We start from the raw sequence: 136713 nt of genomic DNA on the forward strand, positions 1-136713 counted from the left end.
GAAAGAAAGAAAGAAAGAAATGGAAGGTAACTAATAGCCATATACAATGGAATACTTGCTGTTCTAGTGCATTTCATTGATTTGATCCTGAAATTTTAACACCTGTTGAGGCAAACAGCATTGTTGGTCATTTGTTAAAATATACTTTACTTTTGGGGCTGCATGGTTGGCTTAGTTAGTTGAGCGACTGACTCTTGATTTTGGCTCAGGTCATGATTTCAGGGTTGTGGGATCCAGCCCTCACATGGGCTGCATGCTCAGCAGGGAGTCTGCTTCAGGCTTTTCCTTCTCCCTATGCCCCTCTCCATCGCCTCTCTCAAATAGATAAACCTTAAGAAAAATAAAATAAAATATACTTTATTTTTTAGAGCAGTTATAAGTTAACAAAAAATATGAAGCATAAAATACAGAGGGTTCCCATATACTGTCCTCTCCTCTCCCTCTTCCTGCACACAATTTCTCCTATCATCAGCATCTGGCAGTAGGGTGGTACGTTTGTTATGATTATTGAACCAATATTGGCACGTGATTATAAACCAAAGTCCATAGTTTACATTAGGGTTCGCACTCTTTGTGTTGTGCATTTTGTGGATTTTGATGAATGCATCATGTCATATACCCACCATTACAGTATCATACAGAGTAGTTTCACTGCCCTAAAGATGCCCTGAGCTCCAGTTCTTTTCTTTGTGTGCCCTCCTGGTGCACAGCTCCCCTCACTGTGCAATGGCTCATGCAGAGTTCACGTGACTCCCACCCACAATGACAGCACGGAGGGCCCCAGTTGCAGGGAGTCAGCTCTGGGCTCTTCCAGCACATAGAGCCCCATTCACCATGGGAAGCCTTTGCTCTTGAGGGATGCTACTGGTGGTAATAATCTTCAGGTTTTCTTGCTTCTTCTCATCCCCAGTGTACCTTCTGTCACTGTCTATGAGATCTTTCTTCCAATTTGGGAAAGGCTACCATGATTTTTTTTTAAAAGCTGGAAAGTTTGTTTTGGGGGGCTGAAACAACTCATTTGGAGGAGAGGAGGGAAGCGGGGGAAGATTGATCCCATGGGACATACCAGTTTTAGACTAAGAGGTGGTGAAGTTCCTGCAGTGACCTGCTGGCCTACCTCACTGAACTGTTTTGAGCATCAAATGAGATACAAGATATGAATGTGCAGGTTACAGGTTGTGAAGTGCTGGACAAATGCAAACTATATTCTGTGATCCTACCATCTGTAGATGGAGCTTTTAGAGCGTTAAGAAGAAAGGAGTACAGTGAGCCACCCTGGGACCCAGCCTCTGTTTTTCCTTCACCTCGATCCCTCCAACATGTTTTCATCATTGCCTAATAACAGTCAAGATAATGTTATTTTCTGAAAATTTTTTGCCAAGTCTACCAATTGAGAGGGATATGACCTGGGGGAGACATTCCTCTTTAGTGCCTCATCAGAAGGTTGTGAGAAAAAGAATTTAGGAGATGAGAGATTAGACTGAACTTGGAGTATAGTCCCCAATCCATATTTAGAGCCTTGATCCTCTGGTTATAAATGTAAGGACTGGACCAGAAGGTCTGCACACAGTCCCTGGGGCAAGTCCTACTGGAACATGGGCTTCCAGAACAGGCTGGAGAAGAGTAGGTGTGCCCCCCACCTGCTTCTTCCCAGGCAGCTACCTGGGAACCAAGGACAGTGATACTCAAAATCACAAAGCACTGGCCTCCCCCCTGAGCCTCCTGCTCCCATCCATTATGAGTGTTTCACATTTGGCTCCTAAGGTCATAGTAGCTCCCAGATTCTCTGCTCAGAATTGTGCCAGCTGAGTCTCCTCTAGGTGCAAAGAGCAGGAATCAACTTATCCTGGACTCTCCTTTCACCCTCTGTAGGTTCTAAGGAGAGGCCACAGACACCAGGCTCTAGGAAAAGCCTACTCAGGGGCACAGTGTACCGATTTAGAGTTCGTTACTAAAATTCCCTAGCGACGTACACCTGGGTGGGTCAGCGGTTGAGTGTCTGCTTTCGGCTCAGGTCATGATCCCAGGATCCAAGATTAAGTCCTACATCAGGCTCCCTGTGAGAAGCCTGCTTCTCCCTCTGCCTGTGTCTCCGTCTTCTCTCTGTGTCTCTCAGAATAAATAAAATCTTTTTTAAAAAATAAAATAAAATAAAATTCCCTAGAGAGATCCATTTACATCTTACACTGTACAGTTAGGCTGGAAATCCTGAAAGGAAATGGAAAATTGAGCAGGCCACTGAAGGGGGCTTGGTCTCTGTGTACTAATTCCAGGATTAAAATCGGATTCAAAGAAATGCTTTGGATGCATCAAATGTATCCAGATTTAGTTCAGATTTGTGTCATTGTCTTTGGATTGCAATTTGGTTTCCAAAATCTTGACTCCTGAATCCTACTCTGTCTATCCCCTTGAGTTCTGGAAACTGAATGGTATTTGCAGAGAACTTTGGTCCCTCCTCTCATCTCCTCTCACCATCCACTGAGCACTGGAAGAGATATGCATAGCTGGCTCTGCATGTGCATGTGTATCTTGCAACAGCTTTAAGGACCTTTGATACCCACACAGCAAAGCCACCAAAATTATCAATTAAGTCTGTACAACAATAAGGGCAAAGCATTATTCCCATAAGGAGTTTCCTTTAATTAAACAGAGACTGTGGTTACTCTTTCATTCCTTCCGTTTGATTGAGATTGAATCAGCTGGCATTCTTCTGTATCCTCAGTGTAATTTTGACACATTCTTCTAAAATAGGAGGCCTTGTCTCTTTCACTACTCATCCCCGTCTCTCTCCAGAACCCCCTATGCACGTGCAAGTGAAGGGGCCCTCATTTGAATCATAGGTAATTGATCAACTGTGGATTGTGGTCTAGCTTGTCACAAACCTAATCTTTAAAATCACTCCAGTAGCTTCATGTTGCCAAGGAGTTCCCAACTAACTCAATCTGCTACTGAGCAGACCTTTAAGCTCCACAGAAAATTAAAATAAAATAAATAAAATAAAATAAAATAAAATAAAATAAAATAAAATAAAATAAAATAAAAAGCTCCACAGAGAGGAATCACCAACTGATACCAAGCTGGGTACCTCTTAAAGTCCCCAGCAAACATGTTGGGTGGATGGATGCATGGGTGCATGGATGCATGGATGTCCATGCACTTGGTCAGACCCATCAAGACAGTATAGCTGGACAGCCTGTCTTTCATACATTTTTCCTGAGAAGTTTTAAAAGACCAGAATACTAGAATTTGGAAAGAGCCCCTGAGTTCATCTATTCCAATCCTTGGTCTGATACAGGAATCTTCTTTTCAACCTCTTATTTCTTGAAAAGTTCTTGAGGGTCATTAACATCATCATGGGTGTTAGGATCTCCCGGGTAGCTTTGGGGCACAGTACAAATAGTTGGGCTGCACATTCAGTAAGTCTAAGGTTAGTGCTAGGGTAGTTATGGTGATTCTAATGGGCAGCCAGGTTTGGAATCCAGTGGTAGGGTCATCAGCCGGGAGCCGGAAGTTCTGCCATCTGTGCATACTAATGAGAAAATCCCCTCCTCTACTCAAATTTTTCAATATCTCAGTAGAAAGAATTATTCTGAGATTCTTGTACTCTCCTTTGCTTTCACCAAGTGGAGAATGCTTCTCCTCCCTGCACTGCCTCCATTCCCCTCGGAAGTAAGCCTACTGTCCCAGGCTGTCCTCTGCCTTCAGATACAGTTGCTAGGTGTTCAGGGCTTCTTCTTGGAGGGAAGTCTGGAAATGGATTAAGTTGGCCCATCAAGTCTCATAACTAATAAGCTGAAGCAGCTAGGGAAGCCCCTTTGTAATCACCACAAGGACAAATGAATAACCATGTACTCTTCCTGAGATACCTGCACTGCCTTCCCACCATGCTCTGGCAGGTGCTAGGAAATGCCTTTCCCTGTCCCTCTTATAAGGCCCCTTCAAATCTCGCTTCCCTCAAAGCCCTCTTTGACCACAGCATCTGCCCACTGTGCTCTCATCCTCTTCTGAATTCCATTAGCATTTCTTATTTTAAAATATTTTATTTATATATTTGAGAGAGGACATGAGCAGAGGGATGAGCAGAGGGAGAGAGAGAGAAACAGATTCCCCACTGAGCAGGGAGCCTGATGTGGGGCTCAATCTCAGAACCCAGAGATCATGACCTGAGTCAAAGGCAGAAGCTTAGCCAACTGAGCCACTCAGGCCCCCTGCTGTTAGCATTACTTGCATATTCTAGGAATTTAGCTCTTCTCACACAATGCTTTGTATTTAACAAGGTTTTCCTCTGCTCAATTATAGTATAAGCCCTTCAAGGATGTTTGTTTTGCTTTTTATTCCTGGAACTCCCCCTCCCTTCTCTCTTGCGCAGAGAAGTTTCTTGATACCTGCTGGTTGTTTCACAGGTACTTCCCACTTGTACCTTTTGCAACCAGAAAAGGAAACGTGGTTAACAACTGGCAAATCTTCCTGAATGATGTGTATTTCAACTCTGAATGCTCAGATATGGTAATGTGTTTATGAATCATTCTGTGATCATTATTAAAGAAGACTGTCTTGTATGTCCTTGATCATCTACTACCTAAACTGGGGAGACAGCACCTCATATTTTAGAGACACATCCTGGGTATAGGACTGTGTTTGCTAGAGAAACACCGGAGACTACTATGCCTCATTGCTACTTGCACTCTCTTACCAAGTTCCCGGCTCCCATCTCTTTTGCCCTAACATGTGGTGTGAGTTCTTAGGAGGTCTGGGGGTCAGATTGCCCAGATTTAAATCCAACATCAATCCACATATTGGCTGTACATCTTGGGACACTGTGCACATCAGTTTCCTCATCTGTGTAAAGGAGGTTGCAGCATCTCCTCAAAGGGTTATTATAACGATGAAGTGAGTTACTACAAGTAAAGCACTTAGGAAGCTCTCAGTAAGTGTCAGTTGTCACTGTGATTATGTGATTAGGAGAAACATCCTAGGGAACCAGAAGACCTTGTCCTAGCTCTCTCATTTAACTGCTTTGTGACTTTGGACATATGAACCCATGATTGCCATTTCTTCATATATAAAATAAAAATATTGATAATGCAATCTCACAGGGTTGCAGTGAGATTCAAAGGAGCTAATATATGTAAAAATTAGCATTATGAAATGCTTTATAAATTATAAAAACTTGCACAAATATAGAATCACTAACGGCATCTTTTGTCTGCATCTGTATGATTGTACATTCCATTACGTTTTTTGCAATGGTTACTTCTTGTTTCTCCTTTCTCCATTAGCTTGTGACGTCCTTGAAGCAGAGGTCACACCTCACTCTCTCTTCTATCAACCATGACGTCTAGCCTGATGCCTGCATGCACTCAGTAAATGGAAGATTGGAGGAGGAGCAGTCTCTTTGTGTGTATTTTTCTGGTATGCATTCCAGTTGTTTGCTTCCCCATTAGACTGCAGGTGCTGGCACTATCACCCCACATCAAATGTACTTTCCCAGAGGGCATACCTGTGAGCAGGGTCTACAAGGAAGTGTCTAGTCCCAGGAGCCAGACACCCAGGAGACATGAGCTGTGGGGACACCCTGGCCTGCCACTCTGCCCCTGGGACCTTCCCAGGATCTGCTCCCCTGTGCTCAGCCACCAGCTTTCCCATCTTCACGAGGTCTCTGAATTAGTCTCCATACTGTTGGAGAGACCATAATACCAGTTATTTTGCCCTTAGGTAGTCCAAACTAGGAAAAATGAGAAATCAAACCTCAGAATTTCATAAAGCAGCAGGGACTTCAAGGCCTGGTTTTCTTTCTTCCTAATTTGAAATCTTCCCAGGGTAGCAACTCTGGCTTCTGTACCTCTGTTTCCAGCTCCCATATCTTCATGAGGAGGGATTTCCGAGGGTGCCCTCTGCCTGATGGTGTCCTGTACTTTTTCTGTACCTTCAAAACACCCACCTGGTACTGTGCACAGAGAAAGAACTGGATACACAGTTGCTGATTGGAATTAAAAGGACGGAGAAAACCAAAATGAGTAGACTCAAAGGGAGATTAATTGCACAGGAGTCTGTTGACTGCATGACTGAAGCTGGATTTTTTTTTTTTTTTTCAAAACTGCTGGCTGCCTTCACATTTCCTGGTGGAAGTGGGACAGGTCAACAGACAACCCAGAGTTGTAGATAACTTTTGCCCACACATTATTCACTTTTTGGAGCGCTGGCCTGAAATTGAGGGGTGTGTGTGTGTGTGTCTGGAACGACGTGCCTTCCGTGAGCCTAAGAGGGCTCTGCATTCTCTTCCAATGGGCTGGTTACAACACAGAGGATGTGGACAGTGGAGTTTTTCCTGTTTGATGTCACAGGGCCACCCTTTAAAAGTCTGAGGGAAAAAAGGAGGGAATCTAGCCTGGGACTTTCACGCAAGATACCCACAAAGAAGAGGAGAAAAAGGCCTGTGAGGCACAGCCGGGGAATCAAGGAGGCAGTGTCAGGTTTCAAACTCCAGCCAGCCATTCAGAGAGCTGTGATGTCTGGCACCCGCCTTGGATTCCTGGTCTCTGTCCTGTGCTGGGTAGTCAGAGCCTATTCCAACACCTCCCCGCTGCTCGGCTCCAGCTGGGGTAGCCTAACCCACCTGTATACGGCCACAGCCAGGAACAGCTACCACCTGCAGATCCACAAGGACGGCCATGTGGATGGCACACCTCATCAGACCATCTACAGTGAGTAGGGGCTTCATTCAGGCTGGGAAGGATGGAGACCTCCTCTGTCTACCCACCTCCAAGGGACCTGGGGAGGCTTTGGGCGAGACCAGAGGACTAATCTAGCCTCCTAGCTTCTTGTCCAGAAGCCATTATTTGTGTGTGTGTGTGTGTGTGTGTGTGTGTGCGTGTGTGCATGTGTGTTTAACCCAGGGAGAAGATTCTGCTACTTCCCTAATTAGCATTTACCTGTTTCTCCCAACAAAAATAATTTGTCTTAACTATAATCCCTCTTCCTACAATAGCAGCCCCTCTGACTTGTCCTATCCAGAGTCCAATAATGTGCAGAAACAAAGGCAAAAAAGTTGAGAGGGGGAAAAGCTAGATAGGTCATTGACACTGAGTTTGGCTCATAAACTTTGGAGACGGCTAACAGAGGAGGTTATAAAAAAGATTCCCATATCAGACCAAGGATTGGAATAGATGAACTCAGGGGCTCTTTCCAAATTCTAGTATTCTATCTTTAAAAACTTCTCAGGAAAAATGTATGAAAGACAGGCTGTCCAGCTATACTGTCTTGATGGGTCTGACCAAGTGCATGGACATCCATGCATCCATGCACCCAACATGTTTGCTGGGGACTTTAAGAGGTACCCAGCTTGGTATCAGTTGGTGATTCCTCTCTGTGGAGCTTTTTATTTTATTTTATTTTATTTTATTTATTTTATTTTAATTTTCTGTGGAGCTTAAAGGTCTGCTCAGTAGCAGATTGAGCTAGTTGGGAACTCCTTGGCAACATGAAGCTACTGGAGTGATTTTAAAGATTAGGTTTGTGACAAGCTAGACCACAATCCACAGTTGATCAATTAGCTATGATTCAAATGAGGGCCTCTTCACTTGCACATGCATAGGGAGTTCTGGGGAGAGACGGGGATGAGTAGTGAAAGAGACAAGGCCTCCTATTTTAGAAGAATGTGTCAAAATTACACTGAGGATACAGAAGAATGCCAGCTGATTCAATCTCAATCAAACGGAAGGAATGAAAGAGTAACCACAGTCTCTGTTTAATTAAAGGAAACTCCTTATGGGAATAATGCTTTGCCCTTATTGTTGTACAGACTTAATTGATAATTTTGGTGGCTTTGCTGTGTGGGTATCAAAGGTCCTTAAAGCTGTTGCAAGATACACATGCACATGCAGAGCCAGCTATGCATATCTCTTCCAGTGCTCAGTGGATGGTGAGAGGAGATGAGAGGAGGGACCAAAGTTCTCTGCAAATACCATTCAGTTTCCAGAACTCAAGGGGATAGACAGAGTAGGATTCAGGAGTCAAGATTTTGGAAACCAAATTGCAGTCCAATGACAATGACACAAATCTGAACTAAATCTGGATACGTTTGATGCATCCAAAGTGTTGCTCATTTTATTCAATGGATATTTAACAGTACCTTCCACCAAAAGGAACCCTCAAAGACATGTCCTCTGGAGCATGACATAAACAGTGTGAGCCAGCTGTGGTGAGTTGTGGGTGGTACAGCGTGTGGTGCTCTGCCTATGAAGCAGGCAGCCTGACTTGTAAAACTTTTCCCTCAAATATCTACTGGCATAAGGCTCAGAGAATACACTGATACAGTGATTAAAATGACTGAGAAGATGAAAAATGAGTTGAACTGATTTCAGATGTTTTTTGGTAGAAATGATTTTGTTTTGTTAGATGTAGACAGTAGCTAAGTATTGTGTCTTTAGAAATTAACACAAACCTGCGGAGGGGAGTTGGTCACAGTGGGGAGAGGGAGACTTACCTGTCCTTTTTTTTTTTTTTTTTTTTTTTTTTTAGATTTTATTTATTTGAGAGAGACAGAGAAAGAGAACACAAGCAGGGGAGGGGAGCAGCAGAGGAACAGAGGGAGAGGAAGAAGCAGACTCCCCGCTGAGCAGGGAGCCCCTTGTGGGGCTCAATCTCAAGACCCTGAGATCATGACCTGAGCTAAAGGCAGATGCTTAACTGACTTCGCCACCCAGCTGCCTCTTATTTGACCTATTTTATATAACCCTTTATTCAATCAGTCATTTTGTGTATTGCTAATATAAAAGTATACACGAAGGTCAAAAGTCACTAAAAAAGGAAAGAGGAAACACTGAGGCATACAGATAAGCAGCACAAGGAATTCACAGACGGGTGAAAGATTTGCTTTTACACTAATGGAAGGTGTGTGCTTTTCCCCCTCCTAATTAATTAGACATTTCCGATACAATCTGGTTCATCTGATCACTGCGCTTTAGTAAATTCTTGATTAATAATTGAATGCCCAAACCATCTATGGGTTGTCGGTTGTTGTGAAATTACTTGGTTATAAGATCCTATGACCTCCCTTGGGACTCATAGCACCGATGTCAGGGAGTCTCTCCGACATCTGTGTCTCCTGTCCTACTACGAAGAAGGCCACCCTCTCACCATCCCTGCTTCATAGAAACAGCAGGAGAGATGCTTATTACCTGTGGTTAATACCACTTCCAAGATCCTGATATTTTTCCTTCTTCCATTTTCCCCACTGGTGCTTTCTTTACTTGAAGCGGAATTAGGCTCTTTAATCTGGCAAAATATTCTCTTTATTTTGGGGAGCTCAAAGCACTTTACATGTATCATCTCATTTATCATTTACTGTCATGAGAACAGAATGGAGGCAATAATTTTCTACTTTTTAAAAAGATTTATTTATTTGAGAGAGAGCGCGCGAGCATGGCGGGGGGAGGGGTAGAGGAAGAAGGAAAGGGAGAGAATCCTCAAGCAGCCTTCCCACTGAGGAGGAATCCCAGGACCCTGAGATCATGACCTGAGCCAAAATCAAGAGTTGGATGTTCAATGAACTGAGTCACCCAGATGCCCTGATAATTTTAATTGCTTATAAAATAAGTTTTATAGCAGAGTGGAGGCAGGTGGCAATAGTCAAATTGCTAGCATTTAGTGTTTTTATTGTGGATAAAAATATTAACTCATTGCACCCTTAAGATGACCAAATGTGATAAATGATTCCATTACATATGAAAAACAAAGGTTAAAGAACTACACTGGCTCAAGGTCACTGAGAGGACACCTTGACCCCAACCCCATGCTCCCTCCAGGATCACATGCCAGTCCATTGAAGCCACCTGCTGCAACAGATTGTAGCCCAGCAGCCAGTGTGTGCCTTCCTTCTGCCAGATTCCGCCCTAGAATCTATGCTACCTGTGAAAATATGCCTTCTGAACAAGCCAAGGGAAGGCGATCTGTCTCTGACATTTCCTGCACTTACTCTTGGCTCCTGTTGGTTGGATTCCAGTCTTTGTCCTTTGTAGCAGCTGTTCACTGTTCCCCTCCAGGCTGTTTTCTACTGGGCCCAGCCCAGGAGCCCAGGAGCACATGTAGCATGCACTCTGCCCATATGACCCCAAGCATGAGGCCCGCATGGCTCACAAAGTCTGGGCCTGTCATAAATGGCAGGCCAGCACACGCTACATAATGCCTTCCATTTGCTCAAAACATTTGAAGAAAGTCACTTTTCCAACCAAGATTGCATTTGAGTCTGACTGGAACCCTGTAAAGTTGGCAGCCCAGCTTCTATCATTCTCTTTACACAGCTGAGCAACCCGAGGCGAGAGCAATGACTTGCCCAAGGCTACAGAGTTAGTAATTGCGTTAGTAATCAGAACGCAGGTCCCCTGGTTCCTGGGTCAGGGTCCCTTCTCTGACCTGCTCAGGGGCAGAGTGATTTGGAGTTCTCATGGGTTGCAACGCGTATCTTGGCATTTGAATTTGTCTCCTCAGGCTGGTGATGATTTTTTTTGGAGGCGAACTGCTGGACCATAGGAAGAGGATGTTAGAGTCACTGCCCCGAGTTTGAATCCTGCCTTAGTTCCCTTTGCACATAAATTGGGATGCTAATAATATTAACAAGATCACAGTTGTTTTGAAAATTTAAGATATGTAAAATACCTAAAGCACAACCACTCAAAAACAATGACTAAGTGTAATTTTATCCACAGTTAGACTGAAAATTCATCAGGACAAAACTTTTTTTTTGTACACATTCCTTTGTTTGTCTAAGGGCTTGTGATAGAATTAGCCATATATGTGAGACCCATAGGTAGACCTCATTACAGGGTAATTTAAATATCCCCTGTGCCTCCTATACCCCACCCCACTTCCAGAAGCTTTCCTTAAGGCTAGCTCTTAGTCAAACTTGGAACAAATGAATGTTTCTCCTTGGCCTTCTTGCTTTCTCTTCTTTCTGGCTTGCTCCCACCCTCATTCCCTCTGTCTCACATCATTCCAATTTCAGTCCCTATGAAGCTAGTGTCTAAGTATTGTCTGGTACTCTCCTCAGAGCCTACACAGGGTAAAAGGGGGAGACAGGTATAAGTCATCCCATGAGGCTCCCCCACTTCCTGGACACGGTGCTGGGCATTTACAACCTCTCCACACTACATTGCTAGAATAGAAATTTGAACACCTGCCGGGGCTGTGAGGCCAAAGGAGATACACATGGAAATTCTGGGGTAAGTGAATGCAAGTGATTCCAAAGACTTAAAGAAATGATTTTTAGGGCAGCCCCGGTGGCTCAGTGGCCCTACAGCCCGGGGCATGATCCTGGAGACCCGGGATCGAGTCCCACATCAGGCTCCCTGCATGGAGTCTGCTTCTCCCTCTGCCTGTGTCTCTGCCTCTCTCTCTCTCTCCTCTCTGTGTATTTAAATAAATAAATAAATATGAAATTATTTTTAGCAGAAAATGTCAGGTGATTAAACAACATTTGGGGTGGAACTCTTGCTGAATGATACTCTTGCCACAAAACAGAAAGCTTTAGACTTTAGTCCTTGGTACAATGCATTGCAATTGTTAAAAGTGCTAGGTCCCCATGAAGGCAGGCAGTTATTAATTATTTCAAGTGTAGGTAGTATGTGTGGATTTTAGGCCCTTGTTGGAGACTGGTTGTTGAATGGGGACACTGAAAGACCATGAGGGACCACACTGGAGGGGACACCATCGAACAAGGAAAGGACAAAGAGCAGCAATGGAAGATCCAAGAAGAAATTCTGTGCATCCATGGTATCTATTCTACACAGAAAAATAAACCCTCTGCTCCTAAGCAGCTCACTCTAGAAGAGGCGCTAGATAATGTAAACTTAGTTAAGGCAAGGTGAATGAAATGCATGCTGTAATAAAGGTGAGAGCATTAGTTCTGATTATGGAGATTAGGAAAGTCTTCAAAGAAAGTGAGCGTAGCCTTGAAGGATGAGAGACTTCAATAAACAGAGAAGGGAGGGGAAGATCAATTGTAACATGGTTCTTGATACAAAATGGGTGTTGGGTGATGGATAACTGACTATTATACAGATATCCGAGTGGAGCATTAGGTTCTATATATGCAAGCCGGACCCTCGAAAGACATCTCTTGGTGTAGATTTGAAAACTACAAAAGCCGAGGGGGCTTGGGAGAACGTGATGATCAACCGCAAACATTAGGAGGTATTAGCTAGGCAACGGTGGAAGTAAAGACAGTGCAGGCTGAGAGAGGAACATGTGTCCAGCACAGGAGAAAGAATGCTGGGAGTTCAGAGTGCTTCATACAAACAAGAGGAGGAAGTAGGAGGCAAATGGAGGATGGAGGAGAGTGGGAGTGGGAGTTTAGAGGGCACAATCAGAAGAAAGGAAGCTGAACAAGTAAGTACAAGGGAGGGTGAAGCGAAATCATCACTGCCTTTAAAATCAATCAGGGGAGGTGAATTTTCAGGAAGTGCTCAAAGATAGGACTTGGATGTGCAACCAGTTTTTGACCTGGAAGATTTTCTCCATAGGTGCCTTGATGATCCGGTCAGAGGATGCCGGCTTTGTGGTGATAACAGGTGTGATGAGTAGGAGGTACCTCTGTATGGACTTCAGAGGCAACATCTTTGGATCAGTGAGTTTCTTTTTTGTGCTGGTCACCATTTAAAGATAATTCATTTCTTTGCCAGAACATGAAATTATACAAAGGTTCCATTGGCAGTGCTTGGTGATGTTTTCACTGAGTGATTTAGTTAATCTAAGTAATAGATGCTCAGGTTTATACAGCTGGGGTCTGAACCCAAGTAGTCTGGTTCTGGAGCCTGGGCTCTTCACCTCTAGTCTGACTGCCTATGGGAACCCATTTGTGTATCTACACAGCACCTTGTATGTAGGTCCCCTAGGGAGAAGCCATCGGTCGGTGTCTTCCTGATTCTTTTTCTAGACCTTCTTGACCTTGTGCTGGTCCCCTCACTTCTCTCCACTTTGGTCTCCCCACCTGGAAAAGGTAACGTGGGATCTCCCTCCAGTTAAAGATCTCTCCTGAATGATCTCTGTCCCCAACTGTGGTCGCTGGTCATTCAGGCTGGTGAGCAAAGGATTTCCCAAACGACAGGTTGCAGGCATATTCTAAAGAATTTTGAGATCATGCAGTAGTGGGACTGCTCATCTCAGGAGCCTCTCACCACCAGACAGACCAAGAATACCATGACAGCAATGACTTCCTTTTTGGCTTGCTGTTGTGTCCCAGCACCTAGGACAGTATCTGGCCTCGAGTAGACAACCCTCTGTGGAACAAATATAGGCATTACACTAAAGTATCTGAGGACCACATTTAGGCAGATAGATAGTCCTCATCTGTAAAGCACTCCGGGAAGTTTGAGGTTTTGAAGGAAACAACACGTGAAGGTCCTAGCAGGTGTTCAATAAAACCCAGTACTAGTTAGTGGCAGGGTGAGGGCTCACACCGAGTTCCCCGCCCTAAATCCCAAAGGATATGGTCTCTGATCTGAGTACCCTCAAGCCCCATCCCTCCTCCTTTCTCCAGGTAAGGTCCACCCAAGCCAACCTTCAGCCAAGGGAGGGGGCAAAGGCAGTGAATGAAGTCATGAGCCCCCCCTCCAGAAGCTGGACCCAGAGGCAGCCTGGCGGGGCCGCCCAAGGGCAGGGCGGTGGGGTCTCGGGCCGGGCCGGGCCGGGGTCGGGGTGCGATGGGGGCAGGAGGGCGAGGGCGCGGGTCAGGTCACTGCCCCCAGGAGGGCGCGAGGGGCAGAGGCGGCCTCCCGTGGAGTCCGGGGGCGCAGCCGGGCCAGCCCCCCCCCCCCGCCCCGCCCGGGGTTCGGGGCCCGGGGCCGCCGGCCCACGCTGCGCTCCCCCTTTCAGCACCTCTTCAGCCCGGAGAGCTGCCGGTTCCGACAGCGGACGCTGGAGAACGGCTACGACGTGTACCACTCCCCGCAGCACCGCTTCCTCGTCAGCCTGGGCCAGGCCAAGAGGGCCTTCCTGCCCGGCACCAACCCGCCGCCCTACTCGCAGTTCCTGTCCCGGAGGAACGAGATCCCCCTCGTGCACTTCCACACGCCCAGGCCGCGGCGGCACACGCGCAGCGCCGAGGCCCCGGAGCGCGACCCGCTGAACGTGCTGAAGCCCAGGCCGCGCTTGGCCCCCGCCCCGGCCTCCTGCTCGCAGGAGCTCCCGAGCGCCGAGGACCCCGGGGCGCCGGCCAGCGACCCGCTGGGGGTGCTCAGGGGCCACAGGGCCAACGCGCGCGCCGGCGGGGTGGGCGTGGACAGGTGCCGCGCCTTCCCCACGCCCATCTAGGGAAAGCCCAAGGGGATCCTGTCTGAGCACCTGTCGGAAAAGGGCCTGCCTTCCCGGGCCCTGCGCCCTCTGCAGTCCCGGGAAGGGAAGGCGGGCGCTTGGGCAAGGGGCGGCTTCTCTCCCCATCGCCCGCCAGGAGGTCCCCTGAGAATGTACCTTCGAGGCTCCAGCAGTGGCCATTTCGGAGCTTTCCCCACCCCACCTGTGCCACTCTTCCGAATCGCGAGGCCCAGAACGACACACTAGCAGTTTCGCCCTCGTTGGAGACGGGGACTCCCACTGCCACCGCCACCTTCCCCCTAACCCCGGGGAAGTGCCTCTTCCTTCCCTAGGCCTCTCCTCATCAGCCTAGTATTAAAAACCAAGCAACGGCTTAGCGAGTCCACCATTTCCAAGGTGAAAGGAAGAGCAAATACCAGTAGCTTCTCCACTGCCCCTCACATCTGTGTTACCTGCCTGGACCCTGTTGGCATTCGAGTTTGCAAACCTCGACTTAGGGCATTAATAGCTGAATTGGGCAAACTGATAAAAACCCCAATCTCAAGGCTTTGCTCTTCCCTGAGCATCTGGAGCAGAGCTGTCCAAAAGATTGGTAGTAAGCTGGTCAAAATGAACTAGAATGCTCGGACAAGGGAGGCAAGAAGTCAAGCTAGAAAATTCAACCTCCGGACAGGGTGGGCACTGCTTGCCATGCTCTCTCCTCTTCTATGCAGCCAGAGCAGCAGGAGGGCTGAGAATGACCCTGCCTGTTTCCAAGCAGTCCAGGATATAACCCTGTCTATGGGCCCCCGACTTTGGCTTTAGTGAATTTGGCCTGAGGAAGAGCTTTGGCAGAGGCTCATGAAACACCCCCCCCCCCCCCCCAGGAAATGGAAATAAATGTTTGAAATGGAAATAAATTCAAACTCCCCTTGGAGGCATTTGATGAAGCCTACTTCCAGCCTAAGTAGTACTGTATTTGGGATGAATTCCAAAATTGTTACAGGAAGGGAGTCTTGAACCAACCGGGCTGCTCTGGGTTCCGTTTTCCGTGGACTGGCAGATTGTGTCCTTCAATCTAAGTGAGGTGGCATCACGGACTCAGGGGGAAAGCAGCCCAATCCCCAGGGGGCCAAAGTGTAAGAGTTACACGAAGACAGCACTGCCAGCTGTTCACCATGTTCTCCTCACTGCTCTGCAGCACTGGCTACAGAGGTGGCTAAACACGCCTGGGCTGACATGTTTGGGTCTCTGTCCACTTGCAAATTCTGGGGGCCTTACACGAAGACAGCTTTCAGTCCCAGGAAAACCAAACCTCACTTACCAACATGACAGGTGGGCCTGATGCTCAGCCTCCCCCTCCCTAGCCTTCCCACCTGACTTGGAGTCTTTCTATAAGGGAGTCCCCTGTTCCTACCTCTATTGAGATGGCCACCTACAGAGCAAAATGCTAATGAGCAAAGTAGATTTAAATAACAGCTTCTTCAAAGTCCACTTGTTTTTTTCCCACTGCTGTCAGGCACCCAGCCTTAGAAACGGGTCCATGTTTACTTACGGAACATTGGACAGCTGTCTTCACCTGATGGTTTTAAGCTGAACTTGCAGGACTGGTTCCTATTTGGGAACACTAAAACTATGTATACTACTATATAGCAGTGCATGGCAAGTATTTTCTCGGTAGTTTTCACTTCCCGTTGAAGATATTATACTGTTTAAAAGCTACTGGAAGCTCCCCCATACTGATAACTAGATGTAACATCCCAAAAGGACTTTGGTAGAAAACTGGTTGTAATCTTACAAACCCAATGCCATTTGTTAGGGGTTCTTCCTTTGGCAGAGCCAAGGTAGTTCCCACAATTTCCTACGGTCCTTAGCATGTGGCAATATTTATTTATTTATTTGGAAAATCTGCCTATCGCTCAATATTTATAGATATTTATAAAAGTGTAACCCCATGTGTTTTCTTTCTTCTGTTTAAAAGAAAAATAAAGTTATCTCAGCTTCTCTTAGCTGTTCCTTTCTGTATTACTACATGAAAACATGTCAGAATGTGATCATGAAAGGGGTTATGGGAGGGCAGCATTGTGAAAATCCAGACAGCAATATTGCTCTGAAAAAGAGTATCAGAATTTTAAATTATTCTTTCTTTGCCATTCATAAATGGACTCAGCAATTTTTTTTTAAAGATTTTATTTTTTCATAGAGACAGAGAGAGAGAGAGAGAGACACGATAAGCAGGCATCATACAGAGAGCCTGACGTGGGACTCGATCCAGGGTTTCCAGGATCACGCCCTGCAGGCGGCACTAAACCACTAAATCACTGCGCCACCAGGGCTGCCCATGGACTCAGCAATTTTGGTTAATTCAGACAAAATTACTGAAAACAAGGAGAATTTTTTTTTAAATCAATGTTGAATTTCTGATCATTCCAGCTCAAAAGTGTTTTAAGGAGAGAATTTCATATTTAGAAAATATCCACAGATGTAACCACATTGGTATCCCAGTGAACCAGATACTATGTACTTGCCCCAAACACAGTGTTACTGCCCTGTGAGCCTTTATAAAAGCAGGACACCAATATAATGGACCTCTGTCTTCTCTTTGAGGCTGATGCCCCCAGAATTCCTCCTTTAATCTCTACCTGACCAACTACCAAAACACAGGAAGCAAAGATGTCCATGACACATTTACATCACCATTACACCCAAATACACAAATATTCAAATTTACATCAGCTCAAGACTACAGTTAGTTTTCCACAGCCTGACTTTAGCCTCTTTATGTAACAAATGTTAAAGAACTTAGTGCAGCGTTCACTGCACTAAGTGAACTGGTGTTCAGTGCACTATTTTGACTGGTGTTCCAATGACCTCCTGACAAGCCAGACTGTCTTGATTACGTCCAAGAGTCTGAGTACCAAAGTTTCCTGTAGGACAGAGAAGAGTGAGGGACAGGAATCTGGATACAGGACTAGAGGTCAATTTTTTTTTTCTTAATCACATAAAACAGACTTATCAAAGGCAGATTACTGTTTTAAAAGTTCTCTTTTTGTTTTATAACATTGCCTCTGCTTATAAAGTTCATTCTTCCACAGTATTTCTGAAATAAAAAACAAGGGTAAGTGATTCTGTTTTATTTCTGGCCCAAAGGACTTTAAAATCTGATAATCCACAGGAATGGAACAGTACCAAAATAACCATCTTGGAATAAATAGGCCTTCATTCCATTATAGAAGGAAAATTAAACACTGCAGAGAAAAGATGTCCTATAGACATTGCCCCTCCACAGGCTTGGAAGAGTTCTCTGTCTGTGAAAGTTCTCCCTAAGGGAAGGAAAAGTTAAAGCCTTTAACACAACACAGTTAGTGGGGTGGGGATGGGAGAAGGTAAGTGAAGAAAAGTATGTACATACCACTTTTATGACAAATTATGTAATCTGGCTGCTAGAAGCTTCAGAGATATAATCATAGGCAGGATGCCTGGTATTTAAAGCCCAATCTTTATCTTGTCCGTAGAATTATAAATCCTTGCAGGATGGAAATAGCATCACACCCCTTGCACATATTTGTATAGATACTTGCTGTTTATATAGAACATGTATACATCTTAACTAACTTAATGCCTAACATAGCTTCTACTTCTAGCCGTGACAGAGGAACTGGTACCAGGTGGGCTGTCCTGCCCAAACAACTAGATAAAATAAAATAGGAGGCAATTATTTTCAGACATGGAGTAGTCCAAGACCACGATCTTTGGGAGAAAGGAAACAAGTCCCCATGATCATCTCTCCTTTCTATCCTCAGAACACGTGACAGGGAGATGGAACTCAGGTAGGTATGGCACCTGCACTGATCTGGGAAAGCAGCTGGACTCTTGGGGGGCGGGGGGGTGTAGCTGAAAGGAGAGCTAGGCAAAGGGGAGGTATGCCAAGTCCGCATGAACATTCACTACAGGTCTTTGGCCAAGGGCTGGGCTGCACACGCACAGGGAAAACTTCAGCAAGACCCTACAAAGACCATCTGCTACGGAAGTGGAAGACAAGCAGCCAGCAATACCAGAAGCCATAAAATGCTGAGAAATATCAGAGGTCCAACGGGGCAAGCATAAAGGGGCTCACTGAACACATCAGTTCTGAGACATACAGAGGCCCCATCTTAGGAGTGGGCCCCAGAGAAAAAGATATACCCCAAAACTAAATTTAAGACTGAATTAGACCTGCTGTAACAGAGAATCACACACCATGCCTGACAAGGCGACAATGCTCTGCCACTAACTTAACTGGCTTTCAGAACAAACTAGATTCCATTTAAAGGAAGAGGACTTAAACCAGATTCCATACATGGTATCATCCATACTCTGTGAGAAATGAGGGAAAACAGACCAGAGTCGAGAGAAAATGCAATCCCTAGAAATCACTCCAGATGTTGGAATTAGCAGGGAGGAACTTTACAGCAGCTATTATAAATATGTGTAAAGGTTTTAAAGGAAAGTACGACAACAAAGAATAAATCAGAAATCTCAGGAGATTTTTTTTAAAATCTAGACTTGAAAAAGAATAACTGAAAAGAAAAATTTATTAAATGGGCTTAATAGTAGATTGGAGGTGAAAGAATAAATACCCATTTAACATAAAAAATTAATATAAATGATCTAATCTGAACAACAGGGAAAAACATGTTTTAAAAAATGACCAGTCTCTCTTAATCATAGGAAACAAGGGTTCTATGTTTCCTTACAGGGTTGCTGGAGGGGAGGTGGGTGGCGGAAGGGGTAACTGGGTGATGGGCATTAAGGAGGGCATTGGTGTGATGAGCACTGGGTGTTATGTAAGACTGATGAATCACAGACCTCTACCTCTGAAACTAATAATACACTATATGTTAATTAATTGAACTTAATTTTTAAAAATAGGGAAGGGAGAAAAAAATTAAAAATTTAAAATGACCAGAGTCTCAGTGATCTATGGGATAGTATCAAACTGCCCCAGATATGTATAAATGGAATTCTAGAATAGTAGCAGAAAAAGCTGAAGAATAAGAAATATTTGAAGATGCAATGGTTGAGATTTTCTCCAGACTCATGAAAAACTAATGTACTGATACAAGAAGCTTAGCAAAACTCAAGCAAGATAAACACAAAGAAAATCACACTTAGGTATATCACAGCCAAACTGCTGAAAAACAAAACGAAAATCTTGAAAGCTGGGGTAGAAATATGACCTTATATATAGGTAGACAGCTAGAAGTATTTATGTACAGGAATATATACACGTATATATGGTATACTTCTTTTCCTTAGTTTATGACTTAAAGCAAAAATTACAATGTACTGTGGGGTTTATAATATAGTAAGGTGAAATATATAGGCAAAATTATCACACTGAATGGGAAGGGTAAATAAAATGGTTGCAAGACGATAACACTATATGTAAAAATCATACAATATGACCTCTGAGTGGTAAATTGAGAATATTGCACACTGGGCAGCCCTGGTGGCACAGCGGTTTAGTGCCGCCTGCAGCCCAGGGAGTGATCCTGGAGACCCTGGATCAAGTCCCACGTCAGGCTCTCTGCATGGTGCCTGTTTCTCCCTCTGCCTGTGTCTCTGCCTCCCTCTCTCTCTGTGTCTCTATGAATAAATAAAGTCTTTAAAAAAATGCACATCGTAATTCCTAGAGTAACCACAATAATAACAACAGCAGCAGCAGCAATAATAATGCAAATACTGGCAAAAAGCCAACAGAAATATTAAAAGTGATTACTTAAAAAGAATACTCAAGACAGAAAAGGAAAAACAAAAAAATCAGATGGGACCAATAGAAAAATGACAGACTAAATCCAATTATATTAATAATTATATCATATATAAATGAAACACTACAACCAAAGGCAGGTGTGGTTAGACAGGATTAAACAAAAATATCCAACCATATGTTGTCTATAAAAGATGCACTTGTAAGAAATGGATGGAAAGGTACTGTATGAGTTTGCTAGGGCTGACATAACAAAATACCACAGATTAGGGTGGTTTAAACAAAAGAAATTTATTTTCTCAGAGTTCTGGAGACCAGAAGTCCAAAACCCAGATGCCAGCAGAGAGCCTCTCACTTTGGCTTACAGATGGCTGACTTCTTGCCTGCACATGCTCTTATCTCTATGCACGGGCATCTCTAGGTGTTTCAGTGTGTTCACATGTCCTCTTCATTTAAGGACTCCAGTCTGACTGAATTAGGGCCCATATTACTGGCCTCATTTTACTTGACTGCCTCATTTAAAGGCCCCATCTCCAAGTACACTCACATTTGGAGTTACTTGGGACTAGGGCTTCAATGCATGAATTTGGGGAGGAGGAAAGAGAGCACAATTCATGGCATAACAGATAGGTCTGGTAAAAAGCACCAAGCATAAGAAATACGTGCTCACTACATTAATAACATATAAAATAGACTTCAAGTTAAGGAATATTGCCATAGGTAAAAGAGGACCATTTTACAATGACAAAAGGGCCAGTTCTTAAGGAAAATATAAAAATCAAATGGTTAGGTCTCTAAAACCCTTTCCAGGCACATATGAAATGTCCATCAAGACAGATCACATACTGAGCCAATAAACAGTCTCAACTCAAAAATTCAAAACCTTACAGAAAAAAAAAAAAATCAATGATTGAATAAATAAATGAGGGAGAAGAGCCCAAGCTCTCAAGCAGAATTCCAAAAAATGTATATGGATACTGTCCTCAAGGAGGGGAACACAAATCTCCACTGTGCATACTGACTTTCTCTGGAAGGGTACAGTACAGCAAAGGGAAAAAATCAGTAATTGACCATGGAGAAACCTCACAAACACTATCTCAGCCAGGTGATCAAGGTCAACCTCAAAACCAACATCAATAATCAAATGAAATAAGTCATGTTCATGGTATGGACTCTTGATATGTGATTTAAAAAAAAAATTACCTTGCCTCTGTGTTCTTCTCTCAAAAAATTATGACCCAACTCTTAATCAGGAGAAAAACATCAAATTCCCACCGAGAGGGATCCAACAAAACATCCAACCAGTGCTCCTCAAAACTACCAAGGTGATCAAAAACCAGTCTGATTAACTGTCACAGTGAAGAGGGGCCTGAGGAGACAGACAACTAAATGTAATGTGGTAAAAATGGGATGGGAAATTTTGGAACATAAAATGATATTAGAGAAGAACTAAGAAATCTGAATAAATGATGTGCTTTATTGAATAATGATGCACCAGGATGCCTAGGTGGCTCAGTGGTGAGTGTGTGCCTTCGGCTCAGGGCATGATCCCAGGGTTCCAAGATCAAGTCCTGCTTCAGGCTCCCCATAGGGAGCCTGCTTTTCCCTCTGCCTAGGTCTCTGCCTCTATCTCTCATGAATAAATAAGTAAAATTTTTAAATAATGACGAGGATGATGATGAATGGATGGTGATTCATTAATTGTAACAAATGCACTAAAATAATGAATGATATTAATAACAGAAGAAACTGAGCACAGGGTATCTGGAAACTCTTAGTACTGCGTTCTCAACTTTTCTGTAAATCTAAAAGCTATTCTAAAAAGTCTATCAAAAATGTATATGGAAATACAAAGAACCTGCAATAGCCAAAAAAAAAAAAAAAAAAAAAAATAAGAAAAAAAAAAGAAAATGAAAATAAGGAATCCAAAAACAGACCCACATTTACACGGTCAATTGATTTTTGACAAAGGAACCAAAGCGATTCAGGGAGAAAAGAAAGTCGTCTCCATTGCTCGTGGAATAACTGGATATTCATGTGAAAAACCATGAATCAAGATAGATCAAAGACTTAAGTGTCAAAGGTAAAATTATAAAGCTTCTAAAACAAAAGATCTCCATAACCCAGGGTTATGCAGACATTTCTCAGAATACAGGAAGCAATAACCATAAAATAAACACAATGGTAAATCAGTCTTAGGAAAATCAACTACTCCTTAAAAACACCATTTAGAAAAGTTATATATCTGACAAATATGAAAACTGGAATATTATGAATACATAAGAGTGTATATGTGCTTAGACATGCACACATATAGCTGACAAAGAACTTCTATCTCCCTAATATATGAAGAGTTCAAATTCAAAAATAAGACAAACAATTCTTTAAGATTTTACTTATTTATTCATGAGAGACACAGACAGAGGGAGAAGCAGACTCCTTGCAGGGAGCCTGATGTGGGACTCGATCCCAGAACCTGGGATCATGACCTGAGCCAAAGGCAGACGCTCAACTACGGAGCCATCCAGGTGTCCCAAACACAATTTTTAAAAAGACATTTTGCAAAGGAAGCTACACAAATAGGCAATATATATGTGATAAAGTGCTCCATATCATTAGTGAACAAGAATGCAAAAAATTACGACCTCTGCAAGATACTACTACATATCCACCATCATGGTCAAAATTAAAGACTTGAGGGGTGCTGAGTATTTGTTTTGTGGCTTTATAGGAGAATATCCTTGATCTTAGGAAACACACAAAAAGCATGATGTCTCTACCTTTCTCTCAGATTTCAGGGGGAAAACACACACACACACACACAGAGATACACAGAGTGAATGACAAAGCCAATGAAGCAAAAGGTAAGCAAGTGAGGAATCTTGATGAAGGGTACACAGGAATTCTTTGTATTATTCTGGCCACTTTTTGTAGGTTTGCCATACCGAAACCAAAAGGTTAGCAAAACACACAAATACATTACTATAGTCATTCTCCATTTAGTGTGAGGAAAGAGCAGCTCAGGGGTATTAAAGACCCGCTCAGCCACAAAAGCACCACGAGCCAGGCCTAGAACTTGGCACACAGGTCTTCTGACCACAAACCTTTTTTGGATCATCGCTGACTGTTCCAATCACACAAGAGTCAATCAACAAATGTTCCCCATAATCCTTAGCACAAGCCACAGGGCCATACCACCTCCTCTCCCCTTAGTCCTCCTCTGCTACCACTCTTCCAACTCCTGTTGCAGGTCAAATATGCAAAGCAAGATCCCTCCCTAGGGTCTCTGCATTCTCTCTACTCCCTACTCGAGCTGCTCTTCTCCCAGAGATCAGCAGCACTCACATTCTTCAGAACTCTAGGAACACCTTAGAAAGCCCTCTTGTACTTAACCTAGATAAGCGGCATCCTCTCTCCCTTCTCAATTCCCCTTACCTTGCTCCATTTCTCTCTCCCACTGACCACACTCTGACATATTACATATTTATCTGTCTTCCTTGACAGACTACAGGTTTCACAAGGATGGAGACTGGTCTATTTTTTAATCCACTGCTATTATATTTGCAGCTTTTATAATAGTTCTAATAGTTCTTATAATAGCCTGCTATGTATGTGCCATGCTTGAAAAGTATGTATTGAGTGACCAGATAAATTAACAAATGCACATGGGATTCCAAATCAATTTGCAACTGAATTTTTCTGGAAATGGATTCTAAACTGTATATGGAAGAATAAAGTACACAAAAATAGCCAGGACAACTATAAAAATGAAATGAGAAAAATGCACAAAAGTAGCCACATGGGTCAATACAACAGAATAGAATCCAGAAATGAATGCACCATATATGATTAAGTAATCTAGGACAAAGGAGGCAAGAACAAGCCACAGGAAAAAAATCTCTTCAATAAATGGTGCTGAGAAAACTGCATAGCTACATGCAAAGGAATGAAACTGGACTCCCACCACACACAAAATAAATTGAAGTCCTCAAAGTGAGACCTGAAACCATAAAACTCCTAGAAGAAAATACAGGCAGTAATTTCTTTGACATCAGCCATAGAAACATCTTTCTAGATATATCTTCTCAGGCAAGAGAAACAAAAGCAAATTAAACTACTGGACAGCAAAGAAACCATCAACTGAATGAACAACAAGGCAACCTACTGAGTGGGAGAAGATATCTGCAGATGATATTATCTGAGAGAGGTTAATATCCAAGATACATAAAGAAATAAATTCTTTATTTATACAACCCAGCACCCCCACCAAAAAAAAATCCAATTAAAAATTGGGCAGAAGGGCAGCCCCAGTGGCTTAGCGGTTTAGTGCTGCCTTCAGCCCAGGGTATGATCTTGGGGACCCGGGATCGAGTCCCACATCGGGCTCCCTGCATGAAGCCTGCTTCTCCCTCTGCCTATGTCTCTGCCTCTCTCTCTCTCTCTCTCTGTGTGACTATCATAATTAAAAAAAAAAAAAGATTTAAAAATAAATAAATAAAATCTTAAAAAAAAAAAATTGGGCAGAAATCCTAAATGGACTTTTTTCCAAAGACGACTTACAAATAGTCAACAGACACACAAAAAGATGCTCAGCATTACTAATGATCAGGAAAATTCAATTCAAAAATCACAATGAGATGTCACTGAACACTTGTCAGAATGGCTAAAATCAAAAAGAAAATGACAAACGTTGGCAAGAATATATAGAGAAAAAGGAAACTTTCTGCACTGCTGGTGGGAATGCAAACTGATGCAGTCTGTGGAAAACAGTATGGAGGTTCCTTAAAAAATGAAAAATAGAATTACCATCTGATTCAGTAATTCCAGTACTGGGTATTTACTCAAAGAATATGAGAACACTACTTCAAAAAGATAGATGCACTCCTATGTTTACTGCATTTTTTTTTACAATAGCCAAGACATGGTAAGCAGCCTAAGTGTCCATTGACAGATGAATGGGAAAAAAAAAAAAAGAGAGAGACCTTGCCATTGGCGACAACATGGGTATAATGCTAAGTGAACTAAGAGAAAGACAAATACCATGTGATTTTACTCATATGTGAAACTTAAGAAACAAATGAATAAAGAAAAAAAACAAGACAAACACAAAAACAGACTCTTAAGTATAGAAAACAAACAGATGGTTGCCAGAGGAGAGGTGGGTGGGAGGATGGGTGAAATAGGTGAAGGGGGTTAAGAGTACATTTATCATGATAAGCACGGAGTAATGTACAGAATTATTGAATCATTATATTGTACACCTGGAACTAATAGAACACTGTATTATACTCCAATAAAAAAAATAAAAAAAAAAGAAAGAAAAAAGAAAATGAAACAAGAGAAGTTATATACCCTACAAGATATCCAGTTGCAAAGCTATAGTAACTAAGTATGATACTGTTATGGGAATACATAGCTCACTAAAACAGAACCAAGCCCACAGACATATTCCAGCAAATATGGGCCATGGAGGTTTTAGTACAGTAGAACCACAAATCATTTAGAAAGAAGACTCCTAAAAATGACATTAGGGTAACTTTTTTACCATATGGGAAAAAAATACAAAATTGAATTCTTACCATATAATGTACAAAAGTTAACTCCAAATAATCTACAATACAGCATTCAAAAAAAAAAAAAAAAAAAAAAAAAAACCTTTAAAGATATAAGTAGGAAGCCACTACATGACCTCCTAGGAAAAGCTTCTGAAAGACACCAAAACAAACCCCACAAACCATAATAGCCATGATAAAATGATCTGACTTAATAACAAAAAAGACTTCTATGAAAAAAAATGCTTAACAAACATTATATAAAAGGCAAGTAAACTGGAAGATATTTGCAGTTACCTCTGCAGCTAAGAAAAATCCAGAGCCCAACAGAAAACCAGACAAAGAGCATATACCAGTGATTCACCAGTGAGGGGATCCTGTCAATACATATGAGAAAAATGCCCAGACACGTTAGCAGTCACATACAAGCTCATTAAAACAATGACATCATGTTTTTCACTCATCAGATTCACAGATTTTCATCAGATAGTATCAAGTGCTAACAGAAATGTGGAAAACAGGAACTTTTGAATATTGCCAGAGAGATGAAGAACCAGGCCAGGCATTTTGAAAATCTATTTGACTCTTGTCAAACAGGATGCACATTTTTTACACCACAGTACCAAGAAAGAAGCAAAAGGCCGTTGCCTGAAAGAAAATACTAAGTGTACTCAAATGTCCTCTACAGGAGACCAAATGAACAAAACATGCCACGTTTATTTAACAGAACACAGTGATAATAAGTACATCCATACATACCAACATAGATAGAACTGCATGATATAATAAGTGAAAATAAAGAGTACAGATTGATGATATTTAGGTACATTTTAAAAAACACTGAAGCAATACCATGGTCTTATGATCCTAGGTAAATCATCAAGAACGGATGAAAATACATATAGACGCACCATGGTAGTGGCCTCTGCAGAGTACAAGAGGGGCATAGCACTGTGGGAACTAGTTAAAGGAACTTCACTTACATCTCAACATGTTACTTCTTTTAAGTAAAAAAATGTTTTTAAAAGGAAGAAGGGGAAGTAATTATTTCTGGATGGTGAGAATTCTTCAAGTTCTCACTTGTGGAGTCCTCGCTCTAGTGCTCAACCACGTGCTCTCTTCCAGCACTGGCAGGCAAAGAGCAGGGATGGACACACAGGTTAACTTTACACATGACTGACAAGCTGTCCAAAATAATTTTGACTATATGTGATTTTGGCCTTAACTGACATGCTTTAGTATTAATACTCTTGTAAGGTGAGACTCACAGCATTCATCAGCATGATAACTTAAAAGCCAACTACATGGAAAACACTCCTTTAGATGAGGATTTTTGAGGGGCCAACCTTGTGTACGAAATTCAGTTAACCAAAATCCCTTTTCTCCAGTGCCACCTGGTGGAAAAAAGAGGCAACTGTACCTACCACACAAACCCACAGTTGAGGAGTGAGGTTATCAGAACAAGGTTCTTTCCAAGGAAGCATCCCCCCCTTCCTTCTGAGGTTACCATGTAGTACATCAGTAACCACCTACTGACTTTAGAACCTTCCCCAAACTAAACTCTTCAGCCTATAAATCAGATGAGAAAGACCTGCTCTTTTATCTTCTTTTGATCAGAGATTCCTTCTTTAATGTTTCTTAGTTATGCTTTCCATTCTTCCTCACCAGACCAACCTGCAACCATAATATCCATTCATCCACATTTCAAACCCTCTACAGTAAAAAATTTCAACAGTTGATTTCTATATTAAAAATTTTAGTGTCATTTTGCTTTATATAAAACTGAGGATGGTTAAGAATTTTTAATTTAAAGGACTTCTAAAATACAATATGTTCTCACTATAAATATTCAATGAGAATTATAAATAGTACCTTCTTTTCCTTCTTTTAAAGCACTGGGTGATATAGTAAAAAACATACAGCATCTTACCAAGAGCCAATAGAATAGATTTTTCAGATATTAAAGTATCAACATAAAGAAAACGAAAAAACATAGTTATGAGGTCGTGAATCCCTCAATTTGCAATACTGATTTCCTCAATTCATTTACAATCCAGAGACATAACTGAACAGGGCAGTAAAATTACTTTGGAAAATGCCAACTGTACTCAAGACAAAATAAGTCAATCCTAAGTGGTTTCCCATTAGTGTTCTCTGTGGCCATGATTCCATTCAACCTTTATAACTGCTGTAATTGCTTTTTAACTGTTTCCAAGTCAGCACTAGCAGAGGATGGAAATAAAGCCAAAGGCACTCCCTCAAAAGTTCAAAATTGCTAGATTTGGATGTCAATTTACATTTTAGTGAGTGTCGGTCACTCCGTTCAGATGATCCTGTAGGTACATACAAACACACTGAACTGTTGGCTTCACTTCTCTTCCTTCCTCAAAGTTTATGATAAAGAGACTAATCCCTGTATTGGGACTAACCAACATAAATTCGGATTTGTTCAGAGTTGTGGGTAAGGAACACTTAAGGTCAGTTAGAAAATAATTAAACAGGCTTTTCATGTAAGCGCCGTGACTAACAACTAAGACACTGGCGACTAATCCTGGTGCAGCACTGTCTGAATTAGATTCAGGGGCACACGTTTTTCCTAAAGGAAATATCTCTGCTAGAGAAGTTTCTAGAGAGTTGCTTGGAGCTCCTTGGGAACACTGTTCATTTTGACCCGCTTCTCGCAGGATCAGTTGACAGAGAATATCGAAAAAGTCTTTTCCACGCATTTTCACCTACAAGAGAAGAAATTAAAATAAAGTGACATTAACGATTGCCTTAAAACATAAACATAAAACACAAGTGATTGGATTTTTCGAATATGTCAATGTAGGGATGACATAAGCAGATAGAATTCTGTTTCTGTTAATTGATCAGCAGTAAAAGCCTCTACCGTATTTCTGGAGTGATGGAAGCACATTGGGGAACAAAGAAGAGTAAGACAAAATTTCTAATTCTTTCCTTCAAAGCACTTACAATCTAGTTAGGGCAATTTACAAGTAAAAAAGAAGCCCATAAGAGCGTTAACTATGAAACTACATCTAGAGCAATCAGTTTGGTTAGAGCAACCACCAACAAGGATAAAAAATCTTGCCTTTACTGAGCTAATAGCCTTTACAAGAAAATTATGAAAATAAAAAATAGGGGGGAAAATCCCCAATAATGCAATCCAAAAGCAGAACACTCCAACGAAATGCAAGTGTGGTGATGAGGTCACTTACAGAGTGAAAGATGAGAGAGGAGAGGCCTGAAGATTTCGAGTTTTGAACCGTTTTGCCTCCCACTCTCCTTGAGCAGCATCGCACTAGCTCTCCTGCCTACCACTACCACTGCTAAAGTTACTGCTTCAGATTCAAAGGCTTTTCTTCAAGAATCACCTAATAACACACGTACTTTAAATACAGTATTGGCAATGACTGCCAACTTAAGAGTAAACAAGACAGCTTAAAAAGGAAAAATGAACACACTGTGCAGAGTTGTTTTATGAACCAGACAACTTTCAAACTGCTTAGCTAAGATTTAGAGACATCCCATTTACAAAAGAAACCCAATTTTACCTACTCTGATGTTGGCAAGTTCATCCACGGAGCAACTCACCCCGGGCTACGCACCTGGTCTAAGGTCTCTCCTCCAGGTGGTGTGAATACAGGGCATTCTTCCCCAGCTGCTTTGGCCATTGCCCTTAGCTCACTTAGGGCCTTGCCTTCCGCAACCCCATATTTCTGGAAGGGTCAAATAGACAAAAGTGCCTCAAATGAATTTGTAATAAGACAACTGAGTACATGCTTGTGGCAAAACTGGAGCACTCTGGCAAGACGCTTGGTTTCCTTCCACTCACTTTATTTTTAAACTGATAATGAGAACATACTCCGTAGAGGCTGCAAACCCTAGAAAATTCAGTTAACATCTTACATTGTACACTGTGTCCAGACAGGTTCTATGGAACATACTCAAGTAGATGGTGGGTAGAGCTTTACTGGACAAATACAGAGATTTGCACAGACTGCAGGGCCACAGACTAATATGTGAAGCACACCAAGTCAGCCACCTCACATTCATACATACTGTCTCACTGATCCTAATAACAGCACTGTGAGATGGGTATTTTCATCTCTATATCTATAAATGGGAAAGCAGAGTTTCAGAGGTTAAGCAACTAGCCTGTATTCCCAAAATCAGCAAAGTTGAAATTCAAACCCATATATGTGTGTTTTCAAAGCTCATTAGCTCTTTAGATTCATAAAGACTGAGCCATAGCAAAGGACACAGAAGTCACAAAAGAAATACAAATGACCAAAAAAAACACAAGATATCTACCTCACTAAGAATCCATAAAAGTGAAAATTAAGATGGCACCTTGCAGGTGCTATTAAACTAGAGGACCAAGAAGACTACCAACAGCTAGAGTTTACATGAGAAAAACTTTCTCCTATCTTATTCGTGGAAGTATAAACTGGCACAACTTTTCTGAAAGGAAATTTAGCAATATACAAGGCTTTAAAAAAAGTATATATTCACCAATTCCACTTCTAGGAAACGTATTAGGTGTGTGTATAAAGAATTGATTACAAAGAGGTTTATTTTAACATTATTTACATTAGTAGAAAATCTAGTCACAACCTAGGTATCCACCAGTAGTAGCTATGTAATATCCATGTATTGGAATAATACAGTCACTAAGTGATCATATCCATGTACATTTATTAGCACTGAAAAACAGAGGAAAAAGCTAGTTAAAAAACAACACATATAGAGGTGCCTGGGTGGCTTAGTCAGTTGAGTGTCTGACTCTTGGTTTCACTCAAATCATGATCTTGGGGTCATGAGATTAAGCTCTGTGTTGGGCTCCACACTCAGTGGGAGGGAGGGGGTCTATTTGAGATTCTTTTTCCCTCTGCCACTCCCCCCACTTGTGCTTGCTCCCTCTCACTCTTTCTAAAACACATAAGTAAACCTTAAAAAAAAAAAAAAAAAAAAAACACATAGAGGTACATTTAGAAAAATGTGAACACAATCAGATAGACTGATAGACTAACAGATGAACATGAAAAGAAGTCAAGAGAACACATACCAAAATGTTCACAGTATTTGTGCATGGTAGACATTTTAACTGTATTTTTCCCCAAACTGTTCTTACTTTTAATTCCTTACAATGATAACAGATTACTTGCATAATAAAATATTTAGAGATGTATCATTGCTTATGGCTTACACTGATGATGCCCCAAAATTCTACCACCACCAGACAGAAGTCCAACAACTAAATGTTATTTTTTTCTAAGACCATATGCACATTTGTCAGATGCTCTTCCAATTCTCAAGTTCAAAGTCTTTCATCCTCATAACTGAAACAACCTCTATCATAAAGGAGAATGTTAAAAATAACTTGGTTTGTTTTCTCAGGAATGGAGACATCCATTCATTAAATATTCCAAATGCTATGCTGAAACACATCCGGCAATGAGGCCAGTGCAGAGAAGAGACCAGGAGTCTGCAGCTCTCCATCCTTACTGAGACTGCAGTGTGGTGGGGTACTACCCTAGAACAGTAGGGGAAGAATGTCGTAATGGAAAGAACTACTGGACACAGACACACACAGCAGAGATGGCTAATCTGCATTTGCGGGGCTGCAGAAGCCAAAGCCCTGGGGTTGGAATGGAAGCCAGCCAGGTTTGGAGAGTATGTATTCCAGGTAGAGTGGAGCATGGATTCAGAAGTTCAGTGAGGCAAGAGCACAAGGTGTTTGGGCAACACTGAGAAGATCCATGAGAGGCCTATCACCAGTGGTCCAATCTGAGCTGTGCCATGTACTGGCCTTAGGACTCTGGGCATGGACTTGACCTCGGTGTGCCTTGCTTTCTACAACTGTAAAAACAGAGGTTTCTAAATCTTCACAACATCAGCATGCTGTGAAGATTAACAAACCCGCAGGGTTTGGAGCAGGGCCAGAGGGTGGGGAGCACTTGTACAAATGCTGGCTAATATTATTAAGGCTGGGCATCAAGCACAGGAGAGAGGAAGGAGGCAGAAGGCAGATGGAGGCAACAGATCATATCCTACAGCTGATAAACCAAGCTGGAGCTTGGACGGGCTCCTGAAGGTAGAACAGAAACAGTGAACTGTTTTACATAGGTACGTAGCAACCACGTTTTCCAAAGAGTACTCTGGCAGCAGCATGAAGATGAGATTAGAAAAGCAAGTACCAGTCCAAAGACAGGAGAATCACTGTTCCCGGTGATCTAGGTGACAGAGAACACCAGATGCAGTTTAGGATGGCAGCAGTGGGTTGGCAGAGGGACAAGGGTTCAGGAACTACTACACAACAGCAAAAGTGACAAGATGGTAGGAGGCAAGGAAGTCAAGAATGGGTGGTTTGAGGAATTGGGTAAAGCAGGAGCCAGTTCCAGGAAAGGGGGGTGTTCCACTGAGCTGGAAGTAGCTGTGGGGCACACATGCAGAAATAAAAAGTAGGTAGTTTGATATCTGAGCAAGAGATCCAAGCTAAAATATATATAAATATATGGAAATCAATTGAAATCACAGGAGAGGATGCTACTGAGGGAGAGAGAGCAGAGTGAGAACAGCCAGCCCATTCAATGACAATGCTCTCTCCCTACTTTGTGAGGACAGGCCTCATTCAGCGCCCCACCACTGAACTCACAATGCTTGTTTGGTTCAGAGGCACAGAGTGAGTCTTTCCAAGCAGGATCTCTGAGGAACTCTAGCATATATTTTGGACAAGAATAGAGAACACATGCAAATCCTGAAAAGCAATTCTTTAAAGATGCCCTAGCCATTCGATACTTCCATTCAGGTACAGAAGAAATCATAGGGCTGCCAGGGACATTAGCCCGCTTACAGGCCTGCATTGCAGAGCAAAACTACTGCTCTAGGAGGAGGTCTGGGATCAAATCTCAGATCTGAAATTGAGGTATGGCTTTAGCTAAATCACTATTTCAGCAAGATTCATTTCTGGTACATAAGAGAGTCTACTAAAGCTTGAAATCAGGAAGTAGGAAATGGAGGCTGAGAAGAGAACTTTGTACTTTTACCTCAAACTCTTCTCTACTAGTTCTTAATGAACAGATCTTGCTTTTATAATTTAGGATGCCTACCTCACACACATTTAATAATTAAATAAGATACTATCTATGAGCATATGTAACAGCCAATCTCACATAGCAGGTTCTTAACATGTTAGCTGATTCCACATCCCTATCAAGAATGCATCAGATAAACTGAGGTGGTTTACTCATAATTTTTGGTGAAGAATATGTGTAAGTTATTACTTACTCTTTCTCGAAGTCTTGGATCATACTTTACTGTCAAATCTTTGCAAACTTTGCTTTTCTCCAAAATCCCACGCACAGTCTGAAAAATGGAAAGACAAGTTTCTTTTCACAAAACAATAGTCATTCTGGCCAAAATGTCAAAATACATCATAGTAAAATTTAAAAGAACTAGGAATAATTTTCCTTTGTGAAAGTTGCCTCTCTTCTGTGCTTTTCACCCTTTGTCTCTTCAAACGGATTTGAGTATTTCCTTCTAAGGAAATACTGTCTTCTAGTTCAGATGTCAGCAAACTGCAGCCCATATTCAGACCATGGCTTGTTGTAAATGAAGATCTATTAGAACACAGCCACTTATGTATTGTTTGTGGCTGCTTTCATGGTACAACAGCAGAGTTGAACAATTGTGATGGAGACCATGTAACCCATAAAACTTAAAATATGTACTATCTGGTCCTTTACAGAAAAGGTTCCAATTCATTAATTCTCCATTCAGGTGCAGCAATTTAAATTGCTGTTAAACCCATCTACTGAGTCTTAATTTCAGTTATGTTTTCATCAGTTCTAGAATCCGAGTTTGGTTCTTGTACGTCACTTCCAGTTCTCTACTGAAATTTTCAATGTCATTTTTTAATCTATGCACTCAATAGTTATTTTATTTTATTTTTTAAAGATTTCATTAATTTACTCATGAGAGACACAGGCAGAGAGAGAAGCAGGCTCCCTGTGGAGCCGAATGCAGGACTGATTCCTAGGACCCCGGGATCACGACCTGAGCTGAAGGCAGATGCTCAATCATTGAACCACCCAGGTGCCCTTCAATGGTTATTTTAAAGTCCATGTCTGGTGACCAGTTATCAAAGAACTCCTACAGCTGTTCTGTTGTCTTTTATTTAGGCTCATTTTTGTTCATGTTCCCTTCTCTCCTGGTGTGACTGACAACAGACACTGTATTTGCAAAAACATAGAGATAATTTAAGTCCACAATTTGCCTTGTTTTTTAATCCCTTCCAAACAAATTAATTATCATCATCATTATGGCTGTCTGCTGTCAATGTTTGTTCACATTGATCTTTACTTTCACCACTGTGTGTGCTCACCAATCTTTTCTGAAACCAGAGCTCCCTTCTAGTTATTATTCTCCCTCTTCAATTACCCTTTCAAAGTTTCTTTATAACCTGTTCATCCGAAATAGGTCTTCATCTACACTCTAGAAAATGTTTTGCTGGGTATAAAATTCTAGGTTAGTCTCTATTATCACTCGGTACATTAAAAATCTATATATATTACTGATACTGAAAAGTTTGTTGATAGTCCATTAGTGGATGATGTTTGTCCTTATTCTTTGGAGTTTTGCAATTTTGTTATTTTAAGTGTAGATATGGGTTTCTTTTTATTTATTCTGACTGGGATTTATCACCCATTCCAGATCTGATAATATGATCTTCCAACAGTTCTGTAAAATCAACTATGACTTCTTTGATCCCTTTCTCATTCTGAGGACAATAGACCTTATCATGTTCTTCATTTCTTTTAAACTCTCATATTTTTAATCTGTTTATTACATTGTGCTATATGAGGTAAAGGCCAAAATTCCATATTTTTCCATATGGGTAGTCCATTATTTCAGCACCTTTCATTGAAAAGAGTACCTTTCAAGTACTGGATTACTTCATACCTTTGTCAAAACCCAATCGATAAAAAAAGATTTGGACTCTCAGGGAAGATGGCAAAGTAGGAGGAACCTAAGTTTACCCCCTCCCAGGGATATATTAGGCAACATTCACATCAGTGTAAGTAACCCTGAAAATGACCCAAAGACTGACAGAACAAATTCCACAACTAAAGGTAGAGGAAGTGGCCACACTGAAGACAGTAGGAGAGGCAGAGACGTGATGGGGACCTAAATAGACCTACAGGCTATGTGCAGAAGGGAAGGAACCAAAGGCCTGGAGAAGGAAGAGAAACAGACCCTCACATAGGGAAGCCTGCGTGGGGAAGACAAATCCCCCCATAACATTTGGCTTTGAAAACCAGAGAGTCCAAATTTTTTGAGTTCTTACTATCAGCGGGACTTAAAACCTGGAATTTAAAAAAACAATAGGCTTGGCTCTGGGAGAGCCTGGAGGGCAAGAGAAAGCTGAGTCCAAGTCCTCTAAGAAACAGCACAACAACTGCTCAACAAGATACGGCACAGAAGCAGCAGTTTGAAAAATGCCTGGGGGGACTCTTGCGTGGCTCAGTGGTTGAGCGTCTGCCTTTGTCTGGGGATCCCGGATCCAGGATCTAGTCCTGCGTCCGGTTCCCCCACGGGAAGCCTGCTTCTCCCTCTGCCTCTCTGTTTCTCATGAATAAATTAATAAAACCTTTTTTTAAAAATTCCTGGGGCATACAGGAGGGAGAGTTATTCACTCATCTCAGAGCAAGTCCAGAGGGGCAGCAGTCACAGGAGACTCCTCTAGGAACAAGGGAGCTGACACGTATCATTTCCCTCCCCTGCCCCACAGCATAAACACATGGCTGCCTATAGGAACCAGTGAGAAAAAAAAAAAAAAAAAGGAACCAGTGAGGCAGACATTCACTACCTAACTTGTTAATAATGCCACCCTGCCCTCCAGCACCTCGTGGACCATCCCCTCCACTACACTAGCCTTAGCCCATACACGGTGGTGTCACAGGCCTGGCCATGTGCAAGTAGCCCCTACAGTGGCCGGTACCACTCCAAAGTGACTCTTGCCCTAGGAGAGGAAAAAATAACCCCACACAGGAGTCAGATTGCGGTCCCAGCAGTGGGCTGAAGAGAGACAACTGGTCTGACTGCAGGCCCTGCCCATCAGTGAAAACTTCTTGGAGGACAACACAGGGCAACTGCCCTGCAGTTTAGTGCTGTCTCAGCAAATGCCAGTTCAGACTCACCTCTAGCCCATGGTAGCCCCAGAAGGGCCCCCTAACATCACAGGGACCAAACCCCGCCCACAACAAAGAGAACCTCTGTACACAATTAGACCGAAAGCAAAGTGGCTCAGCCACAACAGCACACAGGAGACACCCCTGAAGCGCCAGGTTCCAATGAACAGGGCACACTGCACCGCAGGGCACTATAGGACTTCTTCATAAGGCCACTACTTTCAAGCGTAGGAGACATCACTGACTTTCCTAACACACAGAAACAGACACAGCGAGTTACAAAAATGAGGAGACAGGAATATGCCCCAAAATCACAGCAAGAAACCTAAGTGAAATGGAGAGAAGTAATATGTCTGATAGAGAATTTAGAGTAATGCTCAAATAGATACTCCCTGGAGTTGAGAAAAGAGTGGAGGACATCAGTGAGATCCTTAAACACCAAGATAAAAAAAGAATCAATCAGAAATGAAGAACCCACAAAATGAACTACTGGGGACTCATCAAGATAAAAAGCTTCTGCACAGCAAAGGAAACAATCAACAAAACTAAAAGGGAGCTTATGGAATGAGAGTAGATACTTGCAAGCGGCATATCTGATAAAGGATTAATGTCCAAAATCTACAAAAGAACTTTCATCAAACTCAACACCCAAAACACCACCCAGTTAAGACATGGGCAGAAGACATGAACACTTTTCCAAAAAAGACATCCAGATGGCAGACACATGAAAAGATACTCAACATCACTCATCATCAGGGAACTACAAATCAAAACCACATGGAAATAAATTAAAATGAAAACACAAGGGTCCAAGATTTTTCTTTGGGACACAGCAAAAGCTATTCTAAGAGGGAAGTTTATAGCAATACAGGCCTACCTCAAGAAGCAAAAAAATCTCAGATAAACACTCTAACTTACACCTAAAGGAACTTGAACAAAACCTAAAACCAGCAGAAGGAAGAAAATTATAATAAAGAGCAGAAATAAATGAAGTAGAAACTAAAAAAGAATAGAACAGATCAATGAAACCAAGAGCTGATTCTTTGAAAAGATCAATAAAACCTTTAGTCAGACTCCTTTAAAAATAATAAATAAAAAGAGGACTCAAAAAGACCAATGACAAAAACAACAAACCAATGGAAAAAATAATCTACAACAACAACAACAACCTGACCGTATTAGTATGGGTCTATTTCAGGTCCCTCAATTGAAACTCTTCATTTTCCTTTAAAGATCATTTTATTTATTTGAGGGAGAGTGAGAAAGAGAGAACACATGCACGTGAGCATGAGTATACATGAGTGGGAGAAGTGACAGAGGGAGAGAATCTCAAACAGATTTCCCTCAGTGTAGAGCCTGACAAGGGGCTCAATCCCATGACCCATAAGATTATGACCTGAGCCAAAATCATGAATCAGATACTTAACCAATTGTACCACTCAGGTGCCCCCATTTTTCCACTGTTAGTCTTCTTTCTTCCTTAATTTTGTAATTTGTTTCTATGACTTCATGTTCATTGAACTCTTCTTTATCAGTGTCTAATCTGCTGGTAATCCCCTCCTGTGAAATTTTCACTTCAGAATACTATATATATTTTTGATCTCAAGAAGATGAATTTGGTTCTTTTTATATCTTCTATTTCTTTCCTCATTTTGTTCCTTTGAGCACAGACCAGCCTCACTATTCAGGTGTGATCTAACAAAATCTCTCCAACTTGCATGGCAGGAACTCAAATCAGTCCCAACCTGTGTGAGCTCTTGAAACTGACTGGCTTCTGGCTCCTCTAGGGAGAGCAATTGTTCTTTCCCTAGCAGTTATGTTTTATATCTGGCTTCATGAATTTTCACCTACACTCTAGTCCACCAAAGATTTCAGGGGATCCCTATAGGTATTTCTAGAGTTCTTTCCCTGTGCAGCTCCCTCTTCCAGCACTCTGTCCCACAATCCTAACTTAATCTCCCCCAAATTCCAAGCATATCTCTTCAACTCACTGAGATGACTGGCTCTATTTGCTTCTCCAAGCAGCACTGGGAAATTGCTTCAGGTGGAACACCAGGGCAATCCAAGGGTTCACCTCATTTGGGGATCACAGGCCCACACTGTCTAAAGTCCAATGTCTGCAAACAGCTGTTTCACAAATTTTGCCCTGTTTCTCTAGTTGCTTATGCAGGGTGACTATATTCCAACCCTGTTATTCCCTCATGGGGAATTATTCCCTCCACTGAGTCTTTAGACATTTATTTGGTTCCTTTTTAATTCACTGGGGTCACTTTTATAGTAATCTGTTCCTTAAAGATATTCTAAACATGTCTTTTATTTCTTTACAGTTACATAGTTGTTTGCTTTTTTAACGGTGTCTGGATGCCAACATTTGATTTTTTTTTAATTTATTTATTTTTATTTATTTATGATAGTCACAGAGAGAGAGAGGCAGAGACATAGGCAGAGGGAGAAGCATGCTCCATGCACCGGAAGCCCGATGTGGGATTCGATCCCGGGTCTCCAGGATTGCGCCCTGGGCCAAAGGCAGGCACCAAACCACTGCGCCACCCAAGGATCCCTCGATGTTTTTTTGTAATGGGTTAAATTCCCCCATCTGGTGTTTCTGCTGACTCTTCCTCATTAACCTTATCTTTTTAAAGATATTTTGTTAGACATTTTCCCCAATCTACTTTAATTTAAAAATTACCAAAATAAAAGTACAAAGTAAGATGAAAAGAAAGTTCTGTTGGTGGAGGAAGAAGAGGATTGGGGATGGTACCTGCATGTGACTGAATTTCCTACAGACTCTGGAAGCAGTTTTCAAGGTAATAGCCATGGAGACTTTAACTCTAAAGGAAACCTTGACTTCAAACATACCTGCTTTGTCCTCATGAGGTCACTGGAGAAAACATGAGTAAACTTCACATTATTAAGAAATATGCCAGCAGCAGCAGCTTGTTTAAATCCAGTTTCTGAAAGGGGCTCATCTACTCCTTGTCCTATGGTAGTAAGAGAAGGAACAGTAACATTCAAATATAAATACAACACATGCAAATAAATCACATGTAAAAAAATATAAACAGAATTTATCTACATTTTATTAAAAGATTTCCTTGGGTACTTTTCTATATAACTTTTCAAGCAAGTAAGATTAAGCTATAATCCCATAAAGGCTCAGGTATTCAAATGTTTCCCAAAAGAATGTCTAATGGGAATTTGATGATGAGAATTCAGTTGTCTCCAGCTCTCCCCTCTCTCATGTCTGCTCACCATTTCATTAGCTGTATTTTATTAATGCTGGCTCTGATCTTAAGTTCTCAAACCAGGTGCTGCATTTCAAAGGTAGGATCCTCACCTAAAAAGTTTCCCTTCTTTATCTCCACTGCCCAAATGTGCAATATTGTATTATTTCCCCTCATCCTTGGTTCCTTTCATCCTTCCTTCCTTCTCTTTAAAAAACAAACAAACAAACAAACTTTGGAACCTTCATTTCAAGGTTAACATTTCTTAATGTTAAATAAACATTAAATAAACATTTAATGTCTGATTAAACATTCCAAAGGGTCCTCTTATTGCAAAAGAACTAAATGCATGTGTGTGTGTGTGTGTGTGTTGCTCACAAGGTCTAAGGAAAATCTCTAAGAGGAAAAGCAAAGCCACCAAAATACCCGGAGCTGAAACCTGAATATTAACACTAAAAAAATGGAGTTGCCAGGGTATCAGCACAAACGCGGGGTTGGGGGGGTGGGGGGGGGGGAGTCTAGCTGCATGGCACAGCAAGGTAGGTGGACTGAACTCACCACTCCCAGAAGCAAAAGATCCTCTAAGAAAGCTAGCGTAGTCTAAGGTCAGTAGTAAAATCAAATGCATATTCACTTCAGAGCAAATCTGACTAAATACATGCTAACAAGTTTCCATTCCAACGGGAATTTTTATTTTTATTTTTTATTTTTTTTTAGGACTTACAAATTTATATAGTCTTTCCTATGAAAGAACAAAAACAAAAAACCAAGGGGTAAGAGAAAACTTCTCCACAAAGGCCTGACGAGTCTTGGGAGATCTGAGAAAACATATGTTCTGCCTATAAGCTAACAAAGCAAAATAATGATCAGCGCTTTTCGTAGGTTTGAGTGGGAGGCCTCAGTTCAACAATATCCCCTCCTAACCGAGCACTCCACGGGGGTGCGATCCTTCAGGAGCCAAACAGCAGGAGCGCCTCGGGGCCCGACCTTGCCTTCAGAGCGCGCTGGAGCGCCGCACTGCCAAAGAGACAGTGCCATTCAGTGCTCGGTTTCCAGCACTTAAAAGGGCCATGTTTCCCTTTAAAAAAGATGCTGAGTCAGAAAGAAAAGAGAAAAGAAGAAAAGAAAGAAAAGAAAAGAAAAGAAAAGAAAAAAGAAAAGAGAAGAAAGGAAAAGAAATGAAAAGAAAAGAAAAGAAAAGAAGAAAAGAAAAGAAAAGAAAAGAGAGAAGAGAAGAGAAGAGAGAAGAAGAGAAGAGAAGAGAAGAGAAGAGAAGAGAAGAGAAGAGAAGAGAAGAGAAGAGAAGAGAAGAGAAAAAAGAGGAAGGAAGGAAGGAAGAAAGGAAGGAAGGAAGGAAGGAAGGAAGGAAGGAAGGAAGGAAGGAAGGAAGGAAGGAAGGAAAAGAAAGAAGAAAGAAAGAAAAAGGAAAGGAAAGGAAAGGAAAGGAAAGGAAAGGAAAGGAAAGGAAAGGAAAGGAAAGGAAAGGAAAGGAAAGGAAAGGAAAGGAAAAGGAAAAGGAAAAGGAAAAGGAAAAGGAAAAGGAAAAGGAAAGGAAAGGAAAGGAAAGGAAAGGAAGAAAGAAAAGGGGGAAAAAAGAGTTCTCTACTGCAGTAAAAATCTCTGAGTCACAGACAGCTGCTCCGAGGAGTCTGTGCCGGGGAAGTGCCAGCCCCCCAGCACAGACTCTACTTGGGCTCCTCGATCACACCTTTGCTGAGGTCTGTCATTTTGGGATATTTTACTTTTTTCTGGTCCAGCTCATTCTGAGCCCAAAGGAGTAGTTTCAGTAATTTTGCCAGCTTGGGTGTTGACTCACAATTTTCATAATCTAGGACAGCTTGGTTAACTTCACTCCATTTACACTCCATTAACAAGCACAAATAAGAGTTCAGTCAAAAACTTGACATACAAGAAAATAATCCACTGTGAATGAAAGGAGAAACAACAAATAACAGACTCAGAATCATTTATTTATTTATACTTCAGACACTGAAATCAGCAGATAGACTATAAACTGAATAAAACATAAAAACAGAATCACAAACGTAAGTAACAAGAAGCTATCAAGAACAACCAAAGAGCTTTCTAAAAGAACCAGACAGATCTTTTAATATTGAAAAATAGATTTGCTGAAGAGGGAAACAATCCTTCAGTGGATAAAGGGAGATCTAGTAACAGAAAGGCTTAATGAACTCAAAGACAGGGCTGAGGTATCATCCCACATGCAGCACAAAGGAGATGAAACACATCTCACATCTCTTAGAGACATGAAGGAGAGATTGGTATTCCTAACATACATCTGACTGGAACTCCAGAAAAAAGAAAATGGAAGAGAGAAAATATGAAGAGAAAATGGCTGAGAATTTTCCAGAAATGACAGAAGACATAAATCTACAGATAAAACACAAAGCAGAATAAATTGAAAGAAAAAAAATCCCTCCTAGATCTATTAAGGGAAACTACAGAATACCAAAATCAAACAAAAGATTTTTAAAAGCAGTTGCAGAGAGAGACAGATTGCTAAGCATGGAACATGATTTGGCTGACAGAAGACTTCTTAACAGGAGCAATGGCAGCCAAAAAAACAGCACAATAATATCTTCCAAGTGCTAAGAGAACTGTCAGTCTAAATTGTCTAGGCTAAAAATGGTTGAATAGAATAAAAATAGAATTGTCTGGAATAGAAACAATTAAAACTATCTTTACCACCAACCAATCTGCCCTAGGGGCCCTTTCAAAGAAAATATTTCAGGAATGAAGTTCTGAGATGCAAGAAATGAGGAAAGAAACTGGTAAATATAAATATAAATATATATACATGTATACCTAAACAATCCAAACAATCTAATAATCTAAATAATAAATCAAATAATAATGCCTATGTCATGTGGTTAAAAAAGGATAGGGCTAAGCTACTAAGCAATAGTCATGTAAGTTCTTTGTATTTTGGGGGGAACAGAGATATATATTGGTATTACACTTCATTAGACATGAATGGTAAAAATATAAAAGTAACCATTGAAAGAACAGAAAGAGTTTATCATTCCAAAGCCAGTAGGGAGGGGAAGGGAAGAAAGGAGGAGGAGGAGGAAAAAGGAGAATGAAGAGGAGGGAAAGGAAGGTGGGGGGAGGATGGAGAAGAACCAAAATCAGCCTCAAGCATTAACAAGGTAACTCTTAAGACATCAGCACACAAAAAGGCTGAAAGGAATGCAAGAGAAAAACATACACCAGGCAAATTCCAAACCCAAAACAGCTGGAGAAGCTATATTACACTCAAAAATGCAAGACTTTATGACAAAAGTCTTAGGATTGTGAGGATTACTATAATCAATGATCCAATTCACTAGGAAGACGGAACAATTTTTAAATTTGTATATATGCCTAATAAAACAGTCTCTAACTATAATAAGAGCAGACATAAAGTACAAATTGATAGGATGTCAGGCACTAAACGATAAATTGCCCATCACAGTGGGCAATTCCACTCTCACCCATTAACTGATATTTCAGTCATGCACACAAATTAGTAAATTTATAAAATTAACAAAACAGATTTGAACAGCAAAACAGAGGTCGATTATTTGACATATAACTCCAAACCCAACAATCATAAAACAGATTTTTCTTGAGCATACAATAGATTTATAAACACTGACCATATTTACAGATTTCAAAAAGGCATCATCAAATAAATCAGCTTGTTGGAATATAAAATATAAGTGGCAGTCAATCATAAATGATGAAGAACAAAAATGAAAAGCTCAGTCATTTGGAAATGTAAAAAACAGTTCTCAGTATTTCATGGATCACTGAAGAAATCATTAAGGGAAATGTAATAAGACACCTGGTGCTGAATACTTAACAAAATTACTGCCTATCAAAACTGTAGGTGCGCAACAAAAATGGTCCTTGGAAATATATAAGCCTTGAATGCTGTAACTTAAAGAACTAAGCATCTAACTGACAAAATCAGGAAAAAAAAAAAACAAAACAAAAATGAAAAGGAGACAGGTAAAAAAAAAAAAAAAGAAAAAAAGAAAAGGAGACAGGTGAGCAGTACTCAAGGACAGGGCGGTAAGGGACAGAAGTCCATAGGCTAATTTGGGTGGGGCGCATGTCACTGGAACACAAAGGTTCATTTACTCATCAGACTAGTTTTCAGAGGAGGGAATGGGTCACGCTGGGTCTGAAAATCACTTGCTGCGAACTCCAGATGTCCCTAACCAAAAGAAATAAAACTACGTTTTTATAATCACAGTGCAGAAATAGTGTGTCTGGCTGAGAGTTTACCCAAGATAGTCTTTAAAAGCTAGACTTACTGGATCAGAGGGAGATTAAAAGATCTGAATCCAAATTAGCAGAACAAGAGAGGAAGAATCTGTCCAGAATAAAATAACAATTCTGTGTGAGAAGAGGGATTCTTTTTAAACCTCTTCTTTGTTACTACTAAAAATAACTATCTTAGCAGAAAAATTCCATTAACACCAGCCAGCAAACTCCATGTTTCCAAATATGAAATCATTTTAAATCACAGCAGTTATATTTTAAGACCACTAGACCCAATATAACTGCTGAATCAGCTGACTGGGCCACTTTGAAGCTACCTATAAACATCTTGGGATCCTATTCTTTACATTCAGTTCACTAAGAAACTTATTCCCTCTTGGTTACCATCTGTTCTGATCATATTTCTAGGGGCTATGACACTTTAATTCTCTAACGCTATGCACAATACAGAGCTGCCCCCAGTCCACTCCTCTACCCCACCAAATCTGATTAACTCACATATCACATTAACACTGAAAGAGACAGCTAAAATAAAATATACTAACCTTGAATTATTTTCTCCTTGTTGAATCTTGTTTCTCCACTAAAAAAGTGGGGGGGGGGGGGAGAAAAACCTTTATTACCAAATTACGTCATTTTTGAAATGAGAAAAAAAAATCAATGAAAGGCAATGATACTCACAAAAATAGCATATAATCTTGTAGTGTACTTTATAATCTAACCCGCAAACATAAAACTTGTTCTGAAGTGATATTTGCAATCATCTACGCTAAGAATTCCATACTGCCCCAAATTAAAATGTACAAATCATGGATCAATCATAAATAAATTGTAAGTAAAAAATTCTATTAAAAATATAGAAAGACAATTTTTATTAAGTAATCTTGTTTAAGTGTGTTGACTAAAACTCTTTACAAGCAGCAGGAGCAAACCATGAGTCTGTCTGTTGCTGGATTGGAACAAGCAAGCCCAAGGGAACTTGAACACAGTGGGAAAGAAGTACAGGAACCTTCAGATGCCCTGGCTTCTCTTAGTTCCTAGATCTCAAGCTGTTCCTCTTCGTAATGCTGACAACTATCTTGCAGACCACGCTGAAAAACTGAGATTTGAGTACTGGGTTTTTATGAATTAAAAAACCAAACCAAACCAAACCAATTTTGAAGCAACCACAAGAGGGAACGGACTGGACATTTTATCACAAAATAACCATCAATTGAGGCTGGAGGGGAAAAACGTGGAGGGGGGATTGCTACCCAGACAAGAGCAGACAACAGGGTTTACCTGCAACAAAAACAACTGAATATATGAAAAGCTATCAAGAACTGAGTTGAAAATTCTTTGAGGCCTTTTATGCACTAAGTACAGTGCTAGTTACTGGAAACAGAGACACAAAGGACTGGTGGCAGCCCGGGAGAAAGGAGGTTGGCCTGTTCTGTGTGGACACTAGATACAGAATTGGAAATGGTAGGTAAAAATAGTAAATGGGTTTCTTCAGATCAGGTTGTTTCCTCATTTGGTATCAAATGTCCGCACTGATGTAGTTCTATGTCAATGAGAGGTGAAAATCCTTTCAAGTAAACTTCATTGCCATACAGAGGGCTGAGAACAAAACTGCTCTGGCTGTATACTTAGGAGCTCGGTTAAGCTTGGGTGCCTCTGTTCTTTGTCGGTAAAATGGAAACAATGATAGCCCTATTTAAACATGACTCTTGGGGTACCTGGGTGGCTCTATCAGGTAACCATCTGACTCGATTTCAGCTCAGGTCATGATCTCAGGGGCTCACTCAGGGGGTAGTCTGAGATTCTCTCTCCTTCAGTCCCTCCCCACCTGAGCCTGCACTCTAGATCTCTCTCTAAAAATAAATAAATCTTCAAACAGGACTTTTGGGGTAACTGAATAAATACAGGTAAGTAAAGTGTTCATCACAGGTAAAGTGTTCAAACACTGCTCAGCTTTTAGTAAGCACTCAATAGTTCTGTTTATAGGTCATTTTTGGACAGAGCTACACAATCAGATTCAACTTAATGCATTTTAAATCTTGTAAACATTGTGAAATAAACAACATAAACAAATAATATACCATAAAACCAATATTCAGGTAGCCACATCCAAGTTAACGGACCACCTCCAGCCTCCTAGACCTGGTCTCTTTCTGAACACAATGTCCTCCCACTCCTAATGGATCCACTACTTGGGTGTTATTTTTTAAAAGATTTTATTTATTTATTCATGAGACACACACACACACACACACACACACAGGCAGAGGGAGAAGGAGACTCCATGCAGGGAGCCCGATGTGGGACTCGATCCCCTTTCCCAGGATCACACCCTGGGCTGAAGGCGGCGCTACACTGCTGAGCCACCCAGGCTGCTCTACTTGGGTGTTTAGATGCCCATTTGCTTTGCCTTTTTTCATAGCTTTCCCACCCATGTATAGCATAGATTAGTTCCTCTGTTGAACTTTATAATGAATTGCTTCTTACCGTATGTAGTCATCTGTGTTCCTTCTGGTCTTTGCGAGATACATCAGTGTTGTTGAGGGTGGCATACTACTTACATTCTCATTATTGTGTAATATGCTTAACAGTTTACTACAATGTATTTATATGTTCTATTGTCGATATTTACATTGTTTCAAATTTAGAGCTAAGCTGCTGTGAAGATGTTTGTACAGAGTGCATCAGGTTCTCTAGGGCAGTGGTTCTCAAAGTGGCCTTTGAATCAGCATCACTGATTGATTTTGCCTGAGGACTTTTGGAAATGCAAATTCTCAGGCCTCACCTGAGATCCCTGAATCAGAAATTCAGAGGTTGGGGCTCAGTTAATCTGTGTCTTAATAAACCTACCAGGTGATTCTGATGCACATTCATGTGTGAGAACCCCTCGAGGGCTGGCAAATGACTCTTTTTGTAAATAGTCACACCTTCATAGTTCATATGTTGTTTATGGCTACTTTCACACTATAATAGTGGAATTGAGTGGTTCAGACAGAGTACATGGCTTGTAAACCCTAAACTGCTTTCTTTACTGAGCCACAGAGTATACAAACATCCAGCTTTATTAGATATTACCAAAGTGGTCATAGCAATTTACATTCCCCAGCAGCACCCCACATTCTCTCCCAACATTTAGTAACGTCAGAGCTTCCCATCTGTGCCAATTTGGCACTAGAACAGTTTGTCTCAATTTGATCCAAATTTGTATTTCTTTGATTACTGTGAAGGCTCATCACCCATACTCTGTTTGTTTTAAATAAAGAACTAGTTAAAAAACAACACAAAAGTCCTCACATGGAGTTGATTTACATAGATACAGAAAGAACTCCATCAGACCTTAGAGGAAATCACAAACCCAGGCCTCTGCCTGGGACCTTATCCCTTGTTTACAAAAATAGTTGTTTGCCAACCTCTGCCTGGAGCAGTGGTTCTCACACTTGAATTTGTGTCAGAATCCCCTGGAGGGCTTATTAAAACATAGACTGCTGGACTTGACCAATATGTTCTCATTCTTCAAGACCTAACACAGAGAACCACCTCCGGTGGGAGCTTTCCCTCCCCAGCACCATTCCCCACCTAACTATCCTATTTACACATCCTAATGCTATACTCCCATTTTACCCAGCACCACTATTATAAGTTACCACCTGTATGCTAAGTAACTTTTTTTTAGTTGTGTGTCTACCCTGGCTGCTACAGCTCCTTAAAGGCACAGCCAGAGGTTGCCTCGCCCTAACATGCTTGTTACCTGGAGAAAATCCCAGAAAATAAGAGAACATCAGTGTACATACTCTGCCGATGGAAGGCCATGGGGAAATACCTATCAAAATAACAAATCTATTTGCCCTTTGACCCAGCAATCCTATCACTGGAAATACTTGCATTCAGCCATATTTAAAACAATATCTGCTACAGTATCATTTCTAATAGCAAAAGATGGTAAATAACCTGTGTCCATTAATAGGGAACTAGTTACACTAACAAATAAATGGTGGTGTATCTACATAATGGAATACTATGTAACTGTGTCCCCCCAAAAGAGAGTGATTTGTGTAAAGATACAGAAAAATCTCCAAAATAAATTAAGGAGAAAAAGCAAGGTGCCGGATAATAATTTAAAACACCACCTTTTTAGAAAGGTGGGAAATAAAAAAAATAAAATTAAAAATAAAAATTAAAAAAAAAAGAAAGGTGGGAAATAAGAATAAACATTTGGACTTGCACAAAACAGAAATAAACAAAAAACAAAAAAACAAAAACAAAACAAAACAAAAAAACATAGGATACATACATGACAAATGAAATTTCTCAGACCTATTTACCACTGATTTGCCAGTATTATCACTGTTGTGGTTAATATTTTTAAAAATGTCTTATACTCCAAGATTTATTCAGAAGCATAGAAAACAGATGTGAAAGAGGATGTTAATCTCTACCAGTCAGACCGATAAAGCATCCAGGGCGACGATGAAGAAATTGTTCATTTCTAATACAGGAAATGGTTCCCAAACATTGGATTCATTTCCTGTCTCAGCCTCATATTCTTGCTGAGATCAAGAATAAAAGGACTGCTGTTAAACATAAGTAACGTCCTCTTTAGATAGCAGCTTTGTAGCCAATTCAATTTCCAGCAAAATTCAAAGAACCCTCCCTATGCCAAGTTTACTTTTATACAGGAACCTCAAAAGTGTTTTGCCTATTTTATGACAATCACAGCTCTCTTGCTCATTTTATAAATTTAAAATCACGGATGAGGAGAAATTTAATAATTTTGCCAGTCCAGGTTTTTACAAATCAGATAAATTCAGCAAAGATAACTTTTGGTATGCTTGCTAAAAAGATAGCTTACGATTTTAATTCAATCTCAATAGCTGATGTGATAAGATACAGAATAAAAGATTTTATCATCAAAATGTCATACTGTAAAAAAATGGAATCCCAGTAGTGGGATGGTTTTATAGCGGCACTGCCACACTATCCAACTATTTTTGGCAAAGGGAGAAAAAAAAATAGCTATGATATAATGAAGGATTTTATCAGCTATAAGTCAAGAGGGACTGCTGTTGGACATTAATTATTGTATTATTAAAAATCACTGGCATTCTACATTTTTTTTTGCCTTTAAATCCCTTTATAAATAATACAGAGCAGGAAACCTCAAAATAGAATTTTTTCGCCAAAATTTTCATAAATATTTAGTTTTACAGCTTTTATCAGCTTTATCCAGAGGTTTGTATAAATGCTTCAGGCAACTGTTTATAGTTTGTTTTGGGAGTGGGAAAGGAAAGTAGGTGGCTCAAATAGTTTTACTATTAATCTACTTCCCCTAACCAAAGTTTGACTTGTGATAGCGGCAGAGAAGGTGGAGAGAACTGAAAGGTCAGAGGAATATATTTTGAAGGAGTCAGGAATAACACTACTCATTTTCAAAATCTGTGGTGTGATCCACTTCCAAAACAGAACGCCCGACTCTGCAAGAATCCAAATGCTTATGCCAAGAAGTGAAGTCTTATGACCAGCCATTTATAGACCCTACAAATATCCATCTTTCATTCTGCAGGTTATTACACTATTTCTCACTTCTAAAGAGATTTTATCTTGTTAGCTCTAATTTATATTCTTGTCTTTAGAAGTCACTTATAAAGCTTAATTTCCCAATCATATCCTTTTAAAGAATTCAAATATAATTGAAGAGTACTATTTGCCACAAGACAGAGACAAATCATAGGAAATTAGTACAGTTTGGGGCATGTTTTCAAAATAAGTATGCTTTAGTATACATGGAAATGCAAAGCCCCACCTGATATTTAATCATGGATACAGCTTTATCCTAATTCCTCTCTACCAATTAATTCATTCAAAAATATGGAAGATTTTAAGGGCTTGTAACACAGAGACTTTAACTAGATATTGAGGGGGGGAAATGTAACACACCCAACTCATGATATGTTTTCATTTACATAGGACGTCTGTCCTAGGTGTAAACGTTCGTTCTTCCAATTCATCAACGGTAGTCTCAGAAAACAAATACCACAGCAGCATACCAATCCCCTATATTTTTATGAAAGTTTACAGGTGCCCTATTATTTATTGTGCTTGCTAAATGATCAGAACAATTACTGGCATTCAACAAAAAGTAACTGCCAACAGAGGTAGCGTAAGAAAAACAAATCAGTTTTGCTATCAATAACTTTACTAATTCATCATCTAAGTCATTAAAAGTAAATTTAATTTAGTTAGTAAATTTCTTTCTAAGTTTTAAAAGCTAGCTAAAAATGGAAGTGAAATGAGATGGTTTTGCAGGCAACGAATTGCAACACACACAAATAATATTTCAAGGGAACTGCGGCCTTTCGATGGGTTGTGTAGGTGATGGAAATGCTAATCTATATTGGGGTTTTCAACAATGCCGTGCTAGAAGTTCATAAGCAGTTACAGTTTAACAATATTAAAAGACTTGAAGTTTGAAATCTTCATATTCTATTTCAAAAATGATACATACCCACAAGCATGATGAAGGCAAACACACGTAGTAACAGCACAAGATTCATAAAGGATTTGGTCAAACCTAAATTGCATTTTACAAGCTTTCTTGCATTGTCTGAAGAGACACTTTTCGATAAAACTATGCATCTCTTTAAAAATACTGATCATGCCATCAGTTTCAAAGCATTTGACTATCTTAGCTATACAGAATCAAGTAACAGAAAAGGCCAGTGCTATTCCCAATATTATGCTAAATGACTGAATCTTGTGGATTTCATTGAAGTACATTTAACTATAGTGATTATTATTAATCAAGTTTGCAATCATTTCTTTTCCTGAAAGAATATTCTTAGCTTAGAGAACTCGGAAGGGGAAAGAGGGAGGACCCAGACAAAGCTAACCATAACCCAACCAATTATTTCAACACTTAAACTCCACTTTCCCACAAATAAAACAGAACAAAGCAAACTATTCTTATCACTCTTCCAATAATTATATTAGAAATAAAAAATAGCCACTAAAATGGCTAGTGATATTCAAGCAATCTACAAACACTAGGTTTTAACTCAATAAATAGGAGGCATAAGAGTACAGTGGTTGAGAGGATGGGCTACAGAGTCATGCTTCTTTGGTTGAAATCCCAGTACCCCCACCTAGCCATGTGACTTCAAGCAAGTTATATGCCCTCTGCATCTGTTTCCTCACCTGCTAATTGAGGAGCAGTCCTCACCTCACTGGATTGTTGTCAGAACCCAATAACAATAGTGCCTGGTACACGATAATTTACAGTGACTGATTTCTAAATTGATTCCCCATAGGACTTCTGTAAGGAATCAATTTTTTAAATTGAGCCCTTTTTAAGAAGGAGGGGATAAAATCCAAATTCATATTAAATACTGTCCATTAAGAATCTAAATAGGGGGGATCCCTGGGTGGCGCAGTGGTTTGGCGCCTGCCTTTGGCCCAGGGCATGATCCTGGAGACCCAGGATTGAATCCCACATCAGGCTACCAGTGCATGGAGCCTGCTTCTCCCTCTGCCTATGTCTCTGCTTGTCTCTCTCTCTCTCTGTGACTATCATAAATAAATAAAAATTAAAAAAAAAAAAAAAAGAATCTAAATAGGGGCAGCCCGGATGGTTCAGGAGTTTAGCACCACCTTCAGCCCAGGGCGTGATCCTGGAGACCCGGGATAGAGTCCCAAGACTACCTTCCTGCATGGGGCCTGCTTCTCCCTCTGCCTGTGTCTCTGCGCACCGCCCCCCCCCCCTTGAATAAATAAATAAAATCCTAAAAAAAAAAAAAAAAAAAGAATCTAAATAGACATCACCTTAAGTTTCAAAGGATGGTTTACCAGATTTCCTACAATTTCTCAGCTTCAATTACATGCCAAATACCGAGCTGCCTGAATCACGGCATCCAGAAAGTGTTCTAACACTGGAAAAATGAGAGCTCTTGTTCTTGCTCTACCAGTGAGCTACATGACCTTAAATTAAATACATCACAAAATGGTCATTAAAGTATCCTATAAAATGGAGGGGTGAGGAGAGAAGAGAGAGAGAAACCTGATTTCTGCTTTAGTCCTCAAAATCCTGTGGGTCCTAAACGGTTAATTCTGATGCTTCCCAAGATTATCCTCCTATAAAGTAAGAACTGGACAAAGAAAGATAGTTAAAGCCAGCTTGACCAGGTTAAGTCCTATTAGTATTCCCTGCGAGCTGCAGAAGTCAAAAATGGTATCTTATTTATCTGTTTAACCCAGTGCACTGGCAGGCAGTACCCATTCAAAATGCTGGCCTGAGGGGATCCCTGGGTGGCTCAGCGGTTTGGCACCTGCCTTCGGCACAGGGCGCGATCCTGGAGACCCTGGATCAAGTCCCACGTCAGCTCTCTGCATGGAGCCTGCTTCTCCCTCTGCCTGTGTCTCTGCCCCCCTCCCCTTCCTATGTCTATCATGAATAAATAAATCTTTTTAAAAAGTGCTGGCCTGATAACACTATACACACAAATTGCGGACCAGCTACATTTTTATTAGAGATGTCCTTAGAGAATTAGAAGTCATCCAACTCTTGGGATCTGTTTCTCCGCCTCCATTGCGCTATACACTCTGCCTTTGCCGCCTTTAATTCTCACAGCAGTCCAGTGAGGTAGGCACTATCGCCACCCCATTTTATAGATGGGGTAACTGAGGTCGTAAAGCTTGCGTCGGTTATGGGAAGCCCCGGTTTCGAGGCTCCTCCCAGCCAGAGCCGAACCCGGAGCGGGAGCCGGAGCCCGGATTCTAACCCAGGTCTATCTTGCTTGAAAAATCTGTGCTCTTAACCACCCTCAACTGCACTTTCCATTAACACTCGGCCAATAAGCGTAAAGAAGGAAAACGATAAGAGACATGCAGACATATCAGCCTTTAGTTCCACCGTGTAAAGTCATGATAAAAATGTGTTGGGGGTGATACAGTCACCAGGGCGGAGGCCCTCTTCCTCCGCCAGCAATGTAATCTCCGGAGGGAAGAAATAAATCTCAGACCTGTGCCTGCGGCTGGCTGCCTGGTAAACCGGGGAAGACAGCAGGAGCGGACAGCGGAAGGCGGCCGGCTCGGCTCGGCTCCGCACGCAAATATCGGCCTGGGACCAGCTACCCAGCAAGTTGTTTAGGATCCACGGGGGAGCACAGGGCGGCGCCCAGATTAGTCCAAAGAGGCCGCCTGTGGTCTTCAGCTTTAAGTCGCCCGCCCAGCGGCTGCGCACCTTGGCCATCTAGTCCTGCAGACCTCAGTGTGCCCATCTGTACTTAGGACCGGCCAGCCTCGCTCAGCGGTGCGGGGCGTGGGGGCAAGAGGGGTCCAACCTGGTCTTCCCGGGGGGACAGCACGCGGGGGGGGGGGTCCTAGCCGGCTCTCCCGGGAACAGGACGCGCGGGGGGGGGGGGGGTCCTAGCCGGCTCTCCCGGGAACAGGACGCGCGGGGGGGAGGGGGGGGTCCTAGCCGGCTCTCCCGGGAACAGCATGCGGGGGGGGGGTGTCCTAGCCGGCTCTCCCGGGAACAGGACGCGCGGGGGGGGGGGGGTCCTAGCCCGCTCTCCCGGGAACAGCATGCGGGGGGGGGGGTCCTAGCCGGCTCTCCCGGGAACAGCATGCGGCGGGGGGGGGGGGGGGGTCCTAGCCGCCTCTCCCGTGAACAGCATGCGGGGGGGGGGGGGTCCTAGCCGGCTCTCCCGGGAACAGGACGCGCGGGGGGGGGGTCCTAGCCGGCTCTCCCGTGAACAGCATGCGGGGGGGGGGTCCTAGCCGGCTCTCCCGTGAACAGCATGCGGGGGGGGGGTCCTAGCCGGCTCTCCCGGGAACAGGACGCGCGGGGGGGGGGGGTCCTAGCCGGCTCTCCCGGGAACAGCATGCGGGGGGGGGTGTCCTAGCCGGCTCTCCCGGGAACAGCATGCGGGGGGGGTGTCCTAGCCGGCTCTCCCGGGAACAGCATGCGGGGGGGGGGGTCCTAGCCGGCTCTCCCGGGAACAGCATGCGGCGGGGGGGGGGGGTCCTAGCCGGCCCTCCCGGGAACAGCACGCGCGGGGGGGGTGCAGGGGAGCGGGGTCAACGGCCTCTTCCCCCACTCTGCGGCAATACTCACTGCCGGACGACGGTCAGCGCGAAGCGCGTCATCCTCCTGGCGCCCAGACGCGGGAAGCGAGGCCCCAGACCCGCTCGCGTGCTCCGCACTCGCCCGCTGGCCGCTCCGCCGCACTGCGGGGCACCTCGCCCACACCACTTCCGCCAAGCCCCGCCGGCCGGCCGGCTCCATTGCCATAGGCCGAGGCGGCCGCCTACGTCATCGCCGGGAGGCCAATCAGAGCGGCGGGGGGCCGGCAGCTCGGCGGAGACTGGCGGGCGATGAGGCTCCGCCCAGCCGCGGCGCTTGCGCCCCTGAGCGCAGGCCCGTGATTGGCGCGCGGCAGGTGCGTGCGGGGCCCGCCCCGGAGGCCTCCCGGGAGGTGATTCCTGCCCGGGCAAGTTTGGATTTGGGAGATTCGGGGTGGAGCGGGTGAGCGGCGCGTGGGTTTGGGGTCGATTGCAGGTGAAGCTGTAACGCAGCTGGTAATCTTACCTCCAGGGTGTACGTGTTAGACACATGGGGTCCTGTGAGGTCTTACCGTGCACCCCTGACACTGGGGATGTAAGGTCAGCAAAGTGCGGGCTTGACCCACCCAGGTTCGGCCTCGCGGGCGCCTGGACAGATGCGCTCCCGCTGCAGACTTTTCCTCCAGTGTGTTGTGAGCGCTCTTCCAGCCTAGGCCACGTGCTTGGCCTGCGAAGCCAATTTATCGAGAATCCCCTCACCCTTAGTATCTAATCAAGCTCCTCTTCCTCCACCCTCTGAATTTTGTCCAGCTCCCCTTCCTCCATTTTTTTTTTTTTTTTTTTAAGATTTTATTTATCCATGAGACACACAGAGAGAGGCAGAGACACAGGCAGAGGGAGAAGCAGGCTCCCTGCGGGGAGCCCGATGCAGGACTCAATCCCGGGAGTCCACACCCTGGGCCGAAGGCAGGTGCTCAACCACTGAGCCAAGCAGGTGCCGCTCTTCCTCCACTCTTGATTTCAAGTTCCTCTCCCCCTCTCCCTTGATAGCTAACCAACTTCCTCTTAGTTTCCATTCCCTCCCTCCCCCACACCCCCTGGCTGTAAAACTCCGCTGTATTTGAATTCAGAGTCTCTCCTCCACGTTGCAATAGTCTTGACCTCAGTTGCAGTAGTCTTAAGTAAAATCTTCCATACCATTTTTTTAAGGTTTAATTTATGTATGGGGTGGGGGGCGGGGAGAAGAACAGAAGTAGGCAGAGCGGCAGGCAGAGAGAGAGGGAGCAGCAGGCTCCTGGATGGGCAGAAAGCCCGACGTGGGGCTTGATCCCAGGATCCTGGATGACCTGAATTGAAGGCAGACGCTTAGGCAACTGAGCCACCCGAGTGCCCTTTCCTCACCATTTTTTAAAGAGCATCTGGTGAATAATGTTTCTTTAACAGCTTTCAGGGCCTTGAAAGAGCTATTTAACCTCTCTCTCTCTCAGTTTCGTGATACGTAAAATGAGATAACAGGTAAAGCTTACCTGTGCTAGCTTTACAATGACAGAACTTAATAATGTTGGCCTACATATTGTTTTCCATCCGTTTTTTACTTACATTCTCATATTTAATAATGCGTTTTCCCCCAATTATATATACAAAGATGGGTTTAGAGAAGTCAAGTGATGCATGGGATCATAAGCACACATTTCAAAAGTTTCACATGTGTGATCACATTTGGCTCTCAGGACAAGTCCGAGGTACACAACAGGGTCTCTTCACTTAAGATGCTAGGGATCTGGTCTGGAGAGAAAATAAGCAATTATTCTAGGTTCACAGCTGGTCCGTGGTGGCACACGACTGGTTTAGTTATTCTCAAACCTTCCCACACATTGGAATCATCTAAGACCCTTTGAATGCCAGGCTGCACCCCAGAACAATTAAATCTAAGACTGCAGGAGGGATCCAGACATCAGTAATTTCTTTAATCCCCAGCTGTTTCCAATGTACAGCCAGCCTCAAGAACTAGAAGTTTAAGGCAGTGCTTCTCAAACTTGAATGGGCCTATGAATCACCTGGGGATCTAGTTAAAGTGATTCTGATTTAATAGATTGGGAGTGGGGGCCAAACTGAGCATCTTTAACAAGCTTCCAAGGAAACAGGCATTTTCAGAATAAGGGCAAAGGGATAATTCAGAGGGTCTTAAAAGGGGGCCAAAATTACCATGGGAGTATGCTGCCTACGCATAGTAGATAGTTCATATAAAGGTGCCGAATGCCTGAATGAATAAATCGGTCCAACGGATTCTCCTGGAACTTTGAACTAGAAAAAGGAAATTAATTAGGTAGTTATATGTGAGGGCTAAAGAGAAAAAGCATCAAAAGAAACCTAAGATTGAGCTATGAGGAGCATGCAGACTGAAACTATGAAGAAACAGAAGCCACAAATAATATATGCTCAAGAACAGATTTACAGAGTAGGGAGTAAGAACAAGCAAAGGTAATGGAAGAAACCAGTAAACACACAAACAGAAGCAGACTTAAGCATGTAATGCAGAGACCACCTGGTTCTTAGACTCTCGGGCTGCCCTGATACTAGATACTCTGCAGGTTCTGTTTTTACAGTAAAACCTTTTTTTAAAAAAATAAATAAATAATAAAAATAAATAAAAACCTTTTTCTCTTCGAGGTAGTCTGAGTACATTTCTACAGCTTAATTAAAAACATCCACTTTGTCTCTTTTAACACTCAAAATAACTGCAAGGTATGAATTGTTTTTACTTTATAGATGAAGAAATTAAGGCACAGAGAAGCCAACTGATTTCTTATCTGAAGATCTCAAAACTGAGTTTGACCCCAGAAACGTTTGCTCCAGGTGGTATCAAACCTATAACTATGAAGTTAAGTACTGGCTCTGTTTCATTATTTCCCTGGCTCCTATCAAAATGTTTAAAACACAGTAGGGCCTCAATTAAAATTTGTTAGATGCATGAATGAGGACTATTATAATCAACTTCTCAAATGCATCATACATCTAAAAAAATACCTGATACAAGGGGAGAGCATTAATTCAGGAGAAATTTGGAAAATTTAAAGTACCAGTATTAAAGAATTATGCAAGAAATATGTATAAAGTTTTCATAAACTTTAAGAACAAAAAAAAGTTGAGAAATGAGGGTCTTTGAAAGAATGGACATAATCTTGCATTATTCACTCAACAATTCCAGAATTGCTCTAAAGCTTTTTTTTTTTTTTTTTTAATTCTGTTTATTCATTAGAGACAAACAGAGGCAGAGGGAGAAGCGGCTCCATTTGGGGAGCCCAATGTGGGACTTGATCCCAGGACTCTGGGACCAAGCCCTGAACCAAAGGCAGACGCTCAACCCCTGAATCACCCAGGCATCCCTGCTCCTCAGCTTCTAAAATGAACACAAAGTTGGTTTAAATTTTGTTTAGATAGAAACTAGAAATAACCACTGATAGACTTCCATTGACAACCTATCAAATCACATATGCCTGTTTTTTAAAAAAGGAAAAATAGTGCTTTGTTGTAGTATAGCGTATGATGGAATTCTGAATTAGTTAGGATGGGCCAAGTTGTGCTGAGGTAACAAATTAAGCCTGAAGTTTTCCATGGCTTAACTCATAAAAGTTTCTCTCTTGTGTAACATGTCTGACATGGATCAAAAGGGGCTTTGTTCTACATAGTCACTAAGGGATTAGGGTTGACAGACATATCAACTTAAATACATAGATTCATGATTCCTGGGCCAGGAAAGGAGAACAATTGAAAGTCTTGAACCGGGATGCCTGGGTGGCTCAGTGGTTAAGCATCCGGCTTTGGCTCAGGTCGTGATCCTGGAGTCCTGGGATCAAGTCCCACATCAGGCTCCCTTTATGGAGCCTGCTTCTCCCTCTGCCTATGTCTCTGCCTCTCTCTCTCTGTGTCTCTCATGAATAAATAAAATAAAATCTTTTTTTTATTTTTTTATTTTAATAAAATAAAATCTCAAAGAAAAAAAAACCTTGAACCAAATCTTAGATGCTTCCACTATGCACTGTCCAGAGCTATTGATATGGCCCTATTTAACTGCAAATTTGATGAGAAACATGGGGAACACAGAAATGTTTAGTAAGTAGACAATGCCATTAATACTGTGGATGGTGGAGTATCCCAGGATTCTGCCCTTAGCTCTCTTCTTTCCTTACCCATGTAGTCTCCTAGGTGATCCTATTAGTGTATATATATTATTTATATCTCCAGTCCACAATCCTCCTTCATTCCATTACCTACCCAGCTTGGATCTCCAGTGGGCATCTCAGGCCAACTTTGTCCAACACCAAATCTTGGAATTTTACCTCCTAAGACTGCTCACTCCTCCTCATGTCTTTCTCATTTGATGGCAATACCTCCTACCCAGTTTCCCTTGTAATCCTAGATTCTTTACCTTAACCTAACACTTCCCATCAAATTCATCACAGATTTCTGTAGGTTCAATAATGCAGTGAGTGCTAATCTTTTAGTCATGTTTTCAAATAAAGATTTAATTATAGTCTTCACTGAAAATGAGCCAAGTGTGATGTGGGATTAGGGAGGAAAGCGTGGGTTTTCATGTTTCCTAGGCATTTAAATACTTTCAACAATAGCATTAAGGGTGAAATTAATTATATTGGTGCCAAATGTTGGTCTGCTGGTTAATAGAGGAGTCAGTGAAGTTTCTATTCTTCTTATCTATAGTTTTTTTAACTAATGGTTTTTTTTCTTATTCTTAGATTAAGACTGAAATAGTTACAGACTTAAATCTATAGGACTTCAAAGATCTTTAAAGATAAACATCTTTGAAATTTATGGATACTCATTTTGTCAACTCATCCATGGTCATTTTGTATAAATGTCTCATGTGCTCAGGAAGAATGTGGGTTTATTCATTATGGGTGTAGAGCTCTATGTATGTCTGAATCAAGCTTACTTATTATGTTGCTCAATTCTTCATCAATCAATCAATAAATCTAAAAGCTAAGAAAAAAAAATTTCTGTGTGCTTTATCGCCGAGTTATGTGTTGAGTCCATCACTCTTCCTTGTGACCTTGCTACATCCTATTCTAGCTCCCTCATCTCTTGTCTGCATGACCATGGGAGCCTGTGCTCTTGTAGACTACATAGCATCTCCTACTCATGTGCCAAAGGGATGTCTTTATAATCAAGTCGTACCAGCCCCTTGCTGGAAAATTCTCTAATGGAGTCTCATTGTTGCTAGAACAAAGTCCCAACTATTTACTGAACTCCTACAAGGCCTATGTGACTTGGGCTCCCTCTAGGTCTCCACTCCCATCTCTCTGTCCACTGCCCTTCTTCACCAAGCCCTAGCTATCATCCTTCTTTCTGTTCCTCGACCACGACGTGCTCATTCCTGTCTCAGGGTCTTTGCAGTTTTTGTTCTTTCTGCTTACAAGGCTCTTTCCCAAGATGTTTAAGTGGTTATTCCCTTCCAGCTTTCAGATCCTGACTCAAGTCCCCTTGTCAAGAGGCCTTCACTCAAGCAAAGTAGCCTGCCTGGTCACTATCATCCCATTTTATCTGAAACTATCTCATGCATTTACTGTTTTTACAAGTTGATCACCTGTTTGTCTCTGCTGGCATGTAAATTCCTCGAGGCTAGGGTGTAGCTTGTTCTCTTTCCTGTCTTCAGTGCTTAGAGTAGTGCCAGACACATCATAGGAACTCAGTATTTACCACCATTGGAAATCATGTTCCTAAGGAATATCTATGATATGGTAACATTCCTCTGATTCATGATTAAATGAAAAAAAAAAAAGGATAGAAAACTATTCACTGTGAGCCTGATATTATAAGAAAAAATACATTTGAAAAAAAGACAAGAAGAAACATGTTATTTGTGTCAAAGATTTCCCTAGGTGATATTTATAATGTTAAAAATGCTTGTGCTGTTTTTATTACTAAGGGACTTTTTCCATAAATATATGCAAGATGCCTTTTAGAAGGAAAACCCATTCAGAGGGTGGCTGAGAGAGAATGTGTATATTGTTCTCTGTAGGTAGCCACTCGCCCATGCCAAGGCAAGCCAATTTAGGATTATTAGCATTTAATATAGTAGAACTGAATATTCAAAAAGAAATCTGAGTTGATGGGTATGTGTATTCTCGGTATTTGTTCTGTTTACTTTTACAGAGTTTGGCTCTGATTATGTTACTTTATGATTTTTTTTAAGGTTTTATGTATTTATCCATGAGAGACACAGAGAGAGGCAGAGACATAGGCAGAGAGAGAAGCAGGCTCCCGGCAGGGAGCCCAACGGAGGACTTGATCCCAGGACCCCAGGATCACGACCTGATCTGAAGGCAGATGCTCAACCACTGAGCCACCCAGGCATCCCTTCATTTTATTATTATAAGATAAAGCTGTATAAGACCAGAACAAAGACAAGAAAATGTTAAGACTAACAATGGACAGACAAAACTGACACCAGATACGATTATAAACTGAGAGACTCCAGGACCAACTAAGAATTGTGGTTTTGCAATTACCCAAGTTATTTCTAACAACACTACTCTGCTTTTTCCCTCTATTGCTTTTAAGTTGGAAATTAGAGTGGTTTATGCAAATTTAATAAAAGAGAAAGCCTTGGACTTTTACTGGCAGGGATTTCCTTGCCCCACCCACTGTCATAATTGATTACATGCCGTACCCTGATGGAAAAACAATTTCTAGGCCAATAGAAAATCACAAATACATGGTAAACCATCTGCTTTGTCCAGTGACTGAGAAATAATAATGTGACCGATGATCCGAGCAAGAAGGAGCTGCCAGTCCAACTGTGCCCAGTCCTCCATCATCTTGATGTCTGAAGGTGGAGGGAGATTTGTTTTGGCAGCCACTCTGCCAACATCTGACATCTGTCATCCATAGTTCTCCATTATTGCTTGTTCCAAAAAAATCATATCTGTCAGTCAAATAGCTTTTCTACTGATGGACAGTGGAAGGATGCCTTCTCAGCCTGACGTGCTTCTGGGGAACTCCCCTTTATTCGAATACATGTATCCACTAATCCCTTTTCATGCCTTGCCTTTGAGCTTGTCACCTACTGCGCAAAAGAACTTTCCCCAAGCCCGAGTTCATTGCTGTTTGGAAAAATGGCAGCAGCACAAGGAGAATACTATGAAAATTATAAATGCTCATGATGTTACTGCTATGAGATCAAGAGTAGCCTCCTCCATCAGGATCCACAGACAAACAACCACCCCCTCCACCCTGGCCTCCTGGGAAATTAACAATTGCATATATAACACCTTTAAAAACAATTCACACAGTATTGATATGTTTGCATGTATTCAGATTGGCCAATTCCTGTTCTTCTTATGTAGTACACTTTACGTGAACTAACTTAATCTTCTTAATCCAGTGAGGTTTCCTGTTTTATAAAAGAACAAGGAAAGTCAGAGATCTTCCTGCTACTCAGTGGAAACCCAGGGATTCAAACCTAGATCTTCTTGCTTAAGTGAGACTCTGTCCACTACGACACCCTGACTCCCCATCACAATACATGTGACAATTTATATGAAACATACAAATGTATGATATAGTCAATAATACTGCAGGCAGAGAGCCAGGACCAGTGTGGGGGGTGGAGGGTAGTGAGTGGGAAGGCCAAGGGTCTTACTTTTGCCACAGCTCTGTCAGAATGCTAAGGAAAAAAGAAGACTTTTACGACCCTAAAATCCCGGTCTCTTGACCCTAGTATCTGTAAAGATTTAGAGTATGAAGCAAATAAGGTGGTAGGAAATGACATATCAAAGCAAATCTTCCATAGTGTCTTCATTTTGACTTTACAGAGATATATGGAAAATACAATAATTGTTTTTGCTTTTTTTTTCAATTTTTTTTTGTGACCTCTATACCCAATGTGGGGCCCAAACTCATGACCCCTGAGGTCAAGAGTCACATGCTCTTCCAACTGAACCAGCCAAGCACCCCTGAATTATTGTTTTTAGACTATCTAAAGCATCAAGACTTTCCAGGAAAGTATTAACCAAGATGCTCAGAAGCTCACTAAACTAAGCCACAAATGGAAAGCTGCAGAAGCCTTGTTCTCAGACCACTTCAGTGCCTCCAGTGCTGGGCAATCCTAACCTAAGATTGGCATGAACCCTTGCAGGGCCTTTGGCAACTACAATCCTGGTAGGATAGGATTTTTTGAATAGTAGTCAGTGTTTTTCCTACAGTATTTTTCCCCTGAATTTTTTGGTCCTTTATCCTGTGTCCCCTTTTTTAGGGACGGGAAAGTGACAAGAAAGAGGCTAGGAAAAGAATCTCTGTCCCTAGAGGATAATGAAAGTAATCTTGACATAAATAAAGGCTTAAGTGACTGTGTCGTGAAGGCTCCTGCCCTGGACTAGAAAAATTCTCCTGAAAAGAAAGAAAAGAAAAGAAAAGAAAAGAAAAGAAAAGAAAGAAAGAAAGAAAGAAAGAAAGAAAGAAAGAAAGAAAGAAAGAAAGAAAGAAAGAAAGAAAGAAAAATTCTCCTGGCTGAGAGGAAGGGAAGGAGTGTCAGTGGGTCTCTAAGTAGGGACAAATTAGTGATGTGATTTTTCTAAATGAAATAAGCTTTGTGGTTTGGGGGAAAGGAGGCACTGCTCCTTTCACAGGAGGAGCTCCCCTGGAGGTGGAGAGACCCCAGAGAAGCAGTAGCTGTGCAGTTCCCTGGACAGTCCCAGCCGAGTTTGGGAACAGCAGAATATTTCTTTTATGTTCCAGAATAGCAAAAAAATCACCGAGAAAGGCCCAGTAGCAGTGTTTGCAATTTTCTTGAAATATTTCAGAATATGTGGACTCCATGTGTGATTCAAGTAAGCTATAACCCAGATGCTACAAGCGTTCTTAGTTGGCTCCAGCTGCTATAATGGAATACCATCAGTGGGATGGCTTGAACAGCAGACATTTGTTTCTCACAGTTCTGGAGGCTGGAAGTTCAGGACTGGGTGCCAGCATAGTCAGGTTCTGGTGAGAGCCCTCTTCTGGGTGGTGGACCACCTGCTTCTCTTTGTATCCTCACGAGGTGGAGAGAGAGCTAGCTAGCCCTCTGCCTGCTTCTTATAAGGGCCCTAATCCTATCTGTAACCCAATCACCTCCCAATGTCCCCACCTCCAAATACCATTACAACTGGGGGGGGGGGGGGACAGGGACACAAATATCCAGTCCATAATATGTCTCAATCAAGAATGTACAGTCTAAGGGTGGTCCAGAGGGAGAATCATAGTCCACAGGAACTTCAGTTACCGGTGTCTTGACAGATCATGGATACTTTAATTAGCGTCCTGAATTTAAGAAATGAGGCTGTATTGGTGAAAATAACAACCTGTCAATGATAACAATGCAAGTTAGCTCTGGGCCTCCCTGAAATCAAGATGGGTATATTGACAAGCCGAAGCCATCTCAGAGGTACTCCCCACCGCTGAATAAATAGCCAGCACCTCGTATCTTAAACAGTCTTCTGTCCAGCCATAGGATCGGGAGGCCTTCTGATCACTTGTTTCTGATTCTAAAGAGAATCCTAGCTTTGGAATATTTACCTGGAGGAAGGAAACCTTCATGCAAGGTGTCAGTAGAGACAGAGTCCTGTGCCATTACAGCACTGGGGGACAGAAGGTATTAAGCATTTAGGGCCTGCTGTGTCAGCTAGTGTCTGTATGGAGGTGCTGCAAAATTTAGTCCAAGCTTTGCTTTCACTGTAAGTTGATAGCAAGATTGCAACGGAGTGGCCAATGCTCACACACTTCAAATTTTCTAATGGCTACAAATATCGACCAGGAGACTAAGAATTTACTTACGTCAGTATGCAACGTCATCGATCCTGAAAGGGCTCTGCAGGCTTGAACTGGAGGCCTGAGGATCACATCTCCATCCCTCCCCTCCATCCCACCCTGAGGGCTGGGGCTAGGCAAACCTAAAGGAGAATGCAAACCTGGGAAGACAGAGGACACACTGAATGGCCTGAAAGGCAGATTCTTCTAGTAAAAACTAGTTAGGGGAAAATAATTATATCCCTACACATCTGAGTTCTGGGCGGACAATCATAGTGGCTACACATTTACAAACGACAGGTACTGGGAGGAACCTACCTGAACAGAATCACTGCTTCTCGGTTTAGAGGCAAGGCAAAAATGCCACTTTCAGAGTTTAAATCCACCAAACACTTCTCCTTAGACTTCAAAGCCCTTTTTTTCTCTTTGGACCTTGTCTTCATTGAAGGGAACATTCCATTGGGTGATTTTAACGAGTGGTATCCTGGGGTGGGGTGGGGGGTGGATACGTACCATTTAAGTCAGCCACAGCTGGGTTCTGGTCCAACTCTGATAACTTACCCTGAGCTGCGTGACCCTCCAGACACTTCATCACAAAATGAAGTATCAGATGCATAGTCAGTTGTGTGGATTACATAGGTTGCTCGGGAAGGACTCCTTTAAAACCACAAAATGCTGCCTTATTGGCTGGGCTGAGTAGGTAAACAATTGGTACCTGCCGGTGACATTCATTTTTAAAGACTGAATTAGGTGCCTGTCTCACATACCACCTTAGCCTGAGGACTGTTACTATTTATCAAGCTCTGGCTATATGCCAGGCATGCTGAAGCGCTCAAATGGATTAACTCAGGAAGTACTATTATTATTTTGCCCCATTTCAAAGATGAAGGACCCGGCTCACTACAAAGCTAGTGTAGTGGACCAATGGGGATTCCAGAGCAGGAAGCCTGCAAGAGTGCTGTGTTGTTTGCCACTACATTCAGTAGCAGGCGTCCTGTGACTTGTCTGTTTCTGCCATTGACCATTGAGATCAAGCAGTGCAGGGACGTTGTTCCTGGAAAAGTAGATGCTGAAGAAATATTTGTTGAATGAGGTTTTTGGTGCAGAATGCCTGGCATCTGACCAGCCCTATACAGTCTGTTGGAAGAATGAGCAGTGCCAGGGAGCCCTACATGTCACTTTAATGGACAAGATCACTGAAATAGCCACGGGATTTGTATTGTATCAACAGATCTAAAAATCTTAGAGGGGCATCTTCTTGTGGGGTCACTGAGATACCACAAGAAGGAAAAGTGGCTACAGAAACAGAGAAAAAGCTCATCTTGAACCCTGTCCACCTGGCCTACCTGCAGACCTCAGTGTGGACTGAGTACTAGGCTCTGGAAGGAATTTCAAAAATCTGGCCCAGCACCCAGGTATCTGATAACTAAAAACCCATAAAGAGGGAAAGGATATTATGAAGCCTCATGAGGAGTAGAGGTCTGTAGTCTGTATTTGGGACAAAAAAGTGGAGGGAGAGTCCCAGACCTGTACTGCTCCACCTGAGGCGTGCAGGGGGTCCTACTTCATAGCAGACTGGTAAGACAGAAACATTTCAGAGGCTGCAGAGGTGCAAGCACGGTAGGGGGCACGCAAGTGATGTCAATGAGTGAACCAGGTTCAGTGGGTGTTGGGGAGCAGAGAAGGGGTCAGACCATCCTTGGCTGCAGCCCTGACTGCCCCTCAGGCCGGTCGTTGCCAGGACGTGGATTTACCAAGAGTAGTTAAAATCCTGACTTGTATGTGAAAGCTCTCATCTTACGTTAGCAAGTAAGTCCAAGGCAACTTATATCACAGTGGGCGCCCAGCTGAGTATGTCCGCAGGCTGCCAGGTGGCCAATCACAGAGAGGAACGAGAAGTCATGAATCCCACCAACCATTCCCAGATGGAGTCAGAATGTCGTAGTAGTAGTAACTGAGAGAGAAGCAGGTGAGGGAACCGCTGGGCCCTCCCGTGGCCAGAGAGAGGGCTTGGTTCTGGGCAGTCTCCCTGCACCTGGCTGTGCAGGGATCAGTTTGTAAGTTGTTCTCACCTGGGGTGTTAGCGCCACCTAGTGGACTTGCCAGGAAGCACCGCATGTTTAGACCTCGACTCCACAAAGGGGCCAGAGGGTAATCAGGGATGAGGGCGACATGTCAGAGAAAGCCAAGGCAAATCACAAGTGAGATGGAAGCCATGTTTTGGATAATCAGAAACTCAAAGCTCCAGGGGGATGCTGAGATGGGGTCAGAGGGGACAGCCGACCTCTGCCTTGCCTTCTCAGGCCACTAGGGCTGCTTGACTGAGCCTGCAGTCAGAGCTGATGGACCTTGCCTGTCCTCTGTCCTCCGTGCGGGGGAGGCCCCCAGGGCCCTGAGTGTGAAAGCCACCAATCATCCTCTGGAAAGTACCAGCCTTAGTTCTTTGAGCCTAGGACGAATTAGGTGGGTGGGAATCCCAAATTAGTGTTTGTAGCTGAGTTCATCCTGTTTTGTGAGGATAATGTCTGTTTGCATTTCAAATTCGTTATATTATGTATGTTCGTCAAGCTATTTGAATATTTTCCCTTCACTTTTAATTTGCATTACCCATCCATTTCCCATCCTTTTATTTTTGGACAAGGTCATATTGTTTCTACTGTTGTTTCCAAACTGTGCTGCATCTCACCAGAAGGGTTTTCCTAAAACTCATTTGCTTCGGGAAACCCATCCTGTCGCCTGCACCATAGTAGCAGGGAAGAAAAAATCAGGTGTGATACTCAGTTTTGAATACTCGTTTCATGGCAGTGTGTTGAGTATTAGTAAGCCAATTGGGACGCTTTATTTTGGTGTTACCTCTGTGTACTGCATAAAAGTTCCTGATCTTTAGGAAAGTCGTAAGAAACATGAAAGTAGTCAGTAGAGCACAAAAGACCTGGTATTTCTAGTTCTTCACTCCATTGCTCCTTCCACTTTGAGAAAGTGCACTTTTGTCTTTGCCTCAGGTTTGAGATTTTTCAAGTGTATGATGAGATGCCTCTGAAAGAGCATGTAAAGGGGCCCTTAGATTTATCACTAGCCAGCTGTGGGGAATGGAGTGCCAGCTTTGTCAGCTTCCTTCCCACCCTTAAACATCCACAGTTCTGAATGGGAGAAGCCTGCGGGGCTACCGGATGGCATTTGGAAGGAGTGGTGTTATAGTGTTAGTAACAGATAGGCACCAATACTGCAGGCCAAACAGTTGGGGGACGAGGGGGGAGGGACCCAGCTGTATAACAGGTCAGGTGGTACAGAAGAGAATTCCATGGATGGTTAAGAGTGGCAACCAGAGTCATTGGAAACTCCCAAGAGACCTCGCAGACTCCACTAGGCAGAAACTCAAGAAAAAAAGCTATTCCTGCTTGTCACCATTGGTGACTGTCAGTGGGGGATGGAGATAAAGGAAAATTTCTAGGGTCCTTGTATGATTAGAAATCCTGTTTAGTGGAGTTACTTAACAGGCAATGTCTTAATCTGGACTTTCCAAATGACCAGTATTAATATTACTGTTGCAGTTCAGGTCAGAAATAAGCTGGAAACAGCCTCCAATGCCTCTGAGAGAGACAGAGAACTCTACCAAGCAGGAATGTTTATAGCAACATCAAAATGGCTATGAAGCCATTGCCCTTTGCATTACTCATCACTTTTGTGAAAAAGGCTGGTCTGAGGAGCTGAGGTCCACAAGCAGCTAGGACCGGGGCCTGGCAATTCATTAAGTGTTGACTCTCCTACCCTCTTCCTAGGCTCTGTCTCACCACTCCTCCCCCAAGAGTAATTATGGCCCAGTCCTCACAGGAGAGTTAAAGGCCAGATCAGGAATCAGGTGGGAGCTGTGAAGAGTGGCAGACTGGAGCCAAGAAACCTACAGACGTAGAGTTCTCCAGAGACTGCCCAGAATCTGGAGATGGCACCCAGTGCCTCTGGCACCTCCCAAGGCAGGAAATACTCACTCATAACAAGAGTGAATAGCTGGCAATAATCAGGACTTAAGCCCAGTCGTAACAGCAGGGATTTGCCCACCTCAGGAAGGTGGGCTGAAGCTTCTAGTTTATGACCCAGCTCCCCAGGGGACCCAAAATGGAGAAAAAAGGGTTGCCAATTATTTTTAATAACACATATACACATGTAGATTACCCTCCAGGTTAGGATTTGTTTTATGCCACTACCAATTGTTGCCAATCTGAGTTCTGACATGAGAAAATGCGTTCTATTCTGAGGGCTGCTGGTCTATAAATAAGTCAAAGTGGCCAGAGAATTTAGGTCAAGGTGAGTTTATTGTCCAAATAGCATAACCTAATTGCATCCAAAACCATTTGCAAATCCATCTTTAAGCTGGTCAGAATAACAGGCCATTATTTTTAAAAATCACTTAACACTGAACAGACAGGACCTCTTAAAAGGCAGCTGACTATACCATGTCACCATCATAACCAATAAAACATTTTTCCATACTTCCTAAAAACCTTTTGCTTATACCGATCATGCTACTTTAGCACTTGCTAGCATCCCGACCAAATAAACACCCACACCTCTTATAGAGTACACTGTGAGAGAATAACATTGACTCGATATGGCATCACACTCATTTTAAAGCAAAAAAAAAATTATAATAATAATAAAAGAAGTCCAAGACGAGAAACTGTAACTGAGAGAGAAAGAGATCTGAGGTACACGGTACAAGGGTAATGAACATAATGGAAAAAATCCAATGGCCCAGTGATTTGCTGGGGATTTAAGAGTTGGCCAACAGTAAGAAACAAAAACCAATTAAAAAAAAACAAAACAAAAACTTTTTTTTTTTTTTTAAGGACAGGCACCTGTCAAAATACATTGGATACTGTAATGGCTACAGTCAGTAAGGCACTTTTTTCCCCAAAGTAGGCTGCAGGCAAAGGGATAAACGTTGCAACTACAGCGTGCATGTGTACATTTGCTGATGGCTTCTTGAAACCTGAGCCAAGAATCGAGTCTGATAGTCCAGCCAAGTCTAAAAGCAGAGACACACAACTGTATGAGAATAGCTCCAGCTTAAAGGACTGTTCTGGGTTGTTTCGAATCCAGAATCATGAAAAGCCACATGGTATCAGAAAGTCATAAACATCCTCCTGAATCTTCCTGCCCTATCTTGTACAAGTGGATGACAGCATGAGTGGCTCTTACAAGCTGCTCCGAGCCCACACCAATAGAAGCCTGCACTCATTCTATAGCTACAGTTTGTCGGCTTAGGGGGACTTTACTGTCTCAGCACTAATTTCCCTTTTAAAGCTATTCTCAGGGTTGGACTGTCTCAAAGATAAACAAAGAGGAATCCTTTTGGCTTAGAAACCAACAGGCTTACTCAGACTTCCTCCCCATTCCTACCACCCATTACCACACTACCAATATTATCTTCTTGAACTAGAAAATCATTATTTACATGATATAAGGTGCAAGTCTATTTCTTCTCCCAGCCTTGCCCCCTGTGGCCCATGGAGAGAAAATACCCCCACCCTCTTTGAGAAAGTCATCCAATCCTGCCTAATGCTCTTCACCGCAGTCCTAGAGCTCCCCCCGGGGGCAGTGTGGAAAGGCCCAGAGGGTGCCAGGCCACAGGAAAGCTACAACTCCCTCTGAAGAGAAGCCTATCCTGCTGGCAAAGGGATGCAGTGCAACGCTGTCAGGGTTGCTTCCTCTGAGCCATGCATGGCCCTAACCTGCCTGGGAAAAGAAGCAAAACAAGAGCCTCTTGTACAGAGCACGTAGACCAAAGGGGATCTGACTAGAAGACATGGTGAGCTCTTCAGTGGGGTCCTGGGGCAGTTCCAGAATAAAGCCTCCTTTAAGACAAGCCCCTTTCTCTGAGGATCCCTCCGCTGAACACGGGAAGACATTCTACTGAGGGACCTGTCCCCTGCTTCCACCTGCAGGCTTCTTGGCTCTTAGGAACCTGCATGGAATTGAATTATGCTTAGCATATATTTTTGGCATACTAGGATTTTCCCCCCTGGGATTTGGCCAAAATAGGGGAAGGAATAAAATTTGGCAGGCTAGGGGAACAATTTAGCCCCCACTGATGGAGAAAAACAGTTAACAACAATAACCAAAAACAAAGTAAAACAAAACAAAACAAAAAACAAACCAACCCCAAAACCAAAAACCAAAAGCCCAGAGAGGAGGAAGAACAGATAAAAGGACAACAAAGTAGCAGATGACCAGAATAGGCCTGGAACCCCATTTGTGGGAGGTGAGAAAGAGAAGAAAAATCCATGGGGGAGAGCTGACTTTCCTCTCATGCAAAAACTCCTAGCAAGGAGACCAAGATCTAAGGAGAGGGCATCAGCTACTGTAACAAATCCAAGTTTCTTTCTTTTGTTTAAGGAGGGGGGAGGGCAGAAAACCCAAAAGACCTAGCACCTTCCCCATCAGCAACCCGTCCCATCACACTAGGCCCCGAAGAAAAAAAGGAGAAAAAGATCAGAAGGCCCCAATGGCACCCAGGCTCCAGGAAAACAGACTGGGAGAGTCTGCAGGCCTGTTCCCTTCCTCATTCATCAGTCAGCTTCTCTCATTTGCCGCTGCTGTTTGAGCGTAGGGACAGTCACTGTTAGGTGACTTTGTACCTTGCTTTCTTTAGGCTCCAAGACTCCTAAGGACTTTAGGGACCGCGCCTCCTTTCCATTCCGTGTTACTCCTCAGGGCCCGAAAGAGGGTCCCATGCAAAGTGAGCTCTTGACAAAACCCTGGCTGCTCAGCTGTCCTCTCTGAAACTTCAGAATTCACCACCCACTGTCCTACCAGAAACTCCCTAGAATTCTAGGGTCGTACTAACTCGCCAAATCCTGAACCCTTCCAAACATACTTCAAGAGACACAGACTCACCCGGAGTGGCATCTCTGTAGAGACGCAGCCTCTCCACCTCCCTCCCACCACCATTCTAATACTCATCTGACCTAGTTTCCCAATCATGCCAATTCGATGCAATGCAAAGCCTGAACACCACTGAGTGCCACTTAGCAGAGGGGCTGGCCTGCTGCAGTCTAGAGACAGGTGGGAGAAGGAACCCTTGTGATCCTACATGCTGCCGATTCATATGCCCACAGATCCAGGCCTATAAAAGTCTCGGAGATGATCCAACTGGGGATGGCCATATCAGGGGAGGGGAAAGAGAAAAGCAGATGAAAGCCCTGTTTTAAGAAAGGGCCACAAGATGATCTCCAAATAGCCTGCTAGAACTCTTTTCAACCTGTCTCCTGATGCCTGGTACCTAAGTGCTAATTATGACTTCCTAGTTCACTGCATGAAGGTTTGTGCCGAACATCTGCCCTGGGGGTTGGGGGAGGGGAAATCCCATGGTTCAATTGTATTTTTTCCATCATGATGAGGATACCGGAGTCAAAATGGAAGCCTGATGACCTTCATGACTGAAGAGGTCCCTGGGTGTCAGACCCCAGGGCCAAACCCACCCGACCCTCCACCTGAGAGGGGCTTGTGGCCCCCTCGCCAACTTCTCCTTTCCCCACACTATAACGGCTCCCAAGCAGAAACTATGTGGTTGTGAGGTATTATGAAAACAAAAATGTGAATCATTTTCTTTTGTAGCTATTGACTTTGTCCAGTAAACCTGAGGTAAAGAATGCTGTCTTTGAAGAATATGAGAGAGAGAGAGAGAGAGAGTGAGTGAGAGAGAGAGAGAGAGAGAGAGAAAGAGAGAGAACCAAAAAGGATTAAAAAAAAAAACCAAACAAACAAACAAAAAAAACCCAAACCATGAATACGCTACCAGAAGAAAAACTATGGAAGGGCTTTTCCAGTACGAAGAACTCCTATCTCAACCATCTACTTCAGGACTTGGAATTTAAGCAGTAAAATAATATATTATAAAAATGTTTATAAAATAGCAGCACACTCTGTGAAACATTACAGCTAGGTACTGTTAATGTGAATAAGAATGAATGATCTTAGCTTCTTAGCAGCGCAAAAAAAAAATAATCATAAAAAACTGAACACAATAAAATGAAAAATAAGAGACCCTTAGATTTTTCTCCATCTTCAACCCTCATACTACGAAACAAGGCAGAATCTGTGTATAAAATAATTCTTCAAAGCAGCCCTGTTCTGATTTTTCTTTCTAACTTAAAAAGGAAAATATTTTAATAGCTTCATTACCTGTCAATCATAATTGTGCAAAAAAAAAAAAAGTTGTTGCTCCAACCTCTTTGCTAAATGAATGCCTCTAAGAAGTGGAGAGGAAAAAAAAATTCAAGTACGCTGAATACAACTTTGCAATGAAATTAACGAAAAACGGAAAAGGGAACAAAATGCCACACTCTGATATTCAGCTGTCTGTCTGCACCAGCAAGAACTTTTCTTTCCATGTCCAAAGGAGAAGTCTATAGATGGGAATTAAGATCTTTCTTTGCCATCAAAATGATAACAGATCTTTGTAGGCTTTTTGGAGGAATGTTGTGATGGGAATGTCAGTGGAAAGGGGTGTCTCTTGGGTCCTGGTAGGGATACCAGAACTGTGTACAGAGAATGTCAGATACCAGAAGTGAATAGTCATGCGACTGGGGGCAGGAGGGGAGGAGGAGCACAGGAGAAGAAGGGAGGAGTCTATTCAGCATGACTTGCATAAACCATCCCATCTATCTCTCAGGAACAATTTTTCAAAGTGCTTTTCGAATGGAATGGTTTATAACAATGCTAAACTGTGGACCAGACATGCCAATCAGCACCAAAAATCAGTTTTTTAATAAAGGATGCCAAGGTCACATTACCCTCTTGAATACATTAAGAGAAAAGATTCCATAGAGAAGAGATTCCATTCCAGATCCCACCCTTGCTCCCCATCTGCCTCCATTTCATAGGAGTTTTGGTTATGGCCCAAAGCTAGATTGCCCCGTTTGATGAAAATATGGTGGTGTCCGCCACGAACCACGTTTGGAAGAAGAAGCAAGATGTCAAAAACACATGAAACCCAGAATCCAACCACCTGTGTCCAACTGGCAAAATAAAACATATTTTTTTAGGTAGCAGCTACTGTAGACAGCAAGAGTTCGTACTAGAGATTCAGCTATGCTCCTGACTTAGTAATAAACAGGTGGTCGAGAGCAAAGGTGCTTCTACCTCCAAAATGGTTCAATCAGGTTGAGAGAGATTGTTTTGTACTCCCCTCCCTATCGTGTCCCTTATTTCTAATTCTTTCTTGAGTTCATTGCTTTGCAATCTAATAATGCCATAAATGGCACACGCAGTTCCTTGAAATTATCCTACAAGGGGTGTGTACATGCTAGTTCATAACATGAAAAAAAAAAAAGCCTCCTCTAATTTGTTCCCATATTTGCAGGCGTACATTTTCTCTAGCTACTCTGCAGGTTTTCCTGTAAGCATTTTACTATTTTAACATAATCAAACAATAACTGTTCGCATATACAAGGGATTCCCTTCTGTTGTACTTCAAATAGGCACCAAATGCTTTTTTGTTATTCTGTTTTTATAGGACCTTTTTCTCTCACTTCTAAAAGATCTTTCAATATGCTCTAGGTGGGGGCTGAATTTTTTTTTTTTTTTTTTAAGTTTCATCCTAAAACATAAAGAACAAAACACAACCAGAGAGAAGGAGAGAGCAGATGGGAATACGTCTCTCCCATTCGGCCCGACTGCATCCTCACAGGTCAATATCCCGCACGTCTGTAGGGGTGCTGGCCTGGTCCAGTTCATCCTCGGACTTGGACCCATCCCCCTGGTCCTGGCGGAACTGCTGCAGGCTGTTGAGCAGCACCACCTCAATCTGCTCCTGGCAGGCTTTGAGGCAGTCCTAGAAGGAGAATGGGTCAGACCAGAGCGGTTAGGAAGATCAATAGTGTGCAGAGCATTCACGAAGAAAACAAGACACAATTTAAGCCTCGCACACGACACGCTAGTCTCCCCGTAGAAAGAAGCACAAAGTAAAGGAGAGGTGCTAGAGCAGGGCCGCAGGACCACACTGCTCCCTCCAGGTGGGGCCCACAACCAACAGCATCAGCACCGCTTCGGAGCTTGCAGAAAAATGGCCAAATCTCAGCCTGCACCTGACAATCTGGCCCAGGTGCTGGGCTGTTTGTGGATGTGCGGCACCCGATAATCAAAGCCCCACCCGGGTGCTTTCTGTTTGTGGACACTGGGAGGTGACGGAGAAAAGGCAAAGGCCAGCACTACACAGACAGAGCCACAGATCTAGCCACAGATCTGTAGCACCTGAGGGATGGATACGAAGAGAATGGACTGAACTGTACTCACAGAAACCACACAAGCTCTTAAAAAGAACTTTTTTTTCTTTCTGCTTACTCACCACCCTCCATTCTCATAAAAACCCAACCCAGAATGTTGACAAAACTCAGGACATTTGAGCTGTCCACTTTGGGAATTAGTAAGAATTTGCAGCATTGTTTGATATTAGTCTATATTTGGTAGGGAAAATTCAGAGTAAGTCTGCCCCAGGCAGAAGCTTCTGTTAGTGGGGTGCCAAGGAGCATGTGGCAACGCAACTCATGGGTGTCACTGGGAGGGGCTGGGTCCTGCCACGATGTGGGATGTGAACTAAAGAATATCGTTCTTAGCATTATACTCCCTCTCTCCTCTGGAAGGCTACCTTTCTGCACTGAAGCACCATATACATATGGAAAATATGTTAAATGGACTCTGCTTGGGTCTTTCCTCACCTTAAGGTGCTTCCCTTTTGTTGATTTCACTGTGCAATTTTCGCTGCCTGGAGGCTACAGTTTGCCAAGCATAAAAGCATTATCTTTATTTTCCCACAATCTAAAATAAAGTTGGACTTAACTACTCAGCGACACAGTTTCCGTACCCCCAAATTTTCCATTCCTACCTTGTCCATTCCACATTTCAAACTACAGCTTTTTACGAAAATTAAGAGCAGGAACAGCAGCTGCCAGATTGCTAAGGGCAGAGGTGAAATATCACCCAGAATGTAAGATGAACAAAGAGGGAAGAGTAGTATTTGCGACGCACCCACCACACTTGGCAGGCAGCAGCTAGGTCATTTCACTTCTTGGATCCGTTCCCCAACTTGTAAAATAAAACACTCATAGGGTAAAGGCCAAAAGAGATAATATATATAAGGTGCTAAATTCTATAAATGAACACCATTTATTGTGAATAACAACAAATTCGTCCTGGAGTCGGAAAGAATTCTTTAGATTTCTTGAAGATAAGGTATGGATAAGCATTTGCTCCAGATTGGTGAAGGGGCACTGTGTGTCTGGCGCCAGCGGGGGAGTGTGGAAGACAGAACCCAGAGATCTCTTTGCCACCCTGAGCAAGCTGAGGAGTCCGGCACTGGCAACCAAGGGCCCAGCATCATCTCTCAAACTTCTGTAGCATGTCCTGGTCACCGCCCCCCCAACCTGTCTAACCCCCTATTGACTGGAAACCTTCCCTGGGCTCCTCCTCCAAAGCCCAGTCCCCAGGGGCTGTGCCCCCAGGTCACTCACCACTTGCCCAACAAGCCCGAGGGTAAAGGCTAAAGGCATAATGTTTCTAAGGGCACTTCCATTTCAGTAGAGGATTTCAGAAACCTGAAACCTTATAGTCTAAAGAAAATTGATCTTAAATAAAGTCAAAGCTGGTGTGGGGGTAAACAAGGGGAACAAATGACTATAGGCAAATGACTCTTGGCTGTTCCTTGGGAAGGTCCTGCATCAGAGATGGACAGTGGGGCCCACTGTCAGTTTTCCTTCCGCAGCTGGAATAGTTGGCTTGTTCTCCACTTAACCACCATCTGAAGAAGGGGACTTGTTCCGAGAGGCCATGTTGGTGGCTTAACACCATCCTCAAACACCCTATGTCAGGTCTCAGGTGCCCTCCACCCTCCCTGGCCCACCTGCACTCCTCAATGAGAAATGTGGAGGCGCAGAATTTAAATATTATTTTCCTCTTTTTTCTCGTTGAGAATAATGAGTTGAATCCAGCCCGTTGTTATGGGATGCCCCTCCACTACAGAGGTCCTTCAGGAGCTATTGGAGGTCATGTTTAAAAGGTTTTCTCTAGGAGGCAAGGGGAATGAGTCAGAACCCCTCCACACATAGAGATGGTAGCTGCATGCTTGCCTCCGTGGAAGACCAATCCTATCCAAGCACGTGGCATAAAGAGCTTTTTTTTTTTTAACCTCAAGTATCATTAACATACAGTGTAATATTAGTTTCAGGTGTGACATAAAGAGCTTTTGTTATCTAAAGAGGATGGCAGGATTCTCCGCTGATCAAGAGACTGTGTGTGTGTGGCCGGCGTAGGGGAGGGAACACACACACAATATGTCTGAACCACTAAAATAAAAAAGAGATGCCAGCCAGGTGTCAGCAATGAGGCCTCTTTAACAAGAGAGCTTCATATGACACAGCCATTTGGTGAAGACTTCCTGACGGGAAAGTCGTGTAGGAGACGTTCGTCTCCAACATGAAACACAGCACCTCCTGGCCAATCCTGTCCAGCTTTCCTTCCTCAGAGGCTCTATTTCAGTGCCATGGGGAGGTCATCAGGGTCAGTCCACCTTCCACTCCCAAAATATGACCAACTCCATGATCATCCCCACATTAGCCACACCAGCATCCCTGAGAAAGATGGTCCTCCAAATGAGGAGACAAAGCAAAAGAACCTGATCTGGGGCCATACAGAGTTTTCCATTTTGGGGTCACCAATAATTCTGTTTCTGGCGTTCAGCCTTCCCTTCCAGCAGCCTGAAACCTCAAAGAACAGTTCTGGAAAAAAATCCTACAGGGAAGGCTGGGGCACTGGGCAGTCCCCTCTACTGGACTTTCAGAGCCATGGGACTGAAGATAACATGCCTCGAAGGTCACATTTATGTACATTCCAGCCAAGAACACATGTACTGGTTTTCCCGAATAAAATGAAGGTTTCACGTAGAACACATTCTTCGATCTAAATTGTAACTGACAATGGCCAGCTCTTGATCTTAGATATCTCTTAAAGAGATAAGTGACTACAGCAGTTACTCAAGAAATGAGGGACCCTGGACCCCATTCCCTTGCTCTCTTCTAGATTCATCTGTGACAGAGCTAAGAAGCTAAAACTCTCTGGGGTCAATCATATCCCCCACTCCTGGAAAGCTCTCTGGGTCCTGTGCCTAACCCTCCTTCGGGCTCCCCTTCTTCACAGCTTGGCTAGTGTCAGTTTGAGTTTTAACCACAGATTGCCCATTCTTAACTCGATAAAAAAAACCTAAGCGTGAGGCCCTGTCTTGTATGAACAGTGTCAGACAGTCCACTCTGTGATGGTAGAGACAGAACTAACTCAGCAACCTCCCTTCCTTGAGACGGCACTCACTCCCTGTATTTCAATACTCTCCTTCAGCATCGTCAGGAACCATTCTTGGACTTGCAGAAAGCATGAGAATTTCCTATGAGCTGATGTTAAGTGAGGAAGGGGAAAATGTGTGGTGGTGCTATTACCTGCAACCAGACACGCCAGCCCCACACAGCCCGTACCTGCCAACTCTCCTGAGCATCAGGGCAGGACAGTGCATGGGACAGGGGTGCAGGAAGCGGTGACCTGGAGGGACAAGGAACCTGCCTCAACCCCAGCAGGGTTGCTCATGCTGGAAGGTCAAGCTGAGAGAAGGGAATAAAGGCGCGGGGGGGGGGGTGGGGGGGGGGCAAGTTAAAAGGCCTGAAAAGAAAAGGAGGCAAAGCCAGAGAAGAAGAGAATTATAGTACTTCCAAAGGACACAATCACAAGACGACATGCAGAGGCAATGACAGAGCGGGGTATCTGGGGGTCCGAGGGGCTTTTGGAGCCCAAATAGCCGCATGCCCTCACTGTACAGCTCGAGAATGGAATTGAAGCTCTCTTGTCCCCTGGTTACATCGGGTTAAAAGCTAAACCTGGCTTTAAATGGGCAAGCCTCCAGCCTCAGAACTCCTACCCCTAAGACCCTCTGCTTCTTCCCAGCTCTAAGGACAGACATATATGGCAGAGAATCTCCAAGGAAGGGAGACGTAGCCCAAGTGGCTGGGGTGGGGTGGGGTGGGGGGCACCGACAGCTCATCCAGTGAAAAGATGCTACGTGCATGCAAAGTGCTGTGGCTCTGGGACCTCTGCTTTCCTGCAGCCTCCGAAAGCACCAGTCATTGTGTTTAGATGCCCCAAATTAAGCTGATTAAAAGGAAAGCCATAATGCTCGTCTGTCAGCCTGGACAGGTGGCACTCCACAGTGCTGGAGGTCGGGCAAACCTCCAACTCCGATGATGATAGGCCCCCTCCCCAGCCCTGGCCCGCCAGCCCCAGAGCCCTGACAGCAGTGTTTGTGATCTCCAGCTCGTGACACGGGTCTCCGACTTCCTCTGCGCGCTGGCTCGGGCTCTGCGCCCTGCACCCTCCTCGGCTCCCATGAATGGGCCGACGGAACTCCTACCGTTAGCCCTCAGTGTAACTGCATCACGCCATTGTCACCACACACGCACTGCACTCAACAGGGGGACAAAGGCTGAATGAGCCCCAGACCCGCGGCCAACTCAGGCAGAGACAACTTAGGAAACTATCTCATTCTTCCTTTCTTCACAGGCTGTTTGGCTTATTTCCTTGCATACCAAATGAAGCCCGCAGAAGAAATAAGGCAGGACAGGGAAGCCTGAGCTTGTGATTCGATTCCGTCCCCCTCTCTGTCCCCAGCCTCCCCTCCAGCCGCTCTTCACAAGGTCCCCCACCACAGGCCCCGTCAAGTCCCCTAAGGACAACCCCAGACCTACAGGGGCCCTTCGGAGAAGGTGTGCCAGGAGCGTGTCTGTGCTGCTCACCGAGGGGAAACAAAGACACGGTGCCCAGGACCCAGACAAGAGCATGGAGTCAAAATCAAGACTTCCTCCACGGCTCAGCGGATGGGATATTAACAACCCGCTGACAACCAAGATCCTAACACAACAGGGTGCCCCTAAGGAAGGGGTGTTCTGGAATCTTCTCTGGGCAGTATTCAACAATGGGACAGGGTTCCGATGTGACCCAGGTAGAAAAGGATGAATCCGGTGACCAGGTGACCAGCTCTGCTCCCACTGAATATCTCCCAACAGGCTCACAGCATCATCGCGGCCCATGAGCCTGACCTTTGCTTTCTTATTAGTTTGTAAAACTGTGTCGTGTGAAGGTGACAGGTTTTGCTCAGGACCCTGGCATGTAATTAACGCTAAATCTAAGGGTTTTCTGAAAGACCTGGGGAGACCAAAGAATGAGCAACACACTCTAAGCCCATCTGCCTGGCCTTTGTGCCTTCCGTTCCTTCCTTCCTGCTTCCCTCCCGCTCTTCAGCATCATTCCCAAGACTCTGCCAGGGGCTCTGGATAAAGAGCGCAGTAAAAGTTGGTTCCCGTTCAAGAGGCTCTATAGACAAGTGAACAGTGAGATAAACGCTGGCACAAAGCACCAGCCGAGTGCCGAGGGGACGGAAGAGGAACCCCGACTCTGCCTGGCGAAGCAGGGAAAGGTTCACCGGGGAACCAGGACGCCCGGTCCCTCCTCTCAAACTCACCCTTGGCAACGGAAACCCCGGTAGAAGTTCCCCCAAAGCCAGCACTGCCTCGCTGGCTGGCGTCTGTTTTTAGCAACACTTATGACTGGAAGGAAAAAGTACTTAAAATATACCACCCTCTGAGACTTTTATTCCCTGTAAAACTGTCAGGCTTCTCACTCAGCTTTCTCTTTGGAATGAAGCATTCCGGTTTATTTTGGCAACCAGAGGGAGTAACAAAGACCAACTTTCTCAGAGCGGCATGGGTCCCTCCTATCAAAGCTATCTGCTGCCCGCCAGTGAGCCAGAGAAGCTTGTGTGCCTACTCCAAGGAATTGAGGGGACCCTCTTTCACCAGTCTGATCCCGATGATGCATGGAGAGAAAACACCATAAGCTCGAACAGGTCACAAATAACAAGGCTCACGGGGTGCGCACGGAACTGCGGGGGTTCCAGGGCACCCTGTCAGCGCTCCGGTTCCCTAGTCCCCTTCCACGAGAGCCGATGCGGCACAATGTGGTCCTGTGTACCTGGCCTCTCCATGGGAGAGCCCAGCACAAACCTGTGGGCATCTCACAGCGTGGGTCTGACAGCGTTGTGTGTGCATGCATGCGTGCGTGTCTTAATTGTGGCAAAATAAACCGAACCTAACAGTGACCACCGTAATCATTTTTAGGTATACCGTGGCATTAAGGATGTTCACTTTGTGATGCAACCATATCCACCATGCATCTCCAGAACTTTCAGGTCATCCCTAAGTGACTCCATACCCGTTAAATAACTCTCCGCTCCTCCCACCCCCTGGGCCCTGGTAACTAACCCGTTTGATTTTCTGTCTCTACGGACGCGACCATCTCCTATAAGTATCTCCTGTAAGTGGAATCATACATTTGTCTTTCTATGTCCAGCTTCTTTCACTCAGCATGTTTTCAAGGCTCGTCCATGTTGTGGCGTGTGTCAGAATTCCGCTTCTTTTAAGGCAGACTGACACTCCATGGCACATACATACCACATTTTGTTTCTCCATTCCAAGGGCATTTTCTATGGCTAATGCCAGGAGGCTTGCATTTCACATTAGGCCTGGTGAGCTCTCTCCCCCAGGTTGCTTCCCTATACTGCATTTATCATAATACTTCAGCATTCATTTCTTGATGATCTTCACGTGCTAGGATTTTGCATGCTTTACTTTTGATTTGCCATACAGTCGCCAAGCTCCTTGAAGTCAGGAACATCATCTCCTCTATTTTCCATACAAGACCCACCCGCCCCAGTTTCTATCTTGGTTCCATCCAGGCCTTGCTCATCATGCAAGTCTTCAACAGTGAGCCTTTAATAAATGCTTCCAGAAATGAATGGAGAGTAAGTGCTTGAGACACACCACTTCTTGACTCATGAAATGGCAAATGAGCTCAGGAAGTAAAATGTGCCTCTCTCCAATACTAATGCTTTCTGAATTCCAGTCCTTTCCTTTTCCTTCACTCTGAGCTTCAGTTCTTCAGGGAACACAGCCTGATGGATGGGAGGAGACCTATAGCACTTGAAAGCCAGCCTAGCCCAATGCTGCTCAAGCCTTTTTACTAACATTCCTAGGGGGAGAGTGAGCAAGCCTCTAGGGCCCAGAGGAAAGTTTGGAACTCCTATCTGAAAAAGTGCTATGGAGTTTATATTCTCTTCTGTTCATGCTTAGCTTTTAATATTAAAATGTTTAACTGGAGGCCCACTAGGAGGAGTGAGGCACACATGCATTTCCAGTTCAACAGCTGGGATCTATAAGCCCTCTAGCCAGCCAATCGGTTGTGTATCCATTGAACCCAGTCTGACAGCTAACTTGGATGGACTGGCTACATTGTATCTGAAGGGGGCAAGCAGTTTCTCCAGCATAAGATGAGAAACTGGTTTGCAGTCTGGAAAGGCAACGGAAGAGACTCAGTGGCACCTCAGTAGTGACCTCTGTCCATCTGAAACTAGTAAGGGGTGATAAGGCCAGAGACCCATGGGGCAACCCGCCAATCAGAGCAGGTCTATAAATATCTGAAAGAGGTTACAATGCCTGGGGGTCAGACTCTTGTCACTGACATTTTTGTCTCTGGGGGTCGAGCAAGAGCTTGTCTTAAGCTGGTTGGGAGTCCTTTTTGTAAGGCAGCCTTAATAGGAGATGTTCAGAAAAGGAAGAAAGCTTATCATTTCTATAAATATTAAGTTCTGTCCCAAGATTTGCCTCTGGAGGATTAGAAAAGCATTCTTCACGTGAAGCACACTGGAGGGGTCTCTTCAATTTGTGTTTTAGATACCAGGTGGTATCGTACGAGCCCTTTTTTTTTTTTTTAAAGCCCATGTTTAGGACCTAGAATTTTAAAAGCATATTTAAGAACCCTGCGTTTGGTTCCACGAGGCCCTTCAATACTTCCGTGCACTACTTCCTCAAGACAGTAATAAAGACCAAGGCAAACTGCAGGTGGGAAGGTGAGAGAGCCAGCAAGCTGTGGTCCTCACTCTGAGTTGTCAACCTTCTGCTTAGCATCCCGGATGGGGCATCAGCCACAGGCCCGTAAGCCACGCTATCTCCTAACTCAATATATTCCCATAGCAGGGCATTCAGGAGCTACCTGGAACATCCAGAGGGGCGCTTCGTGATGTTCCCCTGCACCTTGATTCTCTCCGTGGTGCCACATGAGGGCCCTCCCTGCTGACAAGCCTCTCCAACTGCCTTTAAAAAGCAGAGGACTTTCTTGAACAAAAAGCTTCAGAAGCTATAACAAGGGTGGAGTACAACGTTCCGAGACGGGGAGTCGGAGCTTCCAGGTTCTGTCCCAGCTCTACTACTGCCCCCACCCTACCCCTGTGCCCCAGTCCTCTGCACCTCTCATGGAAAGTCTCTACCCGCCCCTCTGGCCTCTCACAGCCACCCTAGCTAGCTTAGACCTTTAAAGGACTGCAGTCTCCTACCAGCAGAATCAGAGCCTCACTTGACCCTGGTCTCTCAAGACCTTTCTTCTAAGGAGCTTCAAATTCTGGCAAGCAGAACTACATCCTCTGGGCAGTCCACGGGGCACAGGGGTGGAAAAATCTATAGCTAATAATAGTTCCTTAAATTATGATGGTTCTTTATTCTTGTACAAGTACTTTTTAATCCATTACCACATTAAACAAAAGGGGAAGTGAGAGGCGGGTGGGGCTGAGAGGTGTGTCAAGGCCAGACACGGTCTAGAGGTGGGGCACCTCTTGGATCCCCACCGCCCCCGCCCCCAGGGCAGCAGCCGGCTCTAGTCCCTTCTCCACTGTGTCTCCGCCCGAGTGGGTGTAAGCAGAGCACGACACTGTGGGGGAGAGGCAGCCTGAGGACATGTACATAAATGGACATGAAACAACAATTCAGACTCATGGGGAAGCCCACACCACGAAGGAAAATTAGTAAACAGCCCTCCTCCCACCTTGTGTCTGCTTGCTAGGTTCTCTTCTCTATTTTCTGGCACGGAGGCTTTCAAACCCTTACAAGGAAGCCTCACCTACTGAATTTCGTACTACCTTGGATGTTGATCTTGGAAAATAGAAGCCACCACCACCAAAAACGAAAAAATATACCTCCCAACACATCATCATCCAGCCGACTGTCTCTTCCTGAACTGAGAAAAGAGACATCTGGTTTTAACCAAGAAGATGGCGTCCACCTACCACATCCGTGTTGGTGATCTTGGCCAGCAGATCCACCAGGGCATCGCCGGTGAGGGAGCTCACGTCCTCATCCTGCTGCAGCCCACAGATGGCGGCTCCCACGCTTCCAGTTGCAATCATCGATGGCGGATACATGGCGAACTTAAAGTCTGCGAGAATGAGAGGCAGAAGGTCAAGGCACAGGAAGAATTTGGATCTGGGGGCTCCCCGGCCTGAAGATCCTCAGAAATAGGATGGTGAAAGGTCAGCTGCACAGGTGACTCCTCACCCTACAGACACATCCTCTCCTGAGTCTCCCTTCACAAGATATCCTTTATTTATTTACCATTACTGTGGCAGGTCCAGAGCTCCAATGGAGAGACTGAGGCAGGGAAGGTGGACAGCTTATCTGAATACACAGAGTAATTTTCAGAGAGGGGACTCGTCCCCAACCCCTCACCTCCATGAGCCTGTCTGGGTTTGGCACGTGTAAGGGGCAGGAAGGTAAGAAATGCAGTGTCCTCTGCAGTCACAGTGAGCAGAGCTGGGAGGGCTGAGGTGAGACCAGACAAGGTAACCTAGGTGCCGTACAAGTGAGACAGACCAAGGGATCTAGATGGTGGAAGGTGGGGAAAGTATAAGCAGGTAAAATGATATGAAGAATGATAATCCTGATGTAATATTGCCCCTATTATTTGTGGACAGTCAACAGACAGATGGCCCAAAACAAAAGATGATTTTATTTCATTTTTTTAAAAAAGGGGGTGGGGGAGAGAAGCAGTAATGGATGGAGGGCATGAGGGCCAAGTTTCACACAATTCCCAACTTCTAGCCCAAGACCCTCAGAACATAAGGAGAGAAGGCAAGCACCCAGTATTAGCCACTGCACCCTAACCACATGGATGGCTTTGTTTAGGTTGTATGGCTCTTGGGCCCAAAGGTCCCATTTTCTTGCTGGGGGAAAAAAAAGAGCAGTTTGCTAAGAGAAGTACAAAGTGAGAATAAGTTGAAGGAGCTCAAACCCCCATCCACTTTCTTTTCTCCAAAAGCAAACAGAGGGTATGTTCCTATGTTCCTGTGCGCCGGTGAGGGCTCAGCGTGGGAGACCAAACACCTCAGTTTCCTGAATGTTCCCGCAAAGAGGCTGGGTGACCAAGATCACCTACTGCCCAGTTATCAGGAAGAGATAAGGGCACCCACACCTGACTCCTGCTGCTGTTCCTAATGCCCGCTGATGCCCCACATATACAGTCCCATCGGTGTAACATGCCAGTTCACCCACACTCCCACCAGAGAAGGTGCTCGCATGGTGGATGAGGAAGGGCAGACCCCTGAGCTGACACACTGCCCTTACCTGTGCCTTGTTCTGATATGCTAGAGAGGTTACTGTCACTCCCTTTAGTCAGTCCTGGAGTGGAGCAAATCCTCCAGTGCGTCACCTCTGGTTCTAGCACTCCTGCAGTTGCCCGTATAGAGCTGGGCAAGGGCGGAGGTGGGTGGGGATAGTGAGAGGGAGGTACAGAGGGAGGACCTGGGTCACACTTCAAATTCTAGCAGGCACAGCAGGTTGAAACTATAAAAACAGATGAACCTAATGCCTTCCCTTCCTCCTGTCCACTTCCCTATTAAGCAACATATCCCATTAAAGCCCTTTTATAGATGACCCCACTGTCCAGCGTCACGTTAGTGGTGTGCTGAGCAACACTACTGATCACTGGACCATGCACACACCTCCCATCTTGGCCGAATCCCATGCACGGAGCAAGCCTGGCCGCCTGTCAGTCTGTCGGTCTCCTTGGCTTTCTTTCCTTAGGCCGCTCACCATTTCTACTTCTTGAGGGACACATATCGCTGCGTTCTGCCCAAAGCCTGCTGGCCACCAACTCCTCCCGTGTCTTCTCTCCCCACTGGATGGTGCCAACGGCGGCCTCCCTGCCTCCTGCTCTGCTGTAGGTCTCCTCCACATGGGCTCACAGGACTGTTTCTCTGCCCAATAACCTCGTTAGCTTCCCCCTGTGACATTCATAATACAGACGAGGCAGCCAGCCCATGGCCTTGGGCCCACAGAGGCCCTGGGTGGGAGCATCTGGCAGGGAAGAACAGGAGAATATATCCCTAGCCATCCTTTTCCTCTGTCCCAGGCCCCAGACCAGAGAGAACACCTCATAACGTGCCTATCTTTTGTTGTCCAATTGCACACAAAACAGACTCCTAATTTTAGCAAACTAATTAACTTCTGGAAGCCAGGGGATGTATATGGGTGGTCCCAGGATATGGCAGGTGCCAAAGTGGCGAGAAGGACTATGCCTCCTTTCTTATTTCGCTAGGAAAATGCTGAGGATACTGGGGATACTGTCCCCTGCCTCCCAGAAGTGGGGTCACTGTGTACAAGAGCGTAGCTGCCCCTCGGCGGCTCAGACCAGGTAGAGCTGCCCCTGCCAGGGAACAGCTGCTGGAAGCCAGGCCAGCCGCTGCGCAGCTCTTCTGCACCCACCCCAGTAGCAAACCAGGGTCTTCCTCTAGATTCCTGAGCACCTGCTAGGCTCTCCTCTGAGGAAATCAGAAGGAAGTGACATTAGCACTAAACCCAGATTCCATTTGTCTGATAAAGGGTGGAGTTGAGGGACACCTGGGTAGCTGGCTCAGTGGCTGGGCGTCTGCCCCCTGCTCAGGGCGTGATCCCGGAGTCCTGAGATCGAGTCCCACATCGGGCTCCTTTCATGGAGCCTGCTTCTTCCTCTGCCTATGTCTCTGCCTCTCTCTCTGTATCTCTCATGATAAATAAGTAAAATCTTTAAAATAAATAAATAATGGGTGGGGTTGGATCCGTGTTTTTCTAACTTCCAGTTGCACTCACTGTTGGGTCCCAAAATCCATTTGCAGTTTGTTTTTGTTGCTGTTTAACTGAACAGAATAGGATAGAAAGTATCAGCAAGTAATCATGTAGTAAGAGTAAATATTGTCTTGAGAAACTATTGTATCAGTTTGATGGACATTTATCTATATCCTGAGCTGTGCTATAAAATGTATTTCTTTCTTCATGGTTTGGGTCAAAAGGTTAGAAGACCTTAGTCTTGCTAATCTCCCAGGTGCCTTCCAGCTCTATTTTGTTCTTCCTTGAGGATCTAGAATAAGAACCACTCCCAAGAAAAGAAGTGTCAACAGAATGGAGCATGGCTTCCACCCACCAGCATCAAAGTCACAAGGCATCTCTGTCCACAGAGCAGCGCTAGTTCTGCATGGCCTCTGGGGCTGCCCCAGGACCACACTCAGGGACACCCCCTCTCTGTTGGTAGGGGAAACAGCACAGAGAAAAACACCAGAATAAAACAGCTGAAGGGTCATGTCCTTGCACTAGTTCTAGTTACCTAACCTCTGCACTCACCCGTGGAAAGTTTCACCCAACCCATGCAGCCACTCCTGGAAGCCTTCAACTTTGGCTATGTAACTTTACTGAAAAGTATTCAAACATACCCACTGGGGCAGGGGGAGTGGGCAGAAACATCAAATGCCATGTCTGCGTGCTATGAGACTACAACCTTCCAGAAACATATGAATAAAAATACATATATGTAGATGGTTGAAGTAGGAGGAGTCCCAGAAAATGTATGTAAACTTTCTGTTAGACGAAAGAAATATAAATGATTTTGTAAGTTCTTCTCTTAATGTTATTTTATTTCAGCAAAAATAAAATGCCAAGTAAAAATCTCTCAGAAATCTCTACCTGTCTTGGTCAAAAATACCAACAAACTATATATATCTTGGTGCAGAAGGCATATTCATGAGCGAGGATCTATCTATCTCTACCCTCCGCTGCCCACCGGAATGGTTAAGAGGTGACTTCCTGAGACCCCTCTTTCCTCCATGGCAGAGTGAGAGGCAATTAATTGACCAGTGAGCCATTCCAACAGTCATTACAAAGTCGTCACTGTTCCAGGGAGCATGGATTAATCCCCACCCCCTCACCAGATGTAAACATAGTAATCGAATACAGAACTGTGCATTCTAAATGCCTAGGTGCCTACTACATGGGTAGCTAGTAAAGAAACTTCTCAAAAGCAAGGGAGTGCTCGAGGCAATAGTAGCAAGATACTCAGGGAGACTCTCTAAGGACATGGGAAGGATTTGAGCCAATCAGCTCCAAGAACTGGAGGGTGGAGTATGGGGAGGCCAATGTCCTACCACCTATCAGCTGTGTGAAGATAGGCAAGTCACCTGACCTCGCTGAGCCTCCATCTTCTCACCAGCAAATCAGGAGAATAATTATACCTACACCTCATACGGTTGTTCTGAGGACAGGACTAAAATAATCTATGTAAAAGCACAGCGCCCAGCTCATGGTGAGCAATCGGTGTCATACCACCACGGTTTTGGCCCCAGGAATCTTCTATGGGACTGTGAGGGGTGATCCTGACTGTTGGAGATGCTGTTCAGCATCAGCAGGCACAAGGAGGAAGGTTGCGCTGCATCCCTGGGACACAGGCGGATGCTGACAGCAGGCCAACCGTGCCGAGACTGCTGGGAAGAATGAGGGCTCTGTGCTGCCTGGAGAATCTTTTGCTATCACTTGTGTTCTATGTCCCAGAAATGACCTCATCGAGTCTCCAAAGCCTCGTGCTGGTTTGTTGGGAGTGGGAGAAACTGAGGGCCCCCATATGATGAATGGAAGACAGAGGTTGGCAACTCCCTTTCAGGTGCCCCCCCATATTCACTCAGGTGTGGTTCACCCAGAGCTGAGGAACAGTGCCCACATATTAGAAGCCTCTGAAATGACCTCCTGGGGAAGTGGTGGAGGCAAGGGGCACACCTTAGGGGAATCCCAGCTCTATTGGTTGCTTACTCATCCAAGTAGTAGTGGTGAGGTATTAATTAACAAAAAACGTAAAACTCATCTGTTTCAAAACACTTCTTTTACAGGTGAATCAATGAATTCTTTTCCTTTTTTCTTTTTTGGGAGGAGGAGTAGAGAGAAAGCATAATCATGCAAAAGCGGGGGTGGGGGCATCAACAGGAGGGCGCAGAGAAAGAGAATCTTAAGCAGGCTCTACACCCAGCACAGAGCTAGATTTGGGGCTCGATTTCACAACTCAGAGATCATGACCTGAGCCAAAATCAAGAGTCAGATGCTTAACCAACTGAGCCACCCAGACACCCCAAATCAATGAATTCTGGACTTGTCTAATGCTCAATCCTGGGTCTAGGGTTAAGGTCAAGACTTTTGGACTGTGGACTTCATGCTCTTTATAACTTACCAGAATGTGAATAGCTCCTCAAGGCTACCTCCCACATCCCACTAAGGAATACAGTGTGAGCTTCCTATCAGAAGTGCAAGAAAAGCCCTAAAAAGCAAGCCCCGGCTCAGGAGTCCGAGAAATGGGTTGTAGCCATGGCACCAGCAAGCTTTGTGACCTGCACAGCCCACTTAACTTCCCAAGCCCACCACAGGCACTCTTGGGGGCCCCACGGGACTCCTTAATCTGGGCAAGGACAGCGAGGGCTCCATATTCATCAACTTGGTATCTGCATGCCCTGGTAAGATCTCACTGTAGAAAGACTTCTGAGCTAAGCTGGTCTGAAAGCACAGATTAGATGGCCCTGCACATCAGTTTAGCGCCGATTGTTTTGGCTATGGTGAGGGAGACCTTCAAGTCCAAGAGTGACCGCTTTGCTCTTGATCACCACTAGGGGGTGAGAGATACTTGCCATGAGGCTTAAGAGAAAACAGGGAAGGGGGGGCAGTGTCTCTCATTTCCCCCATCCCTCCCCCCTCCTCCAACCTGCAGCAAGGTGGAAGTTAAAAAGGTCAGAATCCCAGACGCCTGTTGGCTAAATGATGATGTGGGCAGCACACACCTCACCTACCACCCCCGAGACAGGTTTAGCACACGGGTTGGGTCTGCCAAGCCAAGCTAATGCCCATGTGACTCCAAAGGCCTAGGTGGGAGGGGAAGGAGTGGGAGATGGCTGGAGAATAGCAAGCAGCCTGTTAGTCATTCATTTTACAGCCAGATGGGAAGTGAGATAACCCTGTCACGCTGCCTGTCCCCACAGGGTGCACTTGCACTGCCGGTTGAACACGCCCCTTCCCCCCCTCAGCTCTGGGCCCTGTCAGCTGTGGAGGCAGTGCAGAAGCTCAGAAGAGAGGGGAAGGTGCTGTAAATTCTTCCCACCTAGCAACCACCAGGGCAAACCTTCCTTTTTGTATAAGGGGCCGAGTCACCTACCCTGTCTGGGTCCCAGCTATCATTACAATACCTCATGATGGAAGGTCATGAAGCACCCTTAGGTAGGGAAAACCAGGGAGACTGGCAACACAAGGCACAAGGGTTATCTTCATCATTGGTGCTCGGGCCTTGGGGTGGTGACATGGTGCAAAGAGCCTAAGCAAAGCTCCTTGGGGGGAGGGGGGGCAGGCAAAAAGAGGGAGATGTGGGGCCTCGGGTCAGGAGGCAATGCACCTCCACCCTACCCCCACCACGTTGAAACTCAATGTCATTGTCTTTTCTAGACTAACTGGAATCATCTGTTGAGCATGATATCATGCATCAAGAATCTTCCAGTGCCAGAGCGCGATCCTGAGTCATCTTACATGGTCCTTCTTTCCTTGTTTGCAGACCTGGGGGGCTCTACCATCAGGGCGGCAACCATAAGACACGAAGGCTCAGTTCTGCTTCCCCAGGATCCAAAGCCCCAGGAAGGGGAATGCCAGGGGCTGACAGTTATGAAGGTCTCCTTCTCACCCCAATGCCTCCGCTGACCACGACTGGCCCCGAGAGGGACACTGTGCACAGTCTTAGGCAGTCTTTCCCCCTAGAAGCCATTTTGAGCCGAGGAGGGAGGGGGAAGGAGGGCACCTCGCTGCCTTGCCACCATCTTACCCTCTGGCCAGAAAGGAAAACTGCAGCTCCGCTCCCCTTCTCACGGCCCCTCTCTGCTCTCCTGCTCTCTCTTCCCCTTTCACACACACACATGCACTCCCCGCACAGACTAGGGAACCACTGCCAGCTCTTTCACAACCAACTTTTCCCATAAACTAGCCACACAGCCTTAAGGGTCAGCTACCATGTCCTCAGGACCCGCTGTAGGCCTGCAGGACCCCAGCTACAGGTGTCTGCTGGGCTTCAAGGCAGAATATTGAGGACTAGGGGACCAGGACAATGGTGTGAGACACAAGGAGCAGAAAGGACGGTCTCCGCATCCATCACCACCTACCTTTGGTTCTCAGTCCCTTTGCACCCACTACTTGCCAGATGGTCTCAGGCACTCGACCATTTGTCACACCCGGACCCCCAAAAGACAGCATCTAACTGGAAGATGTGTCCTTCAAGAAAAACAGCCCTTGGCTTTTATACTATCAGGACAACTGCTATAAAACTCCACACAGTAAGGATGCTATGTAATTCAGTCATTCAGACTCAAGCACCGATCAAAAGAAAAGCCTTGTGAGACATAGCCATCCTTCCTAGATTCTGAAAACTTGTGAGAACCCCTCTCTCACCCTGACCAGTCCACACCTAAGGCTTAGTACTTGACTTGTGGTTTTCATTAGATTGGAGTTGTTCCTTCTATCTTTCCTCATTTCCTGTCCAAAGCTAGCTCCGGTCTCCCAGAAGGCAGTCTTTGTGACTTCCCATGCCACCCCTTAGACTTGTCTTCAGTGCCTGAGTTCCGTGCTCCTTACTCTGGCCTTGGAGTTGGCAGCCACGTCAAGGATCTAGGAAAGAAGGCCAGAGTGGGGGATGGGATCCCCAATTTGAGAGAATGAGCCTTTACAGAATCTGGGGATCTGCCCATGCCTGGGTAATTCCACTCACCATCTCTATCCCAATCAGAGATCAGAATGGAGGGATGGGTGGACAGACCCCAAAAGATCTGTCAGTCAAGAGACAAGGTCAAAGCAGAACTCTGGCTAACAGCTGGGCAATGGGGAAGCTAAGGGTCAGGGGGTCAGCTGTCCTAGGGCCAGAGGCAAAAAAGGACTGGTTGACCCCTCCCCCACAGTGAATCATGACAATGGAGAGGAAGGGACAGCAGGGCCTGGGAGACAAAATGACAAGTCAATGAGGGACTGACCTCTAGGGCCCCAGGCCAGACAGCAGGAGAAGAGAGGAAGCAAAAGAATGGTGACTGTCTAAAAGGCAGCAAGGTATCCACGGGGGCTCTGAAGAATGGCCCCCTCAGGGCTGCAGGAAGGGCAGTTTACCCTCCCACAAAGGGGCACAGGATGCATACACATGCCATGGGCCCTCCTGGATTGGGAAGGGCAGGACTATAGCAAACCAGTAGAACAAAACCTGTGTCCCAGAATCTATTGTGGATGTCTGGAAATCCTATATTCAAAGCCAGTCAAGGCAGAGCAAGGGGTTCTGCCGGCAGCGGATGAAGGCAACGGGAATAGTTAAAAGTGGGAGATGGAGACATGTGCACAATCGGTACCACCTCGGTTCACAAAGTGCCTCCTTGCACATCATCTCTTTCTGAGTTTCGTTTTCCCAACCACCCTGAAAAGGCCCTAAGATCGTGCATCCACAGGTGGGTTTTGCAGAGGGAAGCTGAGGTTCACAAAGGTGAAGCAGCCTGTCCAAAGTCATCCAGTGAGAAGTAGCAAAGTCTGACCTTTTGACCGAAAACAGAGCGTATATACTCTTGCCTACTGTGTGATCCATCTGTATTTACTCACAAGTAACATGTAACAAGGTATTGGAAAAAAGTTAGCCCCAGAGTCCCAACTATAAAATTCAACAACTCTTGGCAAACTTGGGCTGAACCCTCTGCACCCCACCCCTCCCCACTCCTCCCCCCCACCCCCCATCCCCAAACAAATGATCTGCCCAGATGGTCGGTTCTATGACGTCTCTATGATTAAGGCTCCAGGGTCTCTCCCATGGCCACTACCAAAAAAAAAAAAAAAAAAGGTAGAAACTGGCCCAGGTTCAGTTTAAGGAGACCTGTCAACCCTCTGCCTTTAGTTTATTAGAGAAATGCAAAGCATATGGGCCAGTGAGAACTATGTATCAATTGTAGGACCAACATGGTGGGTGGAAAGTTCTTCATAAGAAAAAGCCAGTTGTGACTATTGTGTGAAAGGTTGCAACCAAAATCAAAACACCAGCACTTGAAGGAGTGCATCAAAACTCAGTGCTCAGAACGTGAGTCCTTGCTGAGAGCCAGCCAGGTTTACTCCCCCATCCAGCAGAGGCAACAGCTACATGTATGTGCCCCACAGTAGAAAGAACTCCTCCGGCCTTCCCTTTACTGCTTATCAGGGCAGGGAGCGAATTTATCTTGACAGTGTTCTTTTAACCTATATTTGCCCCCACCCCCCAAAGTTCCTCTTGGGCTTATCTCCAAACCATCCTTTTCCTCAAAAGATTAAAGATTTAAACACAACCAGAGAGCAGTATATATAATCTTCAAAGAGCACTTTAGACATCATAAAGAATATTTTAACAGGCATTATTTTTTTTTCCCTTACCACACCCGCCCTCATAAACCATTTATAAGTTGAGCAGAGAAAAAGAATGTACCAGGCTGAGATAAAGTAAATAAAACAGCCCAGGCATGAAACCTGGTAGTCTAGGTTAGTGGGACCACCTATCTCCTAAACCTCTTAAGCCCATGCCAGGTAGTACGCCAGGCTGCCTCCCCTTGACCACCCCCTCCAAAAGGACTCTTCAGCCTGGGTGTGCACCTGCTTCCACTCCCCCAGGACCCCGGACCCCCCCAAGCCCCCCACCCCCCACTGTGGCCTGCTCCTACCGGTGGCACACAGAGCAATGAAGGTCTGCGCGTGCTTGCGGATCAGAGACAATTTCTCACTCGGCTGCGGCAGCTTCCGAAGGATGTGCTCGATGAAGTCATGAGGGGTTACGGCAGCCAGGTTCCACTTCAATTTCCCCAACACCACCAGCTCCCACTCCTGATGAGGGAGGGAGGAAGAGAAAAGTATAAAACCCAGAGGCTGACCTGCTGTTGTCCCAGGACTGGGATTGGGGATCCGGACCAGTTTTAAAGACACTCATTTGGACGCTGTGGGATGGTGAGGTGGGCCCATTTGTCCCAGTACCTCCCCCACCCCCAAAGCTTGGAAGTTGTTGACATCTCTTCTTAGGCTTCCAGTGTCAGGCTCGCTGGGCAATAATGAGAGCCCAGGTGGCTGTTGCCAAGATTCTACTTTCTGCCATTTCTTTTCCTGTCTGGCTCCCCGCTCCCAGCCAATCCCAACCTCCAAACAGTACTGTTGCCTGCCCACCCGGAAGGCTGAACCTACAATAAGATACTGCCAAGGTCATTGTGGCCCTTAGGTAGTAATTTATTGTCTGTGTCTCTACCGCTGGATTAATAGTCTTTTTAATCCTCGGGGCAAAAATGATGCACAGAGATAAAGCTCAAAATAAGGTTCCTGGGCCCAACTCCTTGGCAACCAATTAGCTTACTTGTAGCTGGTGCCAGAAAGCGCCACTTCTCTCTGCTTTAAAACTTTCCCCTCCACAAATAATGCAGAAGTCTTGGGAAAAGGACACGCAGCCAGAGTGCCCTTTCACCTAAAAGCTTCATAGGCCTTTGTCATCATGACTAAAGGACCCACCAGAGGGTCACTAGCAACCCCATGTTGCAGCTAGAGGTGACGGGGCAAAGTGAAAGTGCTTGTACTAGGTCACGGAATCCCTCCGTTCAAAACTGAGGGTGGCCAGTGCAACTCCCATCTCTCAAGGGCTTCTCATCACCAGCCCACCTTGTGAGAAACCTCTTTTCTCCCTTACTGGGATGCATTTGGAGAACTGTGCTCAAGGTAAACCAAGCCAAAAAGGAAACCCTAAAAATATGTGCAATCAGAGGGAAAATGGGCCTATCCATTCATGCCTTCATAAGAATGAGAGGAGGAGACCTGCCTGCCTGTGCACCCTGCTCCCCCATTTGCCCTAAGAGTCCCCAGGCTATCTCCCATTTGCTAAGCCAGCAACCAGAGCCCCAGCCCCCCTCTTGCAGCACTAAGTGGCTGTGTGATTTGGGGTGCCTCCTTTCCCCTCACTGGGCATATATGAGGACTCCTCCAGATCCCAGCTTTGGGGATAAATAGATGGGGAATGGGCGGGGTGGGGGGGTGGGGGGATGGAAGGCAGCGTTTTGGAGGAACAGTATTAGTTAGCTTGGCTGGTCCTGGAAAAACTGGGGTGTCCTGAAGAACACCATGGCCCACCATCACACTGAAACAAATGAACCACATGGAAGACTCATTCTCCTGGTCTCCCATGAGGAAAAGCAAACTGGCAACGAATTCTAACAAACTTTCCTTTACATGCTTTATAATGTTGGCTTTGGCTTTTTACAGGACGTTGGGGTGGAGGGAAAAAAAAAAAAAAAGATAAAATTACTAAACCACCAGTGTCTTCTAAGATGGCTTGAAATTCCAGCCCTTTCTTCTCGCAGGGGAATACGAGTGTAAACCACTCGTCTTGTACTATTATTAAAGGAAGCAGATCTCCCAGAAGAAAGCACCTTTCTGGGCCTCCCGGACCAAACCAGAAGCAGCTGAAATCTGGCAGCGGTTCAAAGGTGAAGTCATTCAGGCCCCTCTGCATTCCCTGCAATTCCTCCCCCAACCTTGCACATGTCTGCCACTAGATGGCAGCCCAGCCCCAGAAAGGAAGGCCTCTCACAAAGAGCTCCGTTCTAGCAGCCAGCCCTGGCCCTACGGACTTCACTTCGGGCAGGCCTTGCCAGTCCGGAGGGGGAGGGGCAGCTAGAGGGGGGCCCCTTTCCAAAGAGCGCAGAGAAAGGTGCGCACACCACTCCTGGTGGGCCTGGGCGCCACTCTCCCAAACCACACTGCCATAACACGGACACGCCTTTAAGTGCGAAGCTGCAGGGAAAAAGAGTTAAGACCGGGTGGGAAAAAGGTTTGTTGCCAGAAAACCAGTCAAGACAGGACCCTTGTCATGGCAAAGAGGTCACAGCCCCGCTGGAGCTAGGAACCCAGGCTTCAGATTCCTCCAATAAAAAGGCCAAATTTTGACTCGGCTCCAAAGTCAATGAGCTGATATTTAGTTAACAGCTACTATGTACAGGTATCTTGAGAGTTTATCCATTGATGTTACCTTTGAACTGTAGATTCTTAGGACACACAGGACAACACACTCCTATCATGTGGGCACATTCCTACCATGTGAGAAGTCGAACTATTTTCTTAGAATTCAGTGGATGAAAATTTGAATTTAATTAAAATGTTATCACTGTGTTCCAGGTTTCCCCTACACACACATACACACACAAACACACACACACACACACACACACACACACAGGCACAACTGTAATTGAATTTCACCGACACAACAAATGTCTTGGGGTATCTGGGTATCTTATTCCTGGATGTAGCCTCAGTGCTTAGTATAGTGCCTGGCACACAGTAGGAACACAAAAAAAAAAATTTGTATTTAAAGCGTTATTTCCGGGAAGTGTGAAAATTCCAGCAGTGTGGTAATTTGGGATCCAAAGGATTTGTTTGGGGAGCAGGAGGTAGAAGCTCGCCAGGCCTGGAGAGAGCAAAGAAGGAAGGAGGAATAGAAAGGAGATTGTCATTACCAGCAGCTCCTGAGGCTTGATGGAGTTGTCAGTGTAAATGCACAACTTCTCTGCGGTCAGAGGGATAGTCTCTTTAAGTTTGGAGGCCAGGAACATGCAGACAGCACCCAGGAGCTGCAGATGGGTCTTAGGAGTTGGGACCCCGGCCAAGAAGCGATCCAGGTAATTCATGGCCAAAGGGAAGACCTCCTCTTCGCACTTCTGTTCCTCACAGACCTAAGATGGGAGCGGGAATGGGTTGGGTGGGGGTGGTTGGAGGGAAGAATATCAGGAAAACACACATACACAAAAAAAGAAATGAAAAGGCATAACCTATGGAAAGAAGCAAAAATATTTAATTTTTCAGCGGGGAGGGGGAGGGGAGTAGACTATGTGATAAGAATAAAGATGAGGAAAACGGGGTAAATCTAAATGGTCGGTGCTGGGGTACTCCCCAGGAACGTAAGAGAGAGTTGAACTGAAGATCCGAACCGAGGAGGCAAACAAATGCGCAGTAGCCGCCAGGCTCGGCGACGCTCCCTTTGGCTACTGACTTCTTTGCTCCCTCTAACTCACTCACACTCTCTTTTTTGGATTTCGTCATCTTTTCAAAAAATCAATAAAAATATTCTGGAGGCTCCGGGGGTCTTCTTCTTGGTCTCATTCGGAGCCCCGGACCCTGCTCTATCATTCCCGACAATTGAAAAAAATGTCCGGGGGCGTCCTTGCGGCCCAGGCGCCGCTATTGGGGGGGTGGGTGGGGAGAGGTGGGGAAGAGAGGGGGAGGGAGGAGAAGAGGAAGAGCCGCAGCCTCGGCGGCGGACTCGGAGCCTGGGGAGACGGTTTCAAAAAATAATTAAAAATCGAGGAAATATCCTAGAAAAGCCCTTTTGGCGTGAAAACCCCACAGAGGAACCAGGCTTCCCGAAACGGAGATTTCGGGTGCCGGAAAGGTCTGTATCTCAACCCCTGGGGCTTTGGATCCCGAGGGGAAAGTTGGAGGGGTGAGCGCCGCGGCGGGAGTGTCCGTCCGGCTGCGGCCCGCAAGGGCAGAAACCGGGGACCGTGGTGAGGAGCCGGGGGAAAGGCGAGGAGCGGGGCGCCGCCGGAGAGCACCCGGGGCTCTGACCTCTCCGTTGGGGGCGCCCCGACATCCCCCCTACACACACCTCCTCCCCCCTTCCTACCCCACCCAAATCTCCGCACCGAGAAAACTGGAAAGCCAAACTGTAAGTAACCTTCGTGAGGTGGGGGCTGGGGGAGAGGGTACTATTGCAAGTGGGGGGGCCGGGCTAACGGGGTGCGGGGGGCGAGCGGGCAACGCTTTCCAGCCTTTCCAGCCGGAGTTTGCAAAGCAACATGGCGAAACCACGGCAGGTCCAGAGCCGTGCATACGTGGGCACACGGCTCGCTCGGCAAAGATTTGGAGCAAGGGTAAAGAAGTGGTTCTTTTGGGTTCCCCTAAAACACACGTTTCTTCATTGCGACTTCCGGGGCTCCTGAATTCTCCGTTTCTCTCCTCCTCTCTCCTCCCCCCCTCCTCACCCCCCCCCCCCAAGTGCCAACGCGGAGTCGCAACCACATGCGGGGACCTGAGGCTAGGACGATTTTGCTCTGGCCTTTGGGGGGCTGCTCTTTTTTACTTTGGGGCCCCGATTCCACGCTCCCACTCCCAGCTTCACTGCACCGAAAGCAGCCGCAGCTTCGCAAAAGACAGATCAGGATGGGGGTGGGAAGAAGAGGCAGCCACATGCAGGCACACGCGCGCGGGATGCTCCCCCACCCCCGCCCCAGGACAGTCTCGTTTCTCCCAGATTTTCCTCCTCCCCCCCTCCCCTCCCCCAGTTCTTCTAGCATCCTGCAGGGAACAGAAATGAAGCCACGCGTCTCGCCAAAGGGCGAGGGGTAACCTCGCGCGCGGGAGTGCGGAGGCGAGCGCGGATCCTGCCATCTCCCAGTTTTAGGGTCCCTGCGCTGGGGGCGGGGGTGGGGAGCGTGGGCGTCTATCCGGATGGGGACAGACGGAGTCCGTCTGCAGACCTACCTCCAGCATCCAGGTGGCCACCATCCTGCGCATGTAGGGCTGGATGTCCTTCTGCACGCATTTGAAGTAGGAGCACTGGGGAAGGTAGCGCTCCTCGATGGTGAGCAAGTTCTGCAAAACGCGGTCGTCGTAGAGCAGGTTGGCGTCCGGCACGGCCCTGCGGACCGGGTCCACCTCGCAGCACAGCAGCTCCATGGCCAGTCGGGTACCCGCTCGCTCCCCTGCTTTCTCCGGACTGGAAAAGTTGGGGGGTTTTGAAGGGGGGAGGGGAGAGGGTTCCCCTTACCTCCTTCCTTTGGCTAAATAGGGGGTTTTCGAGAGAAAAGTTATGGGGCAGAGAGAGACAGAGGCTGGGGAGAAGAGAGGAGAGGGAAGGGCGCTGGGAGAGGAGAGCCTCGGGGGCTGCTAACTCTGCCTGCCCTCCCCTTCAAACTTGTCTCGCTCTCCCCTGCTCGCTCTTCTCTGCTCTGCGAGGCAGTGACGCAAACTGGCTGGGCAGTTAGTTCTCCTCCCTCTCGCCTCGCTCCCCTCTCCGGTTCCTCCTCCCCTTCCCTCCCCTCTCGTCCCTCCCCTCCTCCTTTCAATCTCTCCGTCCCTCCCTCCCTTTCCCCTCTTGTTATTTAGGAGAACAGCAGCTGGCCCGACCTAACTTCAAACGCGGTCCCCCGCCCCCCCACCCCTCTCCTTAGCTCTCCGAGGCCCTTTCCCTCTATCCAGCCCTGCATGCCAGGGGCCCCGAATAGGGGAACCCACAAAAAAACCCCACCGATTCCTACTTATTCCCTCTAATTTCGCACATTCTGTGGGCGTATCGTGCCAAGTACGACCCTCCAACTTTGGCTTTCTCAAAATTGACCTTTCCATTCCTGCCCATGCATGTAAGATCCGAGAATGACGAGTGGATCACTTGAAGATGGGGTGGGCTCCTGCAATTTAGAAGCAGATCCCTTAAGTGAAGAATAAGGAGGGCGATTTTAGAAAATAGCAACCTCGGATATCCAGAGATAAAGATTCTGTCCCGGACGTTTGAGCTCCTGGATCACTTCGGGCTGTTTCAAAAGCCCGATTAAAGGGGCCAGAACAACGCCCCCCCACCCCACCCCGCCTGTGTGTGCGAAGAGGAAGGAGAGGAAGGGGTGGGTGTTAGGAGGGAGGGGGCGGCTTCTCCGACGTGATAGAATGTGACCCTGAAGCAGAAACCCTCCCCTTCTTGGGGGCGCTACAGGCGCCACGGGGAGCAGGAGAGAAGAGGTCTGGGCTGCCGCAGGCTGGGGGGGGGGGCAGGGCTACCATCGGTTCTTCCGCGGCCCGCGGCCACGCAGGAAAAACCCGCTTCCTCGCCCCTGCATCTGCTGACAAGCCGCCCGAGGTGTCTGCGCCGAGCGTGGCCACACTGATACAGCTTTCTAGGAAATAGCCCGGGAGGGGGAGGGGAGGAGAGGGGGGCGAGGGAGGGATTAGGTTTGGCTCCCCCTCTCTCCCCCTGCGCAAACAACACCACCCCTTCCTTTCCTCGGAGGCCCGAGACTTCCATCCTGTGTCCTCCGCTGGCATCCTCGCCGACCCCTCCGGGTTCATGCCTCACCCGCCAGCCAGGGCTTTCTCCCCGGGAGCCGGGTTGCGGTGGGGACGCTGCCAGCGCAGTCGGCTCCGACATGTGCTCTAACGCATCCCCGGGTCAAGGCTGCTTTTACAGGGGATATGGTGGCGTTTCCTCACCTTCTTCCTCCCCCCCCGCCCCCCTCCCCCGGGTTTCAGTGTAATTTCACTTGGGGGGGAAGGGGAGAGAGCCCAGCGCCCCCGGCAAGTTGGCGGAGCTGGCACGTGCAGGGAGCATGGCGTGGGTCAGGGCTCGGGACACACCGTGGTCAACCGAGCGCCTCCTTCGCGGAGGCCGGGGGCCCGAACCGGGGTGTGGAGAGCTGGCGGGGAGGGGGGGCTGGGTGAGCTGTACACTCGGTTCCCTGAAAGGAGCGGGGGGAGTGGAATAGGGAAGGCGGGGAGTGAATAAACCAGAGGTGCTAGCGATTAACTCGGGCCCCGAGGCCAGCCCCTTTAAACGAGGGTGGGGCGGAAGGGGTGGGGGGGAAGGGGGGGATATCGCTTTAAAAGGGTGAGTAAGAGTTTGGGGCGCCGTCTCCCCTCCCTCTATTTGCATAGCCAATAGCTCTGGGGCTCCTGCTACTGCGCGCTGATTGTTACCGGGCAGATTACTTTTTTCTTTTTTTTTTTTTTTTTTTTTTTTTTTTTTTTTTTTTTAGTAGGACGCGTTCCCCGCTACATCAAAAGGAAGCCAAGGGAGGGCGGAGGGAGCGCGGGGACTGGGGCGGGCGAGGGCCGGGGAGAAGCCGGGGCGCCTGCGACCTTATCAATGGCCGAGGGAATTAGGATCCAATCTACCGTAGGTAAAGAAAGGGGAGGGAAGGGGGCGGCGAAGAAAAAGTCTAATTGCTGTGGAAGCCATTAGCTTTCGGGAAGAAGAAAGCTCCCTGAGAAACCTAAATTGCAACTCAAAATGAAACAGTCCTGCGCAGCGGATGACACTCCGGCTGAGTACAGTGCTCCTCGGAATAGAGTCGGTCCCTAACAATTACCTATTGATTTTAGTCAACTTGGACTTTCCGACTCCTGCTTGAGTCACTCCGGATAAATACATTAACTTACATTTTAAGACCCCATAAAGGAATTACTCAAACTTTACCTCAGCCACCTATGAGCGGTTCAAAGAAAGCTGCTGGGGAGGTGGGGGGGGGGCCCGGGGGGGGGGTGAGAGGTATTTTTAAAGTATGAATCTAGCCCGACAGGCAAGGACAGAAGTCGGCGAAGGCTTCCAGCCTCTTTACATCACTTGATAACTAATTCAGGAGGGTCTTTTCTCCACCTCTCTGCAGGGAAAGCATCCCCAGCCCTGGGGCTCCCGAAGTGGGGAGGAGGGGGGAGGGGCAAAGGCGGGTGGTGGTCCTCCCGGCCTGGCCCACCCTGGGGAGAGAGCCTGGGTGGCGACGGCTCAAATCACAGAGGCGAGCCGAGGGCCCGCTCGCCCCTTCCCTCCCCTGTGCCCCCCGCCCCTGCCCGGGACTGGCCTCCCGGAGAAATTCCGGCGGGGCGCGGGGCTGGGGGAGCTGGAGCTGCGAAGGGGAGGGGCGCGGGGGGACGCCCCCTCTCCCGGTGGCCACTCCATTCACCCAGACCCGCGAGTAGGACGCTTCCCGCGTGGCAGGCTCGCCTCTTCAAGTTCCCCCATTCACTTCCCCTTCCTATTACGGACTGTTCCCGAACATTAACCTCGCATCGAAGCCGTCCCCCAGTCGGGTTTCAGTCTCCAACGCGCGGGGTGGGGCGTGAGAGGGTGCGGAGGTTGGCAGGAATGTCTCCGGAGGCTTGGACTGGAAACTGAGTTTTCCCTTTTGGTCGCCACTCCGACCATGTGTTAAAACCGTAATTTTGCTTGTTAAAAAGCACTGCGCCTAGCACGCGGGAAAAGGCACGTTGCCTTCTGGGCAAACGTGCACATTTTCTTTGAGTATAGACTCAGGTTAAGAGAAAAAAAAACCTCAAGCTCCTGTGCTCTTAATTTTAAGTCAAAACTGGTCATTGTGGGAAACAAGGGGGGAAAATAATGTTGGTTTTTCCTTATCCCTCAAGGAAAAAAAAAAAAAAGCCTGCCCTTTATAGGATCAGTGATAAACTTTAGTGAACATAAGTTTTATTGGACTTTTATTCCCTCCCGTGCCGGCTCCCCACCCCCCTTTCCTCGGGTTTTGGAGTTTCGGTTGGAAAGTGTACAAAACCCTGTAGGTGTAGGGTGCAGCCTGGTGTTGGGTGTTTATAGCACATTTCTGCAGGAGCCTGCAAACGCTAAGCACACATGCTCCCAAGCTCACCTGGCAGATGCCGGCAGGCCAGGTGATCACGCTGTCGGCTCAAAGCTTCAAAGCCGCGCGAGTTCGAGCCCGGCTGCCTCCGCGCAGGGGCGCTCGGGACGGGTGGGGGGAGGGGAGGGAGTTCAGGCTTGGGAATCGGGACCCCCGCCCTCCCCCTAAGTTCTCCGAAGACTAGCGCTGTGCCTGTGTTTCTCTATTGAGGGGTGACCAGACCATGCAAAGCAAAACCCCGACGGTTGCTTAAAAGTAGATGGCAAGTGTCCCGGTCTCAGCCCCTGGCTCCCGGGACCCCAGCAAAGAACTAGAGAAGGTACAGAAGGAGAAACTGGGGGAGGGCGGCGGGGTCCCAGGAAGGGAGCGAAAGTGAACCGGAGAAACGTGCGAGGGGAAAAAGACAGGTCGGGATGGAGGGCGCGAGGCACGGAAGGCAGGTGGGGACCGGCCAGAGGAAGGCGCCCCGCGCCCGGGCCCGCGACGCCAGGTGTGAACCGGCCTCCGGGAGCCCGTCGCCGCTCTGGGGCGCTCGGGGTCCCGCGGGGGCCGCGGCGGCCGGGCCTGTGCGCGCAGACGGCCCTTTCGGTGCGTGTCAGCCCGGCCCGGGGCTGTGCCGGGGGCGGAGGCGGCAGATGCGGCAGGCGGGGGTCGGGAAGGCCTGCGCCCGCCGTGCGCGCACCCACCTCGCATCGCGCGCCCCTCCCCTGGAGAAAAAAATAAAGACTGAAAAGACCCAAACTTCCCCCTCTTCCTGTCTGATTCAGCTGCAGGACACGCCTCACGAGGCCGAAAATAGCCCTGGAAATGCATGAGCTTTATAAAAGTAAATTTTCCAGTGAGATTTGGGGCGGGGGGCGCCTGGCCCGCGGCGTCGGCGGGGCCCGGCCTCCCGGAGGAAAAGGAACCGGCCGTCTCGGGGCCTCGCCCTCCCCCGGCGCGCCCGGGAGGGGGCCGCTGGGCGGCGGAATCGCGCCTCTGCTCGGGGAGCCACCACGCGGCTTTTTCGCGGAATTTTGACGTCACCCACACGTGGGGGGAAGGGGCTGGGAGAGCGAGAGGAAGCGGCGGGGGAGGGGGCCGGCGGGCGGGCGGGGGCGCGGCGCGGGGCGGCGGCGGCGGGCGCGGGGGGCGCGGGGCGCGGGGCGGGGGGCGCGCGGGGCGGGGGGCGGCGGGGGCGGCCCCGGGGGGCGGCGGGGGCTGCCTGCGGGCCGGGGCGCCGACCCTCCCGCCGCCGGCCCCCTCCCCACGCGGCCGCCCCCCCCCCCCCGCCCCTGTGCGATCCGGAGCCGCTCGTTCGCGGGGTCCCGGCCCGGTTCCGACCCATATCGACCTCAGCCTGAGTATCGTGATTGCCCCTGTCTCCAGCGAGGGGGACGAGGCCGTGTTTTTCCGCTCGAGTCACGAGTTCCGCGGCTACTTTGACACCAGGAGTTTTCCACGCGCGACGTGCTCCTCCCCGCCGCCCGCCCCATCCGCTATGCAGACACCGGCGGGGGTGGTTCATGCTCTAATACTGACACGCGAGACCTTCTCCCGAAGATGGAAACGAGCGATATTGGATGAATGTTACTGTGCGAGGAGAAGATCCGTCTAGAAATACGCTCGTCAAAAAGAGTCCCACAAATAGACGGGCAGAGGTGCAGGGCGGTTCCCCTCCCACTCGCGGGGTCCCCGTGTGGCGTCCGCGCTCGTGAAGAACCTTCTAGACTGCAGGGGCCGGACACTGCAGCCGCACGCACAGCCCATGCACCTTCAGTTTCCCCTCAATTTGGACAAAGTCTTTTTAATCTTTCAGTCTGGGGGATGATCTCTAAAACATGTCATCTTCTGAACCCACAGTGACAATTCTGATTTTATGCTGAATTTTCCAAGGACCTGTCGTGGGAATGTTTGAGAGAGAAAGAGGAAACGTGAACTGGCTTTTACCTCAATGAGGTAGAGAGACTGTTGCAGGAATCAGATGCAGAAAGCTAGAGGCTTCTTTAAAAATATGGATCTGAAGTGGAATCATTTGTTTCAAATGTAAAGGAGAAGCTTTGTGCTCCAATCAGATATCAAGTGTGGAAGTGTTTCTTTTTTAAGATGACAGAGTTTGATTTTGAGTATTACTTTCTTCATTCGTTTTAGTACATTTCCTTTATTTTTTAACTTAATATTTATTTCTTTTTCGTTTAATGGTTGCTGATCTGACCCAGGACACTCTGTTTTGTTTCTTTTGAAAAAAAGGAAGAGTTAAAATTAATGATAATGTCAATACTTTCTGTTGAAGCTCAGTCCGGGTGAGCTGTATTTAAGAGAGCTCGCTTCTTGGTGCCTGGTTTGATAGACACTTGCTTTGTGTATACAAAGGTTTTAAAAAAAATAGAATAAATTATTGAAAAAAAAAAGGAAAGAACCAAATGAAGTGTTTTAAAACTTAAAAGATGAATGTCCTTTAAATTTTGCTCCTGCCTAATTTCAGACACCTGAGTTGTGGGAGGTCAGGTTAAACACTTTGTAAATCTAAATTCTTAGTAAAATGTCAAAACTACCCCCACCAGAAATTTTTTTTGAGCAATAGTCATTTTTGTTTGTTTTCTAAACACTTCAGTTTTGTCTAAGTTTATTCATCCCCCTTTAAAATGTCCACTTCCCAGTGGAAGTTTGAATATTCTTTGGATTTCATGGCATTATTCAGCAGTGTATCAGTTACAACCAAATTGAAGTGATATAAAATATTTCTAATAAATATTCCTTATTTCATAATTTACTTTGCAATCTTTAAACACAAGGATTGCTAGCATCTGTTAGTGCAGTGTACAACATAATTCTACAACATGCTGAATTCATATTCTCCAAATTTTTATAAACTCATTAATAAAAACCGGAGAAATAGTTGTCTTGTTGAGGCTTTTCGGTTTTTTTGCTGGTGGCAAATTTCAGTAGACAGATTGAAAATTTTTCTAAAATTATTTTCTTGGTGGTCCTTTTGTTGGCGTAAAAGGAATGAGTTTTAAAATGTGAAACAGGTTGTTCTTAAAATTTTGTAATCTTCCAAATGTGTACCTCTGGAGGGATATATTCTTTCTGTTTTAGGGTTGACCTGAAAGCAAGCAGTTTGTATAAGTGTGCTAGACAATCCAAGCTAGGTTGGATTTAGACTCTTAGGAGGAATGCATTTCCTCTTTGTTCAGCCTTAAGTAAGGGCATCTGCTTTTACATGAACTTGAAACAAAGTCTGTGCCTATGCATTATGTAAACAACTTAGAAAAGCACAAATCCAGAGCAGAGGGGTTTATGTGGAAGGTGAAATTAGAGCAGAAAATCCTAATTTATTTCTGCTGTTAGCCATCTCAGATCACACTTTCCTTGTGGTCTCATTAACTATAAACCAAATACTTCTTTCTTTGTGATGTATAGAGGTGGGTTCTTTCAATCCCTATTTAGTAATGATGGTGATGATGATAATCCTCTGTCTCCTTTCAATGAGTGTGTGCAAAATTTCACATTATTTTTCTTTAAAAATGGTCATCAAATTGTAAGAAAAAAATTACAAATACTATGTTAAGTTTTTGTCCTGGGAAAAAACACCAAAAGCATTCAATTTTGCACTTTTGAAAATAAAAAGTCACCAAAATTTATTCTACCTATTGCTTAGGGGAAGAGAAAAATACAGTAGATTAAAAAGGAACAAGAAAATTACTTTGCCTAACTTCCAAGTCCTTTCCTTCATCGTGCCCACATATGTTTCCATTTTTGAGAGCCGCCAGTCAGTCCTTCAGGCAGATGCAGAGACCCAGAACCAAAACTCCTTCCTGGTGTCAAGGAAGAGATGTCCTGAAGCAAATGGTTTGGGTTAGTTTACATAAGGTTTCAGATGAAATGTCTTGCATCTGGCCACCAATTATTTCAGGCTCATGAAACATTATTTTAAAAAAATATTTTGAGAGAAGGGAGTCTAGACTTATACAGGCCATTTTGCATCAAGGTCTTCCTGAAATCATTTAAACTCAGGAAATTTAGTTATATCAAGAAGCAGTGCACGAGATCTCTACTGTGTGATTCTAAAAAACTGGGTGAGTAGTAGGTTTTTCTACTCCCTACTTCTGAATTTTTATTCCTCTAATCCTTCTCTTTTTTAATAAAATGGTATATCTAATTTAAAATTTCCCTATCAAAACACTGAATAAGGCTCCAATTTACTTGCCTTTGCACAAGAAAAGTTCACATAAATACTCTTTGTAGTCTAATTACCAGCAATTTTTTTGTCATCTAGCAGATGATTTAAGTAAATCAGTAATGGCACTTGGTGAAATTGGCTACATTTGGGATGAAAATCATACCTCAAAAAATCAAAAGTCTCGCCTTCCATTTAGATACTTAAGACTTTACGTAGGCTGCCTATATGTTTCACCAGTGGAAATCATTCAGATTTAGGAAAGCCTTGTTCTCTACTATAGATTAGATGCAGTCTTGCTTGGAAACAAGGAGAATGTGCTATAGGACCTCATGACATTTTGTCCAGTCACAGAATATGCCTCTGCATCCAGGAGTCTGCAATTGAAATTCTGTATAGTATTCATGCTGAGCAGTCACATATGTGTTAAACTGATAACATCAAGATCTGTGCATGGATACATCAGAGCATGTCGGGGGCATGCTTCAGATTCATAAGGTAGAATTTTAATGGTTTAAATGGAGGAGTCAAATATGCTGAGATTTCCGTGCTTTGGAGAATGCCTTAAGCTTTTGTGATTTATTCCTTCGTTTTTTAAAATAAAAACCGAGTCCTTACCATGGCCAAACAGTGTGCCAGGCATTGGGAATGTAGTGGGCATATAGTTAGGCACTTAATGAGTGTTTCGGAAGGTAGGCAGGAGGGAAAAAGAGTCGAAGAATACAGTCCCCAACCTTGAAAAAGCACATTTTCTAGTGATTAAGCATGAGAAATGAGTGCTTTAAACATAGTAAAACTATAGAACAAAAGGCACAGAATGAGATGCCATGTTTTATCCATCTTACACAACCTACCTTGAGCCAGGGACATGGAAATTTATCTTCTCTTTAAAACTCAGTCTAGTTAAGTAGTTATTACTTGAATTACACAGTGTTTTTTACAATGTTCTTAAACTATTCTCAAATTATGTTCTTAATTTGTTTATACTTTGTTGGGACTAGTTGGTTGAATGTCTGGATTACATGTTTAGGGTTTGGTTAGTCCTTTTAAAGTTGCCAAAGATAGAGCTGCTTTCTTGGTCCATCATTCTGAAAGCATTCCTTTCTTTGAGTAGCTGTATTTCCCAGAGCATCTGTTTCTCGTCTGAATGAATCCTCGCTGAATCCGACAGGGTATTGATTAGTGTTTCACTCCTTTGGTTGGGAAGTGGAGGTCCGAGTAGATCATTTACTCGTCTCAAGTCTCCTGGACGTTAACAGAGCAGAATATAGACCTCTAATTAATAGCCCGGATGCCTTCTAAAATTGATGCCCAAAATATTGTCTGTCCTTGTCACAGCATCATGTTGGCGAAATTGCACTAGGCTAGAATTCAGAATATTTGCACTCTGGTTTCTGCTTTGCAGCCAAGCAGCAGTGTGACCTGCAGATGCCTTAAATGTTTCTATTTCTGAACTTAATGATCATTAAGTTCCCTTTCAGCTTTTTTTTTTTTTAAGATTTTATTTATTTATTCATGAGACACAGAGAGATAGAGAGGCAGAGACACAGGCAGAGGGAGAAGCAGGCTCCATGCAGGGAGCCCAACATGGGACCGGATCCCAGGTCTCCAAGATCGCACCCTGGGCCAAAGGCAGCGCTAAACCCCTGAGCCACCTGGGCTGCCCGCCTTTCAGCTTTAAATGTTTGTTATGTCCCCATGGCTTTATCATCATCATCATCATCATCACCATCATCAACAGGAATTTTTTTTATAGCATCTTTTATATATTTTACGTTTTACATAACAATTCTTAAATTGTGAATTGAGGCATAGTGTCATTCCCTAAATATCTGAGAGATGCTAACTCATCCCAAATTGGACCCTTTTGAATTCAGTTCCTTATATAGATGGGTACTTCAGTGAATGCTGTCAGCTGATAGAGAATGCTGTTTTCCTAATCCTAAATTGATAGACTAGCATGACAGCCTTCAGAAAATATATGGAATGTAGGGTCGCTTGGGTGACTCAGTTGGGGTAAGCAGTTGACCCTTGATCTAAGCTCAGGTCTTGATCTCAGGGTCATGAGTTCAAGCCCCACATTGGGCTGCACATTGGGTGTGGAGCCACCTTTAAATACACACCTATGTGCGTGTGTGTGTATGTAATATAAAAATATATGGGGAATGTAAAATATGGAATATATACCTGTTGTAGAATGCTTAAAGAAATTCCAGCATATGGGTTAAATTAACGAAATGCTTTATTCCTATAACTCAAACACAGCCCCCATTACAGCACATATAAACATAGTTTTGAATGGGCCCTAACTTGCATGTCCTTTGGGTTACTAAATGACAGCTCGGAACCTTATGGGCATCTTTAAATGAAGCATATTCTAAACTACATGGAACTTATGTGCATCAGGTACCTACTTTGGTGAAAAGGAAGTACTGCAAATTTTCAGAGTGGCCATCATTACACAGGACATCCCTCATTGCTTTCTGGCATGTCCTGATAAACTAGAAATAAGAAAATAAAGCTTTCTGTTCTGTTCCACTTCTCTTCATCACTTTTCATTGCTTGGAACATGTGAGAAACCTCATTCATTGGGATTCTTTGCACTCCGATGAAATCTGCTTAGATTTAAATTATTTGCTTCATAAAATCATGTGTTTATAGACATATCTCCCTCTTAAAATGTGGCTACTGAGAAAGAGAAACTTGTAATGAATAAACAGCTACACTTGGAATAGTTTCTAGACAGTGTTTCACATTATTTTGTTAATGTATGATATATGATGTCATGAAGAGAGCTCTGGACTTAAGGATGGTAGAGGTGGTTTCTAGTCCTCACTGTGCCACAAACTGGGTAACTTGGGGCAAGATTTATATGGAGTAACAACATTTTAGGGTTGGAAGGGAACTCTGTGGGTCTCCCATCTATCACAGAAGAACCTGTTTAGTGTCCCTGACAGATAAAGATGATACCTTTGATCAAACATTTCTGCTGATGAGAACCACATGTCCTATACGGTATCCTCACTGTTTATTATATGTTTGTGCATTGGCCATCTCCCTCATTTATGCTGACAGTTGATCAGATATTTGAGGATATTGTCCCTTTATCCATTCTCCACCCCGCCCCCCCAGGCTAGACTACCCTTTCTCTTCAACTATTCAGTTGGAGCTAGCCCCTCATTAGCAAGCTGTCCTCCTTTGGATCTCACTATTTTACTGATATCCGTCTTAAAGTGTGGTATCTTTCTTTTTTTGTTTTTTTTTCTAAAGATTTTATTTATTCATGATAGTCACAGAGAGAGAGAGAGAGAGAGAGAGAGAGAGAGAGGCAGAGACACAGGCAGAGGGAGAAGCAGGCTCCATGCAGGGAGCCTGACATGGGACTCGATCTCGGGTCTCCAGAATCGCACCCCAGGCCAAAGGCAGATGCCAAACCGCTGCGCCACCCAGGGATCCCTGTTTCTTTTTTTTTTTAATGATTGTATTTATTTATTTATTCATTATTACAACAGAGAGAGAGGCAGAGACATAGGCAGAGGGAGAAGTAGGCTCTCTGTGGGGAGCCCAATGTGGGACTTGGTGCCAGGACCCCACGATCATGACCTGAGCCCAAGGCGGACGCTCAACCACTGAGCCACCCAAGTGCCCCAGTGTGGTATCTTTCTTAACGTGTGGCTAATGAGAAAGAGGAACGTGGAACAGCTTCAGAAACCTGCAGACCATTAAAGCGGTTACAACAAAACACACTAGGGCCATGGACCACCATTTGCCTCCCCTCACCCTCTTTTTCTGGCATCCCCAGTGCTATTGAGGTCGACTAGACTAGAGAGGAAAGAGAAAATGGTTATCCCATCTTCTAGAGGCGGATATTATTAATGAAAGCCAAAATTACACACCATTTTCTCAACTATAAATTGGGTGAATTAAACTTTAGGTGGTCTTATGTTTTGTGGCCCCAGGGAACAAAATTAGTGTCTCTGACAAAACAGTGGAAGGAGGAAGATTTCTGCTCATATAGAGAGCTTTCTCTGGAATCCATTCTAGCATGGCAAGGGTTACCTCCAGTGATTAAATAAAGGACCTATAGGGCTGTTACAAGAGGATTGATGAGTCACTCATTTGCTCTGAACCTCGGTTTCCTCAGCTGTAATATCGGGATAATAATATGTACCTAGCAGAGTGGTTGTGAAGAGTAAAGGCAGTATGCTTAGCACTGGACTCTGGCATACAGTAAGTGCTAAGATCAAGCTAAGTGAGGTTTATTATTATCGTGTAGGGTTCTCTCAGAATTGGTTCAGCTCTAGTACATGGAATTATTAATGTATTTCAAATACTCTATGAAATCATAAACAGCTCTGTACCAGATGTCAGCTCTGGGGTGTCTCAACCCACTTTTTACCACCACCATGGATTAGTTACTCAGTGGCTGCTGCCAACACGGTTTAATCACAAACTGGTCCATCCTAAACTCCGAATTTACCTTGTCCTCTGAGAGACACACTACTAACAGGTAATCTTCCAACCTGAATAGAAAGAACAGAGGAAAAACCATCCACGTAATCACAGAAGTGGAAAGAACCTTACACATCAAGTCCATTGTCTACCAAAGTGAGGTAGTTGGTACATGGAGGAGCATTTCTATTTTAATGGTTTGTGGTTTCTTTTAATGAGCATTTTTTAAAGGATTTTATTTATTTATTCATGAAAGACACACAGAGAGAAGCAGAGACATAGGCAGAGGGAGAAATGGGTTCCTTGCAGGGATCCTGATGCGGGACTTGATCCCCAGACCCGGGATCAGGACCTGAGCCAAAGGCAGACACTCAGCTGCTGAGCCACCCAGGCATCCTTTTAATGAGCATTTAAAACATTAAATTGACAAAGTGATATATAGATATGGGAGGCTAAAAATCAGGAAGGTTGTAGACAAAAATTAAAATTTGGGAAACAAACTCCAAACTCCAATTCTTCCTTAGAAAACTAAGGGCTGGCAGTTTAGTTACACCCATACAGCATATTAGTGACAGTGCTAGGACTAAGGTCACACTAGCACCCCTCACTTTAAAAACTAAAGTTAAGACTTTGCATGGATCTTTTCATTACACTTTTCTTAATTTTCTTGTTTTTTTTTTTTTTCTGTAAGTATTTTATTTTTTTCCAAATTTATTCTGTTCTCTGACTGGCCTTAGATCTTACTGCTTATTTTAATTTTAAAGATTTTTCCCTACTTTGAAATGTTGGACTGGGTGCCTTGCTTCTTACCAGACTATAACTGCCTGTGACTTTTGCCTCTTCGAAATAGGTTTTTCTTTTGTCCTGTCACTTTTTTCAAACTTCTCTGCCTTTTCAAAGGCAGAGAAATATCATTATTTGATTTATTTAGCAGTTCTCTGGAAAAGCTCCAGTCTCAGGCTTTGTCATTAATTGACCTGCCTTGCTCTTCATGAATGGCCTTATTCCCAACATGTTTGTCCAAAACAATCAATGGCAGTTGTTTAACATTCCAACCACCTGAGGTGGCAATATCCATTGGGGTTAATAAAAGGCTGACTAAAAAAATTAAAGGAACACTGGAGCATGTGCTGCCCATAGGGATTTTGAAAAGCTCTGACATGTTCTTGGGTACCTAGAAGGCTATATTCATGTGCATGGCTTTGCATGTGCCAGGAAAGACCTGAGAAAGTTCTGACTACTAGCTGCCACTAGCTGATCTTGAGCCTCTGTGCAAACAGAAACTGAAGGTTTAAGTAGATTTTTAAACTGCCTGCCAGATTGTTGAAGGTATGCCCACACATACACTAAAGTCCCTTGGTAAAGTCTAGGAGACATATTGGTTCAAGAAATTTAAGGAAATCTCTGTCTAATCATTGTTTGACTATGAAGCAAGCTAAACAGAGACTTCCGTGGTTGGGCATGACCAAGAATACAGATTTTACAGAATTAGTCTGGGAAAGCCACTAAGTAAACAGCAACAAAGACAATAAACCTAGTAGTGTGTGTGTGAGAGTGGTGGTAGTGGGATCTGATTTGCAGAGTTGCTACCTTATATTATTTGAAATGTCTAGTTTTCAGTAAAAAAATTGTGAGACACACAGAAAAACAGGAAAATATGGCCAATACACAGGGTAAAAAAATAATCAATAGGAACCACTCCCGAGGCAGCCCAGATATTACATTTATCAGACAAAGATATTAAATCAGTTATTTATAAATATGTTCAAAGCATTAAAGGAAAACATCTATAAAGAGTTGAAGTATAAAAAATAGAAAATATCAATAAAGAGAAAAATTATTAAAAAGAATGAAATATAAATTCTGGAGTTAAAACTAAATTAGGCTTATTAGTTATTTATAATAACTAAATTGAAACATTCACTAGGTGGCTTCAACAACAGATTTGAACTAACAGAAGATGTAATAAGTGACCTTGAAGATAAGTCAATTGAGATCACCCAGTCTGAGACACAGGAAAAAAAAAAGGAATGAAGAAAAATGAGCAGTCTTAAAGACTTGTGGGGTACCACTAAATATACCAACATACATATAATGGGAGTCCCAGAAGGAGAGGAAAGGGACAGAAAAAATATTTGAAGAAATAGTGACTGAACACTTCTCAAATTTGTTTTAAAACAATCTACACAACCAAGAAGCTCAACAAATTCTAAATAGAATAAACTTAAGGATAGTCACACCTGCACACATCAGAGTCAAATTCAAAAGACAGAATCTTGAAAACAGCAAGAAAAAAACAACTCATCATATACAAGGGATCCTCAATAATTTTAACAGCTGACTTCTTATCAGAAATCATGAAGGCCAGAGACAGTGGGATAACATCTTCAAAATGCTAAGAGAAAGATTAGTAACCTAGAATTCTTTATCTGGCAAAATTATCCTTCAAAAATAAAGAAACAGTGAAGACATTTTCAGATAAACAAAAACTGAGAAAGTTTGTTCCTAGCAGACCTTCTGTGCAAGAAATACTGAAGGGCATTCTTGTGGTTTAAATGAAAGGACACTAGACAGCAACTCAAATCCCACAACTAAAAAGCACCAGTAAAAATATAACCACATAGGTAAATATAAAAGATGATATAGATGTAGTTTGTTTTTCTTGTTTTTGGGAACAACTTTCTTCTACCTAATTTAAAAGCTAAGTGCATAAAGTAATAATTATAAAAGTGTGCTGATAGGCTTATAATGTATAAAGATGTAATTTCTATGATAATAATAGCACAAAGGAGCAAAAGGAAACAGTACTATATTGGAGTAAAATTTTGGTGTCCTATTGAAATTAAGTTGATAATAATCCAAACCATATTGTCTTAAAGTAAAATGTTAATTTTAATCCCTAAGATACACACTAAGAAAAGAATTTTTTAAAAAAGGAAATGAAAAAAAAGAAAGAAACAAGAGAATTTAAATACCACACTAGATAATACTATTTTACATAGAACAAGGTGTAAGTGGAAAAATAGAACAAAAAAGACATAATATATATAAAAAACAATAGCAAAATTACTGATGTAAATCCATAAAATGTAATTACCTTATCAGTAATTACATTAAATGTAAATGTACTAAACACTCCAATCAAAAGGAAATGATTGGCAGAATAAAAAACCTGATCCAACTCTATGCTCTCTATGAGAACCAACTTAAGCTGTGCAGATACAAATAAGTTTAAAGTAAAAATATGAAAAAATATATAGCAAACACTAACCAACAGAGAACTGAAGTGGTTATACTAATACCTGACAAAATAGACTTTAAGACAAAAATTATCATTATAGAATTTAAAAAAAAACAGAAAAACCTATAATGATAAAAAATCAATTCATTCAAAGACCTAACAATTATAAATATTTATGTACCTAATATAAGAGCCCCCAAAATACATGGTAAAAATCTGTTTTGTATTAAGCAGAAACCTGTCCCCATTGCTTTTACTCCTCAGTCTTATTTCTGCCCTCTAGAGCACAAAGTAAATCTATCCCTGTGCGACTTGAGAGTTTTTCAGATATTTGAAGCCAACTCTCATGTCTTTTCTCACTTTTAATTTTGTGATGTGGGGGACACCTGGGTGGCTCACTGGTTGAGCATCTGCCTTTGGCTCTGGGTGTGATCCTGGAGTCCCTGCATGGCACCTGCTTCTCCCTCTGCCTGTGTCTCTGCCACTCTCTCTATGTGTCTCTCATGAATAAATAAATTAAATCTTTAAAAAAAAGTTTTAAAAAATTTTGTGATGTGACCTTTATCATATATACATACATATATCATATATATGTATATATATATATACAGGATATATATATGGTTTTATATATGTGTTATAAAAATCATATATTTTACTATGTTCTCTAATAAAGAATTTGATTATGTTCTCTAATAAAGAAAATTATTGCAGTGTTAAGAGTGGAAACTACTTTCATAGAATTTCAAAGTTGGAAGGAAACTAAGATTATTTTTTCCAAACCTCTAATTTTATAGGTGAGTAAATGGGATCCCAAGCTGGTTAGATCATTGAACTGATCAGTGGCAGACCAATATCCATAATCTTAATTTCCAAACTCCTCATCTAGTGCATGTTCCAACATTTTCCTTCTATGACTGTTTTCTCCACTTTGGATACTAAGAAAGGTTGCTGGCTTTGTGAGAGTGAACAGCTAAATAACTTTTCTTTCTTCCCCCACCTTTCAGTGGGATTTGGCATCCTTCATCTCAAATTTGCCATAGAAGAAAAAAAGCTAAGAGTAATGGAAGAAACTACACTGGGTATAAAGAGACATGGATGCTCACATTTTTTTGGTCACTAAGCAACTTCTGAGACCCTGGTTAAGTCACTTCAAAAAAAAAGTAAAAATTATTATCTATTGAGCACCTATTGTTTATCAGGCACTGTGCTAGGTGCTCTACCCATAAGCCTCCCTTTATGTAAGTGTTCAAATGCATCTCCTCTTTTGTCTGTAGAATAAACAGATTGTATTACATGTTGACCACTGTCTCATCCAGTTCCAGAATTGAGTGATTGTGAGGAGGTATCTTTATTAGGATAGTCATCTAATTCCTGGGGCTCCACCTTTATCCCTTTCTTTCCTGTTTCCTAGCTGGCAATGTAAGGTCACCGTTGAATAATTGCTCTAGACTTGTCACTGTAGTGAGTCTATGGGGTGTGGCTTCTCACTCTATTCTTCCAAAGGGCTTTCCATTTTCCACAGTAATTGGCTTTACTCTCACTAGCCCCTTTCAGGGTTTCTAGGATTTTATTCTCTGCTTCTTCTCTCTTTAGATTATCCTCATAGACCTTTGATTCACTCTAATGGCTTCTTATTTCACCTGTGAGCTCAGGGAAGTCACCTTAAGAAAGGTTACTCAGCTTTATATAAGTAGCAGACTTGGCAGCTGTCTGATGTCATTGAGTTTATCTCTGCTATAATTCCTGTCTCTAAATATTCCCTTGATCTAGGGGTTTCTGGGCGGCTTAGTCAGTTAAGCGTCCAACTCCTGATTTCAGTTCAGGTCATGGTCTCAGGGTTGTGAGATTGACCGTGTCGGGCTCTGTACTGGATGTGGAGCCTGTTTAAGATTCTCTCCTCTTCCCTCCCCCTCAAAGAAAGAGAAAGAAAGAAAGAAAGAAAGAAAGAAAGAAAGAAAGAAAGAAAGAAAGATTAAATAAATAAAATAAAACTTCATTTGATCTCAGTTTTTCACACTTGCTTTTTTCCGTCATCACCTCACTCTGGCCAAATGCCCTTCCCTCTCAATTTACCTGGCATATGTTATCTGTGCTACACAGGAGGAGCCACCTTGAGACTTATGCCTTGGGAGACTCCATGGCTTAGTGGTCATGAAGGTGGGGTTTGGAGTCAGTGGACCAAAGTGCGAATCCTGGTGCTACTACTTATTTGCTGTACAATCTAAGGAAAATTATTTCACTTCTCTGGGCTTTAGTTTCCTCAACTACAAACTAGAGATGCTGGTAGCACCTACCTCATGGGGTTCTTGTGCAGATAAACATATAAAGACAAGTAGAACAGTGCCCAACACAGGAAAGAACTGTTTGATAAATTGATTCCATCACCAGATGTAGGGATGAACTCTCACTGGCTTAAGCTGAGCAACATAATCCCATCTGTCCTGCCAGGGTGAATGAGTTACGGACGGGTATGTGAACTTGACCAGTCCAGAGGAACTTTCAGGCCTGCAGTTTGATGATGTATTCTCAGACATGAGACTGGAATTGCTGGAGCCTTTTTTTTTTTTTCCTATTGTTCTCTAGCCTGAGAACAAAATGGAGACATATAGTACAGCAGTACTAAGAAAGTCAAAGAGAACTGGACCCATAGCCCTGATCAAATACCTCCCGAAGTGCCTCAGCCTCTTGAATTTTCCATTGCTCCAGCCAATTAAAAAATTAGTATTTAGGCTACTTTAGATTTAAAAAAATCATTTGCAACTAAAAATATCCTAATCAGTACTCCATATTATTATTACTTTCCCATGTATATTCAAACCTTTGTCATTAGACCGTAATGTCCTTTGACACAGAAAGTAACTTACTAAGTAAGCACCATGTTGCCGTGCCACTTAGCACAGTGCTGTCACATAGCACGTTCTCATTCACCTATGGTTCATGTCATGGTATTCATTCTCCCTGGTATTTATGGACTTAGAGCATCTATAAGGCAGAAAGAGAAGGTGGTCAGAGTCCCAGATAGAGTGATTTTCTGTTGCTTCTTCATGTTCTTACTGGACCATAATAATAAGAAATAAGAAAGTAAAATACTTCATAGATTAGCTAAACCTTACTAAGCTCTAGACATAGTACACACAGAATGATCTTTTTATCCTCCTGGTCTCCTATAGCTACTTTTATTATGCCCTGTGTTACAGATGAGAAACTGATGCTTGGAGAAGTTATTTAAGTCACGTAGGTCACACAGCTTCCATATATCCTAATCTAGACTTCTGCACTCACATAACTGTATCTATGTCTTTAAGTTCTCATTCCACCTTACAGAAAACAAAACAAGAAATCGTAGATGATGCATTGTGGGCAAAAGATGATGTAGAATTCTGTCTCAGACCCATGCTAAAAAATAGGCTTAGAACTGGGGTGCCTGGTGGCTCAGTCAGTAGAGCATGCAAGTCTTGATCTCAGGGTTGGGAGGTCAAGCCTCGTGTTGGGTACACAGCTGCTTTAAAAAAAAAACTTAGGGCTGATATCAAGAGATTGGTAAATAAATTCACAATAACTTCAAAGAAATATTCAAGGTACATATGATTAATTTTTAAGTATTTCTCCCAGCATTTTCAGAAAACCCATCACCTACTCAATCACATCATAGAGATCTTTACATTTTTTTTTTTTTTTTTTAGTAAGAATTTAAAAACCTGGGCAGTCCCAGTGGCTCAGGGTTTAGCACTGCCTTCAGCCCAGGGCGTGATCCTGGAGACCCGGGAGTTCAACGTCGGGCTCCCTGCATGGAGCCTGCTTCTCCCTCTGCCTGTGTCTCTGCCTCTCTCTCTCTCTCTGTGTCTCTCATGAATAAATAAATTAAATCTTTTTTAAAAATAAAAGAATTAAAAAGCCTATATAGGATCATGCCAAACATACTGTTTGGTAACTTGATTTTTTTCTTTTTTGTTTTTTTTTACAATTAACAATAATCTCTTGGAGTCTTTCTATGTCAGTACATATAGATCTACTTCCTTTATTGTAAATGCAGAATGGTTTTCAATAGTAAGATTATATCATAATGTAACTTTTTTTAAAGATTTTATTTATTCATGAAAGACACAGAGGGAGGGGCAGGGACACAGGCAGAGGAAGAAGCAGGCTCCCAATGGGGAGCCCAATGCAGGACTTGATCCCAAGACCCCAGGATTATGCCCTGAGCCGAAGGCAGGTGCTTAACCACTGAGCCACCTAGGTGTCCCAATGTAACTACTTCTTATAATTAATAGGCATTTCAGCACTGTCCTTCATCAGTTTTTTTGCTTTTAAAAAAAAGTGTTCCATCCAGCATCATTGTACTTTGCTTCTTTGGACATTTGGGTGTCCATTGGAAGAGAAGAATCTTGGGGTCTTAATTCTATAAATTAAGTGGTCTGAGATAGAAAGTGAACATCTTGAAGTTCCTACCTTCAGCAACCTTACAATCTAAAGGATTTTTTAAAAGATATTATTTATTTATTTGGGGGAGAGACAGAAGGAGCACAAGCAGGGGGAGGGGCAGAGGCCAGAGAGAGATGAGCAGACTCTCCCCTGAGCAGGGAGCCCCGACAGCGTGACACAAGGCTTCATCCCAGGACCCCAGGATCATGACCTAAGCGGGTCAGACACTTAACAGACTGAGCCACCCACGTGCCCCATCACACATAGGTTTCACATTAATATAAGGGAGAGGAAGTCACCTCAATGTTATGGGAGTGTAAGAAGAGAGAGAGTGAGGGGTTCAGCTGAGTGGATGAATGACAAGGCTGCCTGGCAGAGGTGGCACTTGAGTCTGGGTTTGGAAGATGAGAAGGCTCTGATGTTTGGTCTGTTTATCTTCTTAACATTGCCTGGCACTGTGCCTGTTATTTGTCTGGACTCTTTGTTAGACCATTTGGCTGGATGAATAGTGGCAGAGATGGATGCTCTGGAGAAAAGGAGGCAAAGCTCAGGAACAAAAGTGGAGAAGTGGATGGTGTGCTCAAGAGCAGTCTGGTGTGGCTAGAGCATCTGGAGCATTGGTCACCTCGGGGGAGTGAGAGGATAGAGGCATAGACTAAAAAGGCATCAAAGGCATAGACTAAAAAGCACCCAAGAGAGTTAGGTTTGCCTGGAAGAAATTTTTCTTCAGGGTGTGTGATGAAGGTTGGGTAGAGAATTTAAGGACAAAGCAAACAGCTCTCTGATTGGGATGATAGGAGGCAGGTACATGGATCCATGTTGTTCCAAGTAACCCAGCAGCTCCAGGTTTTACTGAATCTGTTACTATGACAGTCTGTATGCTTTACTTTTGGGGGCTGTGTCTGCTTTGCATTTAAGTGAAATAGCTATGTGGAAGAAAAACTGCAAAGTTTTAGAAAAAAAAAAAACCCAACCCTACATACTTTTAGCTGCCACTGTGTCCACATCCATAAAAATCCTCTCTGTGCCCCATGGATTTCAAAACGCAGTTTATCTCATTTGTTCCATAAAACATCAGATGCAACTTTAATGGCCTAACCCCAAAAAGATAACTTGACAGCCCTCAAACATTCAGCCGCATTCCAAATAACCTTTTGCTGGAGCCAGCCTTCTACGGGGCCATGTGGATGTCAGACACATACAACTTGAGTCACGCTGACATAGCTGGGATGCCTGGATTGCGATGGAATCTCAGAGGTACCAATCGCAGGCCAGAGAGAAGCCATTGGCTGGAAGAAACAATGCCAGAGTGTTCACATCTCTGCAGAAGGAGGGGTGTTGATGGTGGCGAGAATGGCGATTGCAGCCCGAGGAGGACAACAATGTGAAGCAGGATGAGCACATGTTGGTAATGCCGGGCCACAGGGCAGATGCATTCTGCATCAGAGGCTCAGGCCATGGCCACACCCTTGTTTTGCTGACCCCTCCCCCCCCATCAGAAAAATGAAGAAGGCGCAGATTTTTCCCTGAAACTGCTTCCTGCACAGAAGAGGGTCCTAATACCCTCTTCTGGGTTTTAGAAATCCAGAGTTGATAACCATCACCAAAATGTATAAAGCACTCACATCTACCGGGCACAGTGCTAAGGCATCTTACGTATAACTCGTCTAATTCTCACAACCCCATAGTGAGATCATTTTCACCTTTCCTATTTTAGGAAAGAAGGGAGAATTAAAAATTTACCCGAATCTGTTAGTAACTGGCAGACTTGGGACTCGAACCACAGTCTTCTAAAAGCCATGGGCCTGGACTTCTGACCACTGCTTTCAAAGCCATGTGGCTGGCCTGTGTGATCTGTGCCACCCACAGCAGCCACCCTTCCAGATAGTGGAGCTCTGAGTGTTGGGCAAGCAAGAAAAAAAAAATTCTAAAAAAGATTCTTTTTACTCTCCTGGTTTCCAGGGGTTGGGTAGGTATATAAGCATGCTGTTCATTCCACACTACTTTTACCTCCACGACTGAGTGGTGCAAGACCCCAGGCTAGGCTCAGGGAGGGAGGGCGAGGACGTCCTGATGTGGCAGCCCTTTGGAGGGGCTGCAGGGTGCAGGCCCTGTGGCAGGCGCCTGCACTGGGAGGCAGAGCTGCGGGGATTCTTCTATTTCCATCGAGTTTGTCATTACTTTCCTAGCCAGGATCTGTCTGCATTTGCTTATCTGTTTCTTTCTTCAAAGATTTTTTTCCCCTTTATGGTGTACACCTTTTCCTGGCAAACTGTATGCCAAATATGGTGCTAAATCATCCACACAAAGCCATTAGTGTAGAATGAAGTGGGTACTATCATTAGTCCAATTCTCAGAAGATGAAGAAAACAACCCTCAGAGACGTTAAGTGATGTCTCCAACGTCTGCCTGATTCGGTACCCTGCTCTCTGAACCAACAACAACACAGTAGTAATAGTGCCTCCCTGGGGGCGCTCAGTCAGTGAAGCATCTACCTTTGGCTCAGGTCATGATTCCAGGTTCCTGAGATCGAGTCCTGCATCAGGCTCCCTGCCCCGTGGGGAGTCTGCTTCTCTCTGCCCCTCTGCCCCTCTCCTCGCACGTGCTCTCTTGCTCTCTGTCAAATAAATAAATAAAATCTTAAAAGAAAATAGTGCCTTGTACTGTGCAAGGCACTGTTTTGAGTACTTCTCTTATAGTAATGAATACAGTCCTCACAACACTATGATAGGGACTACTATTGATAAATAGCAGACAGAGGCACAGAAAGGTTTTGTCACTTGCCCAAGCTCACCCAGCTGAGAAGTGCCAGAGCTGGGATTATATGTGACTGCTTACATTTTGTGATAAAATAGGAAGACATTCCTCAGTTTTTGTTTTGCTTTCCACTTGAGCTCTCCCGTGATAGCTTGGACCGGGATGCCAGGGTGCTGAGAATAGTCTCCGAGCTGGACTGGGAGGGGGTGCCAGTGATGGCTGCATCCCTGCAGCTCTTGGAAGGGGGTGGCGGAGACGGCAACCACAAGCTGGGGGCCCTGCCAGGGAAGACCGCTAAGCTGACTCGTGGGCTGGCATCCCCATGCTGGGCGGTGCACAGGGATGAGTCGTGGCTTCCAGGAGACCAGCAGAACATGGTCTTTGGGAGAAGAGAAAACCTGAGGGAAGGGTTGTGCCCAGAGGAGGGGCCTGTAGAGAGAGGCAATGGGCCACCCTTAAACTGACCTCTGCATTATCTCTGCCCCTTACATTCTGAAACCCTATCCATCTTTGGAGATTTGACTTCACTGCTACCTCCTCCACGAAGCCCTCCCTGACTGACCATTCCCCACACACCTGCAGAGCTCAGTTTCATTCAGGGGACAGAAAGCCTGGGTACTCTGACATCTAGACCAGTCCATGTTCATTCGGGGCAGGGGTCCCCAGGGGGCTGAGACCAATCATTCAGGTGATTGATGCCTCAGACACTCTGGAATTCAGCCCAGTCAGCCCTGGGAACTCTCCTCCCAGTAACCCCATTCTTACAGTCAATATGCCCTCTCTGCTGTTCATTTGGCCTTGGGTGGTAGATGACTGTCACCTTTCTGGTATGGTGTCTCCTGGCATTAGCAGCTTCTTGCCTACATGCATTTCTCAGACACTCATAGCATACTTACTGAGCACTTACCATGTGTTCAGCATGACTGTAATGGCTTTCCAGAAGTGATCTCATTTAATCCTCACCCCCCAACAGCACTGTGAGCCAATGTTTTAATCACAGTACATTGCAGAGGAGACAGAGACCTAAGTCCTCAGCAGCTAAGGAGCAAGCCGGGACTCAAACACAATGTTGAAACCTTGGGCATCAAAGTCTGGGATATGTTTCTGACTTGTCCCAACAAAAAGAAGCCAGGGACCTTCCTATACCTTTGCATATCTCTTAGAGCTCCTAGCAAGTACCGGTACATAGTGGTTGTTCAGTAAATGTTGGCCGATTGGACTGTACAAATACATTTATAGTCTGCTTTTTCCATGATCAGTGAGTGAAAGTACTTTTGAGAGGATAAAATAGTGTCAAATCCTTGTTTGACAAACTCAAGTACTTCATAAAGCAGTAAGAGATTTGTAGGCAGTGTCCTCGACGATTTTGTTCGAAGTCATTAGGGTAGCTGTAATATAATAAAAACAGATATTTGGTCTTTGTCCCTGGTTCCTGACACAGAGCTCCTAAATCCCTTGGAATTTCCTGGGTGAGAGAAGTGATAGGAGCATTCTTTATTCTAGTAAGACTACTCTTGGTAGTCCCTACATAGCTTCAGGATGGGAGCCTGTCACCAAGAAGACCCAGGCATGACTAGAAGGTTGGAAACTTTAAGCTCCTTCCCCAGCATCCCGGGAGGGGAGAGGGGCTGGAGACTCAGTCAGTCACCAAGAGCCAGTGATTTAATCAGTTGTGCCTTGGAGAGGGGACACCCCAGCTCTACAGGCAGCCTCTGTGCTCAGGATTCTTCAGACCTCACCCTGTGTGCCTCTTCAACTGCCTGTTTATTTGCATCCTTTATAATATCCTCTATAATCAACTGGTAATAGAAAGCAAACTGTTGCTGAGTTCTGTGAGACATTCTAGCAAATGATCAAACCTGAGAAGTGTCTTATGGGAACCCTCGAATTTACAGCTGGTCAATCAGGAGTACAGGAACTTGTGACTGCCACCAGACATGGGGTTGAGCCCTTAATCTATAGGGTCTGTGCTAACTGCAGGAATTGAAATTTAGGGCACCCAGTTAGTGGGAGAATTGGTTGGTTTTGGGGGAAAGCCCCCACATTTTGGGTCAGAAGGGTTGTGAACAAACACAGTTCATAGTAGCAAACAGAAAAGGGAAAAGCAGTTGGGAATGAGGGGTACAGGGAGATGACTGCATTTCAGCAAATCAAAGCCACGTTATTAACTGCTCTTCCCTCAGTCTTCCATTTGTAGGAAACTATACAGAAAAACTGGCTTATACCAGGATTGATGTTGAAAATGCACCTTCCAGAAGATGCTAAGGCATCAGTGTAGACTTGATCTCTGCCCCATCTGTCTGTATGGGAATCCTGCCCATATCTCATGTCAGAAGAAGCCCCTAACTGCGATCACCAAGAAGGTTGCATTCATTTCTCTGTGCTTGCTAAGATAGGAAATTAGCCTCTTGGTTTTAAGAAATGTTTTGTAAGAAGAATTGAAACATAAAGAATTTTTTTCAAGTTAACATCCAGCTCATAATAATGATGTTTGGAAGAACTTCTCCAAATGCTGAGTGCTTTGGTCAATTGGCCTTTTGCTGTACCAAGCAAATCAAAAGCCACAAATAAATTGGGGAAAAGGGTTTACACTTCACCAAAAGATTTGTTGCTTATCTTCACACTTTATCTTGGTACTTTTAAAAATTGATAGCGCTTCTGGTACATTTTATTTTTTTTTAATTTTTATTTATTTATGATAGTCACAGAGAGAGAAAGAGAGAGAGGCAGAGACACAGGCAGAGGGAGAAGCAGGCTCCATGCACTGGGAGCCCGATGTGGGATTCGATCCCGGTTCTTCAGGATCGCGCCCTGGCCCAAAGGCAGGCGCCAAACCGCTGCGCCACCCAGGGATCCCTTCTGATACATTTTAAATGGTTTCACTCCCTTGCAACCGAGACATATATTCCATTCAGAAAATCTGGTGAAGTAACTCACATTCTGATAAGTTAACATTTCATAAATCACTTTCCTTGATGTAAAATGAGAAAAGTGATACCTGGCCTAATGGATTCACTTATTTCGTATATGGTAAAATGCATCATGTGCAAAAAAAAAAAAAAAAAAAAAAAAGGTTTTGGTCACCATAGAAATGTAAAGAACCTGGCTATTAAAATTTGTCTTTGAAAGGGCAAAAAAGGGGATCCCTGGATGGCTCAGCAGTTAGGCACTTGCCTTCGGCCCAGTCTGTGGCAGGCTGTCCAATTTCAAGTTTTTTTCCATTGCTATGCATCTTCCTTGTATCCAAAATATCTGGGAGTCCCTGGTTAGAACTATTTGGCCCTCAGTGGCTGTCATGGATGCTTTATCATTCATTGATTTGTCTTTTGTATATTTTTCCCTTTTATTATTGAAAATTTTCAAAGATAAAATAGAGAATATTATATAACTCCCATGTGACCCTCACTCAGCTTCTACAAGTATTAACATATGATCGATCTTTTTTTTTTTTTAAGATTTTATTTATTTATTCATGAGAGACACAGAGAGGCAGACAGACAGAGGGAGAAACAGGCTCCCTATAGGGAGCCCGATGTGGGACTTGATCCTGGGACCATAGGATCACGCCCAGGGCTGAAGGCAGGCGCTCAACCGCTGAGCCACCCAGGTGTCCCCGATCGATCTTCTTTTATCTATACCTATCCCCAGTTCCCTTTCCCGCACAGATGATTTTAAAGCAAATCTGAGCATCATGTAATATAATCTATAAATACTCCACGTGTAACTGTAAGAACCCTCTCATACATATACCTATGTCTGTATCTACAGTACGATTATTGCAACTAACAAAAATTAATGATAAATCCTGCAGTTGTCTGTTCACCTTTCTGTGTGTGTGTGTGTTTCTCTTTTTCAATTGCCTTGTTAGAATCAGGATCCAAAAAAAGCTGGAAATCAGGTTTCAGGTATCAGGTGAAATGATCAGCTGATCATTCAAAACTCCTGCATTGGAATGTTTGCAAACAAGGGGAAATGAATCACACATTAAGAATACTTTGTAATAATCATGGGTCACATTTCTATATGCCTTTACACTTCATAAACTGCTTTGAGCCAGGGCATTCTTGTCAGATAGGGTAGACAGGTATTACTTGTCTCAGACAGAGGAAACTGAGGCCAGGGGTTTGTACAGGATCCAATTAATGATCAAGCTGAGACCACCCAAGTTGCCTGACTAGGCTCTTCTCACTGCAACAAAGTAACATTATAACCATAGATGCTCATTAACCTTCCCAGCAACCTTAGGAAATAGGCACCTTTATTCTCATTCTGCAGATGAAGAATCCCAGGCACAGAGGGGCTGAAACATTTTCTCAAGGTCCCGCAGCACCATCATTTCCACCCAGGTCTTTCCAATTCCAGAGCTCAAGCTCAGAATTTCTGTAACATACCAGTATTGCGCTGCAAGGCAACTGTAGTTTTCAGTGTTGAAAATTAACCTATTGACTTCATCTTTCTTCCCTTTCCTAATTTGGCCTTGATTAGGAAATAAAATTACGTTCAAAACAATACCTGCTTTTCAGACATTAAATAAATGTGGATGTGATTTTCCTTTATCTGAAGCACTACATGACTCCTGACTAAATAATTAAGAACTGAAAATAAATCCTAGGCTCCGGACCTGTCTGCCCCAACCTCGCACAGCCAATGGCTAGCGACACACAGTCCCCGCCTTGGCCTGGCCCTGCTCACTCTGTCTTGTGCTTTCAGGAGCAATCAAAGCCCTTTTTAGAAAATATTTCCTGGGCTTCTGTGGCCTCGGGTGGACAGAGTTTTCCACTAGGCTTTTTTTTTTTTTTTTTTTTCCAGCCACACTGGCCCTTAAGAAGATGTTAGTCAAGGTTCCACACCTACTTCAAACATTTTTAGGGGCCCTGGCTGGGGCCTCGTGCATGATTGCCAGGAACCCTACAGAGAGGAGGAGCCCAGCTTTGGGCCTTGCCTTGGTCACAGTATTTACTGAGAGCTCCAGAGGCCTGCTGTCAGGGTGGGGATTCTTTTTCTCACACTTCCACAAACAGCATATTCTTGTTAGGCAGCTGTAGCTTGCAGGGCCGACTCTCTGCCCCCGGTTGCTTTTCCCATGTTTGTATCTCTGGTGGGATTCCCCCACCCCCCCTTCCTTTATTTAAGGGCTTTCTCCTTAAGTCTCTCTGTCGCAGAACAGCTGTGCTCTGATATTAGATAGAATGTTTCCTGTGCTCACCACAAGCTTATGAACAAAAGGGTTTTAAGAACCCTGATAAATGAACAAGGTCTCTGGGAAGATGAAATGTTACCAACATTTCAAACAATCACAATCCTTGTGCATCTCAAAAGCTTTGCCCTTTCAGAGCAGTGCCGGGCGGGTATTTGGTGGTGGAGCCTTGGAGACTGGGATTTTTTTCTTTTCAGTCTCCCCATCGACCTGACATGGGAAAGTCAGTCGGAAGATGGCCCTTCACTGGCCTTAAAGTCCAAACTTGCTTTCCCATCGGCTGTTTGTCTCCAAGTGAGGCCCCTCTGGAGGGTTTCAGGGAGTGTGGTCAGCAAGGAGAGCAAGGCAGGGCTTTTCTGGTTTCTGTTATCTTCCAGGTGCTGCTGTGGCTCCAGCCTCATCTGAAGGTACAGACTGTCCCCAATTTAACTATGGTTCAACTTAACAATTTTTCAGCTTTATGATTATGGAAAGCCATACCCATTTGGTAGAAACTGTACTTCAGATTTTGAATTATGATCTTTTCCCAGGCTCAAGATATGCAGCATAAGGCTCTGATGCTGGGCAGTGACAAGGGCAGCAGCTCCCAGGCAGCCATGTGATCCTAGTGTCAACAACCGATACAGTTACAACCAACTCTGTATTCAGACAGCTATTCTAATTTTCACTTTCAATTACATGAGATAATCAATTTCTCAATCAATTACTTGAGTTTAAAAAGGCTTTGTGTTAGATGACCTTGCTCAACTGTAAGCTAATGTTAGTGTTCTGAGCACATTTAAGGTAGGTTAGGCTAGGCTGTGATGTTTGGGAGGTCAGATGTATTAAATGCATTTTCAACTTTTATGTTTTCAGCTTATGATGTTGGGTAACTGGGATGTAGCCCCACTGTAAGTTGAGGAAGATCTGTACTGGTAGCCACTTTATTTATTTATTTATTTATTTATTTGTTTATTTATTTATTTATTTTTTTTTTGGTAGCCACTCTTGATTACGAGCTACCTATCTGCAGGTGCTGGGCTGAGCACTGGACATTATCCTATTCCATCTGCAAAGCAATCCTATGGAGTCTGGATGTATCACCCCTAACTTTCAGAAGTGGACTCAGAGGCTCGAGGAAGTTAAGCACTTGGCCCAAGGTCATCACCAGTGAGAGGTAGAATTAGTATTTGAACCCAGATTTTTAGGACTCCAAAGCCTTTCCTTTCTTTGAGAAAAATGACATCTCTGTGTGCCTGGCCAGGGATGACTGGATGGGTGTCTTCCAGACTGTTCTGCTGCCCTACTTATATTCGGGACTTCATTCTAAACTGAAAAATTCTAAAATTCTTCCATCTTTTAGATTCTTCTCACCCCCATCCCCATCTCCCATCCACACCCTCTGAAGTGTCTTCCTCAATTCCCCATTTTAGGGCTCTCCAGACCCAAGGATCCTTGCTTTGGTTTGCTTGCAGCCCAGTCCACGGTCCCAGCTTAGACGTATTTGCTCCCCAATCCAAGTTTCTTCCTGGTGCTGCTTTTTACATGGGAACAGAAAGGTCTAGCTTGAAGTAAAATGACAGATGGAAAAGAAAAGCCTCTCCCAGCCCGTGGAGCTCCGTGAAATCCTTCATTATGGGATTTCCCTTGTCAGGGCTGCGAGGAGAAGCCTGAAGGCTTATGGCAAAAATCTATAACACATAAAGGCACTGTACATACAGGCATTGCTCATCGCCGTGAAAACATCTGACAAGCAGTCCCAAGAGTGGGGGCGGAGGATGATGGGGGGAATGAAAGGGGAGGGGAGGAGAGGAAAGAAAAGAGGCAAATGACCAGCATCATGATTGCATTTCCTGCCTGTTGGCCTGGTGCCCACTCTCCTCCACAGAGATCCAAAGAGGTCTTTTCAAAATGCGGCCAGAAGGATTTAGGCTAGACCAAAGAACATGAAAGCCACGTGAGCCTAGAGACCCAGGTGTTGATCGTCAAGGCATTTCCTTCTCCAGCAGTCTCTAAGATTAGGTTCAAACTCATCATCTGGGGGAGTTTAGGGATGAGTTGGCACAGGGACAGGGACATGGACTCCACGGTATTGGTCCTGGGGATTCAGGAATGAGTAGTCGTGGGTTGCCTTAGGAGGCATTCTCTTCCCAAGCTGGAGGGGACCAAATCGGTAAGTTCATGCAAGAAACTGACAGGAGGTGGACACCAATGGGGGAAAGCCCAGAAACTCCTGTCTCCAGCCATACATGGTACACACCTCTTCCTCTTCTGCCCTCATACTTCTCAATCTTTTCTAATTTCCTGTAGACTTTGAAGCTTCCTATTACCCCCATTGAAAAACACAGACAAAGCATCTTTCCTTCTGGGATGTTCATGTTGATAAAGAAAAAGATTTGCCCAGGACACAAAGTTGATCACAAATCACATGTCTCCAACCAACTTAGGAGGGCTTTGTTCTTGCAGGGAGATGGGGGCAGGTTCCAGAGTCCAGGCGTGGTGAGGCTGCCTGAGAGTGAACTGCTTTCCGTCCACAGCCCCATGTGCCCCCTAAATGGGACACCTCTAGACTATTTTATGGGAGAGGAATCTATGAAAGGAGCAAAGACATTTTCATAGTGACCTCAGGGAGTGTGATGTGCCCCTTAGAGAAGGTGTGGTGGTGGTGGTGTGACATGGGGAAGGTTCTATGGGTTCCAGGCCAGCTAACTAGCAATGGAACCTTGGACCAGTCATTTTTCTCTCTCTGGTCTCTATTTCTCCTCTGGCCCAAAGGGGTTAATCTGAGTTATCCTGCTTGGGAAACCATGAGGATCAAGTGAAATACAATTTGGGAAGGGACATTTAAGTGATTCTTGTTTGCTGCATTTCAGGAAGCAGAGAAATAGGAACCCACGATAGGCCACTCCACCCCTTCTGTCAGAATTTGCCAAGCCTCTGTAGTGGCAGTGGCCATGCCCTGCTGCGAGCTGTGGGAGGAGAGAAGCCAGCAGTAGTTGGAACTGTGGCTGGCCGAACCACCCTCCTCCCTCCTTGCCCAGCCTGCTCCAAACCCCAGGAAAGTCAGAGTTTCTTTGGAAACTTAAGCTGTGCCTGCTGGACCAGACTGGGACGGTGGTGGGGGCTGCACTCTGCCAAATGGTGGGCAAGGAGTGGAGTGACAGCTGTAGGGTAGAAAGCTGGAGGCAGCGGGAGCCCTTCTCCTGCCAGCCCGGGCTAGGCCAACCGCTGCCTGCTCACAGCAGAGGCAAAGCATGGGGGCTCTGAGCCCAGGGTTGGGGGCGGGAGGGCAGGGTGAGGCTCAGGGAGCCTGTGTGTGGGATGCTGGAGAGATCTGGGGCCAGCAGGCAGGGCATACGGTGCACACTGCCCATCGAAACCAGAAAGAGGATTGGGTCCTGCCTGGCAGGCCCTGTCTGGCTTTTCCTACACCAGAGGAGACTTCTTGCTCGCCTAGAATCATGTGAAAGACCATGGGCTCACTTGTCAGTCCTGGTGTACAAAGACCCCTTCTATGCCTCCCCTCCGGATCCCCCTGCTCTTTGCCAACACACATACACATACTACTCCCCACTTCACACACACACATACACACATACAGTTCCACCCTCAGGAGGACACCCAAATGGAGGTGACCTCCCTGTTTGCTCCCATGGGCACACGTGTGTGTTCGCCATGTCTCCATTCTCCCTTCTGTCTGGCCACCTAGCCAAGCAGAATGGCTCACAGCTCATGGCCAGTGACATGGAATCTAGAGAAAAGTCTGCCTGAGGTGTGACTGCTGTCACTCTGTGCACTGGTTGTCCTTCACGACAGCAGGTATCAGTTTTTATAGCCTGGCCCCTGACATGAACTGGCCTTGCGCAAGAGTCCATGTCCTCTTCTGCAGGACATGACATTTTAAGACCCACGTAAACAGCATGTAACAGTTTTAAAAAGTAAAATGCACGGTTACTTCTACATGTGGCAAGTGAACCAATGTCACTGGTGTCACTGGTCCCAGTATTTGTTTCATCCCCACCCCCACCCCCACTGCTGGTCTTGGGAGAGTGACTTTGCTTCTCTGGGCCTCAGCGTTTTCATCCTGGATAGGAGGAGAATGGGTCAGGCTTCCCTCCAGAAGGACAGCTCAGTGATAACAAGAGGAATGATTATGCTAACATTACTAGTTATAATGTGTAGGCTGCTATATAACATATAGGATACCATGTGTCCTTCACTTTTTTTCTTTTAGTCCACACCAAAAAGTGTAAAATTTTAGTTGGTAAAGGTTTCATTCTCAATTCCTGTTCTGTATCATTCACCTCCTTAAAGTTTTACCAAAGTGGTAGTCCTGCCTCCAAGTCCCCTGAATCTCTGGACCCCTGCTTTCCTAGAGTATGGCAATGGCCTAAGGGTGCCCCTCTCCACAGCTGCCATGTCCACCCTATTGGTTCTTCTTCTTCTTTTTTTTTTTTTTTCCTATTGGTTCTTCTGAGACCGACGTCCCCCCAGCCTGAAACCCCACCACCTTACAGACAGACGAAGCCTAGGCTGCCTGCTGAAGCCTACGGGACCTGCATCAGGCTACTGTTTACATGCAGTCTACTAATAACGAGTGTTGATTATTGGTAGCACGCGTCCTGTTAGCCTGCTTTTTTTTTTACAGATGAGCAAACTGAGTGTGGAGAGGTAAAGAAACTTGCTCCTGCAGCTAGTGATGGGAACCCATTCTTAGTGACCGCAAAGCTTGTGCCTTTCCTCCCCTCCACCCTCTTTCTCCTGCCTCATTCCCACCACTTCTCACTTCCCTTCACCTAATTATCCCTGCACCTTGGAGGAGCTACATATGAAGCCTCTGGATTTTTTTCTACAGGGTGCTCCCTCTGGCTAGTGTGAGACCCACATTGTCTGCCCATGAACTCCTATTCATGCGTCAGATTCTTGCTCAAGAGTTTCATCCTTTGTGAAATCTTCCCAGATCTCCCGAAAGTTGTCCCTTCCTCTGGAGAACACTGACTTTTCATCCTCCTGTTAGTCTATCCTATCATGCAGTCCCCCCGGAATGGCCGATCCGCCTCCTCTAGGGACCTGTGAGCACTTCAGGGTGGGATGAGGCATAAGTTGTCATCTACCCCTCACCCCAGTCCCCAGTGCCAGGGCTAACAGGAATTGAACTGTTTTCCAAAACACTTAGTACTTTACATGGACTACCTTACTTAACTTTCCTATAACTCACAAAGTTATCATTTCCCCTCCTTTTCCAGATGAGCGAGTTGAGAGGGAGGGAGGTCATAATCAGGTTGTGGGGGCTGTCAGGGGAGTCATTGGGAAGCTGGGTTTCCTGTGCCTTGTTTTTACTTTACACATTGTATGTCTGGGGGGCGGCTATCAGTTATATGAACTAAAGCTTCCCATGGTGCCACCTCCAGAGGGAAGTTAAGCCATTAGCCCAAGATCACATGGGTGGCAAGTAGCAGCATCAGGACTTGAGCTCTGGGTAGTTGCTGGACAAGACCTAGATGGCTGCCAGGAGGCAGTTAGTGAGAAGTCATTAGGTAATGAGTCATTAGCACGGAGTTTACAAGAAGAAACCCATAGGACTCTTTTTTTCTAGCTTATAGGTTCATCGGGGAAATAAGTCATTAAAATGTACATAATGACACATAAAAAAGGACATGCCCGGCAGGTGCATAAAATAGCAACTGGGCAGAAATCTCTGTGTTGAGGAGCTATTGTGTGAAGGTAGGATGGTTTCTGGGTAAAAGGGAATATGACTCAAAATTCTGATGAAGAGAAAGAAATGTGCTGTCATGTTAAGCCACAGCCTACCTACCATATGGGTTCTGGGTTCTCCATCTGCACAAAGTGAGGGGTTGGATTTAATGGTCTCAAAGTCCCCTTCCACCATTGATACTTTATGATTCTGGTTTTGTTTTCAAAGGTGGGGAAATATTAAACAGATACAGACAGCACTTAGACTCTGCAATTTCTGCGACTTTTTAAAAACTCAGAGAACAGCCTCTCAGACATTTCTATGCAGTTGTCTGTTTTGAGACTTGTCTGTGGCCAGATCTCATCAGGAATCAGCTTTCCTTCATCCTTGTCCAGGAATTGCATGGATTTTAATATTCAATAGTCAGGAAAGTCGGCTGCAGGAAAGGGAAATAAAACCCATGAAGTTCTCCAAAGCCAAACGGAACTGGTTTGAGGTTCCTTGTGATTTTGCATTATCTGAGCCAATTCTTTATGACAGTGTGGATAATCCACTACTTTTATCTGAGAGATGTGGGTAGTCTGACAGGTGATAGAGAAAAGCCTGTGTGTTTCATTGGCAGGTGAGTGGGCCTTTCTCAGAGAAGCATAGAGAGCTTAATCCCAGGCTGTTTTCTCTCTCTTGCCTGGAGTCACAAGTTGAGCATCACACACGGTGGTGGGGAGTCTGGTTGCTTCCCAGAAGCCAGCCCAGCCCACCCCCTTTGGAGAGTAAGAGGGAGATGAATTTAATGATTTGGTTCCAAGCCCAACTATGGCTGCATCAGGGCAAAGGTTACCAGTACTCAGAGTCTAGGGGAGTAGCAGCTGCCTGGGAAACCCATGGAGCTGCCAAGTGCCTTCCATCGAAGGATCGCAGCGGCACTTGGAGGGAAAAAGCACAGAGGACATGGGGGGAAGGGGTGGCCCAGAGGCTGCTGGGAAGAGGCTGCTGTAGGAACCAGCTCTGCTGAAGCTCTGGATGCAGTGACTTTTAAGGGGGGAAGAGATAAACAAGTGGGAGGTGATGACCATGGCCTGTGCCCCTAACACCACCTAACAGGATGGCTGAGGCAACAAGAGTCTTCATGGCCTGCTGCAGGTGATCCTTCCATAGAGGAAATAGTTTTAAACATTAGTTTAACAAATCATTCATTTGTGCCAGGTGGAGATGGTTCACAAAGAATACTAATTTATGTGTTTTGTCCTGGATTAAAAATAAAATTTTGAGTGGTAAATTTGGAGTCCATCTTTAGAAAGATGTTAAAGATTCCCAAAAAGAAACATGTGTATGCCCCCAGTCTCTCCTGCTCTCTCTCCTGCTTCTGTGTCTTCTTCCTCGTAGGGAAGGCAGAGCAATGGGTGATGGGGGGAGGAGGAGTGAGCAGGAAGAGGGTCTGGGTGAGTTCATGGCCATGGTTGGACTTGCTCCCTTGCCTCTTTTGGGTCTACGGAGCCTCCTGGGATTCCATAACACAGTCCTTTTGTCCATTTGGGGAGCTGGGTAACCTTTCCCAAGGACAGGGTCAGACAGTTTCTCCCAGCCCAGACTCTTCCTGAGGTTAGATGCTCCTGCCATTGAACAGGCTAATTCATATGATCCTTGCTTAACATGTGGTTGCCAAGATCTAATAACACCTCCTCACACAGTAGTGGCTTCACCTAGCTTAAGGGAAAGTCCATTTGGGATGCTCTGATCCAGAATGTGGACAAAGAAGAAAGCTCTACTTTTCTAACATAGAGAAGATGCTACTGACCAGTGCCCCCCGCCCTCATGTAGGATGTATCAGGAGTCCTTTCTGGGTTTAGGGCTGGAGATGAGGATAAGCAAGACAGAAAACAAAGGGACAAGTGTCCGTGCTCCCCATAGCTCATATTCTCTTGTCAGACACAGTTGTAAAACTAGCAATAATACTGGGGAGTAAATGTGGCTCCTGGAATATAGAGGTTGGGGGGATTTTCACACATCCTTCCAACAGGTGGCCAGAGGAATCAGGAAAGCTTAGAAGAGAATTTGATTCAGAATTCAGAGGGCAGTAGGATTTTGGTAAAGAGAGATGGAGGATGGCACTCCCAGGCATAGAAATATTTGAGCAAAGAGATGAATATAGGAAATATTGTGTGTAAGGAATGGCACTTTTAACCAAACCACAGAGGTTTAGGAGTATGAAAATGTTGTTGGAGATGCAAGGAGACTCCAGCCAAAGTATGGAGGATCCTACTTTCACCATATAGATTTTGAATTTTATTCAAAATAGACCCTATAGACCCACTGAGTGTCATGGATTTGAATGAAACTGTCTGCCCTTGTTCAGACCTTCCAATCTACAAAAAGACTGCCTAGAGCCAGGAGCTCAGCCTGGTCAAAGCTAACCAGCCCAGGTGAGCAATGACCTTGTGGCTACAACTGTCTTCATTAGCCCCATGCTCTAAAGAGCCCAGTTGGGGGCAAGCATAGATATTCTTGGAGTGGAGGAGCAAGATGGCTGGCAGAACCAAAAAGTACCCTCAATTTCTTCTCTGCCAGACCGAGGCCCAGAATCAGTAGTTCAATGCAGTGAAAAGAACAGCAGGATCCAACGCTCCTGGTCAGGATTCCCGGGCTCCTATTGGTTCTGCCACTAATGATGTAAGTATGTTTAGATGGAGAATTCATTCCACAGACATGTATTCAGCACAAACTGCATGCCAGGTACTGGTGAAACATGGAAATCCAAAAGTAACAAGACCCAGTTCCCATCCTCAGGGATGCCAATGGTGTAGACAGATAAATAGGTTGTTTCCAAACAATGTCAAAAGTGTCCTTATGTCCCTTCCACCTATGCCTGCCATGACCCCTTGTTCTGTACCTCTGTTTCTACAAACCAAACCTACGTGATGGCCAGGTTGCTGGGCCACCAGGTACAACTCCCTGGGCTCTCTTCTCTCCAAGTGAGAGAAAATGAAGAAGACTCCAGAGACTTTTTTTTTAAAGATTTATTTACTTATTTATTTTATGATAGAGAGAGAGAGGCAGAGACACAGGCAGAGGGAGAAGCAGGCTCCATGCCGGGAGCCTGACGCAGGACTCGATCCCGGGACTCCAGGATCATGCCCTGGGCCAAAGGCAGGCGCCAAACCGCTGAGCCACCCAGGGATCCCCGACTCCAGAGACTTAACTCTCTGAATTCCTTCAATCCATAAGCATCTTCCCTGCACAGCCACAAAGAACCTTCTTGCTCCTCACTGGGAATCAGAATTTGAACAGAAACTGTCAGTAAGGGGGTTACAGCATACAAGTGCATTCCATACACATGCCAGGGAAGGCCTTGATTCCCCTATAGCTCTTATCCCCTGGCTTGGCCTGAAAAGAGAAGTCTTGCTGTGATTTTTCTTGAAGATTATGGCTGCCTTCCAGATACATGGACTCCCAAGGGTCAAGGAAAATCCCACTGCTTTAATGAGGAGCCAGGACACACAGACCCCAGCAGAACAGACAGTGCCTGGGCTTCAAAAAAATGCAGACAGGCTCTGTAATAAGGAAAGTACCCAAGACCCAGGATAGAATCCCACCCAGCCTCCCTGGCTCAGCCTGGCTGTTTGCTGCTTCCCAGGCCTCACTCCTCATGCAAACCAGATTCTACCTCACTGCTACTCCCTTTTTGCCTTTGCTCCTTCCCACTCCTGGGGTCTGCACATGGCCTAGTCACCACCCTTGGAAGTGCCAGACCCTTCTGTCCATCCCTGTATCTCCCAGCAAAACCCGACTTCCAAGAAGTTTCCTGAACTGATCCTCAGTGATACCACTCACCCTATTTCTCAGTACCTATTCAGTACTCACACTCAGCATTCTTTCACTTGGCATCACCTGACTGGTCTCATTCTGTGCTATGTGACTAGCAAGGGAACTGATATAGATAGGTATGGTGTCCTCCTGGGTACACATATTTGGCAGTGTGTGCATGATATGTGGGGAAAAAATGGGAGACTTCTGTTTGTTTTTAAAAATACCATTATAAAGCAGGGATTTTTAGTAAAAACGTATCAGCATTGGTTCATTCAGTGGGACAAATCTACCATACTAAATTAAGACTTAATAATAGGGGAAACTGGGTATGGGGTATATATGGTGAGCTCTCTGAACTATCTTTACAAATTCTCTATAAATCTAAACTTTTTCTCAAATAAAAAAGTTTATTTTTAAAAAATTACAAATATCATTCTCAATGGGGAAGCACTGGGAGCCTTTCCCCTAAGATCAGGAACAAGACAGGGATGTCCACTCTCACCACTGCTGTTCAACATAGTACTGGAAGTCCTAGCCTCAGCAATCAGACAACAAAAAGACATTAAAGGCATTCAAATTGGCAAAGAAGAAGTCAAACTCTCCCTCTTCGCCGATGACATGATACTCTACATAGAAAACCCAAAAGTCTCCACCCCAAGATTGCTAGAACTCATACAGCAATTCGGTAGTGTGGCAGGATACAAAATCAATGCCCAGAAGTCAGTGGCATTTCTATACACTAACAATGAGACTGAAGAAAGAGAAATTAAGGAGTCAATCCCATTTACAATTGCACCCAAAAGCATAAGATACCTAGGAATAAACCTAACCAAAAATGTAAAGGATCTATACCCTCAAAACTATAGAACACTTCTGAAAGAAATTGAGGAAGACACAAAGAGATGGAAAAATATTCCATGCTCATGGATTGGCAGAATTAATATTGTGAAAATGTCAATGTTACCCAGGGCAATATACACGTTTAATGCAATCCCTATCAAAATACCATGGACTTTCTTCAGAGAGTTAGAACAAATTATTTTAAGATTTGTGTGGAATCAGAAAAGACCCCGAATAGCCAGGGGAATTTTAAAAAAGAAAACCATATCTGGGGGCATCACAATGCCAGATTTCAGGTTGTACTACAAAGCTGTGGTCATCAAGACAGTGTGGTACTGGCACAAAAACAGACACATAGATCAGTGGAACAGAATAGAGAATCCAGAAGTGGACCCTGAACTTTATGGGCAACTAATATTCGATAAAGGAGGAAAGACTATCCATTGGAAGAAAGACAGTCTCTTCAATAAATGGTGCTGGGAAAATTGGACATCCACATGCAGAAGAATGAAACTAGACCACTCTCTTTCACCATACACAAAGATAAACTCAAAATGGATGAAAGATCTAAATGTGAGACAAGATTCCATCAAAATCCTAGAGAAGAACACAGGCAACACCCTTTTTGAACTCGGCCATAGTAACTTCTTGCAAGATACATCCACGAAGGCAAAAGAAACAAAAGCAAAAATGAACTATTGGGACTTCATCAAGATAAGAAGCTTTTGCACAGCAAAGGATACAGTCAACAAAACTCAAAGACAACCTACAGAATGGGAGAAGATATTTGCAAATGACATATCAGATAAAGGGCTAGTTTCCAAGATCTATAAAGAACTTCTTAAACTCAACACCAAAGAAACAAACAATCCAATCATGAAATGGGCAAAAGACATGAAGAGAAATCTCACAGAGGAAGACCTAGACATGGCCAACATGCACATGAGAAAATGCTCTGCATCACTTGCCATCAGGGAAATACAAATCAAAACCACAATGAGATACCACCTCACACCAGTGAGAATGGGGAAAATTAACAAGGCAGGAAACAACAAATGTTGGAGAGGATGTGGAGAAAAGGGAACCCTCATACACTGTTGGTGGGAATGTGAACTGGTGCAGCCACTCTGGAAAACTGTGTGGAGGTTCCTCAAAGAGTTAAAAATATACCTGTCCTACGACCCAGCAATTGCATTGTTGGGGATTTACCCCAAAGATACAAATGCAATGAAACGCCGGGACACCTGCACCCCGATGTTTCTAGCAGCAATGGCCACGATAGCCAAACTGTGGAAGGAGCCTCGGTGTCCAACGAAAGATGAATGGATAAAGAAGATGTGTTTTATG

The 136713-nt window shown here is 44.5% G+C and overlaps 3 protein-coding genes and 1 long non-coding RNA gene across 5 annotated transcripts; 2 read left to right on the plus strand and 2 right to left on the minus strand.

The window, feature by feature from the left end:
- The first annotated feature begins 6227 nt into the window (after positions 1-6227).
- FGF23 (fibroblast growth factor 23) lies at positions 6228-16295 on the plus strand. The gene is made up of 3 exons (XM_072799318.1): positions 6228-6704; positions 12519-12622; positions 13870-16295. The coding sequence occupies exons 1-3, from the start codon at positions 6308-6310 to the stop codon at positions 14305-14307; spliced, it is 939 nt and encodes a 312-aa protein (XP_072655419.1). The 5' UTR covers positions 6228-6307; the 3' UTR covers positions 14308-16295.
- Positions 16296-26287: 9992 nt separating this feature from the next.
- On the minus strand, positions 26288-53827 carry TIGAR (TP53 induced glycolysis regulatory phosphatase). 2 transcript variants are annotated; one of them, XM_072799322.1, is made up of 6 exons: positions 53406-53827; positions 43843-43880; positions 38643-38764; positions 32881-32958; positions 29199-29309; positions 26288-28322 (listed from the first exon to the last, which is right to left on the minus strand). In XM_072799322.1, exons 1-6 carry the CDS (start codon positions 53435-53437, stop codon positions 27891-27893), a joined length of 813 nt encoding a protein of 270 aa, XP_072655423.1. In that variant the 5' UTR covers positions 53438-53827; the 3' UTR covers positions 26288-27890. The 2 variants fall into 2 exon arrangements, with proteins under 2 accessions (XP_072655423.1, XP_072655422.1); XM_072799321.1 differs by lacking the exons at positions 43843-43880; positions 53406-53827 and adding an exon at positions 39121-39199.
- A 2119-nt stretch (positions 53828-55946) lies between these two features.
- LOC140617628 (uncharacterized) lies at positions 55947-60665 on the plus strand. Its single transcript, XR_012017808.1, has 2 exons — positions 55947-56209; positions 59565-60665. It is a non-coding gene; the product is annotated as an uncharacterized lncRNA (long non-coding RNA).
- A 6780-nt stretch (positions 60666-67445) lies between these two features.
- On the minus strand, positions 67446-97444 carry CCND2 (cyclin D2). The gene is made up of 5 exons (XM_072799323.1): positions 96943-97444; positions 94920-95135; positions 92094-92253; positions 82356-82504; positions 67446-72986 (listed from the first exon to the last, which is right to left on the minus strand). The coding sequence occupies exons 1-5, from the start codon at positions 97135-97137 to the stop codon at positions 72837-72839; spliced, it is 870 nt and encodes a 289-aa protein (XP_072655424.1). The 5' UTR covers positions 97138-97444; the 3' UTR covers positions 67446-72836.
- Between the last annotated feature and the right edge of the window lie 39269 nt (positions 97445-136713).

This window comes from Canis lupus, chromosome 25, assembly GCF_048164855.1.
Source record: "Canis lupus baileyi chromosome 25, mCanLup2.hap1, whole genome shotgun sequence".
In the NCBI taxonomy this organism is placed as follows: Eukaryota; Metazoa; Chordata; class Mammalia; order Carnivora; family Canidae; genus Canis; species Canis lupus.

Coding starts and splice junctions, on each gene's coding strand:
- FGF23 (XM_072799318.1), top strand. CDS start 6,308: ATGTGGACAGTGGAGTTTTTCCTGTTTGATGTCACAGGGCCACCCTTT. Junction 6,705..12,518: donor ACCTCATCAGACCATCTACA/GTGAGTAGGGGC, acceptor TTTTCTCCATAG/GTGCCTTGATGATCCGGTCA. Junction 12,623..13,869: donor GAGGCAACATCTTTGGATCA/GTGAGTTTCTTT, acceptor TCCCCCTTTCAG/CACCTCTTCAGCCCGGAGAG.
- TIGAR (XM_072799322.1), bottom strand. CDS start 53,437: ATGACGCGCTTCGCGCTGACCGTCGTCCGGCA. Junction 32,959..38,642: donor ACCTCATGAGGACAAAGCAG/GTATGTTTGAAG, acceptor TCCATTTTTCAG/ACTGTGCGTGGGATTTTGGA. Junction 28,323..29,198: donor GAGGAGAGACCTTAGACCAG/GTGCGTAGCCCG, acceptor CTTCTCTTGTAG/GTGAAAATGCGTGGAAAAGA.
- CCND2 (XM_072799323.1), bottom strand. CDS start 97,137: ATGGAGCTGCTGTGCTGCGAGGTGGACCCGGTCCGCAGGGCCGTGCCG. Junction 95,136..96,942: donor TGGCCACCTGGATGCTGGAG/GTAGGTCTGCAG, acceptor CTCCCATCTTAG/GTCTGTGAGGAACAGAAGTG. Junction 72,987..82,355: donor AGATCACCAACACGGATGTG/GTAGGTGGACGC, acceptor TTCTCCTTCTAG/GACTGCCTCAAAGCCTGCCA.